The sequence below is a fragment of the Jaculus jaculus genome, chromosome 2 (genome assembly GCF_020740685.1).
Source record: "Jaculus jaculus isolate mJacJac1 chromosome 2, mJacJac1.mat.Y.cur, whole genome shotgun sequence".
NCBI classification, from domain to species: Eukaryota; Metazoa; Chordata; class Mammalia; order Rodentia; family Dipodidae; genus Jaculus; species Jaculus jaculus.
Genome location: NC_059103.1, coordinates 98,682,689 through 98,826,867, shown reverse-complemented (window position 1 = coordinate 98,826,867; position 144,179 = coordinate 98,682,689). Strand labels below are relative to the sequence as shown.

The 144,179-nt window shown below is 40.6% G+C and overlaps 1 pseudogene; it reads right to left on the bottom strand.

The window, feature by feature from the left end:
- Window positions 1–59,027: 59,027 nt before the first annotated feature.
- LOC123459066 lies at window positions 59,028–59,125 on the bottom strand (annotated as a pseudogene).
- Window positions 59,126–144,179: the final 85,054 nt, after the last annotated feature.

Below are 144,179 nucleotides of genomic sequence, written 5' to 3'. Positions count from 1 at the left end.
TGTCTCAGAATGGGATTGTATTTTTAGAGGTTTTTTTTTTTTAATTTTATTTTACCTTTCTTCTGCCAAATTTTACTGGAGAAGTTGGGGAGTATTTATAACATACAAAATCTCATGGAGCTAAAACATGATCAATTTTATTTAAGAGACATGAAATAATTTATATATCTCATCCTTAACCACAGTTATATTGATTAGTTATATCAGTTATTGGCTCAAAACAAAGACAGGTTGTACAGGAAGCAAAAAATTGCAACTCACAAAAGAAAGCTTTAGACCATACCTCACCATGACTGGACAATTGTCTGTACATCTATGTTAGGGGGACCAAACTCAGGGTTTACAGAGTTTGGGCAAAGGTTCTACCACTGAGCCAATAGCCTTAACTCTTCCTGCTTATTATTATTATTTATTTTGTTTGTTTGTTGAGGCAGGGTCTCACTCATCCAGGCTGACCTGGGACTCACTCTGTAGTCCCAGGCTGGCCTCACACTCATGGTTATCCTCCTACCTCTGCCTCCCAAGTGCTAGGATTGATGGTGTTTGTCACCATGCCCAGTTTTTTTTTTTTTTTAATTAATTAATTTATTTATTTGAGAGCGACAGACGCAGAGAGAAAGACAGATAGAGGAAGAGAGAGAGAATGGGCGCGCCAGGGCTTCCAGCCTCTGGAAACGAACTCCAGATGCCTGCGCCCCCTTGTGCATCTGGCTAACGTGGGACCTGGCGAACCGAGCCTCAAACGGGGGTCCTTAGGCTTCACAGGCAAGCGCTTAACCGCTAAGCCATCTCTCCAGCCCCAGTTTTGTTTTTTTTGTTGTTTTTTTTTAATTAAGGCAAGATGAATAATTTGGTCCATTCCAGGACTCTTGAATATCAGATCATTAGTAAAACATGTCGCTGTCCCAGACCTGATAATCCTCAGCCCAGGATCAGTTCAAGCACTAACTTTTTCAGCTCCTGCTTCTAGGCAGTAGAACATGAATAGAAGAAAATCGCACAACTCCATTTAATGGCACTGGGACAAATCTATGTCATCCAGCACCAGCTGAATCCTTCCCTCCTGGTGTTGCAATTGGCAGTTCTTTCATCCCCCACCCCATGAGCTCCACTTCAGGGTTAGGGTACAGCTGTGTCAGTCCCCTCATTCTCCCTTCCCTCTCCCTTTCTCCTAAGGCAGAGAAGAGTTCTCTCTTCCAAGGCCCCAAAGTTAAAACTTCTGTAGGTATCAGCCACTATCTCCTCAGCAACTGCTGAGGTTTCATAACACCAGTCACATCTTGTACTTTTGTGCTTTTATTTACTTATTTGTTTATTTTTATTAGCTATGGACATACTCAGCATGCAAACAGCGCATGTTGGTATCATCCTTACCTTCATCCCTGTCCCCCCATCAGAAGGGACCCTCCTCATTGGGGATACCTGTTTTCTCTAAGGATATTGTGGGTAGTTCATTGTGGGGGTAGCCATCAGTTATGGGGAGGAGGCAATGTTTCTGTGTGTAATGTCCCAACTTGTGGCTCTAATAAGTTTTCCACCTTTGGTGTTTTTAAGCCATCAGTCTGCAATCTGGTTGCTACCTGTGGTGGTTTGATTCAGGTGTCCCCCATAAACCTAGGTGTTCTGAATGCTAGCTCCCCAGCTGATGGATATTTGGGAATGAATGCCTCCTGAAGGGAGTGTATTGTTGGGGGTGGGCTTATGGGCTTTATAGCCAGTTTCCCCATGCCAGTGTTTGGCACACCCTCCTGTTGCTGTGTTCCACCTTAAGTTGGCCAGGGGGTGATGTCCACTCTCTGTTCATGCCATCGTTTTTCCCTGCCATCGTGGAGCTTCCCCTCAAGCCTGGAAGCCAAATAAACCTCTTTTTCCCAGAAGCTGCTCTTGGTTGGGTGATTTCTACCAGCAATGCGAACCGGACTGCAACAGTAAAGTGGTACCGAGGAGTGGGATTGCTGCTAGACACCTGACTATGTGGCTTCAGCCTTTTGTAGCTGATTTTCAAGAGGAAAGTGGAAGGAGTTGAAACCTTGGCCTAAGAGATGCCTTGCAGTGCTGTAAGTACAGCTTAATGGACTATTCTGGTCTGAGCTCCAAGACCTGAATGCAGTAAGAACTATGGACTGTGAGGTTTGGCTTATGAGGGTGAAAAAGAGCTGTGCCTGGACTGGGCTAGCAGTTTGTGTGAGAAGCTTGCTCTTGTGCCCATGTTCTGAGAAGTTGTGCAGGGTTGCTTTGCGTAGAAATGAACTGGTGTGTGCAGAGGGATATGGCACAGAAAGGAAAATCTTTGGGTGAACTGCTGCCCATTTAGCTGCAACTGAGAGATTACAACTTTTGAGACTGGGCTAGCTGACCTGCACTAGGGCAACAAGAAGAATGTCAACTCTTTTGAAGGGGTCTGAGTGCTCAAGGAGTGTCCTGTTCTTCAAAGTCTGCTTTAATCCCCCCTGGATTAACAAATTGGCACCCTACCTGGTATTGTGAAGTATAAGAAATGCTGGAAAGAGGGTCATTGAGTTTACAACACGGTCTTGTGTTTTGAAAATGGCCATGGGCAATGTGAAGCAGGTTTGCTGGTTGCCTGCATAGAGACCCCATGGGGCCATGAAGATGAACCGTGGCTTGCAGTGGAGACCCAGTGGAGATGCCGGGACCATGAGATGGCTGCCGAGGAGCTGCCGGCCCCGATGAAGTTTCCCAGGACTGTGAGTAGCCTAGCTGGAGGGGTGGAATTGGAATGCCAGAGACTTGTTGCTGGTTAGAATTATCGGACTTGAAGATTTGTCACTGGCCAGAGTTGTTGGACTTGAAGCTACAGAGTTTGATGTTTGCCCTGGTTGTTTTAAATCTTGTATTGGTTGAATGTGCCCAATGCCATCTATTGCAGTGTGAATATTTATTCTGTGCCATTCTGGGTTTTTTGAGGTTATTTTTTGGTATTATGGCTCAGTTAAAAGATCTTGGACTATGGGGATGTATGAACATCATTGAGATTGATAAAAACTATGAGGACTTTAAAAGTCAGACTGAATGCATTGTATTTTACATCATGTATGGATATCAGTTTATGGGGGCCAGGGGCGGAATGTGGTGGTTTGATTCAGGTGTCCCCCATAAACTTAGGTGTTCTGAATGCTAGCTCCCCAGCTGATGGATATTTGGGAATTAATGCCTCCTGAAGGAAGTGTATTGTTGGGGGTGGGCTTATGGGCTTTATAGCCAGTTTCCCCATGCCAGTGTTGGGCACACCCTCCTGTTGCTGTGTTCCACCTTAAGTTGGCCAGGGGGTGATGTCCACCCTCTGTTCATGCCATCGTTTTTCCCTGCCATCGTGGAGCTTCCCCTCAAGCCTGTAAGCCAAATAAACCTCTTTTTCCCAGAAGCTGCTCTTGGTTGGGTGATTTCTACCAGCAATGCGAACCGGACTGCAACACTACCCTTTGGTCTACACATCTGCTCGACTTTCATCCTATTAACACACACACACACACACACACACACACACACACACACACACAATTCTTTAATCATTTCAGCTCTTTACTCAAGCTACAAATTGCGTTATATAGTAATCATCTGTTTACATGACAGTTTTCAACTGCTCCAGCAGTTTTTAATTGTCATTGTGTCATGGGTCCCTTGAGAATCTGATTAAAATAATGGACTTTCTATCTAGAGCCCTCCCCCCTCTCTCTCACACACACACACACACACACACACACACACACAAAATTGTGCATACAATTTCCAGTTGCTCAGGGACCCATTGTAAGAGCTTTTACTGCTGTGGTCAATACTTCTGAGTTCCGCCCCTTCCAGGAACATGGAAGTATTTTTCTTCCTTGCTGACTTGAGATTCACTGCTTTGGCCAATGAAATGTGAGTAGAAGTGACACTTGTGTGGCGTGGTGTGTGTGTGTGTGTGTGTGTGTGTGTAAGCTTTAAGAGCCAGTATGCAATTTGCCATGCTTTCTCTTTTTGTTCCCTCACCAAATCTGTTCAGTCAGCTTGGGTCCTGGAATGAAGACTTGCAGTGGCCTTAAGGCATGAGTGACAGACCCAATCCCATTGTTTAAAGGGAGTAAGGCTGGGTGGGGGAGGGGCTGTTATAGCAAAACAACCTTGGCTTTCCTGCTAAGTAGCAGGACACTCTCCACCAGATAGGCAACACTCGGAGTCAGAAAGAGCCTTGCTATGAGAGCTAAAGCTACCCTCTTCCTTTCTGTAGACACCAAACATATTTTGGCTCTTTTTGTTCTCTTTACTTAGGCAGCTTTCCCCTAGCTTCCGACTTTACTTCTGAGGCTATCTCCTACAGAGGTCCTGCTGGGCCTCTTTCCTCCCTCTAGCTCAGTCTCAATTACTCTCCATTGCGTCCCCCATTTCTTTCGGTCACATATGCAGCACAACCTGGAATGATCGTATTTTTCTCTCTCTCTAGTTATGAATTCATAACAATTTCATAGATCACAATGTCGTGCCATATTCATGCCTAGTATGAACTGAAAGGGGTGTGTTCCAAACATGACTGTTTTCACTTATTCAGTAAGATCAAAACAGAACCATGAATGTTCTTGGGCTTGTTGCATTTTATACATTCCTTTAAACTGCATTAATAAAAGGATCTAGCTACAAATATTGGTCCAATGTCCTAACATTTAGGTGTGCATGAAGACAAAAAAATAAACAAAAAACACTGAACCTTGGTAGTCAATCTGCCACCATGAAGAGGTCAACATGACATTTTTGGTTCTTTTCAGAGAGTTGTGGCCACAGCTCTAACAACCTCTGGTCTCAACCCAGTTAAATGTTTTTTGTTTGTTTGTTAACTTAATAGTACACAGTTGTGCTTTGTTCACATACATTTCTTTTACTTGGTGAACATGCCAAATGCTGCTCTTTCATAAGCCATAGTAAGAGTTAGACTTAAAGTTTCAGAGTATTGAGTGGCTTAGTTATAAACCCAGGGATATAGGTAAACCTCCTGCCACAGAATGGTTTATAATCATTCAATTGATCACTGAATAAAATCAGTGTTCTTATTTGACGAACAATAATCTACTTTGTTTTAATGTATTTTTAGAAATCAGGTGGTGCTTAATGTCTTTAAATTGAACTTGTGCACATGTATCACATGTATATGCATAGCTAATTCTATTGCCATAAAAGACAATGTCTATTCTGATTTCAAAAACCAGTGATTTTAATTCTATATACAAAAAGTAACATGTTCATTGTTTAAAAATTTAGTAACAAATAACTAGAACTCATTATACAAATTTGCTACTTTCATTGTCATTTAAAATATGTTAAATAGATCAGATATTTAAGAAGAGAAATAGCTGGCCTTGGTGGCAGATGCCTTTAATACAACATAAAGAGGCTGAGGTAGGAGGATAGCTGTGAGTTTGAAGCTATCCTGAGCTACAGTGAATTTCAGATCAGCCTGCTTTAGAGTAAAACTCTGCTTTAAAAAAAAAAAGAGAGAGAGAGAGAGAATCAAAAGTTATGACACTTGCCCGGCATGGTGGCGCAGTTTTTAATCCCAGCACTTGGGAGGCAGAGGTAGGAGGATTTCTGTGAGTTCGAGGCCACCCTGAGACTACATAGTAAATTCCAGGTTAGCCTGAGCTAGAGTGAAACCCTACCGCCTTGGTGGGCGGGGGGGGGGGGGGACCTCATGATATGTATACCTTCTCAGATTCAATTCTGTAAACAGAAATCTCTGGAATTTTATCAGTTATTAGAATAGAATGAATTTAAGAGCTAACTAAGCATGTAGCTCAGCTGCAAACATTTGCTCAGTATACATGAGACCCTGGGTTCAAACTCCAGTACCAAAAGAAAAAAAAAGTTTCTTGAGGAAAATAACCAAATAAAATATCTTAAAATTGCTGAAGTTTTAACTTTGGTTTATTCACAAACAAAAAGTTTGGTTTATTATTTTATGATTTTTTGTTTCCCTTAAATTTGCTGTGCAAGAGCTTGTATTACTAACTAGTATATATATATTTTATTATCACCAACATATTTCATATGTATACATCATGTGTTGGTGCCCTTTTTTCCCTCATGCCTGCCCCCTTTCCACTGTGGACCCTCCTCAATGGGGTTGCAGATATGGAGTTCTGAGTTATGTGTTGTGGGAGAAGCAGTTATTTTGTGGGGCACAGAGGAATGTATCTGGGCAGATGTCTCAACCTGTGGCTCTTACAATCTTTCTGACCCCTCTTCCACAAAATTACCTGAGCTCTGGTTGTTGAATTTTAAGTCTACTTCTGTGATGAGCCTTAAGGAACCTCTGGATCTCTGCTTTGGTAAGTGTTGAGTGTCCTCAGGGTGTGTCTCCTTCACTCTGGCGCTGATTATGAGGCTAACTGTGGAAGCAGTGCTCTTGCTCATCTCCACAGTTCCTCTGTGGATTCAATGTGGCTTGGCTGAAATGTGAGGAGTAGCTTATCTCCTCCAGTCTTCTACCCTCTGAAAAAGAACAGATCCTCCAATGGAGAGTGAAATCAGCATAGTTTAAATGGGATTAGGCATTATTAATTAAGGGAGAATTTGATGTATGTAGCCCCTCTTTTAGCCAAAGACTACTGAGAGCTTGACATTGGAGAGCATACTCTTTGACTCCATAGGAATTTGATCTGGTTCCCAATTCCAGACATGGATTCCTTTACACTGAGCAGATCTCTTAGCCAACCAGAAAGCTACTGTCTACCCACCACGGCTATGTGCTACTATTGCACTGGCATGTACATTCTGTCAGGGTGTTTACTTTTGAGTAGCTTAGACCTCTGGTTGCAACCATTGTTGGCCACTTTCTCCCCAGTAGTTCCTGTAGTGCTTTCCCGAACTAGACGGGCTAACTGCTTGGGGACTGCCTCTCTTCCAGATTCCAGCCATGCTTTGTTTTGGCAACATATGGTAACTTCAGCAATAGGGTCTTACCTTTTTCCTCAGGTGGGTAATCAAGTGCTTTGACAGAAACCTGTCTTGATTTGGGGACCTTGTAAGTCTCTCCAATCAACAGCATTCTGTGGTTCTTTCAAAATGCAAAACATGGGCTGAGGAGATGACTTAGCACTTAAAGCACTTGCCTGCAAAACCTAAGGACCCAGGTTCGATTCCCCAGTATCCACCTAAGCCAGTTGCACAAGGTGGTGCATGCATCTGGAGTTCATTTACACTGGCTAGAGGCCCTGGCATGGCCATTCTCAGTCTGTCTCTTTTTCTTGCTCAAATAAGTAAATAAAACATAAAAGAAAATAAATAAAATGCAAAATATATTCTGTTAACTTACTCATAGATTACTCGTAATTGGCACATGTTAACTATATTTTTCTGCCCATTCTATGAGAACATCCATATGTATAACTTAAAACTAACATGGGGGTTTCAGGATGGTGCTAGGTGTCTTCTCCTTATTTCGTCTTGGGTTTTTTGTTCTTTTGGTTTTCCAACAGGGTCTTACTCTAGCCTAGGCTGACCTGAAACTCACTTTGCAGACCCAGGCTGACCTTGAACTCATTGTGATCCTCCTACCTCTGCCTCCCAAGTGCTGGGATCAAAGGCATGTGCCACCACACCTAGCTTCTTCTCAGTTTAAGAGATTAGAGCTATCACCTTTGGTGTAGTATAATTTAAAGCATCAGATGGTGTTTAGTGCCTATTAAATTGGACATGTAACATCCAGAAGCCATAGATTGTTACTAGAAAATTTTCAGTGCCTGGGATGGGATACCTTCCAGAGAGTTGTTGGCCAGGAAGGTCCCTGTTGCCTCCAAAACATTATAGGCTATTGCCAAGGCCCTTGGTCCCCCATGAGAAAGAGATAGTAAGACCCTATTGCTGAAGACTTCACATGCCTGAATGGCAAAGTCATTGAGAAATCAAGCTGGTGCTGAGCTGAAAACCTTCTCCCTGTAGCCCAGCCAACCGAAAGCTAGAAAAAGCTGCACTATATGCAGCCTTATGGGAGACAGAAGTCATCAGCGGTGTAAATAGTGGACACTGGAAATCTCAAGTTTGGTCAGACAGGCCAAATTACTGAACGAGTACAAAAGTGGCACGTTTCCTCGGGAGGAAACCAGCTGCTTTTTAATTGGACTGAAGGCCCACTCTATGGGAGGGAATATGTGCCTGGTACCAAAAACCTAATCAAAGCCTAGGGCAGGGGAGGTCATGAGCCTTAGGGGTATAAAGCCTGCTCTTGTCTGGATAAATGCATATGTTACTCTCACCAAATTGCCCTGAAAGCACTAATGTTCATACTCATATATTACTCATATATTAATGCTACTCTCACTTCTGGTTAGAGAAACTTCTCTTTTCAGATGGCAATGACCACTGGGATGACCCAAAAGGCTCCATAATGCTCAGAAGAAGGGACGGAGGAGTGTCCAGCACTGAAATCTCACACCCTCCAAGACTCAGGGTCCACTGAGGAAGAGGTGGCAGGAAGAATATAAGAGCCAAAGGAAGGGCACCACTCCTTGCATACAACTGTCCACACAGAATTTGGCCTCGAAATCCAAGATCTCACAGTGTCTAGAAATACCCACACAAGACCCTCATAACAAGAGAAAAATATGATGACATAAAATTAAAAGAGAGATTGATGGAGAGAGGCAGGGGATATGATGGAGAGCAGAGTTATGAAGGGGAAAGTGGGGGGGGAGAGGGAAATACCTTGGTTTGTTGTCTGTAAGTATAGAAGTTGTCAATAAATATATATGTATATATACTAAAAAAAATGGACATGCAAGCATCCATGAGCCCTTGTACATATGTATAGGGTAGAGGGCTTTTAAAAAATATTTTTATTTATTTGAAACAGAGAGATAGAGATAGACATACACACAGAGAGAAAGTGAGTATGGACATGCCAGGGCCTTCTGCCACCGCAAATGAACTCCAGATGCATGTACCACTTTGTGCTTCTGGTTTCATATGGGTACTGCAGAACTGAACCAGGGCCATCAGATTTTTCAAGCAAGTGCCTTTAGCAGTTGAGCCATCTCTCTAATCCTGAGAGCTTTTAAACAGTTGTTTGGGGGCGGGAGAGATATCTTAACAGTTGGGACATTTGCCTGTGAAGTCTAAGAACTCATGTTCAAATCTCCAAGTACCATGTAGCCATATGCACAAAACACAAGCACACAATATCACACATGGGCCACAAGGGAGTGCATACATCTGGAGTTCATTTGCAGCAGGCTGAAGGTCCTGGCATGCCCATTCTCTCTCTCTCAAAAGTAAAAATATGGTTGTTTTGTATATCTGGCATGCTGATATATACCTGTAACCCCAGCACTCTGGAGGCTGAGGCAAGAGTATCAGGTGTTCAAGGCCATTAACTGTGTAATGAGCTGAGGCCAGCCTGGGGTACAAGAGACTATGCCTCAAAAAAAAAAAAAAAAAAAGAAAGAAAGAAAGAGAAAGAAGAAAAGAAAAGAAAAAGAAAAAACCAACTTATTTGGAGGCTAGATGGTTTAGTGGTTAAGGTGCTTGCCTGCAAAGCCAAAGGACCCAGGTCCAATTCCCTATGCCCACATGAGCCAGAAGCACAAGGCAGCTCATGTGCCTGGATTTCATTTGCAGTGGCTGGAGGCCCTGGCACACTCATCTTCTCTCTCTCTTTTTCTCTCTCTATCTGCCTGTCTCTCTCAAATAAATAAAAATCAAATATAAAAAAATTTAAAGCTGATTTTGTATGCAAGTTATTTCTCAATTCATTACATAACAGAATAATGTTTTTCTAGTCTACTATAGAATTACAACCAAATATAACTTCAACAGAAATAGTTGCTCCTCAAAATGCAAATAGGATAAACAAACCTGAATAATGCTATCCAAACTTGTAGCTAAAGTAGGGCAGTATTATGGTCTTTGTTTAGTAATGCTGCTGGCATATTTTTGACTGTATATACTCTAAAATTTAAGGTGCTGGGTGCCAAATTGGGAGAAACCTTATTCTTAAACATAATGTATCTTAGAAGGAACTCTAGATAAGAAAAATCAGCATACATCAAGGAAGCTTGGGTTGGAGGGATGGCTTAGCAGTTAAGGTATTAGCCTGCAAACCCAAAGGAACCAGGTTCAATTCCCCAGGACCCACATTAGCCAGATGCACAAGGTAGCACATGCATCTGGAGTTCATTTGTAATGGCTGGAAGCCATGATGCACCCATTCTCTCTCTCTTTCTTTTTCTCTCTCTCTCTCCCTCTCTGTCAAATAAATAAATAAAATAAAATATTTTGAAAAGAAAGGTTGCTTTTAATCAAGGAGTAAAAATTAATGAATTATGAGTTCACATGATTCAACCACTTTCCTTCATTTAGTATGAAATTTCATTGCATGAAATGAAAGTCAGCTGCCAGGTATGGTGTTGTACACCTTTAATACTAGCACTCCAGGTGGAAGGACTGCTGTGAGTTCAAGCACACCCTGAGATTACATCATGAATTCCAGATCAATCTGAGCCAGAGTGAGACCATACCTTGATAAACAAACAGACAGGAAAGAAAGAAAAAAGAAGGAAGGAAGGAAGGAAGGAAGGAAGGAAGGAGGAGGGAGGGAGGGAGGGAGGGAGGGAGGGAGGGAGGGAGGGAGGGAGGGAGGAAGGAAGGAAGGAAGGAAGGAAGGAAGGAAGGAAGGAAGGAAGGAAGGAAGGAAGTACGACAGCTAACGTTCCTAGGTAAGATTTGCACATACCTTGACTTATAAGAGTGAATACTTTTTTTTTTAAGTTTCTACATGTCTTTCATTTAATTTGCCAAAAAGCTTATTTTGAAATACTGCTTTCTGACAGCATTTAGGAAGTAAACCTCTATATTTATTAGGGAAAAATCATAGGATGAGTCCCTTTAAAACATTTGGCCCTGCTTTGGGCTTCTTGGCATTATACTAAAATCCCAAATTGCTAACCAGGCATCTGGTAAATGTAAAAGTGACTGTTAAACTCTTATTGTATTTGATCTTGTCAATTAAGCTTTGTAAGAGAAAGGTCCTATCAGTCAACTTAAGATTATAGCTTTAAGGAGCTGTGATTTTAGAAGCCTGCTACCTTCTTTAGTCTAAAAGTAAAATAGCCTTGTTAAAAAAAAAAAAATACGAGGCTGAGCTGGAGAGATGGCTGAGCAGTTAAAGCATTTGCCTGCAAAGTTTAATGACCTAGGTTCAATTTCCCAGTACCTTCATAAAACCAGATGCACAAGGTGGCACATGTATCTGGAGTTCATTTACAGTGGCTAGAAGCCCTGTTGTACCCACATTCATTCTCTCTCCCTCCTTGCAAATGAGTAATATTTTGAAAAATATTACACTTATTTAATAATATATTTAATAAAATATAACTCCCAATTGACAACATTATCAATACAACCAGATTACAACAATGTAAAAGGAGGGAGGATGCTATAGCTCAGATCTTAAATGACCACCAAAGACTGATGTATTAAAGATTAATTGCATGATGGAATTATTGGTAAGAGGTTGGAGTGGAACCTTTAAAAAGGTCAAATGAGCAAGAAGTCTTTAAAGCATCAAGGGAATGCCCTTGAAGGGGACTGTGGTTCTCTTGGACCCCTCCTCTCTCTTTTTAGGTTCCTGGCCATGAGTTTTATGTGCTTCTGCCATGTTGGGCTGTCTCACCATAGGCCCAAAAGTCATGGAGCCAATCATCGTGGACTGAAGTTTCCAATACTGTGAGTCAAAATAAGCCTTTTCACTTCTTTTTTTTTTTTTTTTTCACTTTGAATGTAATGACTGGTTTCTTTTTTTTTTTTTTACATTTTATTTTTATTTTTATTAACATTTTCCATGATTATAAAATATATCCCATGGTAATTCCCTCCCTCCCCACCCCCACACTTTCCCATTTGAAATTCCATTCTCCATCATATTACCTCCCCAAAGCCTTTTCACTTCTAAGTTGGCTCCCTCAGGCATTTGTCATAGTAATAGAAAGCTTACTAGCACACAGAGAGAAAGAAAGATGCACAGAGGTAAAGAGATGCTGAAAGAGAATCCTTTCAAAAAAATATGATAGAATGTTAGTGATATTTCTATAACTATCTCCCTAGGTAAATTTTTGTTAGTAAATATTGATCCTATGATTTCAATATGCCTTCTATTTTATGTTTCATTTGTGATGTGGATGGGTATGTGAAGTAGGTGTGGTATTGGGTGTGTGTATATATGCACACATACGTGCAGATGTGCATGCCTCATGTACACATAGAGGCCAGGGGAATACCATGCTTCCACCTTACTTCCCTGAGATAGCATCGTTTACTAAACCTAGAGCTCCCTATTTTTCCAGTTAGACTGCTGTCCAAGGAGTTCCAAAGGTCCTTCTGTCTCCCCCTGCCTCAAAACTGGGGTTGCAGGTATTTGCAGCCATGCCCAACTTTTGATGCGGGTGCTGCAGATTGAACGAAGGGACTCACGTTGGCATAGTAAGCACTCTTACCTGCTGAGCCATCTTCCCACCTTCATATTTTATCAGTACCATTGATCTGAACTAGCAATTCCATTAAGTAAACTTTTCACATTCAGTTTAACAGAGGAATAGCATGAGTTGTGATATTGGATAGACAAGAGTTCAAAGCCATCTTCCAGAATTTGCTGTTCACTTTGGTCAAGATTTTATGCTTCTAAGTCTGTTTTGCAACCTGTAAAATTGAAAGACATGCATCACACAATGGTTGGAACATTACATGAGTCCTCCATTGTGGTCATGAATGATAGCAAAAACCCTCAATCTTAAAATCATTCATTTGAGATACTCAGTTCTTATCTGGCATTTTTATAATATTTGATTCTACCATTTATTAACTCCTTTCTGTTTTCTTATTTGATTTTTCTGGCCTGCCCATTTCCATCATCTTCCTTCTTTTCTGGGTATTTATTGCCTCTCTTGGATATTCAACTCTATGTTGTAAATCAAATGAATTAGGTGCTTTTCTCCCTCCAAATTGTCTTTCTGAAAATTTCATCCACCCCTCCTTCACGATGGCTTCAATTATCACCTATAAGTTGATGATGGCCCTAGACAAACTTCTTTTGCAAACCTTTGTGCCAACCTTCTAGCTTTTATATTGCTCCTATTGAGCAACTCAAAAAACTGTTTTTATCATCCAAAATTTCCACTGATTTGACCCAATATAGAAAGCTAGAATGCATCCTAGGTTGCTTTCCCTCAAGCATCCTGCTTTCACATCCTATCATTTCAGCATATCTTGTTTATTGTGCTTCCAAATATGGATTTCCTCTCAGTTGTACCATTGTCTTAGCTCACATCCTCATGTGTGGATCAATGGAGCAATCTGGGTGCTGTGCCAGAGAACATTTCTAACAAATGTTGCAACACATCTCTGACTTGGTGAGCATGTGTGACTCATGGCATAACCCAGTACAGGTTTTTGGGGAAAGTTTGCTCCTTCTGACATAGTCCCATTCCATCTAGTGGCCACATGCCCTACTAGGGTCTGGATCTGCCCTTGAATGAGGCGGCTGAGAGGAGAGAGGATAGAATTGATGTGGACTTGTACAAACAGACAACAATGGAGCTATGACAGAAAGGCTGCAATTAAAACACCAGTTCAAAAGGGGGATGCTGGCACATACTGTTCACTATGCCACTATAATTCTGAAATACTTGCAAAATCTTCTACCCTGGGGAGTGAACTACCAAGTTAAACTTGAATTCAGTCTGGGAATAATTGTCTTGTCTCTTTCCTCAATGGCCTGCAGCTCTTCTCTTTAGGAGTCCTTATGGTTTTTTATTCCCTTTGGCCAAAGCTGAAATAAGGACAAGCAAAAATTTGAAATCAAAAAGATCATCCTGTCATGCAGGCAGTCAAGTATGTTCTAATCTGGTAGCTTTGGGTTTCTTAGCATTACGACTTACTCAGAAACTTGGGAAGCTTCTGTTGTCTTTGCCTCTGTATATAATTCTCAGATCTTTCTCTTCTTCCTTCTGTCTACATCATTAATTCTCTGTTACCCTTAATCTGTTCTTTGCTATAGAATAAAGTAGTATTTATCAACTCAGAAGTCTTACTGGATCTTTCTGGCTCCAACTCAGATTTAGAAGAAGATGAATTTCAAGCCATCTTTATTTTATTTGTTCTGTGCCTTGAAAATTGGCCAATTCTTTCTGAGCTCATCTCTTTCTTTTAGACCTTACCAAAAGAAGCCAACTATAGCTGTCACATTATGATTCTTTTTGAACTCATGTTTTAATGAATGTTTCTCTAAATGTGTTCTGAGAAACCTGGCAAATCCAAAGAAACTTCCAGTAGATCCATGTGGTCAAATTTATTTGTAGTGAAAAAACAGGTTATTGGCTTCCTTCAACTGTGTTTCTAGTTGCATTGATGGGGCAAAGGCAATGGGGTGCAAAACTGTTGGTGCTTTAGGACAAATCAAGGCAATATCACCAAATCACATCAGTGTATCAGATCACTGCATCAATCAATGTATTATGTCATTGTACAATGAACCATTGTCATCATCATGTCCTCACAGTTTAAAAATTAACTTTCACTTAAAAAGCCCTTGATTAAACATTAAAAATATTCATTTCAGGGCTGGAGAGAAGGCTTAGTGGTTAAGACACTTAACAGAGAAGCCAAAGGACTCAGGTTCAATTCCCTGGTACCCATGTAAAGCCAGATGCACAAAGTGGTACATATGTCTGGAGTTCATTTGCAGTGTCTAGAGGCCATGCCGTGCCAAATCTTGATCTGATCTCTCTCACACATAAATAAATAAATAAATAAATAAATAAATAAATAAATAAATAAATAAATAAATAAAAATTCGGGTTACAGAGATGACTTAGCTGTTAAGGCACTTGCCTATGAAGCCTAAGGACCTAGGTTCCACTCTCCAGATCCCACATTAGCCAGATGCACAAAAGTGAGGCACACACAAGGTCGCACATGCCCACTAGGTGGTGCAATTGGCTGTAGTTCTATTGAAGTGGCTGAGGTCCTGGCTCACCAATTCTCTCTAAAATCAATAAATAATAATAATAAAATAAAATATTCATTTTTGCCAGGCATGATGGTGCATGGCTTTAATCCCAGCACTCAGGAGGCAGAGGTAGGAGAATTGCTGTGAGTTCAAGGCCAGCCTGAGAGTACATAGTGAATTCCAGGTCAGCCCCGGCTAGAGAAAGACCCTAACTCAAAAAAACCAAAAGAAAAATTCATTTTATTAGATTCCAATGCATACATGTTTTAAATATTCTGTGAGGCTAAAAGGAATGAGCATATACAATACTTTGGAGGCATACTCAAGCATAGTGGTTGTCTTGAGGAAAAGCAATGTGTGATTGAGTTGCAAACTGAACTCTTCTTTTTCATGAAACACCATTTTACTAGAAAGAACAAGTGATAAACAAAATATGGTTATTCAGACTTGGGTACTTGGCAGTCATTTTCTTGAAAACAAATGAAGTGAGCCTGTCATTTGAAGGCAAACAACCCAACAGTATTTGTTGCCAATTATAAAATTTGAGCTTTCATGTGAAAATTAAAATTTTAAAAAACTTATATCACCACAAACTTGACAGCTTCTGAATATTTAAAGACCATTTTTTGTAAGATCAATGGTAACAAATGTGATTTTTTAAAAATATTGTACAATGAAATATGCAATGGCAAAATTCATTGACACAATATTTTCCAATTAACTAATGCAAGATATTACAGATTCATGGATAGGTACATGATCTGTTAAAATGTAAATAAGCCACTGGATTTGAATGTAATAGAAGGTGAAACATTCATGAATATGGTTTTAGACTGCATGTTATAATAAATGTTTAAGAGCTGATGACCTGGAAGGTGTGCTCAGTAGTGGAGTGCATGTGCAAGGCCCTGAGTTCAGTTCCCGAGATGAGAAAGAAAACAAACTATCACTGCTAAGTTATGATGCACTATCAAAGAATATTCACAGTTCTGTAAAATTATTAAAATATTCCCTCAATTGGAAAACTGGTCCTGTAATAAATATCTACACATTGTGTGAGGTCGTATTTTCTTCCTATATGTCATATTAGAACAATGTATCCCAACATAGTGAATAAAGGAGCAAATACAATTCCAGATGACTTCTATCCAGATAGACAATGTAGAGTTTATAAGAGTATAAGAAATTACCTTTATACTAATTTTTATAAATATAATTATCATAGATGTATTTTATATTTATGTTAACATAATGAACACATTTTACAGCTCATTAATTTTTAAATCTCTCAGTTTTATTGTTAATGATAACTGTTGCTAGATATAACTAAACAAAAGATTTTGTGGGACAAGAGAGATGGCTTAGTGACTAAGGTACTTTCCTAAAAAGCCTGGGGACACAGGTTCAATTCCACAGAAACCACGTAAACCAGATGCACAAGGTGGCACATGTGTCTGAAGTTCATTTGCAGTGGCTAGAGGCCCTGGCATACCCATTTCTCTCTCTCTCTCTCTCTCTCTCTGTCTATCTCTCTCTCTCTTTATTTGAAAGAAATAAGTATATATATATATGTATGTATATGTATATATATATATATATATATATATATATGTATATATACACAGACACATATGTGTATATATGTATATATACATGTACATATATATTACTTATTATTACTTATTAAACAGTATTTTGCTTTAATTTCTGATTCTTAATAGATGTTCAAAGCATAATGGAGTTTACCTTAATACCTTTCCTAACTGCTGTTCTCACTAATTGCCAATATGAAGTACCATTCATACCCTCAAAGTAATAAAATAGATTTCTGGCATAGACCTTATACCCTCAAACCTGTACATATGAGCTAAGAGAAGTTATGCATATATTATTATTAGGAGATGAAGATGTGATCACAACTTCCTGAAAGAAACACAACCCTAAAAACAGCTTTATTAGAGTCCTGTGATACCTATGTGCTGCATGATTGAACTATGAAACCTATAAAATAATACATTTGAATTATTTCAAGCCACTACTTGCAGTAATTTATTACAGCAGCAATGGAGAACTACTGCAGCCTTCTCCTCTCTGTTTTTACTGCTGTCCATGTCATTCTTGTTTTATATTTTTTTATTAGTTATGTACACAGTGTGCATACAGCCATGTTGATACTATCGTTTGCCTCCTCCCTGTCCTCCTCCTCTGCAGGGACCCTCCACGTTGGGGAATGTGGATCGTACATTGTGGGGGTAGCCATCAATTTATGGGAAAAAGGCAATGTCTCTGTGCATAGTGTCCCAGCATGTGACTCTGACAATCTTTCTGCCCCCTCTTCCATGAATTTCCCTGAGCCATGTTGGGTTCGTTTTAGGTCTACTTCAGTGATGAGGTCTTGGGAGCCTCTGTGTCTCTAGATATCTGGTTTGGTAGGAGTTGAGTGTTCTCTGTGTCCATCTCCTTTACCCTGTGCTGGTACCAAATTCACCAGAAAAGCAGAACTATTGCTCATTTCCCCAATTACTCTATGATTTCTGCTGGGGCCCTGGTGAGGTGCAATGGGCTGATCCTCTCCTAACTTTGTGCATCCATCTGAAAAAGAAAAGCAAATCCTCCAACAGAGAGTGAAGTCAGCTCCATATAAATGGGATAACCATTATTATTTTAGAATTTACTCTTCTGTTTCTCTCTCTCTCTCTCTCTCTCTCTCTCTCTCTCTCTCTCTCTCTCTCCTCTCTTCTCTCTTTATCTTGTATCTTGTATATTACCTAACTTTTTCTTTCTTCTTTCCTTTGGTGCTGGCCTGTACCTCCCAGTACCAGCATGCAATGTTAATTATGTTAATTAATGTTAATAATGTTAATCCACAATAAGCTGTTGATTAGACAGACCTATAAGTTTTCCCATAAGAAGGCATATTTCTGTCAGAGTACTTGATGACCCACTAAAGGTAAGTGGTAAGACCCTACTGCTGAAGACACCATATGCTGTTGGTACAGCATAAACATGGAGTGACATGGCTGGAAACTGGAAGAGAGTCAGTCCCCAGACAGTTAGCTTACCTAGTGCCAGAAGGTACTACATGAGCAACTGAGGGAAAAAGACCAACATCTGTCTAAGCAACTCATGGTCTAAGCTACTCAGCAGCAAACAACCTGACATGATGCCCACATAAGTGCAATAGTGGCACACAGCCATGGTGGGTAACCAGCTGCTCTTGAATTGGCCAATGGATGTGCTCAGTTGAACAGAACCCATAGCTGGATCTGGGAAACAAGTCAGAACCATATTCAAAAACAAGCCTGTGCCAGGCATTGTGGTGCATGCCTTTAATCCCAGCACTCAGGAGGCAGAGGTGAGGCAGAGGTAGGAGGACTGCCATGAGTTCAAGTCCAGTGTGAGACTCCATAGTGAATTCCAGGTCAGCCTGGGCCAGAGTGAGACCCTACCTTGAAAACCCCCGCAAAGAAAGAAAAAGAAAAAAAAAAGCTAGCCTGCTCTCCATGTCATTATTAAATTTTAAATCTTGATTACTCTTTTCCTGAAAATTTCTTATGGCTTCTCACTAATTCACATAATAAATATACAGTAAAACATGGAACAACTATACCATGCTAACTACACTCCTATGAGCCAAGACTGACACATGAAGTGGCACAGTGCCCGCTTAGTGGAGGTTAAGGCATTATGACCACAAAACGCAACCCAAAGTCTTTGGCATGACAAGCAATAGCTGCGTGATCTAACTCCAATCACCATTATGACATCATCTTCTCACATTTCTTTAGAAAGACAAAACCCTAAAGACTCATTAAACTTTAATATAACATGCTATGTCTCTTTTTAGAAATATTCCTGGCTATAGTATGAAATTGTTTTCTTTTCACTTATTATTCATTATCTTCCCCCAAATTCCTACTTCTTTCTTAGGAGATTTTTTTATGAAAGAGAGAAAGCAATGGTGGGGGTCGGGAGGAGTGTGTGAAGAATTGGCATGCCAGGGCCTCCAACCACTACACTGTAACTCCAGATGTGTGCACCACCTTGTGAGCATGCATGACCTTGTACATGTATCATATTTTGCATCTGAGTTACATGGGATCTGGGAAGTCAAATATGGGTCCTTAGGCTTCATAGGCAAGTGCCTTACCTACAAAGATATGTCTCCAGCCTAGGAGATTTTTTAATTTATTTGAGAGAAAGAGAGAGAGACCTGGCATACCAGGCCTCTAGACATTGCAAATAAACTCCAGATGCAAGTGCTACCTTGTGCACCTAGCTTACATGGGTCCTGGGGAATTGAACCTTGTCCTTAGATTTCACACGCAAGTACCTTAATCATTAAGGCATCTCTCCAGCCAAGATTGTTTTTAAAAAAATTATTTATTTGTGACAGAGGGAGAAAGAGACACACAGAGAGAGTATAGGCATGTTGCGGCCTTCTGCAAATAAACTTGCCTGCTAAGCCTAAGGAGCCAGGTTCAATTCTACAGAACCCACATAAGCTGGATGCACAAGGTAGCACATGTATCTAGAGTTTGTTTGTAGTGGCTAGAGGCCCTGGCATGCCCATTCATACCCCCCTCCAATAAATAAGTAAATAAATGTTAAAAAACAAAATGCCAGGCATGATGGCCCACAGCTTTAATTCCAGCACTTGGGAAACAGAGGTAGGAGAATCACCAAGAGTTCAAGGCCACTCTGAGACTAATTCCAGGTCAGCCGGGGATAAAGGGAGACCCTACCTCATAGGAAAAAAAAACAACAACAACAACAAAAAAAAAAAAAAAAAACATGACTCCAGAGGGGAAAAAAAATTCCCTTCTCCTCCTTTCTTTCTTTTTTTTTTTTTTTTTTTTTTTTTTTTTTTTTTTACTGCAGAGTTCAGTATATCCAACCTAGTATTTTTATTTTGCTGAATTACAAGCATGTCTTTCTCTGCCCTCATTATGATTTTAGCAGATTCAGAGAGAAGGTCATAGCAGACTTTTCAATAAAGGCAGAGTTCTAGTTCATTCACTTTCTCAAATGATCTCATCACAAAATATACTGTACCACAACATCATTCTATGGACACTAATAATCATTCTACAATGCACAATTTTAGCATATTTTTAAGTACTTCTTGGACAATTATTTTGTACCTACTATGTATAAACTCTAAGAAATGTAAAATAGAAACACTTTAGAAGAATTCACCAGATAAAGAATAAATTTTATCCTGACCACAGGCATATACTTTTTAAAAACACTTTATTTATTTACTTGAGAAAGAGGCAGAAAGAGAGAGAGAGAGAGACTGAGAGATATTGGGCACACCAAGGCCTCTAGCCAGTGCAAATGAACTCCAGATGCATGCACCACCTTGAGCATCCAGCTTACAGGGGTACTGGGCAACCAAACCTGGGTCTTTAGGCTTCACAGTCAAGTAACTTAACCTCTAAGCCATCCTTCCATCCCCTCGCCCCTAGGCATATAATTTAGTATATAAATGTACTCCAAAAGTAAAAGCAATATAAAATCTTCTTGCCTTTTATTTGTGGTTCCTTTTCCAGGTCAGGTTTCATGTCCAGTTCAGAGAGCAAATAACCCAGGGAAAAACAAAATGAGGACTTCTTAGCCATTGCTTGGCAATAACCACAATTAAATAGTCACAAAACCAGAATACTGTATTTTTTTTTCATTAATCCAATCTCTACAGTTTACTAAGCTCTTTAAGGACACCCTATTCATCGCTTCAATATGACTGACCAGTGGGTTAACCTTCTATGGAGCCCTTCATTTGGCTGTGATCATTTTACCTGATTATAAGAGCTAGAGCAAAAGATCAGCCTTTTATAAACATTCCACGTATAGGACATTAAACATACATGTAAAACTATTTTATTTATAATGTACTGTTAAGTTTTTCTTTAAAAAGAGGGACGCTGGTATGTTTCATGCACTGGCGCATTTGCATGGTACCCTCAGGCACTCTATTCAAGATCCAGTTCAAATTCAAGCAAACAAGAATCTTCCCCATAAATGATCCTGCACCTGGGCATTTTATGCTAGTTACAGCAGACAGTAGTACGTTTTATCCACAAATGTATCTGCTAGTTTTAACTTGTGATCTGCTACCCAGCTTATCGTACATAGAGGGTATATTGGTCAAGTATTACTGTCACTGTTACAGAAATTAAATTGTTCTGTGGTATCCAACGTGGATGTATTTTCAAGCAAACCTTGAAATTATTTTGTACCTCCTTGTGTAAAGTACTGGAAATATACAAAAGAACTATTTATAAATAATTACCTTCTAATGGAAAGAGAAAAATTCTGACCAAAGGCACATAATTTTGTGTGTGAGAGAGAGAGAGAAAAAAGAGGCCTATTTTGGCTTCCAGGCTCGTGTGGAAGCTCCATGATGGCAGGGAAATGACAGCATGAGCAGAGGGTGGACATCACCCCCTGGCCAACATCAGGTGGACAATAGTAACAGGAGAGGGAAAGGCACATAATTTTTAATATACAAATCTAACTCTCATTGCCTGAATCTTCCTTAAATCTTTTTAGCTTTAATTTTTGATTTTTTGTTTTTTGTTTTCTGAGGTAGGGTCTCGCTGTAGCCCAGGCTGACCTGGAATTCACCATGTAGTCTCAGGGTGTCCTCAAACTCATGGCAATCCTCCTACCTCTCTGCCTCCTACCTATGCTGGGATCAAAGGCATGCGCCACCACACCTGGCTTAATTTTTGATTATTTTGATGCAGGGTCTTACACTAGCCCAGGATGATCTGGAACTCACTCTGTAGCCCCAGATTAGCTTCAGGCTCACAGTGATCCTCCTGGTTCACCCTTTCAAGTGTTTAGATTTAAAGCATGTGCCATGCCTGGCCTTCCCTTGTCTTTTAATCAAGGACCCTAATCCAGCATCTGCCATATACTGGATTCCTTCTGGCCTCATAGTTTCATTTTCCTGCAAACTAAGTTTTAGGAGTGATTCTCTATTGTCTCCATGTTTACTTCCAGGGCTCACTGCTGCTGGGCTAAGAGTCTAATCTTCTAACCACAGTAGCCCTGAGAAACTAGGGTGTCTTCCTCCTAAGAAGTGAAACATTCTTTTAACTTCAGTCAATAATTATTAAACACCAACCAATGCATTACCAAGCTTAATAAATCACAATGGGAATCAGGATTTTTGCAATAGTGATATCACAATTATCCCAAAACTATATTTATAGATGTATATACCCTTTACATAATTACCCAGGCTTATTTCTGCTGAACTTAAACCAGACAGTTTATAAAGCTTAATGTAATTTAATTTTGTTTTGCTTTGTTTGTTTGTTTCTGAAGAAGGGTCTCACTCTAGCCAATACTGACCTGGCATTCACTATGTAGTCTTAGGGCGATCCTCCTACCTCTGCCTTCCCAGGGCTGTGATTAAAGATGTGCACCACCACACCTGGCTTAAAGCTTTATTTTTTTTTAATTCAGTTTTCTGAGACCAAGAGAACAATAGTAACTACACAAAGTAGTAATGACAAAACTTAGGAAATAGAAAGGAAAGTTGGTCATTCACCTCACCTAAGTCTATTTAAAAAAAAAAAAAAAAAAGGGAGAGGCCAAGCAAACTGGCACACACCTTTAATCCCAGCACTGGGAAGGCAGAGGTAGGAGGGTGGCCATGAGTTTGAGGCCACACTAAGACTACATAGTGAATTCCAGGTCAGCCTGAGCTAGAGTGAGACCCTACCTCAGAAAAAAAAAAAAAAAAGTAGGAGAGGAAAGAGTAGGCACTAAGCTCTATCTCCCAATCAAGTATGTTCTGAACTGCCATAAAAAATGGCTTCTAGAGAGAGTCTCTAGTGAATAATGAGCATGAACACCCAGTGCATTAGGAAGGTTTTCAGCCACAGGTAACAAACAGAAGGCCTCATGACAGTCACTTGAAAAATAATTAGGGTGCATTTTTCCTCCCATAATGAGAAATCCAGAGTTAGGAGGTCTGACTTGTCCAGCAGATCCATAATGCCAGAGTCTATGAGCTCCTTGACCTCAGAATCACAACAAAACAGCTGTTGTGCCTTCTGGAAACAGACCCCTTCCAGAATCTTAAAATAAAAGTTTTATAGGAAGCACCCAGAACACTTCTGTTTATGTATTTTGGGGCCATAATATCCTTTTTCCAAAGTTACTCCTGTTAGAGAGATGGCCAGACAGAAAAGAGATCCAAACAGAAAAGAAAAGACAGCTTTGGACATCCAGACAATTCCCAGACACCTATGGCCAGGATTGAGATCTGGATTATAAATATGCACCAAAGGCTCTTATGCTAAAGATTTGGTCACCAGCCTGTGGTGTTACTGGGGGGTAATGGAAAGAAGTTAGATTATTAGGGCATGCCTTTGTGTATTGGGTCTCCTCTCCTCTCTTCTACTCTCTCTCTCTCTCTCCCTCTCTCTCTCTCTGTCTCTCACTCTCTTTCTCTTTCCCCCTTCCTAGCCACACCACGAGGTAGTTAGCTCCTGTGCCAAATGTTCCGACCATGAAGTACTGTGCTACAGGCTCAAAGCAACAAGGCCAAAAAACTATGGACTGAGACCTCTGAAACCACAAGCCAAAATACCTGGTATTCCCCAGCAAGCTTTTGGGAGTCTCGTGAACATAAATATCCTTCCGAATCACTAGCATCAGTGACCACAAAGAAATGAGAAGACCACTCCATCAGTTTTCTAAGCACAAAGACAAGGATGTTGTGCCAACCACAAGAATAACAAACATCTCTATATCCTGGTTAGTATGAATAACTGCTGCTTTTTTCTTATTTTTGGCTTCAGACTCACTTTATTTTTGATAACTTATTAATGTTTTAAATATGCAAATACAGAGTTATCCCAGGTGTCTGAAAGCACACAGCCGAGCAAAGGCACTCCCTCAAAATCACCTGAGTCTGAATCCTATAGTAATCCTTTGAGGCTTTGCCCCACATATGTATAGTGTATGGTCTCCTGCATTGCATCTAGTAACAAGTCCAATTTCTCCAGTTATAGGTATGATTCTCTTGATATTACTTGGACAGCATTGATAGCACCTTTATTCTAACAAATGAATGTTTTTCACACCTTTGTTTCATCCTACTTCATTTTTAAGTACAATGATGTATCTTAATGCTTTGAAATCCTTAACTATGGGGCTGGAAAGATGGTTCAGCAGTTTGGACACTTGCCTGCAAAGCCTAACATCCTGGATCTAACTTCCCAGTGCCAACATAAATCCAGATGCACAAAGTGGCACACACATCTGGAGTTAGCTTAGCAGTTGCTAGAAGCCCTGGTGTACCCATTCTCTGTGTTTCTGCTTACAAATAAATAACAATATATATAACAAAAATATTAAATTGAAATTCTTAACTAGAATGGAACCAGGATATAAGGATGAGCTCATAAAATGAATGGTCAGATGTTTAGAGCCCTACCAACCTCTATCTAATTAAGTACATACTCTGAGAAACATATGAGGGAAACTTGTCCAGTGAACCAGCCAATATTGACATTTTGAGAGAAGTGACAAAATCAATGTTCCGAATAGTGCTTAACCTTGCATTATTTGTACTATTTTCACCAGCAGATTAGGTCGAACTAAAAAGAGGGAAATGGGGCTGGAGAGATGGCTGAGTGGTTAAGCACTTGCCTGTAAAGCCTAAGGACCCTGGTTCAAAGCTCAATTCCCCAGGACCCACATAAGCCAGACGCACAAGGGGGTGCACACGTCTGGAGTTCGTTTGCAGTGGCTGGAGGCCCTGATTCCCCCACTCCCTCTCTCTCTGCCTCTTTCTCTCTCTGTCACTCTCAAATAAATAAAAAAAGAAAATAAACAAAAAATAATAATGCAAGGTAATATATGCTGAAGACTTTTGGTTTGGGGCAGCCTTTTATTTTTCTATAGCATAACTCATGAATTTAATTTATCATTTGAACTTCCCAGTGAAACCAATTTTCAAGCCCTTATAATTTAAAATATAAATATTCCATTTAAAGAAGTATGTGAGGGGCTGGAGAGAAGACTTCATGGTTAAGGCTTTGCCTGCAAAGCCAAAGGATCCTGGTTCAATTTTCCAGGTCCCATGTAAGCCAGATGCACAAGGGAACACATGCATGTGGAGTTTGTTTGCAGTGGCTGGAGGCCCTTCTGTGCCCATTCTCTCTCTCTCTCTCTCTTAAATAAATAAATAAGAAGCACATGAGATGTGATACAAAGAGGGAGGGGATGGGAGAAGACCACCTGAATTTGTCAAAAGCATAAAAGCAAGTGGCATATTCATTTTCCATGTTCAATCTACATAATAGTAACACTAAAATCTACACCGACATGTAGGACACCTTTGCCAGATAGTAATATAGAAACATATACTTGGTCACACAATTAGTAAGGACAACAAATATTGTATTACTTAAAATCCACACTATTGAGAGTTAGCAAAATAGGCACTGAAGCACTAGAGGGAGGAATGACACCCTGTAACTCCCAGAGAGCGATTTACAGCAAGCACCCAAGCATTTTGCACATCACAGTGGGACCTACAATGTTACTGGAAACCAAGTCATGTCAATAGTCAAAGACTGTTTGTAAAAATACTATTTTAAATGGGAAGCAAACAGTACAAAGCTAAAAGGTTAGTGACAGGGAGTAGATTGTTTGAATAATTATGGCTTGTATAATGGAAGTCTGAGTGAACATTAAAAATCAGATGAAAAATATAATGTGGACAAATGTCCAAATAAATTGCTTGATTGAATACAATTTAACCTATAAATAGATGATTGAATTTTCACTTCAAATATATTTATATGTGGGTGTGAGCACATATTCCAAAAGGCAAAGATGAGATTATTCATTATTTTTTTTCTTTTTAATTTTATGGATGCTTTCCAAATTTTCTAGCAGAAAGACAGATTATTCTGATGACATTTGTCTAAGTCCATTAAATGAAGTTTTGAAACACATTAATATGTCTCCATTAAAAATATACTATTCACTATTTTACATGTTAAATTACCTGTCCTTTGAACCAAATGAAAATCCTACATTAAAAAAAAAAAAATCCAGCACTATAGCTGGAGAGATGGTTTAGTGGTTAAGGCACTTACCTGCAAAGCCTAAGGACTCAAGTTTGACTCTCTAGATCCCACATAAGCCAGACGCACAAGGTGATGCAAGCATGTAAGGTCGCACATGTGCATGGGGACACACATGTCTGGAGTTGGATTTCAGTGGCTGGAGGCCCTGGCATGCCAATTCTCTTTCCCTCTCTCTCTCTCTCTTCCCCCCCCCCCTCTTTTGCTGTCTCTTTTGTTCTCTCACATTAAAAAAAAAAAAATGTAGCACTAGTTCTCAGATGCCAAGCCAAGAGTCATCTTTGTTTAGGGAGCCATGAGTAGAAGTTTGTTTTTCCATAGTTTTAATTACCTTTCCAGTTTAAATTTGGAACTTGGCTTAAAAAGAATATATGTGTGTAAATTTAAATTTTCATAAACCAAAATTAGAATAAACTAAAATTTTTAAACAAAAATTTCTCACTGTGGTATTATCCACATGGATTTGTGACTTTAAAATGCACATTATTTATGAGTATTTCCTCTAATGTTGCATTTTTAGTTTTACTTTTTTAAGTCAGTACAGTGCGTCCAACCTACAATTGTTCAGTGATACTTGTAGAGAAGAGAGTGATGGCATCACAGAAGAAGGTTGTTTTGAGTTAGTTGTCCTTTGGGCATTTTATTTTATTTTTTTACACTAGGAAAGACCTCTAGAACTCAATAAAAAACCTGTGTCTTATCTCACTGCCACATTGATAGTATAATTTAAAGCCCTACTGAAATGAGAGATTGAAGAATTAATTTACCAGCATGGAAAACTACAATACCTAGTCATGGTAATTCATTTATATTCATTATCTTACTTAATCCTCACAGGTGTCCTGTAAAACATATGATTATTACTGTTTTAGAGGTAAGAAAATTAAGGCTCAGGAAATTTAACTAACTTGTGGAATTTGAAATCTAAATAACGTGAAGAACATTTCAATAAGTTGGACAAAATCATATAGTCAGAAAAGAAAGCTCAAATGTGAACTCATATCTCTGATCCCAAAACTTCATTCTCTTTGCTACGTGTACTGGAGAAATACCTTTGCAAGTAGACTCTAGCATACACCCATTTTTCTCATTTGTTGCTTACTGAGTACCAAAGGAAATACATCTCCTCACATCCACAGGATGCAATCTTCTGAAGTTATTCAAACCCATAATTCTGAAAATATTCTTTAATTATTTGAGAAAAAAATCTCAATATAAAGTTTTGGGTATGAGTATGTAAATAGTGTCATATTCTTTCCTATCTTGAGATCAAACAATAGCACTCTGCAGTAAAATTTCAAAGCACAGTTTCAGTATCCCAGTCTATTTTGAATTCTTCATTCTGTACATCCAATTATTCCCACAATGCTCATTCTGATCAGTAAAATTTGCTTGCATTTTTCTAATAGATTCAAAACTGGAGATTCTCTCTTGGACTATAGGTCTCCATAGCAACAGCTCATAATCATTGTTGTCCCAGACCCTGGTGTGCTGGGATGTGATCAATCTGGAGAGCTGTTAGCCCTGCCTGCTGTGACCTGAAGGTGCTCCTGTGTGCTTCACACACTCAGCAGTCTCTCGTCTCCTTGCTGGTTGGATCCATTCACACATGCACTTCTACTAGCCAAACTGGGTATCACAGTGACAGAGTTCAGACAGGTTCCGAGTTAAATTCCTTGTGGGATCAGAATCAACCTTCCTTTGACGCATTTACCTATCCACATACAAGTGTCAGTCACATCTCCTTGGATTCTTCATCATACATCATCCTCTCATTGACATCTCACATGGTTAACATTATCTCAAGTTCTCATCATACGTCATCATTTCATTGACATTTCACATGGTTAACATTATCCCAAGTTCACCCCATAGGGTTTAAGAATTATTAAAATAAAAGGAAGAAGTCTTTTATTTTATTTGATTGTATTTTTGTCTATTAGTTAAGTCTGGCCTTTAACTTATAACACTTCTCCCTCTACTTCCCAAGCGCTGGGACTGCCAGTAGACTCACTTGATTGCGTCTGGCATGGATACTTGAACCCAGGACATGTGCACAGAAAACATACAATTACAAATCTTCCTTGAGTTACTCTGGGATTCTATAGTTTAAAAAAAAAAAAAAAACAGTGCCATGCACTAAATAGTTTCATCCCCACAAAACTATTCCTCCGAGCTCTGAAAATACCAGATCAGGGTGACACCATAATCAGATTTTCATAAGAGTGTTCTTTCTGGTATATAGTCTTGCTATGTCCTCACATGATAGAGAGCAGAAAGAGAGATACATACCTTTTCTTTAATCCCAGTCTAGAGTGATCAACCCTCAAGACAAAACTACTTTTCAAAGGGCCAACGGTCAAATAGCATTAACCTGGGGATCAGTGTTACAGCATGCAATTTTTTTGTAGACAAAAACATTCAGTCCATGGAACACACATGCACAAACGTCATAGGAAAATGCACTGGAAGGAAATAATTTCAGGTAAGTGGTAGTTAAAACCACAGCACAGAGCCATAAAGACCTAACATGGCACACTTCCGGGAGAAACCAGTCATATGGACTTCCCCAGTCACTTTTATGGTAGTTATGTCAGAATGATGGATGGCAGTATGTGATTTTGATCTGCTTAAGACTGATGACTTCATCTATGTTTTGCTTTCATATTTCCCTGCAAAGCAAATATGAGAGAATTATGCATAAAAGATGAGTCACCTGAGAAAATTAAGTATAGTTTGGGGATAGTAAAAAAATAATATCAGGCTATAATGGCTAATTGAATTCTAAATAGAAAAAATTCCAAGCTTATTCCAAGACTTTTGGAGGTAGGAGGAAATTTTTTCAAACAAAATTGACATGGGGGAGATGAAAAGTTAGATGACAAGAATTTTAAACTTTGAACTTCAAGAAGTGGTGACCTGTATTGAAATTAATAATCAAGTATCTTATGGGCCCATGCCTGGAGAGTGCGTAACAAAGGCAAGACACATGTGTAATGTCAGAGAGTAGAGATGGTCAGACAGAAGACAGTGCATTTCAAGAGATGCAAGGGTCTGGCAGGAAGTGACAGCAACAATAACCACACCACAGGTGGATTAGACACCAGAACTCTTGCTGCTTGGTGTGAAAGTCTGATGTGCTCCTGGGAGAGAAAGAAATCAAGACACTGGTTGGCATAGAGACACTGGATCCTGTTTTAAGTTGGAGAGATGAAATCTATGTAACTATTCTCTGCCACTGCTTCTTTATGCATTTCATATTATACAAGTTGTCTCCAATGGGTCTGCATTACTATTTTTAAAATTAACATTATCATATTGTTAATTAAATAAATTTCCTTAACTTGAAAAACACTACTGTATGAATTCGTTTATTCATAAACTACTGATTAAACAACATTAATACCTTCAGGCTAAAAACTATCATATAGAATATTTCATTTCAGTATACTAGAAGAAATGGAAAACTAGTGGATGCAGCAGAAAGGACAGACAGAAGTTCCACCAAAGCAGGACTTCTGCAGGATCTACTGTCCAATATGTTAACATCATTGTATCTTATACAGAAAAGGTTTAGATAGGTCGAACACAAATATCTGCTTTCTGCTCATTAAATGACAAGTCATGTTTGATGTATTTCTAAAGACTTCTTTGTGGAAACATCAATGCTGACAATCATCCCCACTTTTAGCCTCTAAGAAAAGACTGTGGGGATAAGAGGAGTCATGTCCTTAAGGGGTATAGCCTCTGGTAGGCTACCCATTCTCAATGAAGCATAAAAACCTTCCATCAATGGTGATGAAACTGGGCCTAATTTAATTCAGAGTCTCAAAAACTAGGCAAGTATGTAGGATGGGGATGAGATGGGAAGAAGAAAGGTTGTAGTAGGAGGGAGAGGAAATGAGAGAGGGCAACTGGGGGACATGGGCTCAAAATGCATCATATACATGCATGAAAATGTCAAAAAATAAAAAAGTTAAACTTTTTATAATTTAACAAATTATCACAGAAATAACTGTAATTACTCACATGAATGGTAACCAAAATATTTTCCCTTCAGGCATTGGACTGCATTCGAAAAGAGATCATCTTGGTCATGCGCGAGGGAGAAGGCATGCTGACACACTGGAAAATAATAGTGTGTTTTGGAAAGACTTTAAAAAGATTATTAAATAAACCTAACAAACAAGGCATGGGTGTATAATTTTCTATAAGGAAATTCAAGAAGCCCAATCAAACAAGCAGCTACCTGCAATAGCTAAAATTAACCCCCACACACACACACACATACATTCAGTCCTTTCAAGCATTAGCTCGAACACATTGGCTACTGTATGATAATCTAGCTCATTCCTGAGCGCCTGTGTTTATTTTATTTCCCTATAAGTGAGGTCTCAAAACCACCCATTCCCCCAAATTGGAACATTCTACAAGCTCTGGGAGTTCAGAATGCCTTCACGTACACAACTGGCAGAGTCTCTAAATGTTAATCCCATCCCCAAAATGAACACCGTTTCTGTCCAACTAAATCAGACATGTACGATGATAGAAATGGCATGCATGACTCCTGTAATTGCTCCTCCGAGATAAATGGACTCATTTATATAGAGTTTGGTTGTTTAAAAGATATTCAAAGGCAGATAAGTTATGTTGGAACATGTCAGTCAAACAACTTAGTAAATCCCCCAACTTACTTTTACCCAGGTAGAAGGTTCACCTTCCTTCTTAAGCACACTATGAAATGGCAACTCAAGATTCCACCTATGAACAAGGCATTTCTCCTTCTTTACAAGGTCCCTCTCTAACACTTCATTTCTAAGCTGCTCTTCCTATCTCTCTTGCCCATACAGCAAACCTACGTCCTTTTTCATGGATTTCATATTTCATTACTTTAATACAAAAGTGATTTAAAATCCTTGCTCTGTTTATACTCCTAATAGGACAATACCCTTCATAAGGAACTGGTGATCTTGAATTCAGAAGAATCTACTTGGTGCAACTCAAATATGAAAGTAGCTGATCAGTAGGATGTGTCAAGTCCATGAACATCAAGCCCAGCTACAAGATAATGAGCAAATAAGTTATTCTTCCATGGACAGAGACTCGCCATGTATCTCAAAGAAGTCCAAGCTGGCTTCAAAGTCACAAGGCCTCGAGCTCAGCCTCCCAAGTACTGTGATAACAGGGATGAACAACCCTCCACCTCCAAAGTTTGACTTGACAAAAGATTATTCATTGCCTGGATCATAATCAGAGATTAAACCGAGCACTTTCTAAAACTATGTTTGCTGGTAAAACAAGGCTGTGAGTTGCGGGCCTCCTTTGACTTTGTCACAGAGGGTCTGAACACCCAGCATTGGGACCACTGGGAGATGTCCTGCGTGACCTCCCATTGTTTACAATATCAAGTCCAATAAAGACTTGTAGCCAGTGTTTTTTTTTCCTCTGCCCACTTTCCGCAGTGTAGGCTGTGCCACTTGCGCTCACCTCTGTTGGCAGCTCGATCCCACAGGCCCCTTGTGCACCAACCATCGGCATCATTTGGCTGCTTGGCAGCTGAACACTTGGGGCTACACAAGCCACCCAGCCCCACATCCCACTTCCAGTCCCCACCTCGTGACTCTGGGATCCCAACAGCCGAGATTCATTCCTGAGCCCCATCATCCATCTGCAACTGCTTAACAGCTAAAGAGGTCCCAAGACATCAGGCAGTCCCAGTGGTTGGCACTCTGCTTCTCCTACCTGGCACTGGGCTTCCAACAGCCCTGCTTATGACAGGCTCCCTATTCCCAAGCCCTGGTCCAGCGCACAAAGAACTGCCGATCACAGCTTGACCACTGGAGAAGCTGCTAGGCGGAGGCCTGGCATGGCTACTTGACAACCAGAGTAGCAGCCACCGGCAAAAGCCTTGGCGTGCCTACCAGAAGCCCCCACAGGCATGACTCAACCTGGCTGGGCTGGTGTGATGCTGCCCAGCTCATCTCCTGACCATGCCCAGGTATACTAGCCAACCACTGTGATCTTTCCCAACCCCTTGTCAAAGGGATGCCTGCAAGCTCATCCCAGGGCATCCCCAGTACCCGAGGATGGCACAGGGACTGTAATGTTAGAGGCTGCCACTAGCCACTGCTTTTGCCTGTCTCCTGCCACCACTCTCTGCTGTGAAAAAATGGAAGGGAATAAAAGCTATTACTGACCAGCATTTGAAGAACTTCTTGCCTGCCCACGATTTCTATTTTGAAGAGCAAGAGGATGGTGAGCCAGCTAAGTGGTGACACGCCACTGCAATTTTGTACTCCCATTACCAGCTCTTAGTAACAAAAACAGATGGACTTAAAATGTTAACAATTATTGAAAATTGAAGTTAGTAGCCTGCACACCAGAGACAAAATATATTATGTAATGGTCAAGCAAAATCTCAACATAAGCAATTATGATGGTAAGCAGGAATCAGATATGCACTGATTTTCAGGTGATCTGCAAAGTTACTTTGGAGCCATAATTCTTATGGATTCAACCTTATGTGATCATTCTAGAAATTTCCATCTTGGGTGTATGCTGCATTGGCTAGTGGCTAGTTTCTCCATTATAATATACCAAATTTCTACTGAACATACTAGTAAAAACTCCCTTTGTGAGGCTAGCATGGGAATCCTAAAGAAATGCTTCTTGATGGTCATTAAGGCCAGTTAACCATCACCAGATTTTTTTAAACTTTAATAGATGTTTTTAATTAATTATTCTAGATTTGGGCAGTGGAATTGGTTCTTTAGGCAGAAAAGGGCTGTTGAAAGCTAAAATTGAACAAAAACATTATTTAAATCAGGCTATGTAAGGTTACCTTCCTTACAGGGTTGAAACAGGATTTATATACTATCCTTGTTCTGGAAAAACTAGGCTCCTTAGGGTTGGTTGCTGTGAATCTCCTGGGCTTTTTTAAATTTTAAAACATTCTTTGAACTGAACTATTTCATAATTCCATTTAATTATGTAGCACTTAGTGTTTGTGACTCTTTTTTAATATCTATATATTTTTATTGACAACTTCTATACTTACAGACAATAAACCTCCCCTCCCCTGCTTTCCCCTTTATAACTCTGCTCTCCATAATAGCCCCTCCCTCTCTCCAGTAGTCTCTCCTTTAATTTGATCGATGGTCTTGTGTAGGTATTGCTAGGCACTGTGAGGTCTTGGATATGGAGGCCAATTTCTGTCTGGACAGTTGTACGTAAGGAGTAGTGCCTGTCCTTTGGCTCTTACATTCTTTGTGTCACCTCTTCCGCAATGGACCCTGAGCCTTGGAGGGTGTGAGATATTTCTGTGCTGGTTACTCCTCTGTCCCTTCTCAGCACTGTGGTGCTGTTTGGGTTATCCCAGTGGTCATCGCCATCACCAGATGTTTTTAATCACAATGTCACCAGTACTTGTACCTCTTTGTATCTAACAGTGCCTCCAGTCAGGGTTCCTAATGGTTTAATTTGTCTTATCAACAACTGCACAGCTTTGCTTCTAAATGTACACTGGCATTCTACCTCCTGGTTAACATGTCTTAATGAAACACCACATGTTTTATCCTTTCCCATGATCCTGAAATAACAGAAACAACCTGATCTCTCTCATTTTTCTTCTAAATTTTCTAGGTAGACATTATACTCCTTTATTCATAAACAAATTAAAATCTTTAGTTAATTTACATAAAATAAACTAAAAAATAAACAAGTAATACCCTCAAAAAAGATAGAACTAACCTCACCCCAAATCTGTGAAGATTCCCTTCCATACATATACATATTAAGGCAGAAAATGCTAGCTAAACTCTGAAAGAGATTTCCCTTTTAGCACTGACTTTCCTTAAAAAGAATTTATCTTCCAAAATATTATAGATCATTATATTTTAGACCTCCTAGTTTCTATACATTGGGTCAAAGATTATTGTCTTTCTAATTTTAAGCTATATATATATTGAGAGTTAATTAAAGTAACATTTAAAGTGTTATATAGTAGCATAAAGTCAGCTATATTTTGTAAGAGAAAAAACATCATTTTAATTTTTGTTCATATTTAGAAATAAGGCAAGAGTATGCATGTATTAGCTGCAAATTTTCTTAAAGGGAAGGATGAAGGAACTCTGCCCTTCCAGGCAGTAGGAGATATTTGCTTCTTCCTCCCTTGAAGCCTACTGGAATATAAAACCATATAGACACCATAATAGACCTGGCTTCCAGTGAATAACAAGGCCCACCATTTCTCACATCTTCCTGTTTTATTTTTGGTTTGATTTGGTTTTGATTTTTGCTAATTAAGGTGCAAAAACCTCTGGAAAATATTTGCCAGCATACAAAACTGAAATACTATGAAATCTTTATAAGCACAATATGACCTAAGCTTGCAGAAGTGTCCTGTGACCCATGATAACAAGCACATAACCCATTAACTAGTGACTCATTAAGTAAGCTATATTTATCAACAAAATCAAACCTTTCACATCTACTAAAAAGCCTATCTGGACTTTACCATCATCTCTATATTCCTCTGTGAAAGGCTGAAAACTGCCCACCAATGGCCCATCAATCCACTCTGCTTCAGCCATGTGAATCCTTCTGCATGAAACAAAGAAGTGCTCATCTCTGGATGGTGATGGATGGATTATCATTCTGTAACCATAACTTCAATGTACTTTCCCTTTGCCAAATAGTCATTGCTCAATCTTCATTGCAACCAAGAATGATAGTCCCATATTTCCTCCTACAAGGGTCAGAAGTGGCTGAAATTCCTACTTTCCCTCTTCCCTCTTCTTCCTGTATGGTTGTAATGCTTAGTCATGTGGTTGTCCTATTAAAAACCATGGAATGTGCTAGAGAGATGGCTTAGCAGTTAAGGTGCATGCCTGTGCAGCCTATGGACCCAGGTTTGATTCTCCACATCCCATGTAAGCCAGATGCACATAGTGACACATGCATCTGGAGTTTCTTTGCAGTGGCTAGAGGCCCTGGCATGCCCATTCCCTCTCTCTGTCTTTCTCTGTTTCTCTCTCTCCCTCTAATAAATAAATAAAAATAAATCTTAATAAAATAATAAAATCAAAATCATGGAAGGCTGGAGAGATGGGTTAGCAGTTAAGGCCTGTGAAGTCTTAGGACCTAGGTTTGATTCCACAGTACCCACATAAGCCAAATGCACAAGGTGGCACATGTATCTGGAGCTCATTTGCTGTGACTAGAGACCCTGACATGTCGAATCTCTCTCTTTCCTTCTCCTCCATGCCCTCTAAAATAAATAATTTTTTTTTTTTGTTTTTTTGAGGTAGGGTCTCAATCTAACCCAGGCTGACCTGGAATTCACTATGGAGTCTCAGGGTGGCCTCCTACCTCTGCTTCCTGAGTGCTGGGATTAAAGGCGTGCACCACCACACCCAGCTAAATAATATTTTTAAAAGACCTAAGAACACAAGTTCAAATCTCCAGGTCCCATGTAAGACAGACATCGTGACTCAAACATGCAATATCTCACATGTGCACAAGGGGATGCATGCATCTGGAGCTCATTTGCAGCAGTTGAAGGCCCTGGCACAGCATGTCTATTCTCTCTCTCTCTCTCTCTCTCTCTCTCTCTCTCTCAATCTCTCTCTCTCTTTCTCTTTCTCTTTCTTTCTCAAATAAATAAATTAATTAATTAAAAAGAAAAAAAATCATGGAGTCAGCCAGGCGTGGTGCTCACATTTTTAATCCAAGCACTTGGGAGGCAGAGGTAGAAAGATCACGGGGAGTTTGAAGCCAGCCTGGAACTGCAGAGTGAGATCCAGGTCACCCTGAGGAGAGTGAGACCCTATCTTGGAAAAAAACAAACTAAAACCTGGGAGCCTCCAGCAGGAGAGGAAAAATCAGCAAGTGAGACAACTTAACCTAGGAAGCCAGAAAGAAACTAACTTACTGAGAGCTTGGTAAAAAAAAAATAGAAGAAATATGAGCAGTAATCTATTTCTTGGCTTCATGATTTATGAGAAAAAGTTGTATTAACTATTTAAGCTTGTATTAGTCACATTTCTGTTACCTTCAGCCAAAGTAGTCTGTCAAATATCTTCTATTTTGTTCATGTAGTACAATCCCATTAGACTTTTGTCATTGATCCAAATACTCCTACATAGTTTATCATTTTTGTATCTTTTCTCCACCCAGTTTTGAATACAGTGGTTAATAAATATTAGAAAAATAATATAAACTGCTTAATACAATTTTAAGCTTAAACTAATTGTCCATGAACAAATCAATCAATCAAAAATCAGTCACTGACTATTTATGGTATGTAAGGACATGATGGTATAGTTAACCGACATTTTGAGCATTCATTTATTTACTCCATCTATTACCAATGACAACTACTTGCAGTTTGTTTTAATACAAAAACAAAACCTCAAAACTAGTATGATATATAGGGCTGCCTGGAGAATAGAAACTGGCTCTCCTGCTGTGTTTTACAGAAAGTCTAACTCATTCCATATTAAATATTAAAATACAATAATGTTGCTAAGGTTATCATTTAAGTTCTCAGGCATGATTGCAACTTTAACTCTGTTTTTGAAGGGTGTGAGCTTCTGTAATAAAATTGTTTTATGGGAGTGAATAATATTACATACAGTTTGTCAGTCAGCATACCCATGTCATATTTGGAATGTGCCCTGCTCACATAAAGTTGTGTTTTACAATTCTATGTTGGTGTGATTCACTTGCAAGAGAGTAAGTTTCATATATTTATATAATAAATTACTTATAAAAGCATCTATTATCAGATGACATCTATTTCCAATTTCACATAAAAAGTAATCCATCTTTTGTATAGGAAGACCAAAGGAGGGCACAAAGACTTTCAAAATAAAAAAAAAATAAGTTTAAGGCACAGATATACTTTAAAGCATTCCTGGAAAACAGATTTTTGTTTTAATCATTTGAACTAATTGTATAAGAATGTAATAAATAGGGCTGGAGAGATGGCTTAGCGGTTAAGGCATTTGCCTGCAAAGCCAAAGGACCTAGGTTCGATTCTCCAGGTCCCACATAAGCCAGAAGCATAAGGGGCACATGTGTCTGGTATTTGCTTGCAGTGGCTACAGGCCCTGGTATGCCCATTATCTCTCTGTCTGTTTCTCTTCTCTCTCTCTGCTTGCAAATAAATAAAAATAAAAATTATAAAAAAGAAGAATGTAATAAATAAAAATAAATTTTAAACTCCCTCACATCACTATTATTTGAAAATGCACAGGGGCTGGAGAGATGGCTTAGCAGTTAAGGCATATGCATGTGAGGCCTAATGACTCCAGTTCAATTCTCCAGGTCCCACAAAAGCCAGATGCACATGGTGGCGCATGCACCTGGAGTTCATTTACAGTGGCTAGAAGCCCTGACATGCCTATTCTCTCTCTCTGTCTCTTTCTCTCTCCCTCCCTCCCTGCTTCCCTCCCTTCCTCCCTCCCCCTCTGTCTCTAATAAATAATTAAATAAAAACAGAATCTTAAAAAAATAAGAGAACAGTCAAAAGTCCTACAATGGCAAACTAACTATGGTTTGTCATTCTTTAAAGCTTTCAAAGAAATCTATATTTCATGGACGTTGGCTTGAAATTTCCTTAACTCATTGACCAGGGAAGTTAGGATTAGTGAAGCACATGGATATTCCACTGAACCGCTAATTTAGCCAAGTTATCAAATGCTTTCTCTTTACCTACTTCAACTTCACAGCTAGTCCTTAAAGCTACTGAATAACTCTGTATAAAATGGAGAAAATGCTTTAAGGTGAAATCAACATTATTTAAACCAACATTTCTTTTATCTATGAACATTTACCCCATAGAAACATAAGCTTGTGTTCACACAGAAACCTGTCCAGGAATGCTTATAGCTGTTATATGATTTAAAAAAAAAAAAGTCCTTCAACAGGTGAGTAGTTAGACATGACAGAATATCAATGCCATAGTGAAGTACTGAACAGTAAGAAATTTACTTCCTGTATATTCAAAAGCCTGATGAAAAAAAAAGATGAGGGCTGAAGAGATGACTTATCAGTTAAGGCACCTGCAAAACCTAAGAACTCATGTTCGAATCTCCAGGTCCCACATAAGCCAAGCACACAGTGATGCAAGCATTCAAAGTTGCACATGTGCACAGGAGCACGAGCTTCTGGAGTTCGTTCAGCGTGGCTGAAGACCCTGGCATGCATATTCTCTCTCTCTCTCTCAATAAAGTAAATAAATAAATAAAACACCTAGGTGAGATAGGCACAGTGGCTTCTGCCTGTGACCCTAACATGTGTGAGGTAAAAACAGAAGGATAGAGCTCCAGGGTATCCTTTGCTACCCAGCGAGTTTGAGGCCATTCTGTGCTACATGAGATGCTGCTTCAGAAAACAAAAAAGCAAGGGCTGGAGAGATGACTTAGCACTTAAGGTGCTTGCCTGCAGAGCCTATGCACCCACATTCAATTACCCAGGACCCACATAAGCCAGATGCACAAGGTGGCACATGTGTCTGGACTTTGTTTACAGTGGCTGGAAGCCTTGGTGTGCTTGCTTTCTCTCTCTCTCTGTCTCTCTCTCCCTCTTTGTCTCTCTCTTCTCTCTCTTTCTCAAATAAATAAATGAATAAAGAAAAATTTAAAAAAAAAACAAAAGTGATTAATGAAGATGTGGCATATACACACAATAGAATTCTACTCAGTGGTAAGGAAAAGCAAAGCAATGAAATTTGCAGGAAAATTAATGGATACCACAAAATTAGTATCTTCCAGAGATTTAGGGTGGAAGTGGGCAAAGGAGACAAACAAGGAAAAGGATCTCTATAAATTATATCTTACAAATGCATGTGGTTCTATAACTATTACAAAGTCAATACTTTATCTTACTGCCCAGTAACATTTCATATCCTTGCACCAACTCTCGCATGTTTCCCAATTTTCAGGTGAGAAGGCATTAGTAATATGGTGGCAAAGTGTATACTCCTGAATTCTGATTAGTATATACACACATCTTGGGCTTTTCAGGCATATGAGCCAAAAATACCCTATTTTATTAAGCTTACAAATATTTTAAAGGCCTTAATGCAAATATTATAACATATTCAAGTATGGTTCGGTAGTCAGAAGCAAACCTGGGTTTATGAACAGACAAGACATTCAGGTGACCAGTAAGCTTTAACCACCTGTTTGATCAGATGGCTGGTTCAGAAATAGTCCTGTGTTGGGCTGCAGAGATGGCTTAGTGGTTAATGTGCTTGCCTGTGAAGCCAAAGGACCCAAGTTTGAATCCTCAGGACCCACATAAGCCAGGTGCACAAGGTGGTATATGGGTCTGGAGTTCATTTGCAGTGGGTAAGGCCCTGGCATGCCCATGTTCTCTCTATCTGCCTCTTCCTCTGTCCCTCTCCCTCTCAAATAAATAAATAATAGGGGGAGAAAGGGAAGCTCTCTTGACTTATGTTGCTGTTTTTTTGGTTGAAAATTATCAAACAACGGTAACACCATGTCAAGTGAGCAATCAGAAAATGTACAGAGAAAAGGAAAGCTGAAGATAGACATGAGCTTGAAATCTAAGTATGCACTCTGGAATTCAACCATGTCTAAATCTCAAATACCTTCCAGATACATGTACCCCAAATACCCTATTTGTTTAAATTAAAATTTTTAATTTAAAAGGTACTTTAATGGTATTGGAAAGATGGATTAGGAGTTAAGGCATTTACCTGCAAAGCCAAAGGACTTCAGTTCGATTCCCCAGGACCCATGTAAGCCAGATGCACAAGGGGGCACATGCATCTGGAGTTCATTTGCAGTGGCTTCAAGCCCTGGCATGCCCATTCTCTCTCCCCCTCTCTCTGCCTCTTTCTTTCTCTCTCTCTCTCAAAAACAAATAAATAAAAATAAAGTTTAAATAAAGTTTCTTAAAAGTTCCTTTAAGCCCTACATGCTTGCAGATGCCTTTAATCTCAGTACTTGAAGGCAGAGGTAGGAGGATCTCCATGAGTTCAAGGCCACCATGAGACTACATAGTGAATTCCAGGTCAGCCTGGGCTGCACTGAGACCATACCACAAAAATAAATAATGGTCCTTTAGAAAAGATTGTAACACATGCAGTACCCAACACAAGTGTTTCTGTAAACAAAGCAGTAAAGTTTGAAATGTCCCATTGTAAAAATTCTTTTTGTAGAAGCCTGGTGTGGTGGTGCATGTCTATAATCCTAACAACATGTTCAATAGAGGCAGGAGGATCAAGACCTCAAGATCAGACTGAGCTACATAGTAAGTTTAAGGCCAACCTGGGCTACCCAAGACCTTGAATTAACAATTAAAAAGAGGGCTGGAGAAATGGCTTAGCATTTAAAGCACTTGGGAGGCAGAGGTAGGAGGATCACCTTGAGTTTGAGGCCACCCTGAGACCTAAAGATCCCAGTTTGATACTCCAAGTCCCATGTAAACCAGATGCACATTGTGGTGCATGCATCTGGAGTTCATTTGCAGTACCTAGAGGCCCTAGTGTACCTTTTCTCTCCCTCTCCCTCCCTCTCTTTCTCCCCACTCTCTGTCTCTAATAAATAAATAAAAATAAATTTTAAAAAATCAAAAAAGAAACAAAAACGTTAATTTTCTTTATATTTTGTTAATTTTTTTATAGTCTTATATTTTACTCTTTCAGTCTTTTACACCATGTATAGAAAGATCTTTCCCACTTTAATATTATACCATATTTTCTTGTTACTTATTCTTTCTTCTAACAAATATAAGAATGCTTAAAATAACACCATAGGAATGGCATTTTCATACAAATGCATATATGTTGGACATTTTTTCATATACATATTAAATACACTTTTTAAAAATACTGGCTAAAGATTCCACCTTTTTCATGAGATAAGTCCCTGGACATGGTTGGGTGTGAGGTTGGATATTTTGACTCAGTATCATGTTGTTTCCATTTTATCAAGTTTACAGCAACTTTTCACATCTGGCGAGGCAATGTTCCTTCTTGGCAATTTTGTTTTTCAGAGTTATTTTATCTGCTTTGATACATATATTCCTCAAAGTAAAATTTAGAATATTTTTTCAGGTTCTTTATAATGCCACAAAAAATAGACTTTCTATTAGTATATATGAATGATCCATAGTAATGGGGTTCATTAGGAAAGTTTCGTACATATACATACTAGGGGTGTAGCTCAATGGTAAAGCGCTTGTGTGGTGGTATGATTAAGGTGTTCCCTACAAACTTAGGTGTTCTGAATGCTAGATTCCCAGCTGATGGAGATACGAGAATTAACGCCTCCTAGAGGCAATGTATTGTTGGGGGTGGGCTTATAGGTGTTATAGCCAGTTTCCCCTTGTATATTTCCCCAGTATTTGGTACACTCTCCTGTTCCTGCTGTCCACCTTATGTGGGCCAGAGGGTGATGTCCACCCTCTGCTCATGCCATTGTTTTCCCCTGCCATCATAGAGCTGCCCCTCAAGCCTGTAAGCCAAAATAAACCTCTTTTGCCCACAAGTTGCTCATGCTTGGGTGATTTCTACCAGCAATGTGAGCCTGACTGCAACAACTTGTTTAACATGTATGAGGCCTTGGGTCTGATCCTAAGCACCACCAAAAAGCACAATTCACAAACACCATAATATAGTGTATTTTCATGCTGTCACGGCCCACATGATCCTTTCTTGTCCCCTGCCCACTCTTGCTGATCCACTTCTTTCCAGTGAGTTTTCCCTGCTTTTCGTTGTTGTTGATATCCAGTTGTTTTCATTAGAGTTGTTCATGAGAGCATGAGAGGCATGGCCAATTTACCAGTGGTTATACTACTGAAGAAAATGTTTCCCTCTCCCCTGGCAACCATTAACCTATAGAATGGTGGGGAGGGGCAGGGCTGGATGAGCCTCTCCTTCCCCCGTGAGGAATTGTTGACAGACCCAGTCTTCTATAGGTCATATGAAGGTAATTGCAGCAGCTCATAGCTCAAGAGCACAATAGCCATACCATGTGCAGAACGCATGTTCCACAATACATTACCCCTTCCTCTAACTCGTATGTTCTTTATATTCCACTTTCTACTATGTCCCCTAGGCCTAACCACTTAGGACGAAGAATTCACTTATTCTCAGCACTTTGACCAGTTATGACATTTTTATTGACATTATAACACATATAGAGTTATTTAAACAGAACTGAACTCCTTTCAAAAAATTAATCTTGCCAGGCATGACACATGCCTTTAATCCCATCACACAAGGCAGAGGTAAAAGGATTCCTGTGAGTTAGAAACTACCCTGAGACTATATAGTTAATTCCCGCTCAGCCTGAGCTAGACTGAGACCCTATCTCAAAAAATAAAATAAACTAATTAATCTTTTCAATGACTTCAAATGTATTATAATGTTTAGGAATAATTTTGTCACATGATCACATAGAGTTTTATCATTTTATTTGCCCAGGTCTTAAATAGTCCTTAGACTTCTTATAGGCTTCTATGTCTTTTGTAAACAAAATATTTCCCCTCAATATTTTCTTAATGAGAATATGGTATATCAGAATGTTACTGATTATTTGTTTTGTAACTCCCTGCCATCTTTGTAATCATCTACCTTAACGAATATTCTCATTTCCTTAAATTTTCATGTTTATAATATATATCATTTTTTCATTATTTTCAAAGTTTTATTAACCTTCAATAGTTTAGGAAGCAACTTGGTCACTAGCATAATTTAAATTTTAAGATATCCACTGTTAGTTGAAAATACATGCATCCACATATACACACAAAACCTAACATACAAACATATGAAAGATTTCTCTGGGTTGGGTCATGGTTTCTTCTAGAATCTAAGTATTAGAAAAAAATCAACATTTTTTTTGCAGCCTTATAAAGCACTCACTGCAAAACTCTTGGTCTGCTGCATCATTTTGTACCTCCAATAAAAGCATGTTCTTACCTTTCAGGAGTGCTTCCAACCAACCATTTCTTGTTAGGGAGTCTCAAAAATAAAATATTGCAATTCAAAAATCAGAAAAAGAAAGCATCTCATCTGATACTTGTTCATTTTCTCTGACTATGTTCCCAGCATGTGATTAACAATGCACATAAACTTGGCTGTGTGGTTTTTGTGTTTAGATAATGATTGAAATCCATTAAACTATCCATTTATGGTTGATGTTCTGTCAGCTGAACATCCAGCAGATTCTTTTTATAGAAATATGATTTGATCTGCAATGTCCTGGAACATGTTTTTCCAGCTACTTGGCTTCAAGTTTATGTTAATTGCCAGGCATTATCTCACAACTTCTGTGGCACACATAAATATTAAAATCCATCGTCTCCTAGAAGGGCAACTTGAGTATGAAACAGTGAAATTTCTATAGTATTCTTCGTAGGTACTAACCAATTGACAGATTTTTTTTAATCACTCCATTGTACTAACTGGCATTTCCTTGTGTCTCATCACTCCCATATCACTTACAACTTCCTTGCAAGCAGTAAGGAGAAGTCAGATTTGTGAAGTCTGACCACACACCAGGCTGGTTTAATTGTTTTGAATACATTCTCTCATGGTAAATATTAATTTTTACTAATAGGTAAATCTTTTAAGATATATAAGTTTCTAGTAAATAAAGTTGCATGTTACTAATTTGATAATAATTTAAAGGTTTTTCCAAAAAAATTTCATATTAGTGAAACAAAAGTTTCCTTATCCTTAAGTTTCCAAGTTAACAATAAAACTCATTATTAATCAAGAAATAGCATGCAGCAAAGGATGCTGTGAATAGAGCAAAGAGGCAACCTAAAGAATGACAGAAAATCTTTGCCAGCTATACATCTGACAGAGGACTAATATCCAGAATATACAAAGAACTCAAAAAACTAAATAATAAGAAATCAAACAACCCAAATTAAAAAAAAAATTGAGCTATGTAGCCTGGCATGGTGGTGCATGCTTTTAATCCCAGCATTCAGGAGGCAGAAAGGTAGGAGGATTTCTATGAGTTCAAGGTCATCCTGAGACTACATAGTGAATTCCAGGTCATCCTGGGGTAGAGTGAGACCCTACTTTGAAGAAAAACAGGCTATGGAACTAAATAGTTTTCAAAAGAAGAAATACAGATGGTCCATAAACATCTAAAAAAAATATACATCATTATCCATCAGGGAAATGCAAATTAAAACTACTTTGGGATTCCATCTCACTCTTGTCAGAATGGCTATCATCAAGAAAATAAATGACAATAAACGCTGGCGAGGATGCAGAAAAAGAGGAACCCTTCTACACTGTTGGTGGGAATGTAATCTGGTACAGCCATTGTGGAAATCAGTGTGGTTTCTGAAACAGCTAAAAATAGATTTACTATGTGACCCAGATATAACACTCTTAGGCATATATCCTAAGGACTTGTTTCACTACCTTAGAGATACCTGCTCAACCATGTTTATTGTCACTCTATTCAAAATAGCTAGGAAATGGAACCAGCCTAGATGTCCCCCAACTGATGAATAGATAATATAGACATGGTACATTTATACAATGATGTTTTATTCAGTGGTAAAGAAAAATGAAATTATGGAATTCATAGGAAAATGGATGCACCTGGAAAGGATTATACTTAATGTGGTAATCCAGACCCAGAAAACCAAACATCACATGTTCTCCCTCATATGTGGATCCTAGCTACAAACGTTTGGACTCATATGTGAATTGGAATAAAACTCAGTAACAGAGGCCAGTAAGCTAGGAAAGGGCTTTAAGGGAGGGAGGAGGGGGGATGATATTGTATATATGTAAGCAGAAGAACAGATTACTGGGGGTGGAAAGGCCTAAGTGAGGTCACCAGAAGAGATTTAGTAAAGGAAGGGTGGAGGAAAGGTTAATCAAAATCTATGAGGGTATGAATAAGTCATATGGGGACCTACTTTTTTAGGCAATGGCACACCCAGAAGTCATAGATTGTTACTAGAAAATTTGCAGTGCCAAGGATGGTATACCTTGCAGGGAGTTATTGACCAAGGAGGTCCCTGATGTCACCAAAACATCATAGGTCATTGATACGGCTCTTGGTTTCCTACCAGGAATAGATGGAAAGACCCTGTTGCTGAAGACTCCATATACTTGGGCTGCAGGTCACTGAGAAATCCTGCTGGAGCTGTGCTGAAAACATCCTCTTTGTAGACCAGCTGACAGAAATCTGGATAAAGCTACATTGTATGCAGCTCCATGGGAGAGAGAGAGAACCCACTAGTGGAGATAAACAGTGCACAGTGCAAGCCTTAAGTTTAACTAGCAAGGCCAAATGAGCCAACGGGTGCAATAGTGTCATATCTGTTATGGGGGAAAACAACTACTTTCTAATTAGACTGGGGGCCCGCTCCACAGGAGGGAATACATGCTTGATACTGAAAAAAAACTATGAAGGGGGAAGTTATGAGCCCTAGGGGTGTTATGCCTGCTGGTGTCTGACCAAATGCACATACTCTGCTCACCAAACTGCCCAGTAAGCACTTTTCTTAATGTTCATACCCATATTAATGCCACTCTCACTTTTAGTTAGAGAAGCTGCTCTTTTCAGATGTTGGTAACCTCTGGGATGATTCAAAAGGTACCATAGTGCTGAGAGGTGACAGAGGAGTGCTCAGCACTGAGAAATCTCTATCACACCTTCTAAGGCTCAGAGTCCATTGTGGAAGAGGTGGCAGAAAGAATGTAAGAGCCAAAGAAAGGGTAGGAATCCTTACAATACACTCTTCCAGACACAAAATGGCCTGGATGGCCATGACCTCACAGTGCCTGGCACTACTTACGCAAGACTATCGTAATAGGAGGAAAAGGTAACAACATTAAAATAAAAGAGAGACTGATGGAGAGGGGAAGGTGATATGGAGAGTGGAGTTGTGAAGGAGAAAGTGTTGGGCAGGGAGAATTATCATAGTTCATTGTCTGTAATTATGGAAGTTGTCAATAATAAAAAAACATAAACAAAAGAAATATGGGAAATTTGGTGGGAATTTTTGATCATGACAAAGTCAATTTATTCTTAGTGCTATATTTTCTCAAAGAAACATACAGTGCTGCAATAGATCCCTGCTGAAAATATAAAAAGATTCATTTTACCTTTTCTAGTACTTCTTTTGGTCAATAATAACATAATAACGTTAGTCACTCCTTTCACTTTTTTCCTCAGTGATCCTGCTAAGACACAGTAGCTTAAATCTGAATCCCCACAGTGTAGTTCAAAGCCCATCGTGTGTACAGAAGTGAGATTAACACCAGCCATCATTTATTGAGTGATTACACATCAGGTACGAAGCCATGAGTCCTATTTGTATAACTTCATTCATTATCATGACAACCCAATAGATTGAAGTAATTATTATTTTAATGATGAGGAAAAATCAAGGCTTAGAGGAGTAAATTGGGACAGAATGTAATGCCTGAACTCATGCATTTGCATACACAATGAAAGAAAGAACCTAAGCACTAAGTTCCCACTAGTGGCAGAAGTGACCTTTCTAATGATCTTTCTAAGAAGTGAGAGATATCTATGGGGCAATTGCTATGACTGAAAACAGAAGCTAGGCTAGCAAAAAAGTGAGATTTCACTAGAAATTCTTTCAGAAACATTCCCTCACTGAAAAATCCCACAACCACTGTTCTCCTTTAACACATGGGAATGGTTCAAAGTTGCATGGCTAGGAAGTCACAAAGCAGATCCAAACCCAGGACTTGTAGATCCAAATCCAACATTTCCATTTAAATAGGGTTAGTTAGCAGACATAGTGTTCCCCTGGCAGCTGTGATGGCAAAACTTGTCCCTTGGAGTCATACTCACGACTCCAGAAGTGTCAGCTACCTTTGGGGCAGATAGCGTAGCTATGTCCAACAGGTTTCAAACAAAGTTACGGTTAATGCCTACCCTGGAAAATAAATATCTCTCTTGAATTTAGTTCATTTTTTTTTTGCCCTATTAATAAGCCTGGATATAAAGAAAATGCCAAGCAAACCAATTATTTCTTTAATTTTATAAATAACTTTTAGTCTATTTAATGCTTTTACTTATAAAACATAAAATTAGCTGATAGAAAATCATGTGTGTTTGTGTTATTTCAGCTTATTTGTCCAATATTAATCTCCTAGCCACCATGGACCGGTTTGAAAACTCGAGCAGCTTTCCCCCAATCCCTCTATATACTCCATAGGCCCTGCTTGATGTAGGCCTACCACCTTGGCAGACGCCGCTGTGTGCCACAGGAATTCAGCATACTCCTCGTTGTGCCTCAGCCTCCCTTGAGGTTAGATGGAAGACATTTGACGGGTTTGTAAGTAAAGGTTCTATATTTTCTTCAATTTTGTATATGTCTGTTTGGCCTTCTTTCATCACAGGCCGAATTATACTAACTTTTTTTTTTCTGTACTGTTGATGCCCTGGCACTCTGGAGCCCCATTAATCCAAGGAGAGATTATCCTTCCTAGGTCCAGCCACTTCTGAGAGATAGCAGAGGGCCTTTAGAGAACAAGATTCTCAAGTACAAGCCAAACATTTTGGAGTCGATGCCAAGCCAGCATTTCCCCTACTGGAAACCATCCCAGTTGCCCAGCAGCTAGTAAGCCCTCCAGTAGTTGAAAGCCTGTTGGAATCAGTCAAAACAACCAGTCCTACGGTGTTTGCTCCACTTTGCTTCCTGTTTTCAGGGGAAACCACAAGACTGCCTAGCTCATCTCTTCTTTCTTCTTCCGGACACTAACACTCCCCATCTGGACCCTAGCATATAATGACATTCTTACCAATTCCTTCCTTGTTTCCTCCTGTGGGTGTAGTGACTGTGCCATTCTACAGCCAACATGGATATTCTTAGGACAGTGGGTGGTATTTTAACCTCATTTTATACATGATGAAACTGAGGCACAGCACGTTGAAGCAATATGCCCAAGACAACTTCATGAGCCAACATTTTGATACAGGCCAGCCATCTTCAGACAGCAATCAAAGCAGGCCTTTTTCTTCCTCTCCATGCCCACCCCTCACATCTGCTGCACCCAGAATAGCACTGGCTTTGTGGTATTTCTTCGCATGTACCATAAGGTCACTTGTATCAAAGCAGCAGCCATAGATTTTTGTATTTGAATTGGCATTCTTCTCTGCTTCGCTGTCACAAGCACAACCTTCACTGTTAGTTTTACTCAGGCTGCTCAATTCTACCCTCTAAGTTTCTCAGTATCTTTCTGTCCCTAGTCTGCTGTCCACAGACACCTCTAAGTATTTCTTCTGAGCTCTGGCACCAATATGGTCTTACTGATGTGGTGTATGCAGGGGAAAGAGGAAGTCAAGGACATTATCCGTGAGATACATTCACAGAGGCAGTAAATGGGCATTTTGGAAGATGGGAGCTGTTCCTTTTCTCAAGCCACATCATGTTAAAGTCTCCTATAATTCAAAACATCACTATGTCTACCACTGCTCATAGTTCCCAGGATTCCTGCTACTACACCGAAGCATGCTAATCTAGCATGATCTAAAGTGCAACCAGATGTCACAATCCCAATATCTGGTAAAGAAGAAATAGGGTAAAGGTGACTAGCAGTGTATTAGAGGAACAAATCTCAATATAGTATCAGGGCCTCTAAGGAACCATTTGACCTCTGTGAGGAGACCTAACATTAACTCATCGTCCCACAGATCCATCCAAAGACACTGGACTACTTTCATGGAGTACTTCTGCAATGTTTATCCTAGATATAGATAGACAATAAGAGATAGAGTTTCTGGCTAGTAAACAATTGTTTGGAGACATCAGTTTTGCTTTGTGTATACGCAGTTTTCATGAAACAAGAAAAAAAGATATTTCTAATAAGTATTTACCCTCCTAGGTAGAAAGAATAGTCTGTTGTGACTACCAACATCTTGAGCTCACGTTTCCAAGAAAAAGTTGCAACAATGCCTCCCCAGCTTCCGTGCATGTCCTCTAGTCTTTCCAAAGGAGAAAATACGTGGATGACCAAAGGAATTGGATAAGTATGGCTCAGTATTTCAATACTCATTCTTTCATATCTACAAAGAATAAAGGCATTCAGTAGTACGACAAACAGTTTAGTCCAAAATATTTTGGGAGTCTATGAGGAAGGGTAGACTAACAAAAGTCTTTAAAGAGCTTTGTGTATAGACCCTAACCCCTTCCAGGCCAATTATTTGGACTGGTTGCTCACTTGGTTCTAGACCTCAAACTGCATATGGCCAGTACAGATGGGTTAAGGCCTGATCTGCCTTATATTGCCTTCTCAGCCACTTCTTCAGTTCAGAAGAGGTGAGACAGTAATTCTGAGTCTGGCTTCTTCATACCGTTTTAGTGATTCATCTCAAAGCATATGTGTTTTACTTACCTGCTCATTGCTGGACCAAAGCACCTGACCAAAAGCACCTGATAGGAGGAGGAGTTTTATTTTGGCTTGCAGTCTCTAGGGGAAGCTTTATGATGGCAAGGAAAAGCATGGCCAGAGCAGAAGCTGGGCATCACCTCTGTCACAGCAGGTGGAAAACAGTGAGCCAAACTCTGGCAAGGGGAAGCTGGCTAGAGGACCCCTAAGCCACCCCCAATGACCTCTCCAGCAAGGCTCCTCCTCCCAAATTGCTACTAGATAGGGGCCAACCATTCAGAACTCATGATTTTGTAGGTGACATCTGATTCAAACTACCACACAGGTGGAGTCATGCACCCCACTCTATCTCAATTTTATTTCATTGTTGAATCTATTAAATCTTAGACCCAAAGATTACTTGCAGGTGCTGGAGAGATGAATCAGTGGAAAACATGCTTGTTTCACAAGCCATGAGATTTGAGGTCAGATCCTCAGGACCCACATAAAAGTTGGGCATGATCCCAGTGCTTGGGAAGGAGAGATAGGAGGATTCCAAGGACATGCTGGCTACCTAGTCTAGCAGAATTTGTGGTGAACTTTGGGTTCAGTGAGAAACCTTGCAAAAAAAAACAGGGTGGGAGTTACTGAGGCAGACACCTGATGTCAAGTTCTGACTTACACACACACACACTTTTACACATATGTGCCCTAATACATAGGAACATGCATACATATGTATATACCACACCCTTCTTACAAACAGCATTAATAGCTATTATAATAGTAATAATATTCAGACTACTAGTTACCCTGCCTAAGTGGCAAAGCTTCTTGTAGTCAGAGCTAAAACTGGAAGGGAAGCTTCCCCTCCCTGCTAGGTTACCTTTCCAGGGAAGTAGCCTTCCTCCTAATGCATTTTGGTGAGCAGACTCCATGCGTTTTCATTCCTTTTCTTTCATATGAAAGCTATGCTTTAGGGAAGAAGTAGACAATGTGATAACTATAAAGAATGTCTGATCTAAAAAATATCAACCTGATGAAACAACCAAGGACCATAGATAGCATGGCTCACCCAGCCAACACAGCCTCTGATCTTAGCTCACTGCACTTTCTAGGCAAAACGATCTCTTGTAATCATTGCAATCCAAAAGGAAAGTGCCATTTCTTTCTGATTGACCAGTAGCAAAGAAAGCAAAAGGCATTTGAACTGCTGAGTAAAAGGAATTCATGACTTTATTTGTCATGCTTCCTCTAGAGAGGTAATTTTATTGATAGATTTAAATTAGTCTCCTCCTAAAATTTACCATGTACCTTTATGGTAGAAAGATACCCCTTCCTAGCATAAAACAAAATTTAAAAACATCAACACTATTTATTGGGAAGGAAGCATTTAAGTGATGAATACTGATGAAAAACATTCATTGTGCAAAACCATATTGGTCTTTTTGTAATGAGATGAGACTATTTAATGAAGCACGTTCAACATTAAATAACAATAATAGAAAATTTCTGTTTCTCTGCTATATTAGACATTCCTCACATATCTCAGAGGAATTAAAATCCAAAGTATTTAAGTGCTAGTATATAAATAAAAAGGTATAGTCTATAAGTAGAAAAAGTAAACAAAAAAAAGGACAAACTATATTTGGGTCATAATTTTTAAAAATAGTCTCAATTCCAGTGGAAATATGTGAGCTGAGGAAGTGCCACATCTATTATACATTCATCGAGTGTCTCTGCTGAATAACAATGTGCATGCTGAGACACACACAGGTGTACTGCTTTCAGGGAAATTTATTCCAGAGATTGTGGTTTGTTATTTTCATGGAAAATGCTGGAATGAATGAAGCGCTGACCTCCCCAAGAACAATCATAATTTGTACATCCCAAGCTTGAGAGTTCTCATATAACCCAGATGTTTATACCCTCAAAACTCACATGTTTTAAACACTAAAGCTACAAGTGTTGATATAATGGCATTAGGAGATGTCTCTGAGTTCATGTTATAGTTTGAATACAAAATGTCCCCCAGAGGCTCATGTGTCTGACCACTTGGTCCCTAGCTGGTGGCACTGTTCGTGAAGGTTGTGGAACCTTTAGGGAGTGGAGACGTACTAGAAGAAGTGTGCTACTGGGGGAGGGTGGACTTTGAGGTTTTATAGCCTGACCTCACATCCTGTTTGTCCTCTGCCTCCTGGATGTAGATGCAAGGTAACCAGCCTTCTGCTGCTTCTGCTCCTGCTCCTGGCATCATGTTTCTGCACCATGATGCAACATATCCCCTAAACTATCTGCCAAAATTTTCCTTTCTTAAACTGTTTCCTGTCAGGTATTTGGCCACAACAATAAACCTATCCATGTAATTCATAGGTCTTTGGAGCTTCTGTGCATATCCTGAGAACTTGTGTGGAACTGAAGTTAAAAATAACAGGTGCTCAAGGAAGGGGAAAGGGGAGAGGGTAAGTCACAGATGAGCCTAATAATGGTACAAAACTGACTGTATTTGCTGAATACAAAACTAATTAATAAAAAATTAAAAAAAAATAACAGGTGCTTGGAAGATGGCTCAGCAGTTAATGGTGCCTGCTTGCAAAGCCTACTAGCCTAAGTTCAATTCCCAAGCCACCCATGTAAGCTGGACACAAAAACTAGTACAGTTGTCTGGTATTCATTTGCAGTGGCAAGAGGCCCTGGTGTGTCCACATGTCCACCAATGTGCAAATAAATAAATAAATTAGTTAATTAAAACATAATAGCCTGGTGTTGTGGTGCACACCTTTAATCCCAGCACTCAGGAGTCAGAGGTAGAAGGATGGCCTTGAGTTTAAGATCACCCTGAGACTACATAATGAATTCCAGATCAGCCTGAGCTAGAGGGAGACCCTACCTTGAAAAACCAAAAAGAATAATGGAAAAAAAATAATAATAGACTGGTTATTTGGTGAAAAAACTTCAAGACAGGTAGGCCTTTAGGCTATGTCATGGTTATTGCTCACCACACTTATCTGGGTCAACAGTGAAAGAGACCAACACGCAGATCAAAGGGGCATGAAACTGTGCCATTTGTTGAAGAAAGGAGCAAGTTTAAAGTTTCCTACAGTGAGAATGCTGAGAAGCAGCCTTAATTTTAAAGATATTAAAGAAATTAATACAGTTAAGATAAACCTCACCTCTTCAGTGGAACAGTAGAAAGAGGTCTGTAGATAAGATCCCCACCTACTGAATCTCTCACTTGCGAGACTGGAATTCCTTTGAAAGAAGAAAGTGTTTACCAAGTTTCAACACACAGAGGGTGATGCAACTGTGCTCCAAGGGCAGCAGCATCCACATGACTCTTGTTTTGCAGTCATAAAAAAATGCCAGACTGAGGGGTATCATGGCATCTTGCTCTATGGTTTCAGAGTGCTACTGAGGCCAGGCAGTATGAGGCAGAATTAGCATCCCCACAAGGAAGGCCCTGCCTGAGTAGCCCTTGTGAAGCTGTGAAGGTTGTTTAGTTGCAATATAAAGCAGTTAAGGTGACTGTCCCCTGCCCTGCCCAAAGTAAAGGTAGGAATGTCCTTAAGTCTGTCCTTGCAATCTCCACTTTGCTAGAGATCAAAGAATGATCAGACTTATCATCTCTTGCCTAAAGGAGTTCATAGATGGTTTTTCCAAGAACAACTTGGGAAGGAGTTCTCCTTTCCTAGACTTTAAATCTGATCCTGGCACTGTGGTAGGTTAAGCATAGCCCTAGAACTTGGCATGCATGGCTGGCCTCTTCTTGAGCCAGCCTATAGCGCAAACCAACCAGCCCTCACTCTGGCTCACCTGAGCCTAAAGATGAAGCCCACCACATAAGGTTATAAATAGACCCTTACCAAGGGACAAACTCTCTTGGCTAACCATTCATCACTTCGGAACCTTCAGGTTCTGGTAAGCCAGGCCAATGAGAAGAAGTCAGGCAGCTTTGTTAGGCAGTTAGAGCAACTGGACCCCTGAAAGTAAAAAGGTAGGAAGGTCTACACTTGATAGAGATCAAAGATGATCTGACTTCTTATCTCTTGCCTAGTTCCCTAGACATGTTTTTCCATACCTGAGCCACTCTCTGAGAGGGAGGTTTCTTTCTAGAATTTTGATGTTGTTCAAGCTTAGACCCAGAACCTGGTGTCATGGCTGGCCTCTTCCTGAACCAGCCACTAGCCCAAACCAATCAGTAGTCTCTCTCTAGCTCACCTGAGGCAGAAGGTAAATCCTACCACTATTCTCTCTCTCTCTCTTTCTATCTCTCCCTCCTCTCTCTTTCCTGCCCAACCACTCATGAACCTCCAGCTTTTGATGAGTTTCTCCTAGATTTGGTCCAGCTGGGCCAGCTGAGAGAACCCCCTGACCCCTACTTTCCACATGGGCTCTTTATCCCCTCCCACCCTCCACATGGCAGGAGCTCTCTGTACTTCCTCCTCTTTTAAATATTTTGTATATCTATTCACTTATTTATTTGAGAGAGAGAGAGTGAAAGAGACAGAAAGAAAGAGGCAGAGAGAGTGTGAGAGAAAATGGCAACACCTGAGCCTCTCCAGACGCATGTGCCACCTTGTACACCTGGCTAACATGGGTACTGGTGAATCAAACCTAGGTCCTTTGGCTTTGCAGGTAAGCACCTTAACCACTAAGCCAATGTTCCAGCCCCTCTTCCTACTCTGACTCTAATAAAGTCTCTAAACCTTACCCTCTAGTCTATGAATTTTAATTCTTTAAATTCATAAGACAAGAATCTAGGGTACCCTAAATTTATTGGTGCATTGGCTTATTGGTGTTTGGTCAAGGAACCACAATTTCCATTTCTTATGGAAACCCCAGGATATTGGAGAGACCAGAAACATGGGGCATCTGCCAAGAAAGGCTTTAAATTTACAGTGAAGCTGGCCTAAGACAGGTTATGTGTACTTCAAGGAGCATAGCTGGAGGGGTGGGGCTATCCAAGCCCTTTAGAACCCAGACAATTGTATCACATGACCCAGTAACATACATGGAGCCACAGGATTTGGTGTTTGCCCTGCCAAGTTTTAGCCTTTTTTTTTATTGGCTAAATCTTTCCTTGCTATGCACCCATTTCCCCCTTTTGGGTAAGAAATGTTTACTTTATGACATTAGATGTTGAAAGCATATAACATATTTCTTTTCATATTATCTTACAAGGGGTCCCAGTTGAGGCTGGAGAGATGGCTTAGTGGTTAAGGTGCTTATCTGCAAAGCCAAAGGACCAAAGGCTCCACTCCTCAGGACCCACGTAAGCCAGATGCACAAGTGGGCACATGCATCTGGAGTTCATTTGCAATGGCTGCAGGCCCTGGTGTGCCCATTCTCTCTCTCTTTCTCTCTCTCTACTTGCCTATTTCTGTATCTTTCTCTCTCTCTCTCTTAAATAAAAATATTTAAAAAAACAAGGGGTCCCAGTTAAGAGATTACCTTCAGTCTTATAGGAGACCTTGGACTTTGGAACAATATGTGTACTGGTAAAGATGATGGAGACTTTTGAAGTTAAATTGGATGCATTTTGAATCATGAGATGGCCATGAGTCTATAGGGACAAGCAGTGGGATATCGTGGTTTGAATGTAAAAGGTCCCTCATAGGCTCATGCATTTGAAAACTTGGTTCCCAGCTGGTGGTAGTATGTGTGAAGGTTGTGGAAAATTTAGGAAGTGGAGCCTTGTTGAACAAACTGAGTCAGGATTGTGGCTGGGGGCGGGGGTGATGTAGTGTTGTAGCCCAGCCTCATTGCCTCACTTTTTGTAAAACTTGTACTTCCTGATTATGGGTACAATGTGAGCAGCAGCCTTGGACTCCTGCCACAATGCCTTTCCTCCTTTACTGTGATGGAAAGTGTCCCCTCAAAGTATAAACTAAAGTAACTCTTTCCTTCCTTAAGCCGCTTCTTGTTAGGGATTAGGTCTCAGCCATGAATTAGGGTAACTAATTCACGAGGACACAATCTTTCATGAATGGTGTTAGTACAAAATGGACCTTAAGAGCTGGGCTTGTGGCTCAATGACAAACAATTTGCTCAGTATGTATAAGGCCTAGGATTCATTCATAGGCACCACAAATAAATTAATTAATTAATAAGAGGGACCTCAGAAAGATAGCTAGCCCTTTCTGTCATGAGAACATAGTGAGAAGGTGCTACATATGACCCTGGAGATGGATTGTTACCAGATATTAAATCTACCAACACATTTGTCTTGAAATTTCCAGCCTCCAGAACTGCAAGAGCCAAATTTTTGTTGTCTATAAGCTGCATGGTTTATAATACTTTGCTAGGACATCCTGAATATACTGCAGTACCTTCTAGCTATAGAATGAAAGACCAGAAAATCTCAAAATTTGGGAATAGAGAGATATCTCAGTAGGTAAAGTGCTTGCTTGCAAAGCCTAACAACCCAGGTTTGATTCCCCAGTACCCACATAAATCCAGATAGATAGTAATGCATGCATATGGAGTTCATTTGCAGTGGCTGAAGGCCCTGGTGCACCATTCTTCCCTCTCTCTCTCTCTCAATCTCTCTCTCTCTCTCTCTGTGTTTGTGTGTGTGTGTGTGTGTGTGTGCACGCGTGTATGTGTGTGTCTGTGCACGCACACACACATGCTTAAAGTTAAAGAAATAATATTTTTTAAAAAAGAACTTGGGGCTGGAGAGATGGCTTATCAGTTAAGACATTTGCCTGCAAAGCCTAAGGACCCTCATTCGATTCTCCAGGACTGACATAAGCCAGATGCTCAAGGAGGCGCATGCTGGAGTTCATTTGCAGTGGCTGCAGGCCCTGGCATGCCCATTCTCTCTCTCTCTCTCTCTCTCTCTCTCTCTCTCTCTCTCTCTCTCTCTCGTAAATAAATAAAATATATTTATTTTAAAAAAGAACTCAAAACTTCAGTAAGACCACCATAGAGGAACTTAGGTCATTAACTCACTATCTGCTTCTTCTACTGCCTCCAAGTTTTACTCTCAGGATAAACTCTGTAACAGGAGGGATGGTGTTGTAGTCAGTTCCACAATACTGGAATGAACATCCAAACTGGATACAGTTTACAGGGGAAATGGGGTTTATTTCAAACTTACAAATCCAAGGGAGGTTCCATCAATGGTGGAAGAAGCTACTTATTGCCATAGATCAAAACAGAAAGACCACCAGCAGCCAGCAATCCAAAGAGCAGCACACACAAACCAGCAGCAATCAGGGACCCCCCCACACCCGAATTCAAACCTCTCTTTGAGCTGGAATCATATCTGTCCCTAAATATACATTTGGGCTGGGTCCCAGGATCCATCCCCAGTGACATCTCCTTCAGCCAGGCATCTGGAAACCCAAGTTACAAGTTTAATTTTAACACCTGAGTTAATGGGAGACACACATTCAAACTACCGAAGATAGTGTCTATTTATTCTAGTGTCCAAAACTAAGAATATTCTCAAATCATTTCTAAATGAATTATTTTTATTGAACAGATTGAACACATTTTCTTGAATTATAAAGTAAAGACAATAAAGCCCAGTGGCCTGTGGTTAATTATATCCCAGTTCTGGTATTAGATAGAACTTGGTATGATTCCTGGTCTTATCACTTATTAAATGAATGACCCTAGTTATGTGGCTGTGTTATTTAACTTTTCTGTGAAATCATAGTGTGCCAATATAAGAAAGCTGGAAATATACGTATATATATAGAGAGAGAGAGGGGAGGGGAGGGAGGGAGGGAGAGAACTGGGCACACCAGAGCCTCTACCCACTGCAAACAAACTCCAGATGCATGTGCCATCATGAGCATCTGGATTATGTGGGACCTGGAGAATCGACCCTGGGTTCCTAGGCTTCACAGGCATGTACTTTAACAGCTAAGCCATCTCTCCAGCCCTAAAGGTCAATCTTATCATCTATAATAATTATAAGAAAATAGTACCATTATTGTCTCAATTTTTTGATGATGAAATGAGTCAATTCAACTGCATCATTTCTTAGGTGCATGGCACACAGCTTTAGCTATTCAATAGATCATAATTTATTTTAAATTTAAATTTTAAATTTTCCTTTATTGAATAAAATAAAAGCTCTCCTGGCATTAGTTAACTATGGTGACATACATGAACATGTTAGAAATGGTCCATAGGTTAATCAGATTCATAGTTTTTCACACCAGAAGAGAAAGAAACTAGCTGGAAGGAGAAGAAGGGGACAAGAGAGGAAAATGGAAGAGTTAATATGATCAAAGTACATGATATACATGTATGGAAACATCACAATAAAACCCTTCATTTCAATTTTATTATCAAAAACATGTAAGGGGAAGGTTGCCTATTTGATTTATAATCTCTTGACTGATAAAATAAATCTTGGATTTAGCTTTCCTGTTCATGATGATATAAGGGTTTTATTTGGTGTTTTGTGTATGTTATGTAGGTGTGGGTGTGAATCTGTGTTTGAAAAACGTATACATGAAACTCAATAAATTCCTAAGAACTATATATTATTATGATGATGATGAATATAGATGAACTTCATGTCCAAAGTTCTCAGGAAGTGTGTCCTACATGAGCCAACATATAGAATCATTTCTGTTATTTGTACATGAAATAGTATGTTAGCCAGCAGTTAAAAGAAGGACACGTTAAAGTAGTAGAAGCAATATGGAGTCTTAATCCCTTGAGGATAAAACAGATAAAAGTCTTATGCTTAGGCTGGAGAAATGGCTTAGAGGTTAAAGTACTTGCCTGCAAAGCCTAAGGACCAAGGTTCAATTCCCCAGAACCTATGTAAGCCAGATGCACATGGTAGCACATGCACCTGGAGTTTTTGTTGTTGTTGTTGTTGTTTACAGTGGCTAGAGGCCCTGGCACATCCATTCTCCCTCTCTTGCTTGCTCATAAATGAATAAATAAAACTAACTTCTTTTCATATCCACAATTCATTTTTTAAAAATAGTTTTAAAACCGCTGGAAAGATGGCTTAGCAGTTAAGGCATTTGCCTGCAAAGCCAAAGGATCCTGGTTCAATTCTCTAGGACACATGTAAGCCAGATGCACATACATCTGGAGTTTGTTTGCAGTGGCTGGAGGCCCTGGAGTGCCCATTCTCTCTCTCTGTCTCTTTCTCTCAGCCAATAAATAAATAAAATATTTTTTAAAAACCTACCAGGTTGGGCTGGAGAGATGGCTTAGCAGTTAAGCGCTTGCCTGTGAAGCCTAAGGACCCCCGTTCGAGGCTCGGTTCCCCAGGTCCCACGTTAGCCAGATGCACAAGGGGGCGCACGCGTCTGGAGTTCGTTTGCAGAGGCTGGAAGCCCTGGCACGCCCATTCTCTCTCTCTCCCTCTCGCTGTCTTTCTCTCTGTGTCTGTCGCTCTCAAATAAATAAATAAAAATTAAAAAAAAAAAAAAAAAAACTACCAGGCGTGGTGGCACATGCCTGTAATCCCAGCACTCAGGAGGCAGAAGGTCACTGTGACTTCAAGGACACCCTGAGACTACAGACTGAATTTCAGGTTAGCCTGAGCTAGAGTAGGACCCTACATTGGAAAACCAAAAAAAAAAGTTAAAAACTAAAAACTATGGAATGTTTCAGGCCATGCTAATCTTCTCTGTATCATTCCAATTTTAGTATATGTGCTGCTAAAGTGAGCACAAAATAAAATATATTTTAAAGTTCTTTGCTTAAGTGAGAAGTGCATCCTTTTGGAACACCATAATGTAGGGGCTTAATCATGCATTCTTGTAATCCTGCCACTTGGGAGAATCAATCAGGAGTATTATGAGTGTAAAGCCAATCTGGACTAAATAATGAGTTAAAGAGGGCCTGTGCTATATATTTAGACCATATCTCCAAAAACAAAAACAGAAACAATGACAAAATCCAATGGTTTACAGAGTTTCTTCTTTTTTTCTAATAATGCTATAAATTTATAATTAATGTTTAAATTCTATAAATCTCTTTAAAATATTTGGACAAGAAATTATGGATATATATTTAATGGTTAATCTCTGGTTATTAAACTTGAGAGGATTTAGAATCACCATGGAAACAAATCTATGGGTCATGTCTGTACAGCATTTTCTGTGTTTTTTAAAATTTTTATTGGGAACTTTAATGTATGAACATGCTGTACTTTGCTCACGTTCCCGTCCCATCACTCTCGTTTGTCCCCTGTACCTTCTTCTGTTTTGTGGTCTCATTCTTTCAGTCTTCTTTCATCCTCTATGCCAAAGTGTTGATGGACTTAAAACAATACAGGGTTTGAGGGGGCATTTGTAATCACTGTGAGATAATGAATGAACTAGTAGGATCATACCCAGAGATCAGCACCTCATAACACATCTTTCCATCCTATGGCTCTCAAATTCTTTCCATCCCCCTTTAATAATGTTATCTAAGTCCTTGAAGGTGTGTTAAAAAATCTCCTTTAGTATTGAGCTCTCAACAGCCCCTTAGTTTTTGATTTGATGAGTTTTAAGTCTCTTCAGTGTCTACTGCCATCTGCATGGAAACAGTTCTCTGGCTTGCAGTGAGAGCAGAACTCATATTCAATCTGTCTCTTCCTCTGCAGTGTTCCCTAGGTCCTAGCAGGTGTGGCAAAGATGATTCATCTAGTGGTTAGGCAGTTGCTGGTTTTTATTTTTGTTGTTGTTGCTGTTTGTTTTGCCTTGTCACTTTGATGTCTGTGGTCTTTCTGGTATTCCCCTTTACTGACATCTGTAAGAAGCAGGTTCTCTAGCCAAAAGTGAGAACAGCAATAATCAAAGGGCATAAACTTTACATTTAAGGAGGCTTTTAGATAAGCATTACATTTCCTTTTAGCCAAAGCACAGTGGAAGCATTCCTCTAAGGGCTATGATTTTCTAAGTCATAGGCTTTGTGTGTGTGTGTGTGTGTGTGTGTGTGTGTGTGTGTGTGTTTGCTTTTTTGAGGTAGGGTCTTGCTGTAGCCCAGGCTGACCTGAAATTCACTGCTTAGTCTCAGTGAAAACTCAAACTCAAGGCAATCCTCCTACCTCTGCTTCCCCAGTGCTGGAATCAAAGGCATGCACCAACAGGCCCAGTTGCCATAGGCTTTTAATTTACTTCTCAGTACTAGGTATGAATTTCTCTCACTACTTGGGCCTCTTATCAATCAGAAAGCAGTAGATTACCCCCAATAACTTACTCATGATGTGAGATATTTTCTAGATTATGTTAGTTGAGATCGGAGTACTTCCCCTCACTTTGGGCCCAACTATCATATTGGTCTGGGTTCCTGGAGTATATGAAAAGGAGAGAACAAGCTAAGCATGCAGCATTTACCTATCTCTCTATTGCTTCTATGCTAATGTGACAATGTGACATTGACTGCCTGTTTCTGCCATGTTTGTTCCATCATGTTGGTTTTCCCCTCTAAATTATAAACTGAAAATAAACCCTTTCCTTCCTTAAGGTGTTTCTGGTCAAGTATTTTGTCCCAGCAACAAGAAAGTAACTGACACATATATTTTACCTCCTTTTAGACTATATAGCTTCCTTAACATAAAGCAGTCTGTTTTGTTGCTATCTGTCATACTCACCCACAGTACCAATCTCTCTATGTCATTCAGTGCATATCTATTGGTGTCTGTCTTCATTAATTGCTCTCAGAAGCAGGAAAATGGCTTCATGTATTCACAACTCAATAACAATCACAACATTATCAAGTCACATGCACAGGTTTCAGAAAGGTGCAAGGTGTATAAGCAGTAGGTTGCATTATACTTGACCACCAATAGCAAAATTAGTGTTCCCTCCTAATATATTCACCTCTCTCCAACTCTCTCCATTGGAATAGAACAGCAAAGCTTCCAGCCTCCAGTCTTTCTGTCTTCTTTAGTTTGCATCTAGCATTTTCTTGTACATTCTCCACTGGAATAGAAAGACAGTTCAGCACTAAGGTTCCAATTTGGGGTCAAATGTGATAATTTTTTTCAACAAGTGACCTCAAGATAACTTCTGATTATCCTTAAAATTTCCTTCCTCAAGCTAGGCTGGTGGTACACACCTGTAGTTGCAGCATATGAGAAACAGGCAGGAGGATTACTGCAAATTCTAGGCCAGTCTAGGCTATATAGTAGGACTCTGGACAAAAAGTAAAAAACAGAAAACAAATGCATTATGTACACATATGAAATAGGTGATAAAAAGTTGTTCCAAACAGAAAACAAAAGACTATGTTTTTCACTACATAGATTTCTAAACTTAATCAGAAATTGAATGAATAAAAATTGAGCTAAGGAAATGCTTAGAATATCAAAGGAAATACTTGGTTAACATTCAAAAACCAACAAAAGCAATGCAGTTTAGGCAGTGACTTTTTCATAAAATCTGACTTTTTCTCAATATCCTGCATGTAATACATGTTACTATAAACTGCCCAAAGTTTTTGAGTGTCCTTGGTGCCTGTCTTCTTTAATCACTCACTTGTCTGAAGAGATGGTGTCATTCTATAGGTAGCAGTCAAATTACATCATGTGAACTTCCAAAAAGAATACACATAACTGTCTGTTCAAACTTCATCACTGGCCTTTTCCTGATTTTCAGAATAGATCATAAAAGTCTCATTCTCACCAAATGCCTTGGGACATAAAAACATTTGAAAGAACTTCAAATCTCATATAATGTCATGATGAATATGCACTAAAACCCGCAACAGAATAAAATAAGATCTGTGCTTTGTTTTCAAAGCCTCACTAACAGTAGTCTGCATAGATAGAGTTTCCTGAATAATGCACAATTGGAACACTTCTTTAGCCTGAATGCACACATAATTTAAGAGGCAAGGAATAAGAAAGAGCTTTAATTATTCTGACTGACAGTATGTTTTCTACACTACCATTTAATTGCATCTTCCCTATAAACATCTACTGCTTATCACAGCCTGTGTAGCTGCTCATCCTGTTGCCTCACAGAGATTGAAGACACACTGGGGAGAAGTGCATACTATTTACAAAGTAATAGCACAGTAAGATTTTATGGGGCATAAATAGAAAAGCCATTTTTCTCAGTTATTATTCCTTCAAAACATAGCCCAAATGTTACTTTTATAGACTCTAAGGTCTACTCCCCCAACTGTCCAGCTGTAATCTTTTCAATAATATCATTGATAATTGGCCCCATGTCAAGGAGATGAAGCATTTGAAATGGACCAATTTATCCATCTTGGATAATACTAATTGATAAATTCTTCTTCAGAAAACTTCCATGTGGACATTTTATGGTGGGGTGGGAATCAACATGAGATTTGCTCTGAGAAGCAGATTTTCTCTATAGTATATTTAAACAAAAACATGCCTCACTGTTTTTCATTCCTTTTGAACTATTTGAGAATTATAAGCTTCAATATTTAATTTTAGTAATATGCTCCCAACTCCAAAAGGTTCAGACTGAACATGGCCAGTTCTTCTCACTGCCTTTAGGCTAACTTTTTTCCCCCACAGACTTGTCCCATTTTTTTTTTTTCCCGAGATAGGGTCTCACTCTGGTCCAGGCTGACCTGGAATTAACTCTGTAGTCTCAGGGTGGCCTTGAATTCATAGCGATCCTCCTACCTCTGCCTCCCGAGTTCTGGGATTAAAGGCTTGAGCCACCATGCCCGGCATTGTCCCATTTTTAATGCTGTCACAACATACTTGAGACTGAGAAGGTTTTATCTTTTGTATGTGTGCATGTGGATGTGGTGTACATGCATGTGTGTGTACATGCTTATATGCGTGAATGCACATGTGGGTGCAGGTGCACGTTCATGTGTGCTCATGAAACAACCTGCATGTAGTCCTCTGGAGTTCCATACAGCAGTTTGTGAGAAATGGTCTCTCACTGATGGCAGGCCAGAGAACTCCAGGAATTCTCCTGTCTCTGCCTCCCCAGTGCTGAGGTTATAGGCATGTAGTACCACACTAGTATTTTTAGGTGGGTACTAGGGATTTGAACTCAGGTCCTCATGCTGGCAAGATAAACACTTTGACCATTGAACAATCTCTCTAGCCTGAAGACTGGACAGTTTATTATGTTTTATTGTTGTTTTGAGGTAGGGTCATACTCTTGCTTAGGCTGACCTTGAATTCACTATGTAGCCTCAGGCTGGCCTCAGACTTATAGTGATCTCCCACCTCAGTCTTCTAAGGGCTGAGATTAAAGGGATGTGCCACCATGCCAAGCTGGATAGTTTACAAATGACAGAAATGTGTTTCTTACAGTTGTGGAGAGTGGGAAGGACCAGCTCATGGTCCTGGCACTTGTGGGGGCTTCTTTCTGTGTCCTCACATGGCAACAAATCAAAATGAAAGACACCTCCCCACTGCTTCTGTAAGTATATTTATGCCACCCATGATACCTCCTCGTAGCAATTCAGTTTAGATATATAAAGTTTGGAGACACAGTCACACCATTTCCTTCCTTCCTTAATATATACCTCCGCCACTTGAGAATGGTATGACACTGATGAAAGATGACAGATTACTTAACCACTGTCCTTTCAATTGTAAAAACAAGATAATGCTGCTTACTTAGACTTAATTTAAACCAGGAATCAGCACATGACACTGTAGTGGTTATTGCATAAACTCACTTCATAAAATATGAAGGCAAAATGCTTTGAATCCAAGCACAAGTTTCTCAAAATGACTCACACAGAAAAGGCCACCAGCCATCTTAAACAGAACATAAGTATGGGAGGACAAGCTAGAAAACTGAGAAAAGTAATTTTAAACTAATAAATCTTAAGCAGAAAATGAGTATAAGTATTAACCAAATTGTTCAAATGAAAAAAGAATTGGCTTTAGATCAGGTTTGGTGATACTGCCAGAGGTGTTTTTGTTTGTTTGTTTGTTTGTTGCTGAGGATATGTTTGGATATCCAAGGCCTTCTGCCATTTGACAGCATTTTTTCAATCTCTGTAAACAATGGTGCTGGTATTTTTATTACTATTGCATTAAATGTCTATATTGCTTTTGGTAGAATTGCCATTTTCAAAATATTAATTCTACCTATCCAGGAGCATGGGAGGTCTTTCCATCTTCTCAAGTCCTCTTCAATTTCTTTCTTGAGTGTTTTTATGTTTTCATTATAGAGGTCTTTCACATCATTGGCTAGGGTTATTCCAAGGTATCTATTTTGTTGTTGTTGTTACTATTGAAAAATGGGACAGGGGCTGGAGAGATGGCTTAGTGGTTAAGCACTTGCCTGTGAAGCCTAAGGACCCCAGTTCAAGGCTCAATTCCTCAAGACCCACATTAGCCAGATGCACAAGGGGCACACATGTCTGGAGTTCGTTTGCAATGGCTGGAAGCCCTGGTGTGCCCATTCTCTGTCTCTCTGTATCTGCCTCCTTCTCTATCTGTCACTCTCAGATAAATAAATAAATTTGTTTTTAAATTTAAAAAAAATAAAAATGGGACAGCCTCATTGATTACTCTTTCATTGTATATTTGTCCTTTGCATATAGAAAAGCTACTGATTTTTGTGCATTGATTTTTTATCCTACCACTTTGCTGAAGGAACTTATCTCCTTTAGAAGTCTTGAGAGGGAGATTTTCTGGTCACTTACATATAGGATCATGCCATCTGAAAATAGCACTAACTTGACCTCTTCCTTTCCAATTCAAATCCCTTTTCTTTCTTTCTCCTGTCTTATTGCTTGGGCTAGTACTTCTAGTACTGTGTTGAAGAGCAGTGGTAAGAGTGGGAACCCCTGTCTTATTCCAGATCTCTGTGGGAACTCCTTGAGTTTTTCCCCATTACATATTATTTGGGCTTTAGGAAACTTATATATAGCCTTTATTGTGTTGAGAATATAAACCCTCCATGACTAATCTTTCCAGTGTTTTGATCATGAAGTTGTGTTGTATTTTGTCAAAGGCCTTATCTGCATCAATTGAGATGATTGTGTGGTTCTGATGGTTCAGTTTAATTATGTGTTATAATATATTGACCAATTTTCATGTTAAACCATCCCTGCATCCCTGATCAAGGTGGATAATGACTTGTGTTGTTGAACTCAGTTTGCAAGGATTTTGTTGAAGATCTTTGCATCTAAGTTCATTAGGGATATAGGCCTATAATTTTCTTTCCTTGTTGGATTTTTACTGGTTTTGGTATTATTTTTGTCTTTTTTTGATTATCACAAAAGGATGCAGGGAAGATTCCTTGGTCTCAAATTATGCAAAACAATTTGAGAAAAATTGGTTTCAGTTCTTCAATGAAGGTTTGATAGAATTCAGCTGAGAAGCCATCTGCCCCTGGACTTTTCTTTTGGGGGAGGTTTTTGATTACTTTTCAATCTCCAAAATTGTGATAGGTTTGTTTAAGAGATTAATCTGCTCTGGGTTTAGTTTTGGTAGGTGGCATGTGTCTAGGAATTCATCCACTTTTTCCAGATTGTTTAATTTTGTGGAACAGAGGTTTTGGAAGCATGCCATGAAGATTCTTCCAATTTCATTGATTTCATTGTGATTTCTCCTTTTTCATTTTTGATTTTGTTATTTTGAAACATCTCTCTCTCTTTTTTGCTTGACCAATTTGGCCAGGGGTTTGTCAATCTTGTTTATTTTTTTCAAAGAACCAACTCTTCATTTCACTGATTTTTTAAAATTGTTTCTTAGTTTACAACTCTTTAATTTCTACTCTAATCTTGATTCTGTCCATCTGCAGCTCTTTTGGATAGATTCTTCTTGTTTGTCTAGTGCCTTTAGGTAGACAGTCAGGTTATTGATGTGGGATCTCTCTGTCTTTGTAATGAAGACATTGAGGGCTATAAAATTTCCCCTTAGGGATGCCTTCCTTCTGTGCCATAAGTTTTGGTAGGTTGGGTTTTCATTATCATTTAATTCTAGGAATATGACAATTTCATTTTTGATTTCTTCCATGACCAATTCATTGTTTAAAAGTGTGTTGATTATTCTCTAGGAGCTGATGGAGTTCTTGATGTGTCTCTTGTTGTTAATACCTAGCTTTACAGCATTGTGATCTGACATGATGCAGGAAGTTACTTCAATTTTCCTGACTTTATGAAGGCATACTTTATGGCATAATACATGGTCAATTTTGGAGAAGGTTCCATGGGCTGCTGAGAAGAATGTGTATTCTGTAGAGTTGGGGTAGAAAGTTCTGTAGATATCCATTAGGTCTAGTTGACCTATGATGTTGTTGGTTCTAATAGTTCCCTTTTGATTTTCTGCTTGGATGATCTGTCTATTGATGATAGTGGAGTATTGAAGTCTCTGACTATGATTGTGTTGGTGTTTATTTCTGTTTATTGTCGGGTAGATTTTGTTTTATAAATTGTGGTGTACCTGTGTTTGGTACATATATATTTATGATTGTGATGTGCTTATGTTGGATCATTCCCTTGATGAGTAAGAAATGGCCTTCTTGGGCTGGAGAGATGTCTTAGCCATTAAGTGCTTGCCTATGAAGCCTAAGGACCCCAGTTCAAGGCTCATTTCCCCAGGACCCACGTTAGCCAGATGCATAAGGGGACACATACATCTGGAGTTCGTTTGCAGTGGCTGGAGGCCCTGGTGTGCCCATTCTCTCTCTCTCTCTCTCTCTCTCTCTATCTGCCTCTTTCTCTCTCTATCACTCTCAACTAACTAAATAAAAATGAATAAAAAAATTTTAAAAAAAGAAATGGTCTTCTTTGTCCTTTTTAATTACTTTTGGTTTGAAGTCTATTTTACTAGATATTAAAACAGCAAAACCCAATTGTTTTTTATTTCCATTTGTTTGGAATATCATTTTCCAACCTTTCATCCTGAGAAGGTATCTACCTTTAGTAGTGAGGAGGGTTTCTTCAAGACACCAGATAGAAAGGTCCCATTTTTTCATACATCCTGTTAACCTGTGTCTTTGATGGTTGAGTTAAAACCCTTAATATTTAAGGTTATTACTGTGAGGTTTGAGTTAATCCCTGCCATGATGAGGTATTTTATGGGGTTTTGTGCTTTCATGTGTTCTGTACTATTTTGAGTCTGGTTTATTTTGGTTATTGTGCTCTTCTTCTTTGCCAGGCTCCGTGGGCAGACAGGTAGTGCTGAGGGAAGGACCAGGCCTGCTGGTTTCTCCCTAGGAGTTGAGAAGGATGATGAGCGTCCGACGACTCAGACCTCTCCTGGCCACCAGAGAAAAACCACACTAAGTCAGGAGTCTCTTCGATGCAGGAACTCGCAGAAACAACTTGCTTTATTACTCTGAGCAGTTGCCTATATCATGTTGGGGACCAAGGAGGGGATTTTAGGATGGGGGAAGGGGTAAGGGCCAATAGTAAACTTTAACTATTGAAATGGTAATTACAATTGCTACACGGAGGTGGCAAGCCAGAAGCCATTAGGCATCTTGCTGAGTCCTAGCTGGCCAGAGACAGGTCGCCCAACTTTAGCTAGGCTCAGGAAGTTCCACTAGGCCTCACACTTGGGCCTTTCAGAGCCCAACATCTCCCCTTTTGTTTATATAAGAGCATTAGTCACTGTGGCCATATCTTAGGTTGTCCCCCTCTGGGGATCTTACCCGTCATTGGTCACATGGAGGGCAGGGGAGGTGGCAGTGGGTCATCTGAGGAACTTAATTCCTGAGTTGTCAGCCTGTGATAATATATTTTGACCTAATGGAAGTTTTATTGCCTCTAGCTGCTGGTGAATAAATTGTGTAATTTTGTTAATTACACAAGGCCCGACAGTGAGGATAAGGAGGAGGGGAAGGATGGGTCCAGGTAGAGGGAGAAGGTAGGGTAAGAAATCATGTAGGCCGTCCGCAGTGGGTTGTCCTGGAGGTCCCCTTGTCTCCTCTCCAAGTCTTCCTGGAGCCTCTTAATCTTGTCCTGGATGATTCCCGATTTATTGGTGTTAAAGCAGCATTTTTCCTGTAAAAACAGACACCTTCCCTTTTCGTCCTCTCCTGTTTTGTGGGACTACCTCAGCCAGGGAATCTAGCTTCCAGAAATGATATCTACATCTGGGATTAAGGTGGCTGGTGCACAAAAGCCCGGCCAATTGGTGGGCAGAAAGTCATAGGCCATCCCGCCTCCACAAACATAAACCATTTCAGAAGGCAGGCAGGGTTGAGCAGTGGTCTCAGTTTTGTTAAAAGTACAGAAGAAAGGATGAATGTATCCCACATCTATATAGGAATTATTAGGGGAAGGCGGGGCCCAAATGCCCAGAAGAAACACTGGGAAAAGCTGGACAGGGATGGGGAAGGTGGTTGAGCAGCTTTTTAAGGTCATGTGGGCAACTGTACTGCAAGCAGCCAGAGAGGCCCAGATATTTTAGGTCTCTCTCTGGTACCCAAATGGATCTTTTTCTTTTTATAATGTTTTTTCATGGACAAAAATTCCATGAGCTTTATACAAGTTTCTATTAAAAAACTCCTTTCTGTTACAGAGTTTTTGTACTTTAATTACTTCTCAGTATAAAGGTTGGGAAACAAACAAACCCTTTGATCTTAGTAATATAAACATAAATATTAAAGAATGGCCAGTTCTTATCAGTAACACTGAATGTGTATAATCTTGTTTGCATGTAGATGTTAAAGTCTTGCTGTCAAATGGCCCAGAGCTATGGATACAAGGCCAGCCAAATGGTTTTAGATAATTTCCCCTTTTCTATTTATTATTTTTTATGAACCGGGCCCCTCCGGGCCTTGGTACAGAAAGACTGTGTCTGTCTTAGGTTGTTCTCTATGATATTTAGGACTTACCTGTCATCGGTACAGGAATTCCATCATTCATGCCCTGTCTTAGGTTGACCTAACTCGAGAGAATCTTACCCATCTTTGACTACCAGCCTCTGCAGGGGCTTTGAGATAATGTCTCAGTAAAGGGAAGAGAAAGGAAGGGAGGAGGGTACTTAATAGGTTGATATTGTATATATGTAAGTACAATGATTGTGATAGGGAGGTAATATGATGGAGAATGGAATTTCAAAGGGGAAAGTGTGGGGGAGGGAGGGAGGGAATTACCAAGGGGTATTTTTTATAATCATGGAAAATGCTAATAAAAATTTTAAAAAAAGAAAAAAAAAGATAATGTCTCAGGAAGCTGAGGTCAGGTCTGTACCTGTATCCCATGTATTTCTGCACTGATATCCATAATGGATCTCAAAAGGCATTTAACGAGTATGGGCAGCAGACACAGAATGAGGAAAAGACAAACACCTGTAGCAGTAAAGCTTCCTATCTAAGAGGTGAGAGAATTTTATCTAGGCAAGGCAGACTTAAAGGTAGATATTAAGTCATCAGTAGCTTTAGCTGCATCAAAAGTAAGATGATTATTTTGTAAAGACAAAATCTCTGAATGTAATTGAATCGTATCTAAGGAAATATTATTGCTGTGCCAAATATCTCTTAATGTATTTTCCCAATGCTGTTGACTGTTATTATATTTTTTAGAAGTTACACAAATCTATCGAAAATCTACATGACACTCCAAACGTGTTCTAACTTTTAACTCTAGTTTACAGAGCGTTTAACAGGTGAAACTGTAAAGATCTTAAAGGGAGGTACAGTTTGAACTTTCTCAGGAGCTACTTTAAAGCTTGAGTATGAAGGATAGTTAGACATTAAAAGTACAAGCCTAAGGCCAAATGTCACAGTACACTTTAGGAACTCCTGTTAGGCACACCTTGTATATCTTTAGATTGAAATCTGAAACCCACCATCATACCTTAAGATAAACAATTGAATATATTAGGGGCCATTTATTTAAATTATGATATTCCACCCCTGGAGTCTAATAGATTTATAACCATCACACATTATAAATTGTTAGAAAAAGTTTAAAAATATTTGGGGTAAATAATGGCTTTTTTAGTTGGTTGTGTAGGGGTAAGGATTCCCCCTTCTGTTTTTGTAATTAAGACTTAAGAGTTTGATTATATCTTTTAACATAGCTTGGCCCAGGGGTTGTATAGGATGTCTGTGGAATGTGAGATTTTCCAGGTCTGGAGAAAATCTACAAAGGCTTTGCTTACTAAGCAGGGGCCATTATCTGTTGTAATTTGATCAGGCAGACTGAGAGTGGCAAAATAGTGAAGCATATGACTAACGGCATGTTTAGATTCCCCCTTCTCCCCCCCCCCCCCCCGTGTCAATGCCCAGTAGACATGGGAAAAGGTCAGTGAGCCCAGTCACCACGAGAGGGCGGACTTCTCCCCTGTCCCCACCTGAGTCAGTCTAAGGGGGCCACGTGGCAGTCTCCCAGGAGGTGGATTGCCCGCCAATTCCCAGTAGGAATTCCCAGTAGGAGGGTCAGGCACAAGCTGCCAGGAGGGGCCATCTATTTAAATTACTAAATTCCACCCCTGGCTCCCAATAGATTTATAACTATCATATATTATAAATTGCACTCAGTTTAATTTTAAAGGTCCCCACAGTCTTGACCAATTTAAGATACCAAGACCTGTAAAATCAAACAAGTTAAACACTTTTAACATATAAAGGCACAGAGTAAACATTTCCAACTGGTATAAGGTGTAGCAAGGAGAGACTAAAACAATGCAAATTGAACCACCATAACCTAAAATTAGTCTTAGTGCCTGTAATTTTAATTTGTTTGAGATTTTTTAGCTTAAAATTTTAAGTGTTAGCCAGGTGAGTGGTGTATGCCTTTAATCCCAGAACTCAGGAGGTGGAGGTAGGGGAGTTACCATCAGTTTTAGGCCACCCTGAGGCTTTATAGGGAATTTATGGTCATCCTGGGCTGGAGGTAAACCCTACCTCAAGAAACAAAAACAAAACAACAACAACAAAAAATCTTAAATCTCTTAATCCAATATCTCTAGTTAAGCATATCAGTCTATTATAAATTTAACCTTGATTAAACTCTCTGGGCCTGGGCAGCAGGATGTAGCCAGCCCTTATGCCAGTAGCCCAGTTTCAATGAAGTCCCCTGCAGTCTTTTTTATCTCTTAGAAAGTTTATAAGCCAAGCCTCAAAGTTTAATGTTGTCTGGACTTAGTATTTTTAAACTTTTATCTGAATAGTCTATAAAATTTGGTTTGCCACTCCAGAAGACACCTTTAGTTGTAAGTATCAAGTCTATGCCTATTTCTTTAAAGCAAAGGTTCCAAAAGATTAATATCCACATGATCAGGTTCATCTCAGCTCATTAGACAGCTTTAGGTTTGCTGAGATAAACATCCAGACCAGGTACAGTTATGGAGGAAGGAATATTTACTGAAGCTTACAGATCCAGGGGAAGTTCCATAATGGCAGAAAAAGATGACCTGCCTTCACAAGCCCAAGCAGACAGAGAGAAAGAAAGAGAGAGAGAAGCACAAGCCTTTAGAAATACAAAAGCCACCGATGAACCGAAAGTGAAGGGAAAGAGAAAGGGAATGAAGAGATGTCGACAAGTAAGTACAGGTTATAGAAGCAAAGTTTAGTACACTAAATATGAAGACTGCCTCATAACTCATGAGGGTATGCTCACCCGCACATGTACACTGATTACCTCCTCAACGACTGTATCTCATGCGGGGCACTAGCCTGCTGCGGTCCCAGAACCGCACGTTAGGCACCAGTTGCCAGGCTCTGCAAGCAGACAGGTAGTGCCAAGGGAAGAACCAGGCCTGCTGGTTCTTCTCTAGGGGTTGAGGGGATGATGAGTGTCAGATGACCCAGACCTCTCCTGGCCACTGAAGAAAAACCACACTGAGTCAGGAGTCTCTTCAATGTAGGAACTTGCAGAAACAACTCGCTTTATTACTCTGAGCAGTTGCCTATATCATGTTGGGGACGAAGGCGGGGATTTTAGGATGGGGGAAGAGGTAAGGGCCAATAGTAAACTTTAACTATTGAAATGGTAATTACAATTGCCACACGGAGGAGGCAGGCCAGAAGCCATTAGGCTTCTTGCTGAGCTCTAGCTGGCCAGAGACAGGTCACCAAACTTTAGCTAGGCTCAGGAAGTTCCACAAGGCCTCATGCCTGGGCCTTTCAGAGCCCAACACTTCTTGGCTCTTGAGATTGGTTGTTTGACTGTTTTGTGTGGAGCATTCCCTCAAGTGTTCTCTGTACATTTGGCTTTTTGTTCATATAATCATAGAGTTGACATTTTTTCATGGAAAGTTTTTCTTTCACCATATAGTATAAGGGATACTTTTGCTGGGTAGAGTAGTTTGGGTTGGAAGCCATAGTTTTTCAGACTTTGAAGTATTCCATTCCAGGTCCTTCTAACTTTCAGGGTTTCCTTTGAGAAATCTGACATGATTCTGATGGGATTGCCTTTGTATGTTGTGAATTGTTTCTTTCTTGCAGCTTTTAACACTCTCTCTTTGTTTTCATTGTTAACAGTTTTAACTGTGATGTGTCTTGGAGACTTTCTTTCTTCCTTCTTTCTTTATTTCTTTCTTTCTTTCTTTATTTATTTTAGACATTCTTCTTTGAACCTGTCTGGTGTTCTGCGGGCTTCATGTATCTGGATGGGCCTCTCTTTTGAGAGATTCAGAAACTTTTCTTCAATAATTTTGTTGAATATGTTCTCTATGCCTCTGGCCTGGATTTCTTCTCCTTCTAGTGTACCCACAGTCTGTATGTTTGGTTGGGGTTGTTTTAGGGTGTTCCACAGTTCCCTAGACTTCTGTTCATTTGATTTTTTTTTTGAACTTAGCAGAGTTTTTGACCTCCTAAGCAATTTCTTCTGTCTTATATTCCAGGTCAGAGGTTCTGTCTTCCACACGAGTAACTCTGTTGGTGAGGGATTTTACAGAGGTTTTTTTTTTTAAATTACTATTTAAATTTTGTTTTCTGTTGTGTTATTTTACATTGTGTCCATTTCTTTTTTGAGGTATGATTTCAATTCAAGTACTGATTTTCTTGGTGCTTCCTGGAATTCATTCTTGCATTTGATCAACTCTTCACTAAGCTTAATCAACCTTATTTTTATTTATTTGAGACAGGTAGAGAGAGAGAGAATGGGTTTACCAGGGCCTCTAGCTGCTGCAAACTCCAAATGCATGTGACACCATGTACATCTGGCTTATGTTGGACCTGGAGAATCAAACCAGGGTCCTCAGGCTTCGCAGGCATGCACCTTAACCACTAAGCATCTCTTCAGCCCAAGATCTTTCATTTCTTGACTTACCTTCAATTTATTCATATCTCTTTGGAGGGTTCTAATGTTTTCTTCTGTCAAGTTAAGCCTACTATCAAAAGCTGAATGCTCTATGAGACAATTCTGTTCAATTTCATTGATAGGATTGTTGGTTCTTTGATAGTTTGCTTTTAGTTCAGTAATTTTTTTGATCAGTGTCTCATTGGTTGTTGTGTTTTTATTCTGGGAATGAATTTCTGCTGATTTCCCTATGATTTCATTGGAGGCTTCCAATGACTAGGACTAGTCATCCTTGGTGGAGCTTGTTCAGTTTTCTGACTTTCATTGGTTTTTTTGCATTGTTGTCTACCTATTTTAGAAAGACTACTTTATTGAGGAAGAAGCAAGTTTTTGTCCTTTCGCCCATTCACCCTCAAACTCAGGTGAACAGGGATGTTGGTATCCAGTGGCCAGTCAGGATACCTGAGGAAAAGGACTGATTCCACTGCTCACCCAGGGACCAGGCCTCCTTGAGCAAGGCACAATGGGACCTAACAGGAGCAGGGGACTGTGAGGAGCAAGGGAACAGGGATCTGGCCTACTTCGTGCCATGCCCTCCAGCACACAGACCAGAGGGAACCTAGACCAGGGAGGTAGGAGGAGCCAGGAAACAGGGGTCTGGCCTACCCACTACAGACCACTGTGTGCCTACCTGCCTGCACACTGTCTGTGCTGATAACTAGACTGGGATGGGAGGAGGAGCCCAGAAACAGGGTTCTGGCCTACTCACTCCAGACCACTGTGCCTGCCCACACACTGTCCATGTAGGCAACCCAGACCAGGGAGGTGGAGCCTGAACAATATTATTTAGGGTGTTTATACAAATTAAATTTACTTATGTAGGCTCAACTGATTGAATCATTGGTCATTTGTGATAGTTCAATCACAATAGGTGGTAGTGAAATTTCCAATCTTCACATGGTTGATACTACAGTATGGATCTGGCTATCCCACAAAGACTGCTGTATCACAAGCTGACATGGATCCCTCAACAGACCAGAAATCTTAACCTCTGTGTTGATAGAGGATCTGGTTGTTATAATAACTACTCTGGCATACATACTTGGGGCTGTTTTTGACTGAATGGGTACAGTGCTTAGTTAACTTTTAGAATCTACCTGTATTTTATTCCACTCAGCCTACTTGAATATCCCCATAGCAGGGAAACTCAACCCCCTAGGAACACCTTTGTAGATACTCTCAGAGTCTTAAGAGCCACATCTAACACCTTAAGCTCCTACCCTGAAAATATATAACATCAAATCAATTGATACAGCTAAGAATACCCAGCTAGCTAGAAAATCCAAGCATTAACATAATCCAAGATGCAAAAATATATACATTATAACACAAGAAACACTAAAAAGCAAGACAATATAAATCCACCTAAAAGTATTAATGCATCAGAAATGACCTCCAGTGAGAACGAATTAGAGGAAATGCCTGAAAAAGAGTTCAAAAGAATGATTGTAAATATGTTCAAAGAAGTCAGAGAACAAATCAAAGGAGTCAAAGAGGAACTTAAAGAGGAAATCAAAGGAATCAAAGATGCAGGACACCAATTTCCTGAAATAAAGAAGGCAATACAAGACATAAATAAGGAAATAGAAATAATAAAGAAAAACCAGTCAGAATGACTAGCAATGAAGAACACAGTTAATGAAATAAAAAACTGTAGAAAATCTCACCAGTAGAATGGATGAAGGAGAGGACAAAATATCTAAGCTAGAAGACCAGGTGGCAGATCTAATACAGGCCAACAAAGAGAAAGACAAACTTATAGAAAAGACTGCTGTGTCAAAGGCTTGATCCGTGATTGATGGTTCTATGACTAACTTCATCAATGGCTTCGTCCACTGCATCCCTGAGTAAGAGATAGGACCTCACTAGAGGAAGTAGGTCACTGGAGAATATCATAGAGAAAATGTCTTGTCCCTAAACCATTCCTCTCTCTTCTTTCCTCCATTATCTCCTCCTCTGGACATCATGAGGTGAGCAGCTTTGTTCCACTACATATTCCCACTGTGATGTTTTGACTCATCTTGGGCACAACAGCAATAGAGTCAGCCAACAGTAGACTGAACTCTCTGAAACCATGACACAGTGTAAACAGTTGCTACATTACAGTAATTTCCTTCAAGTATTTTGTCATAGTGATGGAAAGCTGTCCGATCTGGCTGGGTTCTCTAGCAACCAGCCCCCATATTGAAGCGATATAGAGGCTAACCAAGTCACCTACTTGTATAAGCTCTGAGATGACAGAAAGGCTTTGTGTGACTAAGAAGACACAATTCTCACCCTTATCACACAGGTATTCTAGCAGCATTAATTCCAGATACCTGGGATGAGAACCGAGAATATAATTCGAACTATTGTAATAGTACTGATCCTTTTCAGAGTTACTTTCCCTCAGCAAAATACACACTTTTACTAAAAAGTGAGGTGTATAGGAAATTGAAATGGCAGTGGAGAAGTAGTACAGATCCAGAGATCCAGAGCCCACATAGGCTGGCAAAAGAGGCCCTGGCAGGTCTGCTGACTGCAGTGGAGGCAGCGCACCAGAAAGCCGCCAGGCTCTGCTCGAGCTGCAGGAAAAGCCAGGTGAGGGGAGCTTCCACTTGGAGCTCTCCACAAACTCTAGAAACGTGAAGGGACAGCGGCAGTGAACAACAGAGAAACATATCGCAGAATAGAAGAACATCTGGAACACTGAGAGAACTAGAGCAGCATTGGCTCCCTCCCCTCCCCCACCACCTGTGCCCAGCTCCAACGAACAGAGCAGCAGTCCTGGGACCCAGCCACGCCAACTTGAGCCGACAGTGGGACCCAGGTAGGAGCAGAGTCTGGCAGCAACATCAGCAGCTCTGGCACCAGCAACAGCGGCCCCAGGAGCTGTGGATCAAGTAGCGGCAGCTTCAGAAGCAGCAGCGGTGGATCCAGCAGTGGCAGCTAGAGCAGCAGCAGCAGTGGCAGCAGCAGCAGTGGATCCAGCAGCAGTAGCTTTAGCAGCAGCAGCTTCAACATCAGCAGTAGCAGTTCCAACAGCAGGGGTGCTGATCTACAGGGCCACAGTTGCCAGTCTTGGTTTGCCCCACAAGGAAAGCCAGTGCCCAGCTAGAAATCAGAACAGCAGCCCAACAACCCAGCCAGCAACTTGACAGAGACCAAATCATCCAAAAAGCCTACTTGAATACTCCCATAGCAGGGAACCTCAACCCCTCGGAACACTTTTGTAGATACTCTGAGAGCCTAAAGAGCCACACCTAATACCTTAAGCTCCAACCCTGAAGATATATAACATCAAATCAATAGATACAGCTAAGAATACCCAGCTACCTAGAAAATCCAAGCATTAACTTAATCCAAGATTCAAAAATATATACATTATAACACAAGAAACATTAAAAAGCAAGACAATATAAATCCACCTAAAAGTATTAATGCATCAGAAATGACCTCCAGTGAGAACGAGTTGGAGGAAATGCCTGAGAAAGATTTCAAAAGAATGATTGTAAATATGCTCAAAAAAGTCAAAGAACAAATCAAAGGAATCAAAGAGGAAATCAAAGAAGACACAGGGCACCAATTTAATGAAATAAATAAGGCAATACAAGACATAAATAAGGAAATAGAAATAATAAACAAAAACCAGTCAGAATTACTAGCAATGAAGAACACAGTTAATGAAATAAAAAACTCTGTACAAAATCTCACCAGGAGAATGGATGAAGGAGAGGACAGAATATTTAAGCTACAAGACCAGGTGGAAGATCTAACACAGTCCAACAAAGAGAAAGACAAACTTATAGAAAAGATATTTGGGACACAATGAAAAGAACAAATATAAGAATTCAGGGAATAGTGGTAGGGGAAGAATTCCACTCCAAAGGCATAGTAGGCTTCTTCAACAAAATCACAGAAGAAAACTTACGCCAAATTGGGAAAGAGGTACCAATGCAGATACAGGAAGCCTTTAGAACTCCAGCCAGACAAAACCTGGAAAGAACCTCTCCTCACCATATTATAATCAAACTACCAAACACACAAACCAAAGAAAAAATATGGGAAGCAGTTAGAGAGAAAAATCAAGTTACCTACAAAGGCAAGCCCATCAGGATTACAGCAGATTATTCAACACAAACTTTTAAAGCCAGAAGGGCATGGAGTGATGTATTCCAAGTGCTGAAAGATAAAAACTGTCAACCAAGGATACTTTATCTTGCAAAGCTACCCATTCAAATAGATGGAGAAATAAGGACATTCCTTGACAAAAACAGGTTAAAGGAGTATTTGAAGACAAAACCAGCTCTTCAGAAAATACTTGATAAAATCCTCCATGGTGAAGAAAAGGAAAAGCACACATAAAAGGAACCTGGAAAAAACAAGCAATACACAAATACTAATTAACACAAGAGATTAAAGGTAGAACCAGAACCACAAAAACAAACAAACAAAAAAGGCAAATATAAATACACACCTTTCAATAATATCTCTTAATATCAATGGCCTCAATGCCCCAAACAAAACACATAGGTTTGCAGACTGGGTTAAAAGCAGGATCCTACAATTTGTTGTCTCCAAGAAACTCACCTATCTACAAAGGATAGACATTATCTTAGGGTGAAAGGTTGGAAGACGGTGTTTCAAGCAAATGGGCCTAGAAAAAAAGCAGGGGTTGCTATCCTAATATCTGACAAGGTAGACTTCAGTCCAACGTTAGTCAAGAAAGATAAGGAAGGTCACTTTATATTGATTAAGGGCACACTCCAACAGGAGGACATTACAATCCTAAACATATATGCACCTAACATGGGGGCTCCCAAATTCGTCAAACAAACACTATTAGAACTAAGGTCACAGATAACACCAAACACAGTGGTGGTGGGTGACTTTAACACCCCACTCTCATCAATTGACAGGTCATCCGGGAAAGAATAAACAGAGAGGCATCTGGACTAAATGAGGTCATAGAAGGAATGGACTTAACAGATATATACAGGACATTTCATCCAAAGGCTGCAGAATATACATTCTTTTCAGCAGCACATGTAACATTCTCTAAAATAGACCATATATTAGAACACAGAGCAAATCTTAACAAATTCAGGAAAACTGAAATAATTCCTTGCATTCTATCTGACCACAATGGAATTAAACTACAAATCAATAGCAAGAAATGCTATAGAGCACACACAAAATCATGGAAACTAAACAATACACTACTAAATGATGAATGGGTCAATGAAGAAATCAAAAAGGAAATCAAAAAATTTATAGAGTCAAATGATAATGAGAACACAACATACCAAAATCTCTGGGACACAATTAAGGCAGTTCTAAGAGGTAAATTTATAGCCTTGAGTGCCTATATTAAGAAATTAGGTCGCAAGTAAACGACCTAATACTTCGCCTTAAAGCCTTGGAAAAAGAAGAACAAGGTAAACCAAAAATCAGTAGACGGGAAGAAATAATAAAGATTAGGGCAGAAATTAATGAAATAGAAACAAAAAAAAAACAATCCAAAGAATGAATGAAACAAAAAGTTGGTTCTTTGAAAGGATAAATAAGATTGATAAACCGTTAGCAAATCTGACCAAAAGAAAGAGAGAAGAGACACAAATTAATAAAATCAGAGATGAACAAGGTAACATCACAACAGATTCCAGAGAAATTCAAAAAATCATAGGGACATACTTTAAAAGCATATACTCCACAAAGTATGAAAATCTGAAAGAAATGGATGATTTCCTTGATTTATATGACCTACCTAACTTAAATCAAAATGAGATTAATCACCTAAATAGACCTATAACAAACATGGCGATACGAACAGTTACCAATAATCTCCCAACTAAAAAAAGCCCAGGCCCAGATGGATTCACTGCTGAATTTTACCAGACCTTCAAGGAAGAGCTAACACCATTGCTTCTTAAGCTTTTCCAGGAAATAGAAAAAGAAGAAATTCTACCAAACCCCTTCTATGAAACCAGAATCCCCCTGATACCAAAACCAGGCAAAGATAGAACAAAAACAGAAAATTACAGACCAATCTCCCTCATGAACATAGATGCAAAAATTCTCAACAAAATATTAGCAAACAGAATACAAGAATATATCAGAAAGATCATTCACCCTGACCAAGTAGGCTTTATCCCAGAGATGCAGGGATGGTTCAATATACGCAAATCTATAAATGTAATACATTATATAACTGGGTTGAAGAACAAAAATCACATGATCATCTTATTAGATGCAGAGAAAGTATTTGACAAAATCCAACATCCCTTCATGATAAAAGTCCTACAGAAACTGGGAATAGAAGGAACATAGCTCAATATAATAAAAGCTTTTTATGACAAGCCTACAGCCAAAATATTACTAAAAGGGGAAAAATCGGAAGCTTTTCCACTAAAACAGGAACAAGACAAGGGTGTCCATTGTCCCTATGTTTATTGAATATAGTTCTGGAAGTCTTAGCCATAGCAATAAGGCAAGAGAGACACATAAAAGGGATACAAATTGGAAAGAAAGAGATCAAGTTATCATTATTTGCAGATGACATGATTCTATACATAAAGGACCCTAAAGACTCTACTAGCAAACTGTTAGAGCTGAAAAAAACCTATAAGCATGTAGCAGGATGCAAAATAAACACACAGAAATCAGTAGCCTTCATATATGCTAACAACAATCACACAGAGGATGAAATCAGAGAATCACTCCCATTCATAACTGCATCAAAAAAATAATAAAGTACCTTGGAATAAACATAACCATGGAGATAAAGAATCTCTACAATGATAACTTTAAAACACTCAAAGGAGAAATTGCAGAAGACAGTAGAAAGTGGAGAAACATCCCTTGTTCCTGGATTGGAAGAATCAATATTGTGAAAATGGCAATCTTACCTAAAGCAATCTACACATTTCATGCAATCCCTATCAAAATTCCAAAGGTATTCTTCATGGAAATAGAAAAAACAATCCAAAAATTCATTTGGAATCACAAAACACCTAAAAATATCTAAAATAATACTGAGCAACAAAAATAAGGCTGGTGATATCACCATACCTGATTTTAACCTATACTACAGAGCCATAGTAACGAAAACAGCATGGTACTGGCACAAAAACAGACATGTAGATCAGTGGAACAGAATAGAGGACCCAGATGTAAGCCCATGTAGCTATAGCCACCTGATATTCAATAAAAATGCCAAAAACACTCATTGGGGAAAAGATAGCCTCTTCAGCAAATGGTGTTTTGAAAACTGGATATATATCTGCAGAAGGGTGAAAATAGATTCTTCTCTCTCACCATGCACAAGAATTAAGTCCAAATGGATTAAAGACCTTAACATCAGACTGGAAACTTTGAAACTGCTAGAGGAAAAAGTAGGGGAAACCCTTCAACATATTGGTCTTGGCAAAGACTTTCTGAATACAACCCAGTTGCTCAGGCAATTAAACCACAGATTAATCACTGGGACCTCATGAAATTACAAAGATTTTGCATTGCAAAGGACACAGTAAAAAAAGCAAAGAGGCAACCTACAAAATGGGAAAAAATCTTTGCCAGCTATACATCTGATAGAGAATTAATATCTAGAATATACAAAGAACTCAAAAAGTTAAATAATAAGGAGTCAGACAAGCCAATCAAAAAATGGGCTATTGCACTAAGTAGATCATTCTCAAAGGAAGAAATACGAATGGTATATAAGCATCTAAAAATATGTTCTACGTCACTAGTCATCAGGGAAATGCAGATTAAAACTACATTGAGGTTCTATCTCACTCCTGTCAGATTGGCCACCATCATGAAAACAAATGATCATAAATGTTGGCGGGGATGTGGAAAAAAGAGGAACCCTTCTACACTGCTGCTGGGAATGAAATCTGGTCCAGCCATTGTGGTAATCAGTGTGGAGTTTCCTAAAACAGCTAAAGATTGACCTACCATATGACCCCGCTATAGCACTCCTAGGCATATATCCTAAGGACTCATCTCATTTCCTTAGAAGTATGTGCTCAACCATGTTTATTGCTGCTCAATTTATAATAGCTGGGAAATGGAACCAGCCTAGATATCCCTAAACTGATGAGTGGATAGTGAAGATGTGGCACATTTATACAATGGAGTTCTACTCAGTGGTAAAGAAAAATGAAGTTATGAAGTTTGCAGAAAAATGGATGGATCTGGAAAGATTATAGTAAGTGAGGTAACCCAGGCTCAGAAAGCCAAACGCCACATGTTTTCCCTCGCATGTGGATCCTAGCTACAGATGATTGGGCTTCTACATGAGAAAGAAAATACTTAGTAGCAGAGGCCAGTAAGTTAAAGAGGAGATATAAAGGGAAGAGAAAGGAAGGGAGGAGGGTACTTAATAGGTTGGTATTATATATAGTAAAGTAAAATGATTGAGATGGGGAGGTAATATTATGGAGAATGGAATTTCAAAATGGAAAATGCGGGGGGGGGAAGGTATTACCATGGGATATTTTTTATAATCATGGAAAATGTTAATAAAAATTGTGAAAATAAAAAACTGACAAAAAAGAATGTTATTGGAATATTGATAGGGATTGCATTGGATCTGTAGACTGCTTTTGCTAGCATTACTATTTTCATAATATTAATCTTTGTAACCTATAAGCACAGAAATATTTTACATCTTTTCGTATCTTAATTACTTCTGTACTTCAAGTGTCTTTCATTGCAATTTCCAACTTTTCATTGTAAGCTATTATACTGGTTTGATTAGGTTTAACCCATAAACTTATGTGTTCTGAATGCTAGGTCGCCAGCTGGTGGCAATTTGGGAATTGGAGCCTCCTGGAGGTGAGGTATTGTTGGGGGTGGGATTATGAGTGTTATATTCGGCTTCCCCTAGTCAGTGTTTGGCACACTCTCCTGCCACAGTTTTCCATCTGATGTGGGCTAGGAGGTGATATACACCTTCATGCCCTTGTTTTCCACTACTATCATGGAGTTTTCCCTCAAGTCTATAAACCAACATAATCCTTTTCCTCCCACAAGCTGCTCTTGATTGGACATTGTCTGCTAACAATGTGACACTGACTGCAGCAGCTATCTTATCTCCTTCATTAGGTTTATTACCAGGTTGTATTCATTTATTCTTTACTTGTTGCATTATTATTGTTTGCTTGGGGGAGGACTGTGAAGAGCAACACTGTGCTGCAGCCAGGTCCTCATTGCTGGAACAAACATCCCACAAGAACAGCTTCTGGAAATGCAAGGGAAACACAATGGTGGAAAAAGCAGCTCACTGCCATATATCCAAGCTGAGAGAAATCACTGCAGCGAGCAAAGACCAACACCAGCAAGCAAAAGCAGGCAGAACTCCTGCTCTCTATATTCCTTAGAGGGAGACGCAAGATCTAACCCTAAACATACCTTAAGGCTGGAGTCCCAGATCCACCTCTAGTGGCACGCCCCGCCTCCTCCCTCCCCCATAGCAGGGTTCGGCCTGTTAGGGGCTGAAAAGTTGCAATCTCATTTTAATAAACACCTGCGCTTATGGGGCCATACATTACATGCAAACTACCACACACTGATTCACTAAGAAGATTGGTCAGTAGTTTCCTTTTTTGATCATGTTCTCTATCAATTTTTGATTTGGGGTAAAGCTGAATTCATAGCATGAGTTTATGTATATGTTTCCTCTCTAAGAAATAGTTTGAAGAACAGGGGTATTAGTTCTTCTTTAAAGGGCTGACAAAATTCAAAAGCAAATCCATTTGGAGTTGTGATTCTTTTGTCGATGTTGTTGAGACTTCTTATTATTGCATAAATCTCATTCATTTGTTGAGGTTTTCTATATTTTTGGTTCAATTTTTGCATGTCTTATGTATCTGGAAATTAAATCATTTCTTCAGTTTTTCTAATTTATTGAAGTATTAATTTTCAAAATATAACTCTGGATTTCAGTGGTATCTAATTGGATACCTTTTTACTTCTCTAATTTTATTAATTTGGATTATCCCTTTCTTTTGGTTAGCAACCTGTTCATCTGTCCTAAGAACTAACTCTTTGTTCAATTGATCCTTTATATCATTCTTTTTTATTTCATGTTATTAATTTCAGCTCAATTTTTATTATACCTTTCCTTTGATTGGTTTCAATTTGGTGTGTTTTGCCTTTATATGACCTTTGATTACATCATCAGATTACTTGTTTCAGATCTGTAATTGTTTTTTCATGTATGCACTCACAGCTATTTCCTTATTAGAATTACCTTTGCTGTATCCCATAGATTCTGATATCTTGTGCTTACATTTCATTTTCGAGGAGTGTTATAATTTTGTACATGAATTCTTCAATTACCCAGTAATCTTTCAGAAGCATGTCGTTCAAGCTCCACATGTTGGCATGGTTTCTGGAGTTACTCTTGCTGCTCACTTCTAGTTTCATTCCATTATGATAAGATTCAAGATATACTTTCAAGTTTTTGTATTGGTTAAGACTTAGCTTATGCCTTAAAATATGGTTTGTAAAAGGTGCCATGGGATAGAATATTCTATAATTTTCTGTTTAGTTCATTTGATACACAGTCTAGTTTTTGTTTTGTCTGAATTACCTATCTATTATGAGAGTGGCCTATTTCAGCCACTCACTACTGTTGTATTTGGGGTCTCTATGCCCCTTTATGTCAAGGAATGTTTGTTTTATAAAATTTAAAATTAGATATACCAAGATTTGAGACACATTATGTCTTCTTGGCCCTTTTTTCATTATATATTCTTTTTTACATTTTTTTTATTTTATTACATATTTATTTTATATATTCTTTTTTTGATTTTTACTTATTTCACAGAGAGAAAGAGAATGAATGAGTGTGCCAGGGCCTCCAGCCACTGCCAACAAATTCCAGACACATGTACTACCTTGTGCTTCTGGCTTATGTGGGCCCTAGGGAATTGAATTAGGGTCCTTTGGTTTTGCAGGCAAACTTTTTAACTGCTAAGCCATCTCTCCAGCCCCATTGTATCTTTTTTTTTTTTTTTTTTTTTTTTGGTTTTTCGAGGTAAGGTCTCACTCTAGCCCAGGCTGACCTGGATTTCACTATGGAGTCTCAGGGTGGCCTTGAACTCACAGCGATCCTCCTACCTCTGCCTCCCGAGTGCTGGGATTAAAGGCGTGCGCCACCACGCCCGGCTCCATTGTATCTTCTTAATGATTGTTGTCCCCTTTACCAACATATAGTGACCATTTGTCTCTTCTAATTTTAGCTTTAAGTCACTTCTGTAGGTATGAATATAGCAAATCCTGCTTACTTTCAGATTTCATTAACATGGAATAATTTTCCATCCTTTGGCTTTTAGACTGTGTATGTCCTTGCCTTGCAAGTTATATGTGTTTTGTGAATTTTTGGATTTGGTTTCACAATCCAAATGGCCAGTATATTTCTTTTAATTGAAAATTTAAGACCACTTATATTCATAATTATAATGAAAAGATAATTATGAATTTCTCTTCTTTTGTTGTTTTCTACTGTTGACACTTTCCTCATTCTAACTTGCACATTGACTTTTCCAGTGGGTTTTATTCTTCCTGTGTTTTCAGGGTCATGTTTGTCTTTCTCTCCTGTGCAAGACTGCTTTCAATGTATTATGCAGTGATGCCTTTATGGCCATACATTTCTTTAGTTTATACTAATCTCAGAAAATTCTTGATTTTAACTTTGACTCTAAAGGATAACTTTGTAAGATATAATTATCTAGTTTGGCAATAGTCTTCTTTTAAAACTTGAAATACATCACTCCAAGATCTCCTGACCCTTGGAGATTCTATTGAGAAATCTTCTGTTATTCTGGTAGACATACTATTATAAGCAACTTAATGTCTTTCACTTGTAACCTTTAATATTCTTTCTTTTTTCTGTACTTTTGACATTTTAACTATTATTTATCATGTGAGGCTCTTTTCTCCTTATGTCTGCTCGGAGAACAGGATGGCTTCTGTACTTTGTTGCTCATATTTTCCCCAAGATTTAGGGAATATTCTATTATTCTTTCACTGAATACTTCCCTGTCTTTAAATTTACCTTGGCACCTTATTGTGTACAGAAAATATGCAAGTATGTTCTTTTAGTCATTTTAGTCCCAAAGGTGTGAATATTATATTTATTTTTTCTTTAGTCATGTCTGAATGTTCTATATCAAAAGTTCCATCTTCATGCACTGAAATACTTCCTTCCATTTAATCTACACTGTTTAACTTCTCTTTAATAAACTCACTCATATCCTGAATTGTCTTCCTTATAAATTTGATCAGATGATTTTCTTGGACTTCATAGACTTTTAACAAAATTGTTAGTTTGAAGCTGGGCATGGTGGTGCATATCTTTAATCCCAGCATTCGGGAGGCAGAGGTAGGAGGATCACCATGAGTTCGAGGCTACCCTGAGACTTCATAGTTAATTCCAGGTTAGCCTGAGCCAGACTGAGACCCCACCTCAAAAAAAAAAAAAAAAAAAAAGTTAGTTTGAGGGTTGGAGAGATGGCTTAGCAGTTATGGCACTTGCCTGTGAAGCCTAAGGACCCAGGTTTGATTCCCCAGTACCCAAGTAAGACAGATGCACAAAGTTGGCACATGCATTCAGGGTTCATTTGCAGTGGTAAAAGGCCCCTGGTATGCCCATGCACTCTTTCTGTGTCTCTCTCTCTCTTCTTTTGTTGTAAGGACCATGTGTCCAATAGTGAGTTTCAGTACCTCCTTAGACTGATCATGGACTTGAGGTTTCTCCCCTATTTTTTTTTTTTTTTTTGAGGTAGGGTCCCACTCTAGCTCAGGATGACCTGGAATTCACTATGTAGTCTCAGGGTGGCCTAGAACTCATGGTGATCCTCCTACCTCTGCCTCCCAAGTGCTGGGATTAAAGGCGTGAACCACCACACCCAGCTCTCCCATTCTCTTACGTAAACTATTCACTGAAGTTGGTACAGGAGGTGTTGTGTGTAGAGCAAACTGTGCTGACTCTTAGCTGGACGGTAGTAGAGCCAAGTGTCACAGCACTAGCACACTTGCACAGCATCTGAAATGCTAGGCTCAAATCTCTAGCACTCTACAAAGAGGAGAAAACAAATAACAGCAACAGCATGAAAAAGCAGCGAGCCAAAGAATAAAGCAAAAATGAAGTCCCAAATACCGTCTACAACAACTAACAACAGCGACAAGATTGGTGAGGCAGGAAAAATAAAAACATTAACCATTTTTTTAAGATCTTTTTTATTTATTTATTGGAGAGTGACAGAGAGAGAAAGAGAGAGAGAGAATGGGCGCACCAGGGCTTTCAGCCACTGCAAACAAACTCCAGATGTGTGCACCCCCTTGTGCATCTGGCTAACATGGGTCCTGGGGAATTGAGCCTTGAACCAGCATCACAGGCAAGTGCTTAACTGCTAAGCCATCTCTCCAGCCCACATTAACCATTTTTGTTTTAAGCTGATAAACGAACTGGAGAGGAAGGCACTCAGTGGCTCACCTTGTAATACCAGCACTTGGGAAAATGAACCAAGAAGACCTTCAGTTAGAGTCTAGCCCAGGCTAAATAAACATTGAGAGACTCTCTCTCTCCATATATATATATGATGGATAGATATATGTACATAGACATATAGATATAGATATAAAGCCTGGCGAGAGAGTCAAAATGGAAGAAAAGGGAAATGGAATCAAAAGAAAAGTGAAAAGAGAGAAAGATGGCAAAAAATAGAGAAGTTTATAATTGAAGAGAAAAGGAGAAAGTTGAAAAACAATAACAAGAGACTAAAAGTAAAAAATATATACACACATTAATCAACTAGAGTTTTGTCTTTTTTTTTCTTTTAAGAAGTTTTTAACTTTTAATAATTTTTGTTTATTTTTATTTATTTATTTGAGAGTGCAGATTGTGAGAGAAAGAGGCAGAGAGAGAGAGAGAGAGAGAGAGAGAGAGAGAGAGAGAGTGGGCATGCCAGGGCCTCCAGCCACCGCAAACTAACTCCAGACTCGTGTGCCCCCTTGTGCATCTGGCTTATGTGGGTCCTGGGGAATCGAGCCTCTAACCAGGGTGCTAGCCTTCACAGGCAAGCGCTTAATGGGTAAGCCATCTCTACAACCCCAAAGTTCTTAACTTTTAAAAAGAAAAGAATCCTCTATGCTTCAGAGGTTGTGCTGCCCAGAGTGGATCTCCACTGCCTCTGTCAATGTGTACTTTTCTGTCTCTTGTTGAGCTATGGACCCTCAGAGAGAGCAAAGCATGGGGATGTTCACACCGCTCTTCTGTGTGCTGTGCACAAGTCAATGAGGGGACCTGCACCTGGTTGGAATGACTATCAATTGCCCTACAATACTAGTACAACATAGCCTGGAACCACAATTTCTTGTCTTTTTTTTTTTTTTTCCCAAGGTAAGAGTATCACTCTAGTCCAAGCTGACCTGGATCTCACTTTATAGTTCTAGGTTGGCCTCAAAGTCACAGAAATCCTCCTATGTCTGCCTCCCCAGTGCTGGACTAAAGGCATGTGCCACCAAACTCTGTCTCTTTTCTTTTTAATGTTTTTTGGGGGGTGAAGGGGGCTGGAGGCAGGGTCTCACTCAAGCCGAGGCTGACCTGCAATTCACTATGTAGTCTCAGGGTGGCCTGGAACTCACAGTGATCCTCCTACCTTTGCCTCCCAAGTGCTGGGATTAAAGGCATGCACCACCACACCTGGTTTAATAAATATTTTTATATATTTACTAGTGTGTGTGTGTGTGTGTGTGTGTGTGTGTGTGTGTGTGCCTCCTGTCACTGCAAATGCATCCCCAATGCATGTACTACTACTTTGTGCATCTGGCTTTATGTGGTTACTGGGCAATCAAACCTGGACCATCAGGCATTACAAACCAGGACCTTTAATCACTAAGCCACCTCTCCAGCTCCCAGAGTTTCTTAAAAGGGCAGTTTACCCCAGACAGATTATATGATGTACTCCTAAAGCCTGGCTGATATCAAACTCTGCAGTATGTCTGGATCTCAGGTATTCTTATGCATCCTCATGAAACCTACACAGAAGTCAGGGAAACGGACTGTTCTTGGTAGAAGGGCCATATCAGGCCCCATGCTTTCAACTGCTTATGATGTTTTCTTGGGTCTAGTTCCTGCACATGATTTCCTTACAATGCACCTACTCAGTCTGCCTAACCTCTTCAGCTGGCTTCCCAAGCCAACAATCTTTAAAAGAAAGTGAGTTCCACTTCACATTTCTGACCCAAATCATATTGCCTAATTTTTTTTTAAAAAATATATTTTTTAATGTTTTTATTTATTTGAGAAACAGAGACAGAGTCAGACACAGAGAATGAATGAGCATGCCAGGGTCTCCTGCTGCTGCAACAGAACTCCAGATGTATGCCATTTTCTGTATCTGGATTTATGTACACATGGGGGAATTGAACCTGGGCCATCAGGCTTTGCTAGCAAGTCCTTTTAACTACTGAGTCATCTCTGCAGCCATACACCATATATTTTTGCAACGAGTTTGCTTCATTGCCATTCTGCCAATAGTACATTGGGCCACAAGGTAGGTGCTGGAAGGGACAGAGGGGCAAAACTTGCTATGAGTTCCAAGGAAAAGAACACAGTAGAGACTTGTGTTTCCAGGCACCACCTGCAGAAGATGGCTTCCCTGCACAACAGCCTTTACATGCTTCTCAAGCGCTGGCACAATATGCTGCCACCAGATCAGCTGCTTCAGGCTGCCTTTCTGTTCTTCACCCACTTCAGTGCCAATACCCTCACGTCTCCTTTCCCTTTCTGTCACCCCATCACCACCACCGATGCACTGAGGCCAGCATGAGCTCAGAGCTGCAGTGCTTTCTTCTCACCTTCTGTGTCTCCTTGTGTTCCCTGAATCAAACAAGGAGAAGCGGAGTCCTGGTTGTTTGAATTCTGAGCCATTGAGAAGGTGGTATATGGTGCTTGCTTCATAAGCTACCGACTTGGCTCTTCTGGGATGGTATTTAAAGAGCAGGCCCCTTACACGTGCATGCACGTGCATACACACACACACACACACACACACACACACACACACACACCACGTGTACACATGCATTATTTTCTTTTACACATGCATTATTAAAAAATGGTATTACAAAGGAGAAAATATGGGGGGGAGGGAGGGAATTAACATGGGATATTTTTTATAATCATGGAAAATGCTAATAAAAATTTTAAAAAATATGTACAATTAAAAAATGGTATTTCAACCACAAAGGCATTAGCAAGTGGATCAAAAGTCAAATTTTAAATGCTTTAAAAAAAATGGAGCTGGAGAGATAGCTCAGCAGTTAGGTGCTTGCCTGCAAAGCCTAAGGTCCTGGGCTTAATTCTCCAGTACACAAGTAAAGCCAGATGCACAAGGTGGCACATGAACCTGGAGTTCATTGACAGTGGGTGGAAGCCCTGGGTTTCCCATTCTCTCTCTCTCTCTCTCTCTCTCTATCTATCTATCTATCTATCTATCTTTTTCCCTCCCTCCCTCTGTTTCTCTCTTAAATAAATATTTTTAAAAATAAAATAAGGACTGGAGAGATGGCTTAGCAGTTAAGGCACTTTCTTGCAAAGGCTAAGGACCCAGGTTTGATTCCCCAGCACCCACATAAGCCAGATGGCAAGATGGTACATTCATCTGGAATTTGTTTGCAGTGGCTGAAAGCCCTGGTGTGCTCATTCCCTCTGTCTCTTTCTATCTCTCTCTCAAATAAGTAATAAAATTAAAAAAAGAAAGAGTTATAGACATGTTATGATGTTCTCAAACTTTAAATAAATAAATAAATGATAGGCCAGGCATGGTGGTGCATGCCTTTAATCCTAGCACCGGAGGCAGAGATAGAAGAATAGCCATTAGTTCAAGACCAGCCTAGGACTACAGAATGAGTTCCAGGTCAGCCTGGGCTAGAATGAGACCCTACCTTGAAAAAAGTAAAATATAAATAAAAATAAAACAGGATTCTTACCTTCTAGGTATGTACTTTGTAATTCTACACAAATGGATATATTTGCACTAAGATGCCAAGTTATTGTTGAATCAGAAACACTGTTGCTGTCAGTGCAGTGTGTGTGTGTGTGTGTGTGTGTGTGTGTGTGTGTGTGTGTGTGTGTTGGTAGTGAGGGGAGAAGGTGCACAGAGATGCACCAGCAAACTTCTTGATCCTATAGATGGGAGTTTCTACAAGACAAATTTAAAAGCACATTATTGTCAAATCTAAAGGGAGTCCATTTCTCAAAAGAAATGTACAAAAATAGTACATCACAAATCTTAGAAATATTTGCCTACTCTCCATGCAGAACAAGAAAAGGTATATGTGGTGGTTTGAATGTAAATGTCTCCTTTAGCCTCAAGAGTCTGTGCTTACACCTCCTACTTAGTCTCCAGCTGGTGGAGCTTTTGGAAGGTGGAGTCTTCATGGAGGAGTTGTGTCACTGGGGGTAGACCTTGCTTTAGCCTGACTGGCTATTGAGAATTGTCTTGGAACCACCACCCCCCCTGTATATATATGAGACACTCTAAGCTGGCTTACAAGCTTTGCTCCACCATGGGGAAGCTTCTTCTTGAAACTGTAAGCCTAAAACAAATCTTTTTTCCTCCCATAAGCTACTTCCGGCCTGGCGTTTTGTCCTAGCAACAAGGAGGTAACTGCTATAATATATACTTTGGAAAAGAGAAGTCAGTATTTATTTGGTCTATGGCCTTGGTCAAGATGCTCAGCCTCTCAGACTCCCAGTTTCATTCTCTGCAGAACAGACATCACTGTGCTGTGGCTTTGTTGGGAGGATTGAATGAGTTAAGCCAAACTCCTAGTTCCTGGTGGCTGCCTACAGGTGGTGTCTACTGCCATTGCTGCTGTTCTTACAAAGAGGGAGTAAAAGAGATATATCTTATTGAGGAAGGACTGAACTTACTGAAAAGAGGGCAATGGCAATGCTGCAGAAGTGACAAGGCTTTTCTCTGACCTTTCTTCCTAATTTTTGTGCAAATGCATGTGTCTGTGCATGAGTGTGTGTTTACGTGTACATTCGTGTGTGCAAGCATGTGTGGAGGCCAGAAGACAAATATAGATGTCATCCCGAGGAATTCTGCCCACCTCCTTTGTGACAGAGTCTCACTTTGGTCTGGAGCTTATCAATCAGGCTGAACTGGCTTGCCAATCCCTCAAAAATCCTCCTGTTTACCTCCAAAGTGCTGGGATTACAGGTATATGTTACTACACCCAGCCTGTTGAATGGATACTGAGGACAGAACTTGGGTCTTGATGTTTTCAAGGAAAGAGTTTGGCAGATTGAGCTCTAATTTATTTCAATTGATATAAAGTTGTATATATGGGACTGGAGAGATGACTCAGTGGTTTAGGTACTTGCCTGTCATGCCTAATGACCCAGGTCTGATTCCCCAGTAGCTATGTAAAGCCAGATGCACAAAATGACACATGCATCCGGAGTTCGTTTACCGTGGCTGTATCCCCCCCCAACCCCTGCTCCTTGAAAATAAATAAATATCTTTAAAATGTATATTTTCATATATCAGGTTTTGAAATGTACATATATTGTAAATGGGTAAATTGGATTAATTAATATATGCATACTCTCACAGTCATAAACTTTTGTGAGGGGAACACTTACAGTACACTCTCTTCCCAGTTTTCATTAATAAAGTACGCTGACAGGGACTAGAGGCATTATGAAGTACATTAGATCTTCTAAACCAACTGAAATACTAAATCCTTTAACTAGCCTCTGCTTCCCACACCCTCCAGGCCTGGAAACCACCGCTTGCTACCTTCATGCATTCAGCAGCTCATATTCCCCATGGAAATGGCAATACATCCTACTTGTCTTTCTGTGCCTGGCTTGTTTCACTTACATAATGTCCTCCAGGTTCATCCATGTTGTTAAAGTGAAGGGATTTTCCCCTTTCTGAAAGCTAAAGAGCATTTCTTTTCATACAAACATTTCCTTCATCAGTTCATATACTATTGGACACTTAAGTGGATTCCATATTTTGCCTATTGTGAAGAGTGCTGCAATAACCATGAGATTGTGGATACCAATGACATTCATACTGATTTCATTTCCTTTAGAGCTGTGCTTGGTGGTGGGACTGCTAAGTCACAGGGTGGTTGGGGAAGTCTTTACCTCTTATTTCTCTATACCTATCTATCTAATCTATCTATCGGTCTATCTATCTATCTATATACACATATAGGTGTTTTGTTTTGTTTTTTTCTTCCCAAGGTAGTTTCTTGCTGTGACCTGGAATTCATTATGTCTCAGGCTGGCCTCGAACTCACAGTGATCCTCCTACTTCTGCCTCCCAAGTGCTGAGATTAAAGGTGTGTGCCACCACTCCTGGCCAGGAGAGAAAGAATGGGCACACCAGGGCCACTGGCAAGTGCAAACAAACTCCAGACGCATGTGCCACTTTGTGCATCTGGCTTTACTAGGTACTGGGGACTAGATCTCTGATCCTGCTTGGGATTTATGGGCAAGCACCTTAACCAATGAGCCATCTCTGTATCTCCTTTACTTTTCACCTGATGATTTTACTGATTTTCATTACCAGGAACATTTTTCAAGAGATTTCTTTCCCTCATCAATGCATGCCATAGCTCATTTTTTATAGTTTCCATTGGAACAGGTGTGAGATAATTTCATTTTAATGTTTATTTCCCTGTTGATTAGTGATGTTGAACATTTTTTCCTATATACAATGACCACATGTATGCATTTTTTGAGATCTATTCAGGTCATTTGTCCATTTTTTTTTTTTTTTTTTTGAGGTAGGGTCTCACTCTAGTTCAGGTTGAACTGGAATTCACTATGCAGTCTCTCAGGGTGGCCTTGAACTCACGGTGATCCTCCTACCTTTGCCTCCCAAGTACTGGGATGAAAGGCATGTGCCACCACACCCGGCCAATTGTCCACTTTTAAATATTTTGTCTTTATGCTAGTGGACTGAGTTCTTTATATGTATGGAATAATAATCCCTTACCGATGTATACTTTGAAAATATTTTCCTGTTCTGTAGCCTATTTCTTCACTCTGCCAATTGTTTCCTTTTGTGCAAGAGATTTTTAGTTTACTAGAATCCCACTTGTATATTTTCACTTTTGTTACCTATGTCTTTTATCATATTTCTGAAAAATTGTTGCCCAGAGCCATGTCATAGAACTTTTCCCCCATATTTTCTTAAGAAAGTTTCACTATCATTTGTAGTATGAAATTTGGTTTTGATTATCTATTTTGAGTTAAATTTTGTATATGGTGTGAGATGTGGGTTTGAATCCACTCTTCATATGGACATCCAGTTTTTTTAAGACTATTCATTGAAGATAGAGTTCTTTCCTCTTGAATGTGCCTGATACTTTCATTGAAAAATCAATTGACTGTAAAAGCATGGACTTATTTCAGAGCTCTCTCTTATATACCTACATGTCTCTTAAATTTTAAGAAAGTTGCTTCCCCTTTCCAGCCCCTCCAAACAGGTAGACTGAGAACCAAATAATCCTTATCTATTGTAAAAATAAATAATTAAATAAATTGACTAAGTCTTACTGCCCCAAGGCTTCAATGTGGTATGAGAACTCCTCCCAGCCAGGACCGGAGGTTCTAGTTTGGGATGTGGCAATCCAAACCTCATTGCCCTGAGGGAGTTTCTGCAGGCACCCCAGGGAACCCTAAAAGGTGGCCATAAAATCCAGACCCAGGAAAGGAATGATCCCTCCACACCCTGGCACAGATCCAGGGAAATGAAAAGGAAAGGTTGTGCTCAACCCCCTTCCCTCTCAGTGCAGTTCTCCCCTTCCGCTTCCTGGAAGCCCTTAAAGTCTCCTTTCTCCCCTTACCCAGGGCTCCCTCTCTTTGCTTGGGATCCTGCCTGTCTCTCCTGGTGTTCCCTAGCTTCCTTCCCCTTTGCCTAGGATCGCACCAGTCTCACCTTGCATTAAATAAAAACTTGGTGGCGGGTGTTGGGAGGCAGAGGTAGGAGGATCACCATAAGTTGAAGGCCACCCTAAAACTACATCGTGAATTCCTGGTCTGCCTGAGCTGGCGCAAGACCCTATCTCGAAAAACAAACAAAAAGAAAAAACAAAAACAAAAATCTTGGGCCCAAGAAACTATCTTTGTCTTTTATGGTGAACCTCAAATCTGACAATGTGATGCTTTTCTCTTTTCTTCTTTTTTGTTGTTGTTTATTTTTATTTATTTATTTGAGAGCCACAGACAGACAGAGAGAGAAAGAGGGGGAGAGAGAGAGAGAGAATGGGCATGCCAGGGCCTGCAGCCACTGCAAAGGATGCATGCACCACCTTGGGCATCTGGCTAATGTGGGTCCTGGGGAATCGAGCCTCAAACAGGGGTCCTTAGGCTTCACAGGCAAGCACTTAACTGTTAAGCCATCTCTCCAGCCCTCTTTTATTCTTTCTTGCTCTTAATATGTTTTTTTCCTTAAAATCTACCTTTGGGACACTGAGAACATGATACAAAAAAGGAAAAAAATTTTCTTACAGGATAATTGTTAGACATGATTACTTATTTTTGGAATGGACCTTTTTTGTGACCTGAGCAACCAATAAATAGCATCGTGGTAAAGAGGTTTGCTAAGATCACTTTTAGGGCTTTTGCAATCCCATTTTCTAGTAAGCAGATTTTCTCAATATCTCAGGTGTAGATTAAAAAGCACGAAATAAGCAGATAATTGATTACAATCGCACAGCTTATCTAACTTGTTAAATGTGCAAAATAAAAACCTCCCAGAGTTAGCTGAAGCTAAGCTAAGCTTCTTCTGTGAGAACATGAAGTTGTAAACATTTTGCACCACACAAATATGGATGAAGTATATAATGAGAGTGCCTTCCAGGCCCTGGAGAACACTGTGCACTTGTATACCAGCATGGTCTGGAAAAGAACAGTGGGCCTGTCTTTCGTGGTGAGCTATCTTAAACCCCAAGATTCAAGTGCAAAAGCAGAAGCACAAAATCTTCCTGAGACAGAAGAATTACTGCTCAATTTCTCTAGCTCTCAGCCTGAGGTGTGCAAATGGTTAGGGTTAGATTTCCTCAAAGCCAATCTGTAAATTACTATTACTCATTAACTAGGCTCTGTTGCCCCGGCTTTGGTAAGCAAGAAGCCCTTTACTTCATTCACTGCTTACTTCTGGCCTCAACTCTTCTAAACAATGGCTGCTTTTTACTGAACGCTGGAGCTAAAACAAAAGTAGTGTCCCTTCCCTTTTGGTACCAAGACTGCTGTAAGCAGCTGGAATATACCTAGCCACTCGTCCCTTACATTGAACTTTTAAGTCAGCTGAAGTACTTACTGTCAGGCCAATGGGCAGTGGATTCACAGGAGTTTGAAAACTGGGAATCATGCTAGTAAAATTTAAGGCAAGGTCATCTTTCTCATTTACTGCCCTTGAAAGAACTAGACATGCTCTGGTCCCACGTCCATGTGACTGATGAAGCAATCAGCACCCAGCTTGCTCAGAGCAGAGCTCAGGCAAGAGCCTAACACCTAACCCCTGTTCAGTTCTCTCTCTCTCTCGCACACACAAACACCTTAATTTCATCTGAAGTTCCCACTGCTTGATTAAAACACAACAATGAGTGGCCTGATTTTTATAAGAAACCATTGAAAATTATGAGAAACTGGTTTCATAATGATTGATTTCATTCCAGGAGGAGAGGGAAAGAGGCCTCAAAGTTACTTTCATTAATAAACTAGCACTGATGCACATCCCAGGGCGTTCATGGGAAACATAAAAGTCTGCAAGACTTGGAGGGAGAAAGTTCAGGAAAAAAAGAAAGAAAGAAAGAAAGAAAAGTCTATGATTAGGCATGGGAACAGTCTGCACTTAAGGAGTGGGAGGAGGATAAATAACATTAATTGCTACTTTGGGCGTCTTCCTCCAAGGTACCCTAGAACTGGTTTTCCAAGTGTGAAGAAGGGACTAGACAAGCTCCAGCTGCCCCAGCATGTTAGCATGTTAATTCTTGCCTTCCCCATCTACTTTTGCCTCCCACACCCTCTCACGTGAGACTGGCTCCTGGCCACTGGCTCCCCTCAGAGACACAGGGGACACACGAGAGCACAGTGGTAGTGACAGCTTCAGAAGACGGAAGCGTGGCGGGACTGCAGTTGCTGTTGTTGTTGTTTGTTTTGTTTTTTCGACGTAGGGTCTCACTCTAGCTCAGGTTGACCTGGAATTCACTGTATTGGCTCAGGGTGGCCTCGAACTCACAGCGATCCTCCTCTCTCTACCTAGCCACTCGTCCCTTACTGGGATTAAGGGCATGCACCACCCCACCCGGCTAGGACTGCAGCTTCAGGGTTTCTCAGTCACTCTGGTGTTTCTCTTTTTCAACTATCCAACTTTCAGGAGGGAGTTGTTTGCTTGGATTTTAGTTAGTAGAATGCTCAACTGGGTCACTCCCTGGAGGACTGAGTATGGCTTGTTTTCCTTTTCAGACTGGAAGCAGCAACATTAGTTTCCACCCTCACCTCCAAAGTAGAGCCTGTGTTCGCATCCTCCCGTGTTTGTGGAGAGCACTGGCCTTGGTCTTGATCCCCACTGAGCTCATTTCTCCAGCAGCTTTAGCACTACTGACTTCATGGAGAGTTCTGGGGTTAAGTTCTGCCTAAATGGAGGGACAGAATTGTCCCTGGGTAATTCCAGGAAATAGAAATTACATATTTCATTCTCTTTGTGGCCATCAGCTATTTATGGTTCACATTGACAGAGTTTCCATACTTTTTACTATTTTACTTAACTTAATACTTTAAAGGAAGGTCTGGAGATGTATGCCTCTAATCCTAACACTCAGAAGGCAGAAGTAGGAGGATCCTAATTTTCAGGATACCATATCTTAAAAACCAATCCAATAAACAATTTTTAATTTAAATTAAATTTAAGCAACAAATTAAGCAACAAAAAAATCTGTCAAGTTATAGGGTAGAGGTATATATGTATACTTTACTTCGTATGTGTACATAACTAGGCCTTATTGAAGCTCATTTAGGTACACCAAAAGAATACCTCAAGCTGGTTGTGGTGGCGCACACTTTTAATCCCAGCATTTGGGAGACAGAGGTAGGAGGACAGCTGTGAGTTCGAGGCCACCCTGAGACTACATAGTGAATTCCAGGTCAGCCTGAGCTAGAGTGAGACCCTACCTTAAAAAGCCAAAAAAAAAAAAAAAACCACCTTAGATGTGATCATCTATGTCAAGCTGTGCCGCACTCATCAAGTTAAAGCATGCTACAAAGCATGCATAATAGGATTGTCAGAAATAAAAGGAGCAAAGCTTGGGACAAGCTAGGCACACTTTGGGTATAGGAAGTAATGACAAGTGGGGGAATAAACAGGATGTGTTAGGAGCTTAGATCTGAGGAGGCCAGATTCCTTCACATAAAAGACCTGACAGATACTGAGAGCCTGAACTAAACTGATAGATCCAAAACAGGGGGAAGGATGAGGAGGTCTATTGTAGTCAAAAAGATAAGTACCAAGAGGAAGTTGGAGGAGACAATGTCAAAGGTGCCTCCAAGTTTGCAAACCTCTTGACTGCTAATGTCTTTGACAGATAACATGAAACCTGCGAGCTAAGAAATCCAAATGAAAATCCAATAAGCATTAAATGATATATTATTCAGAGCTGACTAGTTGATGTGAAAATCATCTGCCAAGATTGGACAGATAAATGGATGGAAGGGATCACATCTCCAGAAGAAAACACCGTTCTATTTAGGAGTGCAGGCTGAATGAGCTAAGCAAGTCATTCACTAAGTTTTAAAAGTCTGCTCTAGGGCACATTCTGCAACTCTGTGATGTAGACTGGGGAACTGTAAAAATTGCCAGAGTGCTTAAACACAGAGTTCTAGAAGCGTCAGAATATGTTTACAAAAGATTGTGGAAAGTCCAGAAAGTTCTAGACTTATAATGAACTTTTAGGCAAATATGAATTGGAAAGACAGAGAAAAACAACCAATTTTCTAGAACATTTTCTACATTGAGCTGAAAACAGAAAGATAGTAGGAATGTATTATTTTATAAGAATAAGATCTCCAATACTTTTTCACACCCTGCCATTTTCTTAACTTTTTATTTTATTCACATTTTAGTTACTTCAGCCAAAGAATCATTCAAAATAGCCTGTCTGGACACTTTAATAAGATTTAAAAAAAAAAATCTCTGTATACATTGCTACTTTTTGTCAACTAACGATGTTTCTAAAATTGAGGCCTTAGTAAGAAGTTACATATATGTATACATGTATAAAATTTTCATAATACCTAGTTGGTTGCTGTCCACAGCTAATGCATCACTCATAACTTAGGAAATTATAAACTTAATAACTAGTTGTGAAGTTAGAGAAACTGATCAACTTCCCCAGCCAAGAAAAGTTGCTCCTCCAGTTGCCAAGTAGTAATTCTTGATGTTCCTCTGAAATCTGTTCTCTGTTATGAACCTGGACAGGTAGAGATAAGTGATTAACATTCTCATATGTATAAACAAAGCTCTTGGGAAAATGAGCCCAGCCATCTGCATGACTTCACCAGTACATCCTACCCTAGATAATTAAAAGTCATTTTAACTCAGTGTCATGCTAAAGACTTTATTTTTATAGGCATAATAAGTAACATTGACAATGATAATAATGTCTTATATTGCATCAGACATGATGAAGGAAACTAAACCCAAGGAAAATAAAATGGCCTAAAATTATAGAACTTGAGTAAAACTATTTAACAGGGCAGCCTACTAACTCAGAAAACTACATACATGAAAGAGAACATGTAAAAAAATTATATAAATGCTAGGAGATCAGAAATAAATTTTTATATCTGGCTTTTTCTCCTTCACATTGTTTTTAAAATAGCCTGTATGACTTCTCTAATAGTAGATATAAAACACAACGTGCTTAACTTCCACACAAGAGCCCAGAAAGCATTTAAACATTGGTTCGCTCCCCTGGTTAGCTCCCCTTGCAGTCCAACATCTCATTTCCTTCCTGTTCCTCTGTAGACCTAAGGGGTCTCTCCTGACATCCTGCGACGTCTCCCTCTTAACTTCAAACATAGCCCAACCAATGTTAAGGAGGACAATTGGTCTACCTGCTGCATTTTTCATGCTGCATCTGTATTAATGCTACTACCCAAGGTGTGCTGGGCATGCACGCTTTAAATCCCAGGATTTGGGTATAAGAAGTAAGAGAATTGCTGTGTGTTCAAGACCACTCTGAGACTACATAGTGAATTCCAGGTCAGCCTGCGCTAGAGTGAGACCCTACCTTGAAAAACCAAATATATATATTTTTTTGTTTTTGTGGTTTCATATCTGAATTCCATTTTAGATTCATTGCTGATATTCCCTAATAATAACCTGGGATCTTTCCATAGTTGCTAAGCCAATAGCTCAACCCTATGTGGAAAACTGACTGTCTTTTTAAGGGAAGTTAGCTAACTATAAAGCATCTTAAGTTATTTAAGTTGAAATGCTATACAAGTCAGTTTCCTTGCATAGACAGGAAAGAGAAAAGGAACCCATGGTCATCCAAGATGGCCCACGTGGGTCCAAGTCCACCTTCTTCTGGGCCTGGAAGAGTCTTCCCCTTGCAGGCTGGCTTCCCGGCTTCCTGCGACGGGCTGTGCCCCCGCCAACCAATCAGTACCCTCCACCGTCACTCAAGCCAACCAATCATACACTCAGACTGGCGGGCTTTTCCATTCAATAAAAGTTCAGTTCCCATGGAAACTGGGTTTTTCCAGGTCTGGAAGCCCCCTCCTCACAGAAGAATCAGTTTTCTTTTGGTTTTCTTTTCCTCTTACTCTGAAATAAAGGTGAGTTTTTAAAAATGCTGTCCCGTGGCTGGAGAGCGTTGCTTAGCTGTTAAGGTTCTTGTCTAAGAACCCAGGCTCCATTCCTCAGAACTTATGTAAGCCAGCTACACAAGATGGCTCATGTGTCTGGAGTTTGCTTGAAGTTGCTACAGACCCTGATGCATCTACTCTCTTTCTCTGTCTCTCAAATAAAGAAATAAAATCCTATATTAAAAAAATAAAATACTTGCCCATTCCTTATTTCTTTAATTGGCAGAGAAAACAAACACAAGACCCTCTAGAAGGTAACAACGTGGCCTAAACATAGAATCAAACTCCATACAAAACTTGCTGAAGAAATTGAGTTATTAGCACACAAGTCTTGGTGTTCATCCTACACGAAGCTTTCAGAAAGTTTGTCTGATGAAATGTCAAAGCGATTTTTTTTTTTAAACTGATTCTTTTGTTTTCACAGAGAAGTTCCGAAGTCATCAGAGGATGAGTTTGCCAAATTCACAAATGTGTCCCATATCTTAAAGGCTGCTATTGATATGGTTGGGAGAGAGTAGCTGTTGTTTGCATCATGCCAAGAATTCAAGGTCCATCAGGAGACAACATTCACACTACATCTTCCATGGAGACAGGGATTTGGCAAGATGAACAGAGGAGGGGTAGGCTCTGCAAGCGGGCGCCAAGCCTTCAGGATCGCAAACAGCAGCTCACACTGTGAACGAGCAGGCAGACCCCTGTGAAATTCGAAGTGAGCAGGGTTGCTTCACGGAAAGAATGAGGGCGATCCAGGAGGAGACAGAAACCAAAAGTCACCGTGCAATCAGCAAAACAAAAAGTAGCAGTTTGAGGAGAGAAAAATGATGTCGAAATGACAAAGTGACAAGGGCAAGAGAGTTGGTGAAAGAGCCCAGCACGGTGCACTCTTACTATAACCCCAGCAAGCAAGAGGATGAAGCAGGAGGAGTGCCACAAGTTTGAAGCCAGGCTGAGCTAAACAGTGTGTCTCTGTTTCAGAGAGGAAGGAAGGGTGGAGACAGGGAAATAGAGAAAACGAGAGAGAGGAGACTTAGGAAGATTGGAAACAGGTAGAAAGGGATGATTTACAAAAGCTGACAGTGCGAGTGGCAACAGAGAGGAGGGAAATGATGGGACCAGCATATGACGTGTCCTTACACAGTTTCTACTTAATAAAAACAAAACAAAACAAAAAAGCTTGCAGAAAATCACTGAGCATTGCTAGAACAAAGCAGAACAGGGTACAAGACACTTTCCTAGGACTTGTTGCTTTTGTCTTCTGAGGTAGGGCCTCACTCTAGCCCCAGCTGACCTGGATTTCGCTATGTAGTCTCAGGGTGGCCTCGAACTCACAACAATCCTCCTCCCTCTGCCTCCTGGGTGCTGGGACAAAATGTGTGAGCCACCACACCCCGGCTGAGAATTTTTTTTTTTTTTTAACATGGGTGTTTTTCCATTTTCGTATTAGCTTAATATGAAATTAATAAATGTTTGCATTAGATAGAAGTTCTGCTGTGTCTTGTACCACAGAATAAGCAGATAGTAGTAATATATTATACATTTCAAAAAGTTAAGAGAATTTGGAAAGTTTTCACCCTAAAAAATAATATTTAAGATATATACATTTAACCTGATTTAAATATTATACAATGTATACATGTGTTAAAACATCATATTACCTAATTATATGTATGATTTTTACGTTTCCAGATACCACTTAAAAATATATTCTAGGGGCTAGAAATATGGCTCACTGGTTAAGGTACTTGCCTGCAAAGGCTAAGGATACAGGTTACAAGCCAGATGCACATGGTGGTACATGCATCTGGAATTCATTTGCAAAGGCTAGAGGCCCTGGCATACCCATTCTCTCTCTCTCTGTCTCTCTGTCTCTGTCTCTGTCTCTGTCTCTCTCTGTCTCTCTCCCTCTCAAATAAATAAAATAATAAAAATACCTTTAAAATGAAAATAATTATAGAAAGGTCTTACTTTGGGGAATTAGGCTAAATAGCCCAAGGAGATGGTCATTTGTTAAGAAGAAAAGAGGAGAGCTGGAGACATTGCTTAGTGAGTCAACTTCTCACTCAGTAAGCCCCAGATCTGAGTTTGGGTCTCCAGAACCCTTATAAACTTTGGACAAGGTAGCACATGTCTGTAATTCCATCCCTTCTATAGCAAAATGAGGGGGGTGGAGACAGGAGAATCCTGGAAACTCACAGGCCAGCTGGTCTGGCATATGCTGTAGTGAACAATAAGAAATCCTGCCTAAACAAGGTGGAAGGTGGAGTTGACACTGGACCTTCTGACCTCCACAAGCATACCCTACATACCACACATGAAGAAAACACACATGAAGAAAACACACATGAAGAAAACACACATGAAGAAAACAGGGTTTCCCAATTTTGGGAGGACATTAGAATCACCTGAAGAACTTTGAGAAATCACTTACATTGTTTTTCCATTTGGTTTCTTGGACAGTTATTTATATAAACTTGCCAGTAAAATTTAAAAAGTAAATATTAATACTTTTTCACTTAAAAACTCAACTCAGAGAGTCATTGCTAGCATTGTGTAAAATCACCTCAGTTTTATTGAATAATTCTAGAGGATTTAAACATCAAGCCATTTTTTTCCTTATGATTTTCACTTTGAATCTTTATGTCATCACCTCATGAAATGTTGCTTCAGTGGATAGTAAGTCGGCACTTGTATTAGTAATTCAAATCATCTCCCCACTGAGAAAGACAAAAGAGCTTCACACTCTTCATGGCTAAATAGTCTCAAGTTCAAGTACACCACCACCAACATCCTATAGAAAAAGAAAGATATTGGTTTGAAATACTGAAAGGAAATTACTGGTTTCTAGGGAAAACATGGCATTCAAAGATAATAAGATGCTTTACATATAAAATTTCCTGCTAAAAATATAATTTTTCAGGAAAATTATATCTTTGCCACAAGATCTGATGATCTAGAATTCATATTAACTATTTTAATGAAAGCTATTTAAATCTATATGCCAGGTTTTTCCATTTGCAATTCTAGCATACAGATAAAATTACTTCCATAATTTCATTCAAAGGGTTAAAAAAAAAATCACTGTCAATTTTTAATTTCTATTTTTTTTTTTTTTTTTTTTTTTGAGGTAGAGTTTCACTCTTGTCCAAGCTGTCCTGGGATTCACTATGTAGTCTCAGGGTGGCCTTGAACTCACGGCGATCCTCCTACCTCTGCCTCCCTAGTGCCGGGACTAAAGGCGTGCGCCACCGCGCCCCGCTTTTAATTTATTTTTATACATATAAAACATTTCTTCTACATTTAACACCAAAAGCATTTTGACTAGTTGCTATTTAATACTAACCAAAAGTTAAAAATCAGTACATTTCATCATAAATTTTCATTGTAAAAATGGGCACTAGGATTGTAATGATTATGATTATTACCCTTGGCTGTCAGTTTGAGAAGATGTGTATATACCTGGTATGAATACCAGAGAAACAAGCCTCTGAGCCTATCTGTGCAGGATTTCTTCTAGATTAGTTTAATCCAGGTGGGGAGACTGACAATACATGTGTGCAGTGCTAGTCCACAGGCTTGGACGTTGGTCTGCAGAAAGAGATGACAGGTCACCCAGCACCATTGTTCATCTCTGCTTCATGATACACACTGATTACGACCAGCTGCTTCATGCTGCCGCCAGCACTCTCCCCACCGTGGGCTGTATCCCCTTGACCTATAAGCCAAAAGAATCCCTTCCTCCACATTGCTTTGTCAGTATTTTGTTACAGCAACAAGACAAGTAACGAATACAAGCACACTATTTGCATGAAAATACAAAAATGATACCTGATGAATAAATGCAAAATAGGTAATTGTTTTCTGAGTGGTTCTAAGAAATACATAGCTTTCACTTTACACTACATAGATGCATGCATGGCCTATACATGTATTCCTAATGGCCTTTGCAAAAAGAGCACATTTGAATTCTAGCTGGGGATCTTTTTTGACTAACCAAGGGTAAATTCCCTCTTTACTTATAGGAACTCTATGGGGACATGTCCCATTGGTCATGTTTCTCTGCTTACGCTGGTTTTTCCCATTTCTTCTCTCAGCCTAATCACCTTTCAAAGATCACTTTCCCATAAGACCTCACCAACAGTCTTGCCTAGTCTTTGGATCTTAGTAGAATCACAAAAGCACAACCAGTGAGAGAGGATTGTGGGAAAGAGGCTCCGTTGGTATATAGATGTGGTCTTTGCTTCATGTTCATCCAACACCCAAATTTAAGGACAACATAGCCATTGTCTGCTTTCTTGTTCAGAGACAAAAGGGAGTTAACATTTTTTGTGTACTCACTATCTACAGGAACTTCTTACATTGCTTAGTTAATACAGAGACATGTCTGCCTGGTTCCACACATTAGGGAATTTCTATGTTGTGTCCTGTCCAGAACCTTCTAAACGAAAAAGAGGATTTAGACGCTTTATCTCCTTCAAGGGGAAAAAAATAATAATAATGGTGTCAAAATAGTGTAAGTCACTGTCAATGGCAAACTTTCTGTAAGTTGATTTTGTCATCTAGGATCATAGCATAGCCCTCATTGTGGCATGAGCACGTCCAGACTGCCAGATACTCAGACTTGCCCGGTCATATTCATGTCAAGATAAATAAAGCACAACCATTTCAAAATTCTTCTACACCAAAATGATGCATGGACTCCGTCTACGAGGCACTTATGAAGAATCAGGGGAAAATACTGGATGCAGGATAGTTAATGCTACAGTCACCATTCCTGCTGTAAAAACCTACTGTATGCCCATGTGCCCTACCCTCCAGAAAGCAGCAGACTCAGCTCTTACACTTCCTAACATTCAATTGACGTGTCTATTACTCAGCTCTCCCCTTCTCAAAACTCTTCAGAAATCATTGTGAAATTGACGGCCAGCCGGCACTGTGTTGAGCTGAGTTTGGTACCTGCTCTACTCGGGGCTCTCACAACAAACTTGCAATCAATTTGATGCTGAATCAAAGCAACCTCTGCATTTATTTCTGAAAAGATGTTTTCCTCTTGGACCTGACTTTTTATTTATATTTAGCTAAGTTGTTTAGAGTTATCTGTAATGATAAGTTTCCTACTATCCTATATTAGAGCAATGGAAGTATACGGTAATGTTAAGCACTCTTTATGTTTATATAACTGACTTAATTGTTTGTTCTGCACAATTATGAAGAAAATATCTGATATGCAAGCTTGAGCCTGTCACTCCTTAACCAAAAATTCCTTCCAGCTATAAAACTATAAAACCAAATAAAGAAAGGAAATATAGAACTATAATTTCACAAACTGAACAAAAAGAAAATGGCTCATGCAAAGCTATTACCTGGCTTCCAATGAAATGACTGGGAATTATACTACCAAAGCAGCTTGTTTGTTGTTGTTTTTTGTTTCATTTTGTTGTTTTTGAGGTATGTCTCGCTCTAGATCTGGCTGGCCTGGAATTCACTACGTAGTCTTCAGGGTGGCCTTGAACTCATGGAAATCTTCCTACCTCTGCCTCCCAAGTGCTGGGATTAAAGATGTGCACCACCACACCAAAGAGGACTTTGAAGATAAGATTATATGTGATGTGTCAAGATACCTATGATCTCGTTTCTTAGGTAAATTCCTCAAGACAGCAATGAGAAGAAATGAGAGAGCATTGAATATAAGTATCTGAAATGTTATTTCTAAAAACATATCACAAACAGACTTTCAAGGAAACATGGCAAGAAAGTAGCTGATCCAAAATCCTTCCTAGAAACTGAGTCACATCACAAACAAAATAGACTTCTCCAATTAGCATTCACATCAAAGTTCAGAGAGCAATAAATAATAACCCAGTAGAGTAGGAGGATTTTACATGATTAGACGGCTATCATTCTTAGATGGTTATCATTAGAAACCTGCATAAGAGCTGGAGAAATGGCTCCACAGTTAAGGTACTTGCCTGCAAAACCCAAGGGACTGAGTTTGATTCCTCAGTACCCACATAAAGCCAGATGCACAAGGTGGCACATTCATCTGGAGTTCATTTTCAGTGGCTAGAGGCCATAGCGCACCCATTCTCTCTCTATTTCTTCCCCTCTCTCCCCTCTCTCTCTCCCTCTCTGCCTCTTTCTCTTTCTCACTCTCTCAAAAAATTTTTAAAACCTGCTTAAACAAACTACAAGTCAAATTTTCAGAAACGACTATGAACCACAATCTAGAGGGGAGCTATGAATAAAGCCATAGCTCTATGACCATGAACTTACCTGCAAAACTTAGCACCTGCCACCAGGTGTACCAAATGTGTGTTCAGTGTTTACCCAAGACAGGAGCATGGCCTGAGCTTCGCTTTTTCTTTTAGCTCTGATTCGAGTGCATCTGAAAGGTAAGCCTACCCTGCCCCCACCACACCAGCAGAGAGAAGTAAGAGTCCATGCAGCGTTCAGTCCTCCTATTGGCCTGTGGTGAAGGGCACCACTAGAAATAAGTAAAAACATGTGGATATCAGTCCAGATAGTAACCCACAGACTGGTAAAGCCTCAAGTGGGATGTTTTAAAGGATTCTCCTTCCCTCCCCCAGGGTCACTAAGGAATACAGAAAGAAGCTAAAAATCTAAATTAGTGAGGAGAGGTCCAGAGGGAATGCTGACACCCTGCATTCGGTCAAAAATCCTGGTAGTACCACAGGTAAAGTCAGTAATGGAGCCCAGTCTGGTGCCATGGATTTATGATCCCAGCTGCATGGCAGGCTAAAGTAGGAAGACTGAAATTTCTTGGCCTATTTTCAACTTCTCACTCAGTGCTGCTTAGTTTTTCCACTCTGAACTATTTCTAAATTATAAGGACATTCAACATTTCTACTAACAAGATAGTGTTAGATCAAGATGGGCTTCCCCAAAATGGAGTCACCAAAGACAGCAGGAATGGGTCATCCACATTCTTTCAGGAACCACCCAGCCATTATCCCTTCCTTGCCTAACAATGCCCCCAAGTCTAGGTTTCCTCCCCTCTTATCTCCCAGGTTACCTGTTTACTGGTCTTAGATCTCCCCTAAAGAAACCTTGTTTTACTTCCCCCTTCCTCATCTTCCCCCAACTAATTAGCTCACTATCTGTAATCCCAAATTTACTGCTCCGTTCTTGAGAGTCAGTCCTGGCAGCTCATGTTTTTCTTCAAATAAAAGCTTCCATCTTTGTCTCAGAGTGGTCTGTGTAGTCTATGTCACTCCTGAACCTTACAGAAAGGGCTCATTCAATAACCTTACATTCCCAGAGTATGAAAACTTGATCCAACAGTCTGGTAGATATATGAATTTTCCTCTCCACTCCATTAGACTAGTAATGTAACTTCATTCATCCAACTAAACATATGGAGTTCTAAAATGAAGTGTGCAACAACAGTCACATAAATACTCTATGGTGAAATGGGAGGGAGGGTGGATGTGGCCAGTCAGTGAGGAGCAAAAAGGGCATGCTCATGAGCCACCTACATGGCCTGCATGGAAGCCAAGGATTAAGGGCATAAGAATGATGTAAAGATAATGGGCTGGAGAGATGGCTTAGCAGTTAAGCGCTTACCTGTGAAGCCTAAGGACCCTGGTTCGAGGCTTGATTCCCCAGGACCCACGTTAGCCAGATGCACAAAGGAGAGCACGTGTCTGGAGTTCATTTGTAGTGACTGGAGGCCCTGGAGCACCCATTCCCTCTTTCTCTCTGTCACTCTCAAATAAATAAATAAAAATGAATAAAATATTTATTAAAAAAAAGAACAGGTGATAAGTCACAGAATGCTTATCTAAAGGCATTTGATTGTTGATTTGTTGGACTGGTACATTTTTTTAAATTCCTTTCTGTCCGTCACAGTGTGTCATTCATTGGCCAGAACTAGGCCATATGGCCATCTCTCCCATGAAAGAATAAACCAGGCCCAATCTTAGTTTCAGGACAATGTGTCTATAGATTTATGTGGTCATTTCTGTTGAGACAGGCAAAGTAATAAGTATTTTCAATCTGAATCATATCATCATTGAGATCAAGAAAGGGGGAGACAAATGTCATTGTCTTATCAACTAAGAATATCTTGTCCACAATCCTGTAAACATAATTAACTAAAACATCATTCTAAAGTTCTACAAAACATTTACATGTTAATTCCTTTTTTTTCTAATTTGATATAGAGAAAGAGGGAGAGAATGGGCATGTCAGGACCTCCAGCCACTGCAAACAAACTCCAGATGCATGCACCCCCTTGTGCAAATGGCTAACGTGGGTCCTAGAGAATTGAACCTGGATCCTTTGGATTTGCAAGCAAATGCCTTAACTGCTAAGCCATCTCTCCAGCCCTATATGTTAATTCTTAAAGTAAAAAGATATATTCGCTTTATACATTCATCTATGTGTGTTTGTGTGTAATATCTAGCAAATATTCAGAATATGCCAGCAAAAATCAGAGGAAAGGGCTGGAGAGATGGCTTAGCGGTTAAGCGCTTGCCTGTGAAGCCTAAGGACCCTGGTTCGAGGCTTGGTTCCCCAGGTCCCACGTTAGCCAGATGCACAAGGGGGCGCACGCGTCTGGAGTTCGTTTGCAGAGGCTGGAGGCCCTGGCACGCCCATTCTCTCTCCCTCTATCTGTCTTTCTCTCTGTGTCTGTCACTCTCAAATAAATAAATAAAAAATTTAAAAAAAAAAGTTTAAAAAAAAATCAGAGGAAAGAGTGGGGAGGAGGGTGTGGAGGTCATGAATACTAATACAACTGCCTTGAGTAAACTGCCTCCCCTCCTGAGATCTCTATTCTTTGCTGACAAAGAAATCTAGGTACATCCAAATATGTGACCCTTGTTCTTACACACAATTCCACTTAGATGGCATCCATGAACTGCCCCCACCCTCACTCCTTAACCCTTCTTTAGGTAAACTAAATTGTCATTTAAGCAATTCAAATTTGGAGCTTGTGTTGTTTGCCAGGCTAATTCACAAATACTATAAGCAAGTGAGAAAGTTCAGTCTGCACTTAAACCCTTTGCCAACTCCATCAAGAGAAAATATCAGGAGAAAACAGCCAAGAGGAAAAGTCAACCAAGCAAAATTGCAATATGGCGAGAAATTCATCCATTGATGAAAAAGGAATATGTCTATCCATCAGATGAAAGCCCTGATCTATGAGTTTCCAGTGAGCCAGAGGAAAGAGAAAGCTGTCTGGGTTAGAAATAATGGGTCAGAGCCGGGCGTGGTGGCACACGCCTTTAATCCCAGCACTTGGGAGGCAGAGGTAGGAGGATCGCCGTGAGTTCCAGGCCACCCTGAGACACCATAGTGAATTCCAGGTGAGCCTGGGCTACAGTGAGACCCTACTTCGAAAAAAATCCAAAAAAAAAAAAAAGAAAAGAAATAATGGGTCAGCTTGTATTATAGATTTCATATGGGAGACAGCTGGGTGGACCCCTTGCCTGGTAACACTGTTTCCAGACAGTGAAGTCCACTCCACATGAGCTCCTGCTACAGCTGCACCAGCTCCTCAATATGGCCTGTGATGATGAGGAGGAGGAGGAGGAAGAGAAGGAGGAGGTCTATATCTAGGAACCTCTCTACAGCCTGCCCTGGGACAAGCTATGGAGCAAGGTGAGCTGTAATCTCAAGTGTCCCAGCTCAAGGGCTATATTTTCTGGCAGAAATGTCCTTGCCCCACTCTTGTCCACATAGGAGCCATCTGGGCCTCTGAGAAGAGGAACCTCTACCTCACTTTTCCTTCTTGAGGTAACAGTGATTCTACAGATATGGCCACATAGGCTTTCTGGGGAAGGGAAAGGAGAAAGTGGGAAAAAGAAGGGGAAAATGTGTGCGCCATCAGTGAAGATGATTCCTGAAACTTGGGGTTTGGAAGTGTCCAGCAAAAGCCCCTTTGAAGGCTATGGAACTAGCTCAGTCTGTACAGTGTTTGCCTCACAAGCATGAGAATCTGCCCTTGATCCCCAGAACCCACATAAAAATACTGGTGATGTGCGTCATTAATTCCAGTACTGGGGAGGCAGACAGGGGGGTTCCTTGGCTCACTAGCCAACCAGTATCACCTAATTGACATGATCTCAGACCAAGGAATTTTCAGACAATGTCTCAAAAAAGATAATACCAGGCTTGGGAGATGGCTTAGCAGTTAAGGCACTTGCCTGCAAAGCCTAAGGACCTGGGTTCAACTCCCCAGTACCCATGTAAAGCCAGATGCATAGGGTAGCACATACATATGGTATTTGTTTGCAATGGCTAGAGGCTCTGGCACATGTCATTCTCTTTTTCTCTCTTTCTCTCCCTCTTTCTCCCTCTACTTCTCTGTCTAATAAAAAATAAAATAAAAATTAATTTTTATTTATTTATTTTATTTTATTTATTTATTTTATTTTTTTTATTTATTTTTTTTTTTTTTGGTTTTTCGAGGTAGGGTCTCACTCTAGCTCAGGCTGACCTGGAATTCACTATGGAGTCTCAGGGTAGCCTCGAACTCACGGTGATCCACCTACCTCTGCCTCCCGAGTGCTGGGATTAAAGGTGTGCGCCACCACGCCCAGCAAAATAAACATAAATTTTAAAACTCTTTTTTTAATAAAAAGAATACCATCTCGGAGGAGTGGTACCCACACTCTTCTGACCACCACACAAATGAGCATACACCACACATAGATGGATATGCACATGCAAAATACAGCGACCCTCATAACACAAGAAGTCGTCTTGAAGGCAGACTGCTACCGTGCTACACAGGGTAAGCTTCCGGGAAAGCCAAACCCCACTGCGCTCCTGCATCCCGGCCCGGCTAAGCAGATAACCAGTGTGTGCGTGCGTGTTGGGATTCTGATTCTGGGCTCAGTCCTCCTTTGTGTCCCCATCAACTTCAGGAGAGGATCCCCCCAAGGGCATCCAGGGAGTTCAGCTTCATGTGTGTCAACATGGTGGCTGGCTTTCCCCAGGAACTGCCTATTTCTGCTTTGAAAGGTCTCTCACAATAAAATGACTCTCCTTCCCTCTTGATTTTAGAACAGGACAGGCCATTTAAAAACAGAAACAAACACTTCCAAGCTAATGCAAGTCTTTCAGCTCACATCCCCCATGCCGTACGGTCCTGGACACCCTCCTTCCTATACATAATTATCGTCTCTATACCTGCTGCCACACTTGCCAGCCTCCCGCGTGCACTGCCTCCCATCTCCACCATTCTGACATTGAGAAGGTGAGTCATCAGATGGGGCAACAGATGTGTCGGGCACTGCCAGGCACAGGCTGGAGCCTTCAGGAGAGGGGCCTGAGCTTCCAGGTATGGCTAAGGACCCCAAGGCTACAGTAGGCCACTCCCTCTCCAAGCCTGGCACACCTGAACTTAGGCTCTGTCCATAGACCTGTGGCCTTTGGTCACTTACCTAGGAACTCCTTATCAGCCAGCAGCCTTCACACAGTCCTGAGACCCTAGACCACCTGACCCTAACCCCTGCCATTGCCTACGTGCTAGAATAAATGTCCCCATATGCTAATTAGGCATCAGAAATGAATTTGGTATGTCCAATCCCCTTAGGATGCCCCCCACCCTCAGATGCTTATAAGCCCATTTCACTGACAATAAACTGAGAGAATCGTTCACCAGTGCTTTCTCGTGGTCTCCAAGGTTGCCTGGGTCGCCTTTGGGGGAACCGCAGCTGGTCCGAAGCAAGAACCTAGGAACCCACAGAGATGGAGGATTGCATGGGTGGAAAGAACTTCCTCCTGAGAATTATTGCTGGCTGTCGGGATCCTGACTTCCCGGGGAGTCCGCCAGGCTGCCTCTTTGGGCTTCGCTGGGTCTCCTCCCACTCCGAGTCCCCCCTGCACGCTGCTCGCAGTCCTGTATCCTCTACCCCAGCTCCGCCCCGCACACATCCGACCTTCTGTATGACCCGCAGCTTCTGCAGCCACTTCCCCTCAGAGCAGGACAACTGAATGGAAATGGAATAGGCAGGACTCCCTCAAAAAGCAATGGCTCTGATACAGATGGACATAGGCATCATCCCCAGGACTTGTTAAACCACAGAGCACAGAACACATTCTCACAGCCTCTGATGCAGCAAGTCTCAGTGAGGCCCTAAGATCTGCAGTTCTCACATGTTCCCAGGCACTGCTCAGGAACCGAACATAAACCGTACTTTGAGGGGCCAGAGAGGTGGCACAATGGCTAAAAGCTGTTGTTTATAGAGCTTGACAGCCTCAGGTTCAATTCCCCAGTACCCACATATAGCCAGATACATGGTGATACACATGTCTGGAGTTCATTTGCAGTGTCAGGAGGTCCTGGTGTGCCTCCCTTGATCTAACTCTCTAATAAATGAATAAAATAGTTTATTAAAAAAATAAAAATGGGGCTGGAGAGATGGCTTAGCGGTTAAGCGCTTGCCTGTGAAGCCTAAGGACCCCGGTTCGAGGCTCGGTTCCCCAGGTCCCACGTTAGCCAGATGCACAAGGGGGCGCACGCGTCTGGAGTTCGTTTGCAGAGGCTGGAAGCCCTGGCGCGCCCATTCTCTCTCTCTCCCTCTATCTGTCTTTCTCTCTGTCTCTGTCACTCAAAAAAAAAAATAAATAAAAAAAAAATAAAAAAAAAAAAATAAAAATGGCCGGGCATGGTGGAGCATGCCTTTAATCCCAGCACCTGGGAGGCAGAGGTAGGAGGAACGCCATGAGTTCGAGGCCACCTTGACACTCCATCGTAAATTCCAGGTCGGCCTGGGTTAGAGTGAGACCCTACCTCAGAAAAACAAAAAATAAAAAGAGAAAGAATTAAAAATAAAAAAGAACAAGGCATGTTGGTGCACGCCTTTAATCCCAGCACTCAGGAGGCAGAGGTAGGAGGATCATCATGAGTTCGAGGCCACCCTGAGCCTCCATAGTGAATTCCAGGTCAGCCTGGGCTAGAGTGAGACCCTACCTCGAAAAACCAAAAAATAAATAAATAAATAAAAAGATAAAAAAGGAACTGCTTGCCCACAAGGTGAGCATCCTATCCAGAATACAGTGACTTCCCATTTCAACCTTCTGTACTCTGAGAAATCTTCTTTGGTAACACTAATTCTGGCAATCTGAGAGCTGGGGAGGTAGAAACAGGCGGATCCCTAGAACTCGCTGGCTAGCTAGTCTAGGTTCAGCATGTAGGTTGATTGAGAGACACTGTCTCAAAACTATAAGACAGAGGACTGAAGAGAACACCCCTGTTGGCCTCTACCCTCCATATGCGCAGGCACACACATGCACAAGCAGCTGCACACATGTGCTCACCTGCAAACATACATGCACTCACACACACAGCACGTGTTCTGAAGATAGTTTTGATTCCTGCCTCTGCTGCTTACAAACTATGATTTCCACAAATCACCATCTGTGGTGGTTTGATTCAGGTGTCCCCCATAAACTGACATGTTCTGAATGCCATGTCCCCAACTGTGGGCAATTTGGGAAATAAACCCTCCCGGAGGCAGTGTATTGTTGGGGGCAGGCCTATCGGTGTTATAATCAGCTTCCTCTGCCAGCGTTTGGCACACTCTCCTGTTGCAGTTGTCCATCTGATGTTGGCCAGGAGGTGATGTCCACCTTCTGCTCATGTCATCATTGTCCCCTGCCACTATGGAGCTTCCCCTTGAGTCCATAAGCCAAAATAAACGACTTTTCCCCACGAGCTGCTCTTGGTCAGGTGTTTTATTGTTGTTGTTTTGTTTTTGTTTTTGTTTTGCCAGAAATGCGAACCTGACTGCAACAGTTAAGATGGTATCAAGAAGTGGGATCTTAGCTGCTAGAAACCCGACTGTGTGGCTTTCTGGCCTTTTGGAACAACTCAGGAGGGGTGCGGACAAATTTGAAATCTTGACCTAAGAGATGCCTTGCAGTACTATAAGTACAGCTTGAAGGACTATTCTGGTCAGAGTCAAAGACCTGAACGAAATAAGAACTATGGACTGTGAGGTTTGGCTTAAGAGGGTGAGAAAGAGCTTTGCCAGGGCTGTGTTACAAGAAGTTTGTGCGAGAGGCTTGCAGTCATGCCCATGTCTAGGAACTCGTGCAGGACTGCATTGCACAGAAATGAGCTGCTGGGGACAGAAGGATATGGCACAGAAATAAAATCTTTGGATCAAAACAGCTACCCATTCAGCTACAATTGTTTGACAGATTACAACCTTTGAGATCGGACCAGCTGACCTGAATTGGGACAACAGGAAGAATGCAGACTCTTTGGAAGGGGATGAATGCTGAAGGAGTCTCTTGTTCTTCAAAGTCCGCTTTATTCCCCCCTGAATTAACAAGATGGCAGCTGACCTGTTATTATGGAGTATAATAAACGCAGGAAAGAGAGGGCTATTGAATTTGAAACATGGTTTGTAGTTTAGAAATGGTCATGGCTTGTTGAATTACGAGTGTGCAGACACGATAGAGCCATAAGGATGAACTGTGGGTTGCTGTGAGACCCAGTCGAGATGCCAGGGCTATGAGATGGCTGCCAAGGAGAGATGATGGCACCAGATGAAGCTTTCTGGGACCGGGAGTAGCCTAGCTGGAGGGGTGGAATTGGAACTCCAAGAGACTTGTCACTGGTTAGAATTATCGGAGTTGGAGACTTGTCATTGACTAGAGTTGTTGGACTTGGAGCTACAGAGTTTGATGTTTGCCCTGTTTAAATCTTGTGTTGGTTGAATATTTCTTTGCTAAGCCCAATGCCAACTTTTGCAGTGAATGTTTATTCTGTGCCATTCTGTTTTTTTGGAGGGGTGGATTTTTTTGGCATTGTGGCTCAGTAAAAAGACCTTTGATTATGGAAATGTGTGAACATCATTAGGATTTATAAAAACTATGCAGACTATTAAAGTTGAGCTTAATGCATTGCATTTTACATCATGAACGGTTATCAGTTTATGGGGCCAGGGACAGAATGTAGTGGTTTGATTCAGGTGTTCTGAATACTAGGTCCCCACTGTATTAAAGCCTCCTGGAGGCAGTGAATTGTTGGGGGTGGGCTTATGTGTGTTATAGCCACCTTCCTCTTGCCAGTGTTTGGCATACTCTCCTATTACTACTGTCGATCTGATGTTGGCCAGCGGGTGATGTCCAAGCCTTGCTCATACCATCGTTTTCCCCTGCCATCACTGAGCTTCCTCTCGAGTCTGTAAGCCAAAATAAAACCCTTTTTCCCACAAGCTGCTCTTGGTCAGGTGATGCCTGCCAGCAATGCAAACCTGACTAAAATATTGCCTGAGCTTCTGCTGCCTCGTCCAGAAGGGGAAGAGATCTTGCCTCCTACTGAGGCATGCTAATGCTTTACCCGCCACCTAGCATCAGTGTGCCTTCTCATGATTAGTCATTACCATTGTTGCTGGAAGACCCTATAGGTTACATTTACTTTCCTTGGTTTTTCCATTATTCCCTCATTCACCCTACCAGTGTTTCTGTTAGGCACAGACTCTCAGTCTCCTCTTCAGTAGTTCACAGCTACTTCTGCTTCTGTTTCTAATTGGAGTCCCCATAATCTTTCTCTTGAACTATTGCAAGTGTCTTTAGTAGCTTCCTTGACACTACTGTCTTTGTCACACCCTATTTTCATGCCACCATCTCAGTCCTCTGCCTCAAACACAGCCTCATGCCACAGCTCTTCTCAGATAGCTTCCAGGGGCCTCCCAAGATGATACTTCCTTTTCTGTGAGCAAATCAGTCTAGTGGCTGGAAGAGGCGGATGGCCCTCCTGCCTCTGTACCCAGCCAGAACCAGGCAAATAATGTTTAAAGTTCAGAAGCAGAAGCCAAGGGGCCCTTCTTCCTTCTGATTCATTTACCTTTGCCCTCCTTACCCAAACTCCCAAGAATACCTTTTATTCCATATATCATTGTACTGACCCAAGAAGTAGAGATAGTAGCATGTTTAAATTAGATCTCCAACCCCAAGAACCTCCTTTATCTCATTATATCCTCTAAAATTCAAGTTTCAGAGTTTGGTGTGGTAATGCATGCCTGTAATCCTGGCACTCAGAGAGGCCAAGATAGGAAGATCATGAGTTCATGGCCAGCCTGAGCTACCTAGCAAAAGCCTATCAAAAAAAAAAAAAAAAGGAAGGAAGGGAGGGAAGGAGGAAGGGAAAGAAGAAGGAAAGAAGAAAGGAAGGAAGGAATCTAATACTGTGTTAATAGTTTGCCTACTTAACAATGATTCTACAATGACTTCCAGAAGGATTTTTGTTTGTTTGTTTGTTTTTTTGTTTTTTTTTTTTTTTGGTTTTTCGAGATAGGGTCCCACTCTAGCCCAGGCTGACCTGGAATTCACTATGTAGTCTCAGGGTGGCCTGGAACTCATGGTGATCTTCCTACCTCTGCCTCCTAAGTGCTGGGATTAAAGGCATGTGCCACCACACCTGGCCCAGAAGGATTTTTAATATGTTGAATGTGAAGACTGATTTTTCCTCATCATTAAAGCAGTTCTCTGGCTTATTTGTCATGACCCTTTGTTTGTATTTTGTGCTCTTTCTGGTTTGCAGACACCCTTGGTACACCTATAACAAGATACAACAGAGAGCTAAGCTGGCCTTCTGGTTCATGTGTCACCTGCAAGCCAGCAAAGACCTGGCCTCCAGCACTTGATCATTTTCATTGTCTGAGGCCTGAGACTTTTTTTTTCCCACTCTCTAAGTATTTCTCAAACCTGACTCACTTTTGTCATAGCAGTGACTCAACCTGCTGGTAGAAATCTGTGTGCACAGGCCATGAGATCTGCTCCTTGTGCCAGGTATGCCGATGCCTTGAGCCACACTGTGCACACATTTAACCGTCCACACTCATCTTTAGGCTCCATATGTTGTGTCCTCTGCTTAGAGTAGTAGCACTTTCCATTCTGTCCTTTATGCTATCTTTCCATAACTGCTATAAATCACACTTCCCAAGACTCTCATCTAAAGATCATCTTAGACTTACCTGGTAAGGGCTGGAGAGATGGTTTAGCAGTTAAGGCACTGGCCTGCAAAGCCAAAGGACCCAGGTTTGATTCCCTAGTACCCATGAAAGCTAGATGTGCAAGGTAACATGTAAGTCTGGAGTTTTATAGAGGCTAAAGGCCCTGGCATGCCCCATTCTCTCATTCTCATTATCTCATTCTCATTCTCTCTCTCTCCCTCTCTCTTAAATAAATACATAAGTTAAATTAAAATAAAAAAGAATTACCAGGTGAGTTTATAAGCCTCCCAAAAGCAATATCTTACCTCTGTTGACCACCCCACCAAGTAAATCTGAATGTATCAGAGGTTAGAGAACATCCAATCAACTATGTAGGTTTTAGAGATGCCCAGGTAATTCCTATAGTCTGTAGTAGGTAACTGTAGTCATCCTCCACTGCTACCAGTTGAATTAAAGCCCTCCCCCTCCAAGAGCCCATCACAACATAGAACACCAGAGACCCGAAGTCCAAAGGACTCATCAAATCTCTTCAGTCCTCTGTCACCTGAAGGAAGTCTAAATCTCTGAAATAGTTGATGTTCCCATTGTTGAAAGTTTGCTCAGACAGAACTGGTGGCATATGTCTGCAGCCCTAACAGTTAGGAGGTGAAGCAAGGATAATCAGGAGTTCAAGATCGCCATCTGCTAAAAACCCAGCCTAAATTACATGAGACCTAGCCTGAAATAAATTAATAATAAGCAAATAATAATAATGGGCCCAACCCTGCAAAGCAACCTCTCCTACCATTGAGAAAGGGACTTTTATCCTTTAATGAGTCATCCCTAATTCTTGACCCATCAGACATGATAACATAGAGATGGCTATGGTGACCAAGCCTCATAAAGACAGTAGCATTGCCGTCTCAACCCTACCACATCCTCTCAGTGACGAGCCCCTCCCCTCAGTTCCATGGAGCCAGGAAATGCACATTTGAGCCAACTGGGCCTGGCTGAGCATCAGGAATATTGGAACAGAAAATGTGGAAACAGGGCTGGAGAGATGGTTAAAGCAGTTAAGACACTTGCCTGCAAAGCCTAACAACCTGAGCTTCATTCCTTAGCACCCACAAAAAGCCAGGTGCAGAAAGTAGTACATGTATCAGGAGTTCATTGGCAATGACTAGAAGTGCTGACACACCCATTCTCTCATTCTCTCTCTCTCTCCGTCTCTCCTCCCACCTCCTTGGAAATAAGCAAATATTTCACTCTAGCTCAGGCTGACCTGAAATTCACTATGGAGTCTCAGGGTGGCCTCGAACTCACAGTGATCCTCCCATCTCTGCCTCCCAAGTGCTAGGATTAAAGGCGAACACCACCACACCTGGCTAAATCCAACTATTTTAATTTAAGTGAATTTTCTACTGCACTGTATTCCCTCTCTCTGTAATTCATCTCTCACTACCTGCTGTGTATTCATTTCCCAGTCAGTGAGCCAAGTCAGACACTGACTCCTTACCTAGTTGAGCTGGTCTCAGAAATCCCCTTTGACCACAAGACTCTTTGTAAGGCTCATTTGCTTTCTTGTTGTAAGACCTCTTGCTCTTCCGGGAAAGAAAGAAGAAAAGTAGAAGCAGGGAGGAGAGAATGGAAGAGGAAACTAACAAGAATGACGGGTCAATATCATTCTGTTTTATGAACTCAGGATTTTCCATGTGGAAGTGCTAGCCTAGTGGTTCCCAGCCAGCTAAACGTTAGCTACACATTAGAGGTGCTGGGGGAAGTCTTAAAATTCACCATACCCAGAGCAATTAAGTCAGAACCTCCTAATAAGAAATCCAGACAGGTTTTTCAAACTTCCCAGGTGGATTCAATATGCAGCATCACTAACAAGCCATGCGTCACTAACAAGCCAAGCGCTTCTCAGTCTTGGTGCTAAGGTGGATGCGCTGAAGGTATGAGCTTTCTAAGGGCAGATCTTCACCAACATGTAAACTAAAGCAGCCGCCCACAAGAGAGTAAAGTCATTCTTTTATTTCAAAATCAGGCTTTTAATCCGATGGAGTTAACCTTTATTTTTCTTTCTGTTTTGTTCCATGAAATTAGAGATTAAAATGATGATACTGGGTCTGGAGAGATGGCCTGCAAAGTCTAAGGACCCAGATTCAATTCCCCAGTACTCACATAAGCCAGATGCACAAGGTAGCACATGCATCTAGAGTTCGTTTACAGTGGCTTAGGAGCCCTGGTGTATGTACCCATTCTATCCCCCCACCTCTTTCTCTTTCATAAATAAGTAAATAAATAAAATAATGATACTAACAGTCAGGTTCCCATTGCTGTTAGAAACACCAGGCCCTGAGCAGCTTGTGGGAAAGAAATGGGGGTTTATTTTGGCTTACAGATTCAAGGGGAAGCTCCATGATGGCAGGGGAAAATGATGGCATGAGCAGAGAGTGGGCATCACCTCCTGGCCAACATCAGGTGGACAACAGCAGCAGGAGAGTGTGCCAAACACTGGGAAGAAGAAGCTGGCTATAGCACCCATAAGCCGGCACCCAACAATACACTGCCTCCAGGAGGCTTTAATTACCAGATTGCTATCAGCTGGGGTCCTAGCATTCAGAACACCTAAGTTCTGGGGGGATACTGGAGTCAAACTACCACACTAACTGAGTCAATACTCTTAGTAATTAGAAATAGATGTCATGCCTTTTCTCGGCAGTCCTCAGTGGAATCCTTAGGCCTGAGATGAACGTTGTTCCCTCCTACCATCTGTCTGCTAAATCGCCTGCCTTGTTGGTCAGTTATTTCTTTCCGACTGCCAAACCAGCATCTCTTCCTCCTGAAGTTCACCTAAGGAAGTCACCTGCAGGGAAGTAGCCTGGGAAGGCTCAATGAAACAAGCATTTATCTGGCATTTTGTACTGACAGTGTAAAAAACTATAGCTCAGTTTATCCACCAGGGGACCAGCATGACAAAAGAGGCAGAAGAAGGCAGGTCATAGAGGCCACTGATGGGATTAGCCAGAGGTGCATGGTCAGCCCCACTCACTACGTGAGGAGAGAATCCCTTCATCTATTTCACCTATATTTCACTGAAGTAAATGGGACTGTATTTCAGTTATGTCTTTATAAGTTAGTTTGGAGAGGCACATGTTGTAATAATACTGGAAATTGAAATCAAATTCAAATCTCATTTCTGATTATAACTAGCTACCTATGGTCATACCACCCTGAATGTACCTGTTCTTGTCTGATAATAACTAGTCTTGTGTCCATAGATAACATTTATTTATTTATTCATTTATTATGAGAGGGAGAATGGGCATGCCTGAGGCTCCAGCCATTGCAAACAAACTCCAGATGCATGTGCCAACTTGTGCATCTGGCTTATGTTGCTTCTAGGGAATGGAACCTGGGTCCTTTGGCTTTATAAGCAAGCATTTTAACCATTAAGCCATCTCTCCAGCACTGGATAACATTTTTAATCCATCTTAGCCTCTGCTTGTTCACCTTTAAAATAGGGTGACAATATCTAGCTTGCATGATTATGCTAATATTAGTTTTCTGATGGTAACTGGAAATAATGGGCACTCAGTGATTGCGACAAGAGGAATGCTGACTGCGGCTGCCCTTGTGGCAGCGGAGGTGGCTGTATTTGAGAACCTAGAGAAACATGTTGCTGATATCCTACCCGGAAAACGCCAATTTTATTCAATTATTATTGCTTATAAAACCTTGACATAAATAATATCCAAAGGTTTGCAGGTGAAGCGTATGGTCATTGCAAACAAAATTCCTTTAAGAGAGTCCTTTTGTAGCTCTAAGTATTGAAATGATATGAGAAGGCCTAAGATATGGTTTTTCCCTCCAAAGACAGAGAGAACAAATTAATCAAATGACCTCTGATTTTATCAGTAATTTAAAAAAAAAGGGGGGGGATTCTATAATGAATATGTTAAGTAGATGAGGAAATGAGCATAAGATGAACAAAGTTGAAATCAAGAAAATTTGTGATGAATATGTGAAGAAATGTCATTCTTCTATGTAATACTTACGGGGGAAATGATCTAACTTAGCACAGCATAATGATTTTTACTGGTTTTCCTTCTGAAATTATCAGAAGTTGCATAAGCATTTATAGATCAAAGCATTGCATATCTGATTGAGAATAGTTCATATCCTCCCTAAGCAACCACTTCCTCATCATTGGGATTGGAAGAGTAGTAACAGCTGTGCTGTGTGGATGCTCATGGTACATGGAATGCACTTAGCAATGCCTGTCACTTTGCTGTGGGCTATCAATTTGGCGTCAGCGACTAGGGTTAGAGTGGCTGACTTCAGGAGTCAAAGCCTAGCAGAACAATCACTTTGCTAATTTCCAATAGCTGATCTGGCCATGATACTAAAGTCAGGTATATCACAGGTTTCAAAGGTCATTGCTTATCCCCCGTTTTTAAGTAGGAATTAAAAACTTCTGGAAATACTAAACAGAGCTCTGGGTTTTAATCAAGCAGACTAGTTTTGTTAACGAAATACATTTCCCTTAACAAATTTGATCAAAATTTGTATCATAGTCTTTATTTTGTTTTATTTTTGTGAGGCAGGGTCTCATACTTGCCCATGCTGATTTTGCTGTATAGCTAAGGATAACCTTGAACTTCTGATCCTCCAATTCCACCTCCCGAGTGCTAGGATTATAGGCAAGTACTTACAATGCTGGATTTTGTGCAGTGCAGAGGATCAGACCCAAGTCCTCATGCAGGCCAGGCTGCCACTTACTGACCAAGCTATATCTCCAGCCCAGTACTCAGTTTTCAATGATGGAAGGTCTTTTCTAATTAGTTTCTATACATGCCTATTATAACTTTGAACAACACTTACGGCACATGCAGGAAGTTATTAATAGGAGAAGCCCACACAGGCCTGCAGAAATGGAGTCTCCCTGGGCACTCATTCCTAAACAGTGGTCTTTGCAAGAAACATGGCAAGTCTTTCTCTTTTACTTTATGTTTATTAGCTTATATTAATTGCACATACTGCTAGGTTTTATAAAGATATTTTGGACACCTGTACCCCCACTCCCTCCTTCTTTCCTCTCCTCCTCCTCCCATTAGTCTCCTTCATCCCCCTAAACAGTTATGCTTCTACTTTCATATCACATATCCACACATGACTTCATGTGTCTGTATAAAATCTAGAATGTGCAAGTGAGAGAAAATATGTGATAGGTGTCTTTCTGAGTCTGACATAACTCATTAAAAGTGGTAATGTCCAGTTGTACCCATTTTCCTACAGATGACATAATTTTGTTAATCCTTTTTTTTTCCTGAGGTAGGGTCTTGCTCTGGCCCAGACTGACCTGGAATTCACTATGTAGTCTCGGGCTGGCCTCAAACTCATGGTGATCTTCCTCCCTGTGCCTCCTGAGTGCTGGCATTAAAGGCATGCGCCACCACACCCGGCTCTTGTTAATCCTTATAGCTAAATGAAACTCCACTGTGTATATTGGTCATATTTCTTGATCTATTCTTGTGTCGACAGGTTGGTACCATAACTAGATATTGTGAATACTCCACTGGCAAGCCTTTTTATTTTACATACTGATCAAATTTCTTAAGCACTTAGATTTGGCCAGCTGGTATAATAAGCAATCTCTAAACTTTGTTGGTTTAAAAATTTATTTCCGGTTCACAAGTCCAATCAAATATTTCTGATCAACACCTTTTGTCCAAGTGATGATGTAATTTCAAATACTGCCATTACGAACTCAGTGATCACCCAGGACCTCTTCACAGTCTGCTAGTCAATGCCCTGCTCTCGGCCAGACAATGGATAGAAAGAACATCTTGGAACAATGAGTGTCTGATACTTACCACCTCATCTCAAAATACAAACACGCCACTTCCCTCCATGGTATAGAGAAAAGAACTACCCGTATAGTCCCACCTGGTGCAGGGGAAGCTGAGAGAGGTAGGCATCAAGCTATTTCCCAGATCAATGGTGCATTGTGGAAGAGGACTTTGACTGTCTTGACCAACTAGCTATCTTATCATAACCACCTAGGCATTAGAGATAGATTAACTTTTAAAATGAGTCCCTTGTACAGGTGGGATGGTGCATTTTTATGATCCCAGAATGTGGGAGATGGAGGTAAGAAGATTGTAAATTTTGGCTGGGTTCTGAGATAATATCTCAAATTTTCTGAAATATTAACAATAATATTAGTAATTATGATGAAGAAGAAAACAAATAAAAACAGATAAACAGAAAAGGAAAAGAGAGAAAAGAAGAAAGGGAGAAAGGAAGGAAGAAAGGAAGGAAGGAAGGAAGGAAGGAAGGAAGGAAGGAAGGAAGGAAGGAAGGAAGGAAGGAAGGAAGACAGGCAGGCATAAAAAATTAAGAATAAAGAAAGAGAGTTTCCTAGTCCCAGTAGTCCCTCTGTGGCTGGCTTGGGGCTGCTTGGACCCTGTGAGCTTGCTGTGGAAGCAGGCCCCTTGCTCTGCCTTCCTGGTTGAAGTGACCCTGGGTCCTCAATTCCCAGACACATTGCACCTAAGGGTGCATGCCAGAGAGTGCACACAGTGCTAAATAGGCCAGATTGCTGTTCCTTGGTTCCTCCCAGTTTCCTATTCCCTGTAGGTCCCCCTGTGCCTCGCTTGGGGAGGCCTGGTCCCTGTGTGAGGGTTATGGAAACAGGCCTTTTGCTTCGGTATCATGACTGGCCCCTGGGTACTGACATCGCTATTCCCCTGCGTCAGAGGGTGCATGGGCCTCAGTAGGCTCAGGCCTCTTGCTTCTGGCTCTCCAGCTTCCTGGCACCTGGTTCCCCAACCCCTTGATTACTGTATGATGCAGAGTACATGCAAGTGGAGTGAGTACACCAGAGCTCCCTGTGCTCCAAGTACCTTTGATGTACCTGAAATTTCCACAGTCTACTTATCTGTGGTTATAACCCCACCATACACCAGTATACCAATCCATTCACATTTAGAACAGACACCCTCTTAAGATCATACAAAGACAAAACTTGCTTGCTACTCAATATATTAAGGTGTCTCTCCAGGATGGGTAGACCACAATGAAAAGAACCCAACAAAAGTCAGAAAACAAAGGTCTCCACCAAGGATGCCTAGTGCCACAATGGAAGCCTCCAATGAAATCCTAGAGAAATCAGGAGACGTTCAATCCCAAAATGAAAACACAACAACCAGTGAGACCCTGATCAAAAGAATTGCTGAACTGGAAGCAAACCATTAAAAAACCAACAATTTGCTGGGTGTGGTGGCACATGCCTTTAATCCCAGCACTTGGGAGGCAGAGATAGAAGGATTGCCATGAGTTCAAGGCCACCCTGAGACTACATAGTGAATTGCAGGTCAGCCTGAGCTAGAGTGAGACCCTACCTCAAAAAACAAAAAAACAAAAAACAAAAACAAAAATTGTATCAATGAAGTTGAATAGAATCATCTCTTAGAGCATTCAGCTTTTGACAATAGGCTTAATTTGATTGAAGAAAATGTTAGAACCCTCCAAAGAGATATGAATTAATTGAAGCTGAGTAAAGAAATGGAAGATCTCAATAATTAATTGATTAAGCTTAATGAAAACTTGATCAAATGTAAGAATGATTTGCATGAAACATCAAGAAAATCAGATACAACAAGAAAAGACAACTATAGGCCTATGTCCCTGATGAATTTAGGTGCAAAGATCCTGAACAAAATCCTCACAAACTGAATTCAACAACATGTCAAAAGCATTATCCACTTTGGTCAAGTAGGCTTCATCCCAGGGATGGTTTAACATATGGAAATCAGTCAACAAATGCACCTCATAAATAAACTGAACCAGAAGAACCACATGACTATGTCAATTGATGCAGAGAAGGCTTTTGACAAAATACAACACCACTTCATGATCAAAACGATGGAAAGAATATGCATGCAGGGTTTATATAGTAATACAATAAAGGCTATACATAAAGCACCCAAAGCCCAAATAATACTTGATGGGGAAAGACTCAAGGAGTTCCTGTTGAGATCAGGAACAAGACAGGGGTGCCCACTCTTGCCTCTGCTCTTCAACATAGTACTAGAAGTACTAGCCCAAGGAATAAGACAGAAAAAAGAAATAAAAGGGATTCAAATTGGAAAGGAAGAATTCAAGTTAGCCCTATTTGCAGATGACATGATCCTATACATAAGCAACCTGAGAGTCTCCATCTCAAAACTTCTAAGGAGATACAAAATCAGTGCACAAAAGTCAGTTGCCTTTCTATATTCAAAAGACAAATATATGAGAAGGAAACCAGTGAGCAGTTCCATTTTCAATAGCAACAAAAAAATGAAATACTTTGCAAGTCCACTAACCAAAGATGTAAAAGACCTATATACTGAAAACATTTTTGAAAAACTCAAGAAAAAAAACTGAGGAGGACTTGAGTGATAGAAAGACTGCCCATGCTTCTGAATATGTAGAATTAATATTGTGAAAATGATAATTCTTTCAAAAGCAATATACAGATTTAATGCAATACCAATAAAAAAATACCAGCATCATTCTTCACAGAGATCAAAAAAATGATCTCAAAATTCATATGGAATGGTAACAGCAGGCCTCAGATATCCAAACATATCCTCAGCCAAAAGAAACACCTCTGGAGGTATCACCATACCCAATCTAAATCTATATTACAAAGCCATAGTAACAAAAACAGCATGGTACTGGCAAAAGAACAGAAACATAGACCAATGAAACAGAATTGAAGAGTCAGACCTTAGGTCAAATAACTACAGCTACTTGATCTTTGACAAAGGAGCCAATAATGTAGACTGGAAAAAAGACAGCATCTTCAAGAAATGGTGTTGGACAAATTGGATGACCATGTGTAGAAACATGAAACTAGACCCACTCATCTCTCCATACACAAAAATCAAGTCCAAATAGATTAAAGACCCCAACATAAGACCTAAAACTCTTCTCCTACTGGAAATAAAAATAGGAGGCACTCTTCATGATATAGGAGTGGGCAAAGACTTCCTGAACAAAACCTCAGTAGCCCAGAAATTTAACAATCATTCAACCAATGGGATCTCATGAAGCTTTAAAAGCTTTTTCACAAACACACCATCAGCAGATCAAATAGATTACCCACTGAATGGGAGAAAATCTTCACCACCTGTACCACTGACAGAAGCATAATATCTAGAATATAAAAAAGGACTCAAAGAAACTAAACAATAAAAAAAATCAAACAACTCACTCCAAAAGTGGGGCAGAGAACTGAATGAGAGTTCTTAGAGGAAGAATTACAAATAGCTAACCACAATTAAGAAATTGTTCAGCATCCCTAACCATTAGGGAAATGTAAATTAAAACAACTGAGATTCAGTCAGGTGCACACCTTTAATCTCAGCACTCAGGAGGCAGAGGTAGGAGGATCACCATGAGTTTGAGACTCCATAGTGAATTCCAGGTCAGCCTGGGCTAGAGTGAGACCCTACCTTGAAAAACAAAAAACAAAACAAACAAACAAACAAACAAAAAATGAGATTCCACCTTACTCCAGTAAGGATGGCAATCATTAAAATATCTAACAATGACAAATGTTGGCAATGATGTGAGGAAAGAGGAATCCTCATCCACTGTTGGTGGGAATATAAACTTGTACAACCACTATGAAAATCAATTTTGAGATTCCTGAAAAGGATGAACATAGAGCTACCAACAGACCCATTTATTCATTTACTGGCATTTATCCTAAATGTTCCATGCATGAATACAGAGACATTTGCTCAACCATGTTAATAGCTGCTCAATTCAGATGTCCATCATTGGATGCACGGATAATGAAGTTGTGGTACACTTACACAGTGGAATTCTACTCAGCAGTACGAAAAAAAAAAAAAGATACAATGCAATCTGTAGAAAAATGGACAGAGTTGGAACAGATCATACTCAGAAAACTCACACAATCACAGAAAGACAAATGCCACATGGTGTGACTTATCTGTGGTTCCTAACCCGGGCCTGCTCAGGTTGCTGTCACACCTGATAGATAGGGCTCTGCTGAGGGTAAGATGAAGTCTAAACTTAAAAGGAAACAAAAAAACAACTCTCTCTCTGACCTATAACTCCCAGAACCAGAGGTTGGTTGCTACCCACATTGAGCTATTGATTGGAGAGACCTATGAGGTTCCCAAATCAAGAGAGCTTTCTGTCAAAGCACTTGATTACCTGCCTGAGGCAAAAGCTAACACCCTGTTGCTGAAGACACCATATGCTGCAGACATACAGCATGGAGAGACCTGACCATAATTCAAAAGAAAGCCAGTCTACCTGTCTACTGCTGCAAAGCACTACATGAGCTACTGGGGAAAAATGGCCAGCAATGATCTGAGCAGCCAGAGGTCTAAGTTACTCACAAGCAAACACACTGACAGGATGTACAGGCCAGTGCAATAGTGGCACACAGCCTCAGTGGGTAGACAGTAGCTTTCTGATTGGCTAAGAGATCCACTCAGTGTAACGGAAGCCATATCTGGAATTGGAAACCAGATCAGAATCCTGCAGAGACAAAGATTATGTTCTCCATTGTCATTGTCTCACTAGTCTTTGGCTAAAAGAGGGGTTGCATATCCCTAAATTAATAATGCTTATCCCATTTAAATATTCTGACTTCACTCTCCACTGGAAAATCTGTTTTTCTTTTTCAGAAGGTAGCTAGACCCAAAGAGATAAACTACTCCTGGCACTTCAGCCAGGCCACAAAGGAATTAGGGAAACATACAAGAGTGCTGCTTCCATGCTCTTACTGATAATCAGCACCAGGGTGTAGGAGAAAGACCCTGAGGATATTCAACACCTACCAAAGCAGAGATCCAGAGGCCCCTAAGAGCTCATCACTGAAGTAGACTTAAAACTTACCCACCACGGCTCAGAGAATTTTGCAGAAGAGGGAGCAGAAAGATTTTAGGAGCCACAGATTGAGACATCATACCCAGAGGCATTCCTTCCCCCCTCCAAAAATAACTGACTATTGCTCCCACAATGTATAAACTACAACCCCATAGGGAATACCTGCAACCCCACTGAGGAGCGTCCCCTATGGAATGAGGCAGGGGCAAGGGCAAAAAGCATACCAACACATGATATACCCACATGAAACATCTCGTTAATCATAATGAAAAAAGAAAAGAATAAAATAAAGGAGGGGGGGGGGAGAAAGAAAGAAAAGAGAGAAAGGTAGCAAGCAAGTTCATTCCAAAGCTGTCTCCGCTGATTTCGCTCTCTCCCTCTTCCCACCTGATCATGCCCAGACTAGGTCTGGGATTTTGGAAATGCCTCTAACAATTGAATCTCTACAATGGGTTGAGAAGAAGAAGGTTTCCACCCTCCATCCCTTACTTTAGCCACATCATGCAAGGCCTCTCCCTCCTGCTGCAGTCCTCTCCCTCCTCTCCCCAATAACCCTTGACACCTTCACCCTCTCTCTTTGCCTCGAGTTTCAGGGTTCCCCTCACTCTGGGTGTATGGCTTTGGCCCACCAGTTTCTCCTGACCTTAAATGAAAGACTTAGGCTCAAGAAGAAGCTTGTGTCTGGTCTGCTCTTAAACAGAGAACACGACAGATGGGGACTCAGACGGAAAGGCTGCTGGGATAAGTTGTCCTTCTGGGCTCCCCCTCCCTTGCTAGGTCCTCCCTTTTTTTCATCTACCCTTGCCCTATAAATGCTAGAGATGTTTTGGATATGTGAGTTGTGTAACAGCATTCTCTCATCTCAGCTCATGGGGACTCATTTGCCATATGTGAGAATTACATTGATTGTCAACTTGACAGGACCTAGAATCACTGTGAGAGATTATCTTGAGTAGGTTACTCTCTAGGCAAGTCTATGTTGGGATCATCGTCATTTTTTTTTTTTTTTTGCAGTGGGGAGACCCACATCATTTGGGTCTCCCATTCCATAGGCTCTGGTCCTCAACTGTATGCAAAGGAGAGTGCTGGCTAAACACTGACACTCATCACTCTCTGCTTTGTCACTCTGGGATAAATGTGACCAGCTGACTGAAACCCTGGCCACCATGCGCTCCTTGCCACAGTGTTCTATAGCCTGAGACTTTAAACTAAAACAAACACTCCCTCCCTTATTCTGATCTTTTATTTTAGTTCTTCTCTTCTGGCAACAGTCGTGTAACTAATACATATGGAAGGTGTTTCTAAAATCCCAGACCTGAGCATGGTCAGATGGGAGGAGGGAGAGAGGGGTCTGGGGAGACGAGACAGTTCTAGGACTCTTACCCGGGGGAGAAGAGGACAGAAGAAGAGGGGAGGGGAAGAGAGGGGAGAAGGAAGAGAGGCAGGAAGGGAAGCATGAACGGACAGACTAGCTCAGTAAAAAGCTCACTCCTAAGCTGGGGCTGGGGCTCAGCAGCTGAACCCACCTAATGCTAAGTGCACAAAGGGGCGCATGTCTGGAATTCATTTGCAGCTATAGAAGGCCCTCACACCCATTCTCTCTCTCTATCTCTCTCTTTCTCTCAAATAAATAATTCTTAATGTTTTTATTTATTATTTGTTTGAAAGTAGAAAAAGAGAGAGAGAAATGAGTGCACCAGGGCCTCTGGCCACTGCAAAGAAACTCCAGAGGAATGTGCCACTCTGTGCATCTGGTTTTACTTGGATACTGGGGAGTCGAACCCCTGGTTGTCAGGCCTTGCCAATAAATGCCCATCTCTGCTAAGCCATCTCTCCAGCCCAGTAAATAATTTTTAAACAGCTCACTCCTGATGCCTCACATGCTGCTTTATTCTCCATGAACTGGCTTTACCTTCATCCTTAACTAGGCTAAAGTACTACATTTCCCAGAATTCTCTTCAGTATCTATGAAGGACAGCTTCTCCCAACAAAGCATTCCCAGATTGGAAAGAGCAGCAGCTGTTCGCAGGCCGGTGAGATCATGGCTGGCAGCGCTGCTTGGCTGCTGGGCTTCTCCAGGGATCACCTGCTATAAGCAGCACTGAGCTCATCGGTGTAAGGTTCCAGTGGCCTCAGCTGGCCTCCTGAGATACTCATGTCAGTCCTCAGCCCTAGGACTAAGATCTTTGTCTCTCCTGCAGCGCTGCCCTTTTCATATGGGATCTGTGGGGAGTCCAGGAAAATCCTTGAACCCCAAGCCCTGAGTTCGTGCTTGTATTTAACTAAAGACTTGGGCAAACCAAACTGAGAAGGATAATTATTAAATGGCCATGTTTATTGAGGGAAGTACAGAAGCATGGGAAGGAAAACAAATGTGCCTACGTGGCCTAAGAGCCCATGTGACCCAGGCCTGGAAAAATGTGAAAAGGGAGTTAGGGAGGAAAGAAGAGAAAATGCAAAGAGCCCCTGGCATGTGAGGGGCAGGAGTGGGTAGAGAGCCCATGTGGGAGCAGGGGTTCAGGGGCTTCTCCCCCTGTCTCAACCCAGCCTGGCCAAGACCAGGGGAAACTTGCCAGCACCTGGGGGTTCTGGAGTGATGGTCAGGCATCCCCTAGAGAGAGGCTTGTCCCCTAGTACACATCCATATACAACCTTATCTTAGTAGGCTTCACCTTCCGGCTCAGGTGAGCCTGAGGGACCGCTGATTGATCTGAGCTAAAGGCTAGATCAGCAAGAGGCCAGCCATGATGCCAAGATCTGGGGGCTGAGCTTGACCAACCACAATGTCAGGATTATATTTAAATTCTAGGAAAGGGGATATGCTTCCCAGGAGGAGCTCAGGATGTTTGTGGGACAACAGATCCGCTACAGTTAAGGCTGTTGCCTGCAGAGCCAAACAACTAGGTCCAATTCACCAGTACTAACGTAAAGCTAGATGTACAAAGTGATGCATGCATCTGGAGTTTGTTTGCAGTAGCTAGAGGCCCTGGCATGCCCATATTTTCTCTCTCTCCTTCTCTCTCCTTGTGAATAAATTTAAAAAATTGTTTAATACATTAGTATATTGCATATCCTAAAATATGTTATCTATCTAAATCTCCAAATTCTTCCCATTCTCCACTAGTGAGTTCACTCTGTGTCTACAGAACCAGCCCCACTGGCCCTCCCATATCTTTAAATACTGGAGAGCTGTCTGGGAGTCCTTCCTCTCCGGCTCCTTCCATGAAACCAGACTTTTTTAAAAAATATAATTTGGTATGTGCACTCATGTGTGTGTATGTGTTGTATATGTTACACGTGTTTGAATGCACACATGTACATGTGCACTTGTGGAGGTCCAAGGACAACTTTTCATTTCAGTTCTTGCCTTCCATCTCATTGGAGGTGAGGTTTCTCATTGTTGCCCACTATTCCTTTTGTGAGCTTCCAGGCTTCTTCTGTCTCTGTCTTCCTTCCCACTACAAGTGTACTGAGATTACAGAAGCTGGCCACAGCCTTGGGGCCACAGACCTGGGGTCTGGGACCCTGAACTTAAGTGCTTAAGAGATATATGCAAAGCACTTTATCCATTGAGCCATCTACTCAGCTCTCCATTGAAATGTTCATATAACATGTTTTAGCCACCATTGCTACCATTTTAGTTCCTCATCAATTCTCAACTTATATAAAAGTATCTATCATTATTATTATTTTTTCAAATCAATCACTGCTTTGAACATGTCTGTTTCAGCTACTCCTGACATGATTAAAATGGCAAAGTCAAAGAAGAATCTACTGGCTTGAGTGACTAAAGCCACTATGAATCGTTCTGGCCTGGGGTATAACTGGATCTGCAGCCTCAAGTCTATTGTTAGAGTTCTTTTTGTATTCCTTGGATCTGGCTATGTGACTGTATAGCCTCGCTTTCATGAACAAGTTACAGGCACGTTCTCCATGGTAGGAGATGTACTGGCCAAACCCTGCTTCCTGGAAGGACAAATTGCCCAGCTGCAAGGAATTCAGTCAGCCAACAGCCTCCACCTACTCTTCAGGAGCTCCTTTTCAGTCTGCCTCAATTGAAGAGACTCTCCTTGCTGGAGACTACATTTTCCAGGTCAGCATACATGAAGTGACCAAGTGACCTTGGGACAAATGCAAAGACACTTGTGGGTTTCTATTCACCCCCAAGCTTCCTGGCAGCTTGACTAATGGTAGACAAGCACACATCACACTTCAACCCCTCTCTCTGTCTGATCCCAGCATCTGTGCTCAAAATTCCCGCACAGTGTGGGCCTCTAGAGATCCCACCTGAAACAACTGCTGTTATGCATTAAAGGACCAAAGAAACCAGATGGCATGGGATCCCACAGCAGGGGTCAGCACCCCACTTCTAGCTCTGAATAGAACATTCCCAGGATATTTTCTAATTGGCCAAGTAGGCTGGGTGTTGAATTCCATGGACTAATGATTAAACAATGAAGTCTATGCTGTGTTTGGCATTCTTACATAGGTTAAGAAAAGTTGTCCAAGGAAGGAAAGATTTTGCCCATAATCTTTCATATAACCAATTGAAGGCTTCTTGTGAAATACAGATCTAATTCTAATTTTCTTTCCTTTCACTATCACCAACATTCCCAATTACTTATACTGAGATATTTAACAAATTACAAGACAAGATAAAAACCCTCTAAATGACAGATTTTGCCCACCTTTCACTTTTCAACAATCCTTTACCTAAGAATGTGTTCTTTGTCAAATAGGGGAGTTTTGCTTTGTTCTTGTGTAATAAATACAGTGGTTGTTTGGTCCTGTGGCTTACTTGTAGAGGGAGAGCCAACATCTTGGCAGTGTGCACGTCACCCATTGCTGTAACACAGATGCCAGGTGCTGACCATCCATCCTGACCCAGCTCAAGGCAGGACAAATGAGGAGGAAGTAGACTTACCAAAGGTATCTCAAAACACCTCACCCTCCAAACCCACCTGACTTCTGCTAGCTGTTTATGGTCCAAAAATGAATCACAGGAAAACCCCTGGCTTCAAGGGTGTTCACTGAAGAAGCAAGGCTTTTGTAGAACCACTAAGGGGACAGGGAAAGGGGGCTGGAATTTGAACTAGAAATGAGAAAGCAAGGACATAGGGCCCTAGGGACAATGAGAACTTGTGGAGTATCAGTTCCAAGAAGGACAGGTTTGTTTGTGGCATCAGGCTGGGAGATGCAAGATGGCAAAATGACAAGAGGAGGGAGTCAGAGTTGCTAACTCAAGATTAGATTGAGTTCGTTGAAGATACGCGTAAGAAAAGGTGGGAGGGCAGGAGTGAGTTTCACTGGAGAAGTGAATAGAGGTAAGATGGAAAGGGAGGAGGACATGAACCAAACAAGGAGGCACCTCTGTTAGCATGTTTTCCTGGCCTAACAAGTGTCTGTCACATGAATGGTCAGGTGACTTCTTGGTCAATATTTGAACATAGTCTTCATGCATCCCTTCATTTCTAGACTCTTTTACCAAGCACTTGCCATGCCCTGTCAATGCCTAATTTCACTCTTAAAGGTTACACTGCAATCGTTCAGTTTCCAGCACCTCTTCCCTTTCTTAGACTCTCTGACTAGCTAAGTATAGCCAGCTGTCTCTGCTCAGAACCTAGGACCTTGACACTTCTCTGGCTGTCTATACCCCAACAGTTGCAAGATTCAATCATGTTAACTGAGAGACCTCTTTTTATTCTTTCCCTTGATTCAGATATTCATAATTTCTTACCAGGATATTCACAGCAGACTTTATAATAATTTCCCTATAGCAAAATTTTATTTAATTTAAATTTTTTCGTAAGTCTCCAAAACATGTGTAAATTCTAATTTATGATTCTAGAGAAAGATGGATAAATAAAGTATCACTTCTTCTTCCTGCCAAAGCACTGAGTAAACTGACATTCATCCTTCATGTCTTTTCCATGCTCACATACATAGTCATTTATGGGATTATTTGCAATGGTGGCCATTTTTTTAATAAAATGGGATAAGACCACAGATCCCACATACTAATTAAAAGTATCCTAGGGCTGGAGAGATGGCTTAGCAGTTAAGCGCTTGCCTGTGAAGCCTAAGGACCCCGGTTCGAGGGTCGGTTCCCCAGGTCCCACGTTAGCCAGATGCACAAGGGGGTGCACGCGTCTGGAGTTCGTTTGCAGTGGCTGGAAGCCCTGGCGCGCCCATTCTCTCTCTCTCCCTCTATCTGTCTTTCTCTCTATGTCTGTTGCTCTCAAATAAATAAATAAAAAATGAACAAAAAAAATTTTAAAAAAAGTATCCTAAAGTTTATACCTAGTACAGTGATATGATCTAGTAACTCGTGGGTGGCATTTCAATGATTTTGTTACCTTTGCTTATCATAGTACTTATTGCATCAATTATCACATATGTCATTGTCTATTAGCACTGAAAGGACAGGCTTGGTCTTATTGATGGTTGTGCTCACTAAGGTTCCACTAAGTAGCCCTAAGCATGTAGGCAATCTTTTCAAGTGATGGATTAAAGAGTGAGATACCATGTCCAAGAAATGCAAAGTTTTGTTTATTTTTTTCTTTTGTTTTTATTTTTTGTTTGTTTGTTTGTTTCTCGAGGTAGGGTCTCACTCTGATCCAGGCTGACCTGGAATTCACTATGTAGTCTCAGGGTGGCCTCGACGTCTCAGGGATCCTCCTACCTCTGCCTCCTGAGGGCTGGGATTAAAGGCGCGCGCACCACCACGCCCTGCTGGTTTTTGTTTTTTGGAGGTAGCATCTTGATCTAGCTCAGGCTGACCTGGATTTCAGTATGTACTCTCAGGCTTGCCTCAAACACATAGTAATCTTCCTACCTCTGTCTCTGAATTGCTGGGATTAAAGGTGCACACCACTCCACTGACCAAGTTGTTGGTTTTGTTTTTTTTTGTTTGACTGGGGTGAGGGGAGCACAGGGGGAGGTTTCTGAGGTAGGTCCTCACTCTATCCCAGGCTGACCTGTAACTTATTGTGAAGTCTCAGGGTGGCCTTGAACTCATAGTGATCCTCCTACCACTGCCTCCCAAGTGCTGGGATTAAAAGTGTGAGCCACTACACCTGGCTAAGTTTTTTGAGCTCATGGATGGTGTGATAGTTTGAATAGATGCCCCCCAATAGAGTTGGGAGTTTATTAAAATTCCTTGGAGTTCAGCCATCTGGCTGGTAGAGGTATCACTGGGCAGATGTTAGGGTCCAGCCCTAAGGTGTGGTGGTGGATTTGGAATTCCAGTCTAAAGATATGCCAAGTGTCTGAGTTCTGCTTGGAATTTCTAAGTGTGTTGTATGGTGTGACTTTTCGGTTTTTTGGCTTAGGGGTTCTCTCTCTGCTTGGACCTGTGAAAGCAGGCTAATTTCTTCTGCCATTATAGATCGTCCCTTAGATCTGGAAGTTTCAATAAACCCCTTCCTCCATCATGGTGCCTGGTCTGGAAGTTCATCTCAACAAGCGGAGGCTGTCTACTACAGATGGCTACACTCACAACTGAAATAATGTGTTGCTAAATAGGAGCTGAAGGTTATTGAGCCCATGTTATGAGGCAGTGCTAGAGAGCAAATGATGTGCTAACGTGCATCATCTTTTTTACCACTCAGAAACAATGAGGTAAGCGCTATTACTATCCCACTTGGCAGATGAGGAAATAAAAACTTAAACAAATGAAGTCATTTTCCCAGGAAACATGGCTCCTAGGCAAAAGATCCAGATTATTATATCTTTCTGATTCATTCTCCTTAATGACCATGGAGATAACTTTAAATATATTTCAGAATTTTTTAATTTTATTTATTTATTAGAGAGAGACAGACAGAATGGGTGCACCAGGGCCTCCAGCTACTGCAAATGAACTCCAGACACATGCACCACTATGTGTATATGGCTTATGTGGGACCTGGAGAATCGAACTGGGATCATTAGGCTTCACAGGCATATGCCTTAACTGCTAACCCATCTCTCCAGCCCCATGTTTCAGAATACTTTTTAAAATGTATGTTTTCACTCCCTTGCATTTACTTCAAGTTTCTTTAATAGAAAATTTCTATTGGGCAAGGGATGGAGTGACACAGCAGCTCAGAATTTCTCATTCCTTCAGCCCCCTGTTCTTTGGTATGTCCTATAGGAAATAACCTTTATTAATAAACTCGTAATGGTTATTGAATCAGAACTTATCATATTAATTATCTCTCTTTTGAGATGGTGGTCAGTAAGCCACACAACTAGTGTTACTATTTTGCAATTGTAGTTTGAAAAAGGAGAATCTTTTTTTATTGTTTATTTTTCAAGCAGAAAGAGAGAGTGGGAAAGAATGGGTATGCCAGGGCCTCCAGCTGCTGCAAATGAACTACAGAGGCACGTGCCACTTTGTGCATCTGACTTTATATGGGCACTGGAGAATCAAACCTGGCTCATTAGGCTTTGAAAGCAAACTCCTTAACTGCTGAGCCATCTCTCCAGCCCATGAAAGGGAAGTCTTGAAGAAGGGGTGGCTCCACGCTGAGCTTCTTTTCATTTTGCACTAAGGATGAAGCAGCTTGGCGGCTTCACAGAGGATGCCCCTCTTTTGTTACTGCGTGAAGCACACAGAGCATAGGTGGTTTCTTGGCAGTTGGAGTGGGGATGCAGGATTTGGATGTCTTGGAAGCATTTCTTATAAACAATCAATGGTCCCTGAATTGCTATACAGAGAAATGAAGTATGTGAAGGACTGTGGAGCTAAACTGAGACTTTTTATTTATTTTTTTTAAATATGAGAAATGGGGCCCTTGAGAGTGGGACAAACTTGGAAAACAGAGGCTGTATTCTCCATGTGGTGGGTCTAAACAATGGCTTGTACAGAGGAGCATTAAGACAGCAGGTCTCACTCCTGCCCTGTGAAAGGCCTGATTATTAGTCTGGCCCTTGGTTGTGGCCTGGGAACTTGCAGTTGAGGAGGGTTCCCACCATCCCCAGAACTGAGTCTGGGCTATGCGAACAGGGTGGTGTGTGCTTAGCACCTGCTTCTGAGAGGCGGAATGCAGAAGGCAGGTGGGGCCTGCATTATAGAAGCCGCCCCCAGTGGGAGCGGGGAAAATACCTGAGTTTCTAACAAGCTGCTCTAGTTGACCACAGCCAGCAAGAGTTGTCAGACCCACTGATAACGGATTAACCATGCTGTGGGGGATTCTCTGGGAGAGGATATTTGGAAACTGTGCTGGGTTTCACTGCAATACAGTCTTGTGTGTCTTCTCTGTACACTGTTTTGCTTTTCTGGCTTGTGTGACATACTCAAAGCCACAAGAACAACTACGTGCAAGTAAGTCACCAAATGTAGCTGGGCATAGCAGTACACACCTGTAATCCCAGCACTGGAGGATCACAGTAAGCTCTCGGCTAGCCTGGCATGTAGTAAATTCTAGGACAGGCAAAGATACATAGTGAGACCTTATGTCAAAAAGAAATAAACAAAACGTATTGAAATTTGGGGGTCGTAGATGATCTTGGGCTCTTCTACAAAGCAGCTTATACCCTACTACCAAAACTCTGAGGTCTAGCTGGAGAGATGGCCCTACGGTTAAGGTACTTACCTTCAAAGCCTAAGGACCCAGGTTTGATTCCCCAGTACCTATGCAAAGCCGGATGCACAAAGTGGCACATGTATCTGAAGTTCATTAATAGTGAACAGAGGCCCTGGCTCACACATTTATTCTCTATCTCTCCTTATACATTAAAAAAAAAAAAAAAACAATTAAAAAAAATACTTTGGGGCTGGAGAGTTTGCAGTGGCTGGAGGCCCTGGCACACCCATTCTCTGTACCCACTTTGTGATGCTCTCACCTGGTCCTCACAGCAATGCACAGTCAAAATGGGAGGGTGGCCAGCCATGAGAACCCCACAGGTTGAAGGGCAGCAGGAACTGTCATCTTTTCTCTCCCACTACTGAAGGGATTCCTGCCTGAGAGTGGGGACTCCAACTGAGTGTGGCTGGTCTAGCCACAGCTTTGCTCCTTTAGCTGTAGCTCGGTTCAGGGTTTGGCCAGAACTGGGCTAAGTTCTTCTTAGGGCTGCCTTTGGCTGTGTGCACTCTGAGCCATTCTCAGGGGCCCCCGCTCCAACACATCCCTTACTCCAGTAAAAGCAAAACCTGTGCTCCCTTCCCATGCAGTCAGTGAAAGCATGCACAGAGGCAGTGGTAAGAGCCACCGGCATCTTGACGCCTGTGATACCTGAGAGTATCATGGAGGAGACAGTTAGTGGAACTCCCACAGGTGTTTATCTTTACTTCTGCCATTGGCAGAGGTGCCACGGTGGCTAGCCATTTCCCTGATCTCAGGAAGCATGCTCCTCTGTGTCCTCTTCTAAGAATGGTGCCTCTGCACCCCTCTATGTCACCCCACCCATCACTGCAGTGCAGGGCAGTGTGGGTCTCCATCAGAGTCACTCTGCTGGGAAAAGGTGGCTTCATAAGGTGATGACTGGCTGATCTAGTGCAGTGGCATACCTGTGGGATCTTAAAAATGAGACTCTGCAAGGATTTCTGATGCATAAAGCAGACCAAATCACACACAGCATGTCACTCCTCATGTAACTCCTGGCAACAGCACCTGGATGTGCACTGGAAAATGCTGTGAGATCCTTTCCCAAAGCCAAGCCATGGTACAGATTACAGAAAGGTTATGTAAGAGGGCTGTGAGGATGCAAAGTGTTTTAGAAACTAGGATTACCCATATCCTTGTCAAAAATGTATACTGAACTCTCTCTTTAGCCCTTACCCTTAAAAAGGGAGATTACCCTCCCCAGGATGTGTAACCAAGATGGCTGATGCTGAGATACTGATTTTGTTTTTACTGCTTTCCTGTGTCACTATATTTTACAAGACTTCATTCTCTCTTGCTGATTTCCATTGATCATCCATGATTACACACCACAAAATGCAGTACACCTAATGCTTTGGATCTTCTTTGTGGGGGAAGAGATAAGCACTGGCTCCCTCTTTCGCTGTGTGAAATCTTCAAATTTCTTAATTAAATTGCTTATCCTTAAATCTGGTAGCTTCCAAAATGAGATGGAGGTCGGGTGTGGTAGATGCCTTTAATCCCAGAACTCCCAGGAGGATCACTGTGAGTTCGAGGCTTGCCTGAGACTACATACTGAACGCCTAGTCAATATGGGCAAGAATGAGACCCTAAAAAAAAAAAAACAGGACCCTATCTTGAAAAACCAAAAAGGCAAAATAAAATGGGATGGAGGGCTGGAGAGATAGCTCAGCAGTTAAGGCACTTGCCTATAAAGCCTAATGACCCAGGGTCCAATTCCCTACTGCCCATATAAAGCCAGATGCACAAAGTGGCACTTGCATCTGGAGTTGGTTTGTAGCAGATAGAGGACTTGGCACACTCATTGTCTCATTCTTTCTCTCTTTCTCACTCTCTCCAATCTGTATGTGTATGTGCATGTATCTCTGCTTGCAAATAAATAAGTAAATAATTTAAAATAATTAAATTTATTTTTAAAAATAAGATGTCAAGGGGTTGGAAGGATGACTTAACAGTTAAGGCATTTGCTTGCAAAACCAAAAGGACCCAGGTTCGATTCCCCAAGACCCATGTTAGCCAGAAGCACAAGAAGGCACACGTGTCTGGAGTTCATTTGCAGTGGCTGGAGGCCCTGGCTTGCCTATTCATTTTCTCTCTCTGTCTCCCTCCCTCTTTCTCTGTCAAATAAATAAATAAATAAAAATAAAACATTAAAAAAATAAGATGGCAAGGGAAAAACTGGTGTAAAGTATAATGGGCTAGAATTGATGAACTGATCTATTTTTATCAAATATATCTTTGTTTCCCATCAAAATGGATCCATGAAATCCAGTCACAGCATCCTCTGTGGTAGGCCAGTTTATCTGGCTCAGAGGAACACATGCTTTTAACATGGAGCATTCCCCATGTGTCTGGGATTAGGGATAGGGAGGGGGAAATGGGATGGAAATGAGCCAGAAGAGTGAATTACACACATGTTTGAGTTCAAGCTGCTCCTGGCAAGCTGTAAATTATGAGAGCCATTTATAAGAGAGTCTGTAATTGCTAGAGGAATTTCTGTGTTAATCAGCAAAAGACAGATCTATTTAAAAAAAAAAAAAAATCAGTTCCAGTTTGAGAAATGCTCTCCCTCCCTTCCCAAATCAATATTAGTTATTTACTGTTGATGACTGAGGAATGACAGAAATTTAATTATCTATTATTTTATGTAAGAAAATCACACTGCTTTGATTCACACATGCCCATACAAGCTACCCAGGTCAGTCTTCATTGTAGATTGCAAAGAACCTCAAAGCCAGTCTCTTTGGTTCAAATACAGTGCCAACATATTTGGGGGACTTATTTTAGGTGGCTATTTTCTGCTTTGACATAAAATGTATCTTTTTCTCCGTAATACTATATTAGACTAAATTTTTGCATTAGGAAAATCAGTGTACTTGTAAGAATTATACATCTGCCTAATTTGTTAAAGAAAAAAAAATGGCAAGTACCATCCTGATGGAAAAACTAATCATAAATTTTAAAATGTAAACTAATTTTTGTTAGACATGTTAAATTTCTGTTCTTCCTAGATCAATATACTATTTTGCTTATCACTTATGTTTATTGTAACTTAAACCTTTTAAAATATTTATAAAAATTTAATTGGTATACCAAATAACCTCACAAATAGTAGACAAGACCACTGTAAATCATAATAGGCTGAGATTACATAACTTATTTGTTTCAAATATTCACACTGCAAAAATAAGAGAGTCAAGCTACGTGTGGTAGGACACTTCTGTCATCCCAGCACTCAGCAGACTGAGGCAGGGCCATCAACTCAACGTCAGGGATGAGAGCTAGACTGGGTAACATAGCAAGACGCCATAACAAGTTTTTTTAAAGCAAGGAGGCCTGATTTCTGGTCCTTTTTGTCCCTGTTTGGTATCTGTTACTATCTCTCTCTCTCTCTTTCTCCTACATTCTAATTTCAAAATTCTCTCCAATCTAACTGAATTCTGATTTTGCCCACTCAAATGAGTAAAATCAGTAGACGCTGCAGGGAGATGCTGAGGATTAGTGAGCATCTTGCTCCAGGGAGCTCACATTCGAGAAATACATCCTGACACTTACTTTCTTGAGAGAAACAAGGCACACATCGTAGTTGGGGTGTGGGGGTGGTGGCACATATAGAGGAGATGAGAATTCCAAAAACAGAAATACTAATCCTGGACAGGGAGAATAAAGTAGGCCTCACTGAGGAAGTCTCAATGAACTAAGCATTGAAAGATAGATAAAATAATCTCTATGCTGAGATTAAGAAAACGGAGAGAGAGCTGGGCATGATCACACAGGCCCTTTATCCCAATATTCTAGAGGCATGGGTAGATAGATCACTGTGAGTTTGAGGCCAGCCTGAGACTACAGACTGAGGGCCAGGTCAGCCTGGGCTAGAGTGAGATGATACAAAAAGAAAAGAAAGAAAGAAAGAAAGAAAGAAAGAAAGAAAGAAAGAAAGAAAGAGAGAGAGAGAGAGAGAGAGAGAGAGGGAGGGAGGGAGGGAGGGAGGGAGGGAGGGCGGGCGGGGGAGGGGCGGGGAGGGGAGGGGAGGAAGGAAGGAAGGAAGGAAGGAAGGAAGGAAGGAAGGAAAGGAAGGAAGGAAGGGAAGGGAAGGAAGGGAAGGGAAGGGAAGGAAGGGAAGGAAGGGAAGGAAGGGAAGGGAAGGAAGGAAGGGAAGGGAAGGAAGGGAAGGGAAGGAAGGAAGGGGGGAAAGAAAAGAACAAAAAGAAAAGAAAAGAAAAAGGGAAATGGAGAAATATAATCACATGAGGTAACCAAGATCAGTATTGGTAGCAATTGTTATTTCTGTTCTTTCAATCATTGGTTAGGTGTTACTTGGGTGTGGCTGGCTCAGTACTGAGCTTGATGCTCAGCTATCTTTATGAAAAAGTTACATGAAGGAAAGACTATCAGGACTATTACACAGATATAGCATCTTTCCTTCTTGATCAACTCTTAGATGGAAAAAGTACATGCCAATAAAAGGCCCATATGAATTGAATAAAAAGAGGAAGAGAGGGGGAAACAGGAAGTAGAAGAAAGAAAGAGAAGGTAAATAAATAATATACCTTGGGTTTGATTCACAACTGGAATTAGAAAGTGAAGATCTCTTTTGCATGTGTCTGTGTATCATGAGAATATCTTTTAGCCTCAAACTTCACTTGGCTTTCTGAGTAGCATGAAATACTTGATGAGAACTTTCCACTATTCCAGGGCCCATAGTAAGGAAGAGCATGGAGACAGAGCGGCGTAGGGGAGCAGAGCTTTTCACTTCATGAATATCGGGGAGGAAGAGAGATGCTAGGTGAGTGAAGGCAAGGTGAGGACAGAAGAGGGAGACAGAAGAAGAGTCTGGGAACAAAATATGCCCTCCAAAGGCATGCCTCTCAGTGATCTACTTTCTCTGAGTAGACCCACCTCCTACTGGTCCATTCAGCTATGAACATAGTAGCAGATACAGCCATCACCCTTGTGACCCAGTGACTTCTCAACAGCATTTCCAGCTTGGGACCAAACTGTCCACGCATGAGTCTTTTGGGAGAAGACTCCAAGTCATAATGCCATCAGCCCTCCAGCTATCGCCTGGCACACAAGTAAGGAACAGATGCTGAAGGGGAAAAAAGTCTTTCACTTGCAAAGCTGGCAGTGTGTGCACACTTTCTTCTGGTGGTTATCTTCTGTCATATCACTTGAGCACTCCCGTCACTTTCTCATGTGTCACCATCTCAAGACCTGTAACATTTTTCTTCTGACTCATCTCCTGGTCCTTCAACAGGGCAATAGCAGTGCACAGTGGGCAGGCTGACTCTGAGCTCAGTCAAGGCCGTTTCCGAGTTCTACTTCAACCCTTCCTAAGGTTAAGGTCAAGTTTTTGTTTTGGTTTGCTTTGGTTTGGTTTTGGTTTGGTTTAGATGTTTGCTTTGCAGTAACAAAATATCAAAACAAAATATCTAAGACCATGAAAGAAATAATTACTTATAAGTTCCTAATACTTGGGAAAAAAAAACATAAACTTTACTAAGAGAAACACTGAAACCATCACTATTCTCTACGCTTCACAACACATTTTCTTTTTTTTTAAATTTATTTATTTGAGAACAAAAGAGAGAGAAATAGACAGATATATATAGAGAGAGAATGGGTGCACCAGGACCTCTAGCCACTGCAAACGAACTCCAGATGCATGCACCCCCTTGTGCATCTGGCTAACGTGGGTCCTGGGGAATCAAGCCTCGAACTGGGGTCCTAAGGCTTCACAGGCAAGCACTTAACTGCTAAGCCATTTTTCCAGCACCATAACTCATTTTCATCCATTCAGTTCACACTTCTGGGTAAGGAGGCAGGGAGTGTCCATGTGGCTGAGCTTGGTTTAGGAACCTGTACTGTGACTTACAGGTAATGGTGACAGAAAATAAAGAGAAGCAGATATTGCATTCTACAGGTCTGTACAAAGGACCATCCTGCATCAAAATGTTTCTAAAATACTAAGACAGCACATATAAATTGAATTTATTTGATAAAGACTATTAAGCCAACTCTAGTAGTGATTAAATCAGAGAGATAACACTAGGTGCCTCCAAAAAAGACACTGAATCCTTCATAGGAATAAGCATTCTATAACTAAGTGTGTGCTAAAATGTTACACAAAATGACATGCCTAAAAAAAAAAATTGTGATGCATTGGAAAAGCAAGAAAAAATTAAACCTGCTTTAAGACAACACCAGAAATACTTTGCCACCTCAATTTACATACATAGTTTATTCCCAGCACTCAGGAG